This window comes from Eublepharis macularius, chromosome 12, assembly GCF_028583425.1.
Source record: "Eublepharis macularius isolate TG4126 chromosome 12, MPM_Emac_v1.0, whole genome shotgun sequence".
NCBI lineage: Eukaryota > Metazoa > Chordata > Lepidosauria > Squamata > Eublepharidae > Eublepharis > Eublepharis macularius.
Window position 1 is genome coordinate 44,903,563 of NC_072801.1, and position 144,179 is coordinate 45,047,741.

At 44.9% G+C, this 144,179-nt stretch overlaps 3 protein-coding genes across 4 annotated transcripts; 1 reads left to right on the top strand and 2 right to left on the bottom strand.

Moving 5' to 3' along the window:
- Positions 1-13,626: 13,626 nt before the first annotated feature.
- Positions 13,627-30,124, bottom strand: SLC35B1 (solute carrier family 35 member B1). Of its 2 annotated transcripts, none has more exons than XM_054995312.1 (9): positions 29,871-30,124; positions 27,019-27,122; positions 25,320-25,450; positions 24,361-24,391; positions 23,746-23,906; positions 22,319-22,445; positions 17,453-17,559; positions 15,504-15,657; positions 13,627-14,039 (listed from the first exon to the last, which is right to left on the bottom strand). In XM_054995312.1, the coding sequence occupies exons 1-9, from the start codon at positions 30,119-30,121 to the stop codon at positions 13,987-13,989; spliced, it is 1,119 nt and encodes a 372-aa protein (XP_054851287.1). In that variant the 5' UTR covers positions 30,122-30,124; the 3' UTR covers positions 13,627-13,986. The 2 variants fall into 2 exon arrangements, with proteins under 2 accessions (XP_054851287.1, XP_054851286.1); XM_054995311.1 differs by lacking the exon at positions 29,871-30,124 and adding an exon at positions 29,586-29,836.
- A 3,408-nt stretch (positions 30,125-33,532) lies between these two features.
- On the bottom strand, positions 33,533-70,702 carry FAM117A (family with sequence similarity 117 member A). Its single transcript, XM_054992250.1, has 8 exons — positions 70,510-70,702; positions 51,009-51,178; positions 43,332-43,421; positions 40,414-40,527; positions 39,448-39,579; positions 37,762-37,990; positions 35,999-36,119; positions 33,533-35,079 (listed from the first exon to the last, which is right to left on the bottom strand). The coding sequence occupies exons 1-8, from the start codon at positions 70,619-70,621 to the stop codon at positions 34,746-34,748; spliced, it is 1,302 nt and encodes a 433-aa protein (XP_054848225.1). The 5' UTR covers positions 70,622-70,702; the 3' UTR covers positions 33,533-34,745.
- A 4,998-nt stretch (positions 70,703-75,700) lies between these two features.
- Positions 75,701-108,539, top strand: KAT7 (lysine acetyltransferase 7). The gene is made up of 15 exons (XM_054993444.1): positions 75,701-76,146; positions 80,224-80,371; positions 81,322-81,498; positions 82,295-82,534; positions 82,653-82,735; positions 83,676-83,765; positions 85,387-85,485; positions 86,919-87,029; positions 90,498-90,689; positions 96,582-96,671; positions 97,770-97,910; positions 99,430-99,523; positions 100,635-100,781; positions 103,091-103,197; positions 105,852-108,539. Exons 1-15 carry the CDS (start codon positions 76,132-76,134, stop codon positions 105,951-105,953), a joined length of 1,836 nt encoding a protein of 611 aa, XP_054849419.1. The 5' UTR covers positions 75,701-76,131; the 3' UTR covers positions 105,954-108,539.
- Positions 108,540-144,179: the final 35,640 nt, after the last annotated feature.

A 144,179-nucleotide genomic window follows, 5' to 3' on the forward strand; every position in this document is an offset into this window, starting at 1 on the left:
CTCCTGGCCAATTTTACAGACAGACGGACGGACAGACACATACCCCTGGCATCACTTTCCTACCTGCTGTTCATTAGTCTCCAGTGATAGCTTCCTGCAGTTGCCTTCAATTTAAAAAAGAAAACTCTTCAGGCAATTCTTACTTGTATCCCCCTTGTGGTACTGTCTATTTTGGTCCTTGATTGTCTAGTTCTCACTGGGGTTGTGAAAGGCTGCACTGCTTCAGATGGCAGGTAGACCTGGCTTTCTATCTGTAAGCCCCGAGGAAGTGAAGGAAAGCTACCTCTAACCTCTTCATTGCCCAACTCTTGCCTTTTTTAGCTAGTAAGGGAAAGACAATAGCAGGATGATTAACATCTACAAGCCCAGAAGAGGGTTCGGGCACAGAAAATCCTCCTCCTTTTAGCTCCCCCCAACTTGCTACCTGTTCTGACTGGTAAAGGAAGCAGTGGGGCATCAGGTGAGGTAAGGTAAGGCCTGAGCTGCTCACGTTGAGGACAGGAAACCCCTCCCCCAAGTCAAATAGCTGTGTTGGGCTGAGAAGAGAGCACTCTACCGCATGGCCTTCCATTGGTCTGAATTTATCCCCTGCTTTAGGCACTGAAGGTGACTGTTGCTTCTCACATCCTTCCGAGAGCAGGGGAAAATTTGGGGCTGGAAAATAACCCATCTTGTGCGCAAGAGCTGCAGCAGCAGCAGAGCACTCCAGAATCAGCACGGGAAGACTGTGGAGACCACCACCAGGGCAGCTTTCCCTCATATTGTTCCTTCTGTTTTCATACAATAATTTAGAATAGAATTGAAATGCCCTCCACTGACCTGCCAGGGGACATAGCATATCCTCCTGCTGCTGCATTAGAATTTATCAAAAAAAAACCTGACAGTTTCCCCCCCAGCCTCCAACAAGTATCTGGGATTCTTTCACCATTACAGTACAATCATAAGAACACTTTCCTGGGAGTAAACCTCATAGAATAGACCTGAGTGGAATGCTGAGTAGACCCCCTTAGAACTGTTCTCTTAATCACCCTAGCGAAACTAGGGAGTGCATGTTATCCCCATTCATTACTTCTGAACACGGACTCTGTACTTTTCTGTATTACATCTGAATTTTAGTTCTTGCATTTCATCTCCCCTTGACCATGCTGTTCACAACTTTTTTCTTCCTAATTACGTGTGTCTGATAAGTGGGGATTTGCCTCGTGCATCTAACAAAATGGGCTCTAATCCATCAAAGCTTACATTAGAATTACCATTTGCTTATCTTTAAGGTGCCACAAGACTCCTGTTTGTAGCACACAGTTGTGGGACTAAAATGCTACCTCGAGGGCAGGCTCCTAATATAAGGAACAGTGTTCCTCCGTGGCAACCCCTCAAGTGGGGTTCAACCCTATCCTCTCTCTGACAAATTAAACACCAATGAGGGGGGTGGGGTTGAGGAGCTCACTCAGCAAACATCTTACTAAACTCTCAGAATGTGCATTTCCAGCTGTGGAATTTCTACAGAATGTCACCCCCAGCATCAAGGATGTTGAGATTCCATTGGTTTTTAATTTTTATTATCTTTAATTGAGATCTGGAGATTGTAATTGTATTCTGTTTCTGCGAGGCTCTGCATATACACTGTACTTTTGGGGGGGGAGTTGAAGTTAATTTTTTAAAGAGGCAGAAATTATACTTTAAAATGTGCAATTGTGGGGAATCAACTCCCTGGTGTCTTTGAGTCCGTTCTTTGTTTCTCATTAGAAGCATCGCCGTCGTCTCTTCCCTGGTGAGCTTCTCTCTTGTTTTCTGCGAACGGCTGCCTTGAAGATGCTTTTGATCCTGGATTCATTAAAAGTTGATCCTGCTGCTTCCCAACAGCCCTAATGGTGTGTGAAATTATTTCCTCCTTCTTGAAGACACTGCTAATTCAGCTGGTGTCCATAGAGCTAGGGGACCTCAAAAAAATTGTCAGAGCCTCCCTGAGTTATTCCAATCTGCTCCCCCCAACAGTAGAGAAATTAATCTTCATCGTTATCTTGGCAATCTGCTTTTGCAAAGGAGAAATGGGGAACTGACTGGAAGCTGTTGGTGGAGGAGGGAGGAGCTTTTATTGTGTTTTCCTTCAAGTTGCAGGTAGGCACAGAGGGATAATTGGCCAAAGGGCATGGTAGAAGAAGAGGAGGGTGATCTATCTAGTATGACAAGTGGAGAAAATACATATTTTTTAAACCACAAATAAATGCAAGAAGAAAGGATGCCTTAATGGGAGAAATGGGAATGAAATGAGGGAGGCAAAAATATTGTGCAAAGGAAAAGCTGTTGGTTTGCCAGTGCTAGCTAGCTAGCTAGCTTGATAGATAGATATGAAAAAGGGACCAGCAACTATTGAAAAAGCACACAAACGGAATACAGAAGGCTCTGAAACAGTGAATGAATTTCTTTGCAGGGTAATAGCCATCCTTCCTCACTAGGTGGGGCTGCAATTGTTCCATGTAGAGCCAGACCCTCCCCAACCAATTGAAAAGGGGAATAATGTCATGAGTAGGGAAGTTCCATTCCTCAAACAACTTGGACAGGGAGGATTTAGCCCCCAGACTAAAGACGTTGTCTATCCCTACTTTAAGTTACCCCCTGCTATCTTTAAGTATCTTACCATGTTCATCTATCATAATAGCCAAAAGAGGACTTTAACTTGAAATTTTCTTGACACCAAGCTCCCATTCTTAAATTGGCAACTGCAGTGTCACCAATGTAGAGCCAGTTTTCTTTTTTTTAAAAAAAGGTTCCGAAGGGGCACACTGCAGTGTTGCAGGTGCTAGTGCACCTGTTAGTGTCATCCTGGCAATAGCTAGCAGGTTGGAGACTCAGGAGGACTAGGATCTGGGAGACCTAGGTTCGAATGCCCACTCTACCATGGAACTTTGCCAGGTACCCTTGGTCCAGTCACACACTCTCAGCCTAACCCACCTCACAGGGGTGTTGTGAGGATCAAACAGAGAAGAACAATGTAAACAACTTTGACTTTCCATTGGGGAGAAAGACAGGGTATAAATAAAGTATATAAATAAAATTAAAAGTGTAAGTTCCGCACAGCTGGTACATGCTAAATGGCTGGATGTTACTCCCCTCCTCAAACACTGAAATTAGGTAAGATGCCCCAGCAAAGAGTCTTGCATTCCAAAGGCTACTAGTCATGCTCAAATGCACCCACCAGTAAGGCTCATGGCCTGCACACTTGTCATGAGCATGGAAAGAGTTGTTCAGTAGGCTGTTCAGATGTGGTCATATTAATTCGGATGTATCCATGTGTAGGATTACACTGCTTTCCCCTAGCAATTATATTCAAGTTTTTTTTCTTACTAAACTTCTTACTAGTGTTTCTATGTGCCTTCTGTGTATGCCTAGTTAAGCTTGCAAGAAATGATTGCAACAACTTTTCAAACACATGTCCCTGGCTGTGCAGGCTCAAAAGGCATGCAGTGCAATCCAGCTAGTATTGGTCATTTAAAAGATGCATCTGAGTGTGCAGGTGCAAAGAAGGGTCAGACTTCAAGTGATCCCCTCTTTAAAGCACTTTAATTACCTCTAATTACAATAGAAGTCAATCACTTTAATTACCTCAACTGTCAACTTAGATATTTCATATTTGGATAGACCAAAGACAGTCTCAAGCTGTCACAACCTAGATATGCAGAACAAGTAGTATTATGTAGGTGTAAAGTTGCTCAAGGAGCAAATATCATCCCTCAAGGCTGTTCAAGTGGGAAAAATGGTGCAGAGGGAGGAGGACTGACAGTGCAGAGGAAGCTTGAAGGAGTGTGTGCTTTGCTCTTTCCCTTTGGGACACCCTCCCAGCTGGATATGGGACATCCAGGACACTCCAGCAGCCTCTGGGGAACAGCCTCCCACATCTGCGCAGGAAAAGAGACATGCATGGCTCTCTCTCTTATATATGTGCCGTCATGTCACAAGCAACTTATACCAGGCTTCAGATCCAAGGGCTTGAAGGAACTACTAGGTGAAGGGTGCAGTAGCGTGGCTTCCTGAAACTTGGAAACGGTGCACGTTCTGCTTCATAGTAAAGAGTCCAGTAGCACCTTGAAGACTAACCAACTTTATTGTAGCATAAGCTTTTGAGAGCCACAGCTCTCGAAAAGGTGCTACTGGACTCTACTATTTTGCTACTACAGACTAACACAGCTAACTCCTTTGATTCTGCTTCATGACATGGTTTGGAAATGAGCAAATCCTTCCAGCTATGCTGTTTTCTGATGTGTAGTTCCAAGACATCTAGGGGAAAATGAAATAATTTGTCTGGTAGTACTTTTCCTCCTCAGGAACTTGGCAACTTCTTCTCACAGTAGACAATTTTGTTTAAGTCTTTTCCCTTAAAGATTTCTAGTTTCCTGGGTTCTGTTTTCTCTGGCATGTAGTGAATACTATGACCTCGTCTGACCCTTGTATAGATTTTATATCTGAGAATAACTACATCCAACTGATATTTGCTAGCCTACTAGGTTTCTAATATGCCCATGTCTCCAGTGGCCAAGTCAAATACAAGGAACAGCCAAAGGAACAGGACATTGATGTTCCTTAGAGCCAATGTATCAGCAATATCCATGATTGGATCTCCAGACTTTCTTCAAAACTGAAATGTATCCACAGTGATATAAAGTTAACTTGGGAAGGAGAAGTTGAGATCACTGGATTTAATATAAACAGATTCAAGTTAAGTAATGAAAATTCTTCTCTGTATTTGGGCATTCAAACATCAAGAAAAAAGTCAGGATCTATATTGAAACAAATTTGATCATTCAGTAAGAAAGATTAACTGATTTGGACATGTGGTCTGCATTAAGAGATGATGTTGTGTAGGATATATAAACACTATAAAATGTCTAATCTTCCAAGACTGATTTTATTTTCCATAATAGAGGAGCTCTGAAGAAGTGGCAAAGTATTATTTCCAACTTTGACTTGGTAAGAAACCCTAGAATGAAAGGAAGGTGAGCCCAAGAGAAGTAGGAAAGTAGAGGTTGTGGAATAAAGAGAATATCAAAATCCTGCTCACCCATCCCTCAAAAAACAGCTTATCTGCAGGGAGAAACAAATTTTTATCCAGCAGTTATTTCATCACGTGCTTAGCTAACATCTCAAGCCACGTATACCATGTTCCTGTCCACATTAATTTCTGGCAGCCGAGGGGTGGGGCGGGGCACAATAAATGAATGTTAAGTTGTAAACTGGCTGTGTGTTGAAGCAATGACACGAGGACAGCTGAGCTCTGCACAAACCTCATCATCAGCATCTCAGTATGTCTTTATTGTGTAAATGGCTCAAAATCCCCCTGCTGATTTCTAATGTAATTCCTCCTATTATATGGAGAACCGGCCTAATTTTCCTCTGCCATGATGCTGGAAAAACAAGCAGCATTTCCTTCTATCCACACTGGATAGGAAAGTTCAAAATTTTCCAATATTCACTGTGAGCTCATGCCAGCCTTTCCCCATCCAGCTTAGCACCGTCACACTCTCTCCTTCTGTATCCAAACAATTTTATTTATTAAGAAAATGAAGCTGCATCAGGGACCGAGACAGGAAAGGATGAAAGGAAGAAGAGAACATACTGCCAAGTTCTTCCCTCCATGGACACTGCCTCTTGGTTGGCTAACAGATAAAGCTTCACCTTTCTTAGCAGATCTATCAAGTAGCGCCTTCCCTTTAGAAAGGGCCTGCAGACCCAGAAGCATCACAATCTGCTGTTTGGTTCTGTATCCATGAGCACAGTCCTCTCATTTCTCTGGAACAACCAAGAACTGACAAGCATCCTCAGAGGGCTGCAGCTGAAGCATGTTTTCAGAAACAAAACCATCTCATGCCATTTTGACAGCAGGCATGGCCACTCACAGCTGGCTTCTGAGGTAAACCATCCGCTTCTGTTATACAGGCCACAGCTAAACCAGTGGCTGTGGGAGTCTGTATGTATGTACACAAGTGAAGAGTTAAAACTCGGCTTTTTTCCCACACTCGAGGTGTCTAAAAACCATCACCTCAGTCCAGTAGGAGACTGGCTTAATTACAGGAAGGGCTGGAGACCAAGTGCTGATCCTCAATGGTGCTGTACCCCACAGCACAAATAGCCACCTGCTCACAGGAGCAAGAGAAAGTATAGCTGGTTGTAGCACAAAACAAAGTAACATTACTGTGAGAGGAATGGGTGCCAAAGCCCTTGGTAAGGAGTTGGCTCCAAGTTTCCTATCCTGAGCTTGTTGCAGCACTATCCACTAGTCTCCTAGTGGTTGCCTAGCAGCCGGACTATGCAAGGGGGGGAGGCAGAAGCCAGGCGCCTGTTCATTTTGCCTGATCCCACCATCCCCTGAGAGTCAACTGCTCACAGGTTTCAACTGCTGCTGAAACCATCATGTGAAGGGAGGCAGCAACAGCCAGCCCACCCTTCCATGTCACCTCAGAGTTTTAAGTGATTGCATTGGCTGTATATTTGTTTCCAGATCCAATTCAATGTGCTGGTTGTGACCTACAAAGCCCTTCATGGCCTTGGAGCCACAAATCTTCAGGAACACATCTGCTGATACACTTCTGGACAACTAAGAATGGCACCATATAAGCAGGTTACATCAGCATCAACCCACCCCAGGGCTTTTTCCGTGGTGACTCCTGTGTAGTAGAATAGCCTTCCTCTACAGTCCAGAAAGGCTCCCACATCATTAGCATTTCAACAACAGTATGAGACCCAATTATTTAGACAGGCTTTCTAGCATATAAGTGGTTTCCAGTCACCTGAAACTATTTTAATCAGTGAGTTTTGATTATTTCACACTAGCAAATTTTAAAAATCATCATAATCTGTCTCGAGTCCTTTTTAGGAGGAAGGTGGGCTAAAAATGTCCTAAAGAGAATTTAAATCCAGCAATGCACAGAAATGTAAATGGACTTCATGTAGTTCTGTATGCATAGGCTCTTGTGCCACACCTGGCGCTTGCATGTCACTGTATTACAATGCTCTGAAATTGTTTGCGCAATATCTTGTTTAAGGGGAAACACAGGTGGGGGCAGGGCCTTTTTTCTGGGAAAAGAGGTGGTGGAACTCAGTGGGTTGCCCTCGGAGAAAATGGTCACATGGCTGGTGGCCCCGCCCCCTGATCTCCAGACAGAGGGGAGTTTAGATTGCCCTCCGCACTGCGGCGCAGAGGGCAATCTAAACTCCCCTCTGTCTGGAGATCAGGTGGTGGGGCAATCAGCCATGTGACCATTTTCAAGTGGTTCTGGAACTCCGTTCCACTGCGTTCCAGCTGAAAAAAAGCCCTGAGTGGGGGTATGATACAGCTTACTTAGTGCAAACAGTGGCTATTGTCTTTTTCTTGTATTTCTTCGTGCACAAGAACTCCAATGCAAGCAGATATTTTGCACTGGCTCCAATCCAGAATGTGTACAGAGGAAGAAGCCCCTTCACAGCAGGAGCTGATAATATCTAGGGGCTGAGTCTAAGTTTGGTAACCTGTCTCTTTGGAGGAAGGTATTTTGACCCTGTGGCCACCTCACTCTAAATGGCCAGGACAGGAAGAATGTAAGGCGAGAGGAAGAAGACTCTGAAACATTACATAGTTGTAGTTTGGGTGGATTTCATAAGCTCCCTTGAGAGTTATTGATGATGAAAAATGGAGTAACAAAAATATTTTAAATAAGTAAATAGATCTGCCCATTGCAAGAGGAACATTCAGACCCCGGCACAGGCAACATTCCAGGTCCAGTCTGTCTTTACAACTCCAGTTAAAAAGATCTTTGGGTAACAGGCCTCAGAGACACCTCTGCTTGAGACTTTGGAGAGCAGTTGCCAGTCAGAGCAGGCAGCACCAGGCATGAAAGATTATATATCAGCCAACATAAGGCAGCTTCAAAGGAACATTCCTCCTTTGCCAGAGCTGGTAGAGCTTCCTTTGTAGAACGGGAATATCAGCAAGTGCAGTGAAAAATATGGAGGGATTCTAGCATCAACTGAACTAAATATCTCTATTAAATACCTGCTGCCTCCTAGTCTATCCTTTGTTTGCATGTACATTTACTAAATAGGAGATTGTGTTATAGCTGATGTGAATTTAAGAGAAAACAATTATAGTAGATTGTAGCTCAAGTTTGCTTGCAAACATTCATTTATAGTCTTCCAATTTGAAAAAAGGATTGAATTGGGCAAGTTGATGTAGAACGTGATTGCCATTAAAAACAATCACAGCTTAAAAGAGTAATTAAAATAGTATGCCTCAAACCACATGTTCAAAAACAAATTGGAAATGTTTCAGAATTCAGATTCTACAGTTTTGCCAACTTTGTGCAAAAACTAATTCCAGCAATCAAGTTTTACATCAACTTGCCCAATTCCAGCAACTTGGCAGACTCTGCTCTGGCTGGATGCTATTTCCCAATGAAGAATTCCTAAACTTTGGGCACTATTTCCTAGGAGAGAATCCCTAAGCATTGAGCATATCTAATGATGAGTGAAGATCACTGTGAGGAACAAAATCCAGTGTCAGGAATTTCTGATAATGGGCTATGGGATGTAACCACCACCAGGGGGTCCCAAAGGACACATTATCTTTGCCTTTGATTTGCTAAAAGGAAAGATCTTGTACAGTGCTGCAATTACAGCTTCAAACTCGAGAAATCACAAATATCGTTACATTTTTGATGCAGTGGTAGCTGATTTAACAAGCTACCAGTAATAACATGTATATATATATATGTATATATTTCATGTATGTATTTCAATAAAGCAAACTTGGGCCATGGCTGGTTGGTTCTCAATCCAGAACTGAGCCTTTAAAGTTTAAACTGACATGAAAGTGCAAATTTGTACAGGGGCAGATCTCTTCCCAATTTCAGTACTCATTAAAATGACACCAAACAATCTGTCCAAAACAATAAGGAACCTCCCCTTTCCTCAAAGGCTACTCAGTGACCAGCAAGGCAGGACAAGTCCACGATTATAGGGAGAAAGGCTCCCAGGGCCAGAATTGGTTGCAGGTAGCTGGGCTACTTTGCTAGAAAAAATACACAAGCAGGGGAAAGCCTTTTATTTGCTAGAACTATTGTGGTGTAGTGGTTAGAGTGTTGGACTGGGATATGGGGAGATCCAGGTTTGAATCCCCACTCTGCTATGGAAGCTTACTGTGTGACTTTGAGTAGGTCACAAACATAGCCTAGCCTACAGGGTTGTTGTGAGGACAACATGGAGGAAAAGACGATGATGCAAGCTGCTATAAATAAAGTTAATAAAAAGGCCTGAACAAGGTTTTGCTTTCTTCAGAACTCTCATTTAGTCTAAAAAACCCAGGATCCTTTGGGTCACCTTCAAGACAAACGAAACATTCCAGCATAAATGTTCATGGAATGCAGAGTCCACATCGTCAGAGGTACTGAATGGCTAGTCTTTTTATATAGGCCTATGCAAAAAGGTAGACAGAAGTGAATGGTAGATAAAAAAGTTTCAGGTGGGTAGCCATACTGGTTTCCAGTAGAACAGTAGGAGTTGAGTCCCGTGGCACTTTAGAGCCCAACAAGATTTTCAGAGTATAAGCATTTGAAAGTCAAAATTCTCTTCTTCAGATACCGTATCTGAAGAAGAGAGCTTTGACTCTCAAAAGCTTATACCCTGAAAAGACTGCATAGAGAAGATTCACTCAGCACAGCAGGCTCCAATCCATGAAAGATTATACTGGAATAAAAATCAATCTTTAAAGTGCTACAAGACATTTATTTTTGTTATAATGCGGCTCCCCTTCAGGAACTTTTAGGCTAAGGTATTCAGTATAAAGATGGGAGGGAATAGCAAAGAAGAGACAAAGCCCGAACTCTGGATTTTCTACTTCTCTAAAGAAAACAGAAGTCCAGTGGTATGTTAAAGAACAACTGTTACAGCAGGTGTGAGTCGGAACTCACCTCAAATGCATGAAAGGTCATGATAGAATAAATACTGTCAATCTAAGGTGCCATTGGACTTTTTTTGCTGCCCTAGACTAACAAAGCTATCTTCTAGTACTCTAAAACAAAGTCCAGAAAGTGTCACAGACTTTTAATTCTGGGCACAAAACAGATTTCAAGGTGCAGTAAGGACAGAACAATGCACAAGGATTGCTCTCCCTTTGAAAATATACATAGCAGCAGTTGGCCAGAGTGGCAATTTCCACTCCCCTCATTTTTATTAAGCAAGGGTGCTTCCAGAAAGGGGAAGGCACCAGCTAAAACAGCCTTCATCAAGATTCTTTCTTCCTTTCTCGCTTTCAAACCAGTTGGCTCCTTTGCTGTCCTGATGGGTTCCAGAAAAAAACCATTCCAAAATAGTGCTGCTGTGTTCTATAGCAAAAGGAGCAGCTTTCTTTTCAGTTATAGAGAAGAGCTTATTTTCCCATTGGCTGACCTTTAGGAAAACAAGAATAGGTTGGTGAAGGCTTACAGCAATGCCACCCAGTGTAATTCCCCCCCCCCCCAAGATTTCCTTGTCCTTTTAAAAAAGGAAAGCCTAACTTGGGAGGGGGCGGGGAGAATAGTGTTCTGGGGTAAAGACCAGGGACATCACAACAGCTTAACATAAAAGTCAGTTGAAAACTGGAGAGGAACTGGAAAGGGGGGGGGAGCATGCAGGGGGAAGAGTGAGCTTACAGCCACCAAGGAAGGGAGATCAAGGTCCCATCTGGAAGGGCAAGAGGCCAAAGGCACAGAGCAGATGGAGGCGGGTAGTGACAGCTGGTGGAGACGTGCTTTCATGTGTAAAGTTTGCTCCGCAGAGAGCCTGGAACTCTGGCTTCGAAGGCATCCTTATGTTAACAGCCCCTCCCTGTTACAGCGCCAAGGAAGCGGCCTGAGGGGCTCGGAGTAACAGGCCCCTTGCAGTTCTCTGAGGCTGCTAGTTAATTAAAAAGGGACTCCTTTTCAGCAGTGCTGTAATGTCAGCCTTGGTCCCAGTTCGGTGGTGAGCAGGAGGGAGCCAAACTGGGTTTCTTCCACAGCACGATGGAGCAAGGCAGGCTGAAAGTGAACTCCGTTTGCCTTCATTTCCTCTGCCGCAAGACAACTAAATGTAAGATGCAGACACACACCATAAACCAGGATGCAACCTATTATGGAGGATTATACACAGCCCAGGATCCCTTTGGTTGTTTAAGGCAGGGATGCTTGAACACCCATCCACTTGGGCTCAAGGTCCGCTTGCTGGATGCAAACAGAGAACTGCTTTTTTGTTGATCAGTTCAGTTGCCTGCAAACAGTTCAAGCCTGTTTATCAGATTACTTATCATGTATTCAGACAGCACAGAGTAATTGGTAGTTTTACACATGTGCATTCTTACACAAGCAGAAGGGAGCCGCTGCGCTCCCCCCCGCCCCAGCCAAGTAGTTTGACTGACAGTTAACATGCAGCAACATAGTATAAACAGTGAGAAACCAATCATCCGGTAAATATAAACATTGTACTTTAAAAAGTCTTACCATTTGCTGTTTTGTACATGTTGTAGACATTGTTTTGTGCTTGGACATTTTTATGCAGTTTTATGGAAGACACAGTCTCCCTCCCCCCTCATTTAATTACCTGGTCTGAGCAGCCACACCACTGGATAGACTCATCTCACCTATAGATGCAAAAACCTCTGCAACACTAGAAAGGAAACTCTGCCACTTCAGCCAATACAAAGCTGTTCAAGGCAGACAGACTGAAGGTTCAACTCCTGGGCAATTTCAAATGTTGAACATGTTATATTTGCTGCAAAGTTCACAGCATCCCTAGTTTAAAGCAGCAAGGGATTAGGATTTCATTGGGGCAGCCAATGAAGTCAGTACAAAACTTGCTCCATTTCCCCCCTTTAAGAAGCAGTGCTGTGCTTTCCTAAAAAAGGCATTTATTGCATCTTTTATGCAAAAAAACTGACCCAAGCTCCCAATCATGATTGAAATGGCTTCTGACCCCATACAGCCCAGTTTATATAAGCAATTTCTCTGTGTATGTGGGGAGAGATCATATAGAGAAAAGAAAGTGGTTTGAATATGAAAACTGTGAAATCATAAGGACCAATGACACATGGGATTTGGGTTTCATTGTTTCAGTCAGTGGCTTTCCTTAGCAGAGTGTTTTTCAGTTTTGCCCTCCTTATGGGTACTATCATCATACTCTTCTTATAAGGAGCATCAGATTGTCTTAAGAGGCTGTAGACTAAGTGAAAACTGGGAAAGGAGTGGGGGAGGGACACATGCTTAGCCTTCCTCCATGATTACCTTGTGATTATACCCAGAAAATTACTACTCTCTTTACAGCTTCCTTTGCCTTGCCTTGAAGCTGCTGCTTATTTTCCTGCAATGGGAAGCAGGTATGGGATTTGGTGTGTGAATTTCCCAAGTGTCTCACTGGCACTTTATGAAACAAATGAGTATTTAGCCCTAGTCATTGTGTAGGTCACTTTGAATGAAAACACAGGAAAGGAGACAGAAGAGGAAACATTCCTTCAGCCCCTTTGCTTTACTTCTGGCCCATCAATTGTCCTCAGGGCCTCCAGTACCATTCCTTCCCTGTCTGCTTCTAACCAGAAAGGCCTAAAGCTCCACTGAAGCACAAACAGGGTTTTCACGCAGTGAGAAAACCAGGAACGTAACCCTGCAGGCTACAAATACAGGTTTCCTAGGGCTAAATTCTCCTTCTTACCCTGTCCCATCCCTGCAGAAAGAAAATAGTGTCAGGGAGAAAGATTTTAAGAATAGTCTGCCATCAACAGGGAAGGAAGGGTGGTGGTGGTATGGAGCAATATTCCATCATGCAAATGCCTTCCTGCAGTCTGAAATAACGCCTCTCACTGTTAACGTTCCAGTGAGAACTTGACCGATAGAAAAAGCTCAGCATAGGCAAATTCAAAATACAAAACAGCGAAGCATCCAAAAGATCCCAGACAGATAAGGTCTCCATAGTTCCCATGTAGGAAACCAAAGGCCCCGAGTTCTCCAAAGCCACAACAAAAGCGAATTCATGAAAGGGGTCGGCTCTTAGCTCCCTCATCCCTAATAAAGTCCAACTCTCAAGTTCTGCCAGGGCAGAATGACCTCCTGGAAGAAGGGCGAAAGACCACCTTGGAAAGCCCCTGATGTCCAGTTCACAAGACGGTACTGCTCTAGAGGATCACCAAACATTTCCTGCTGGAAGATTGCTATACATAAACCTTGTACAGACGATTCTATGGGGAGGGAGAGTGGGCACATGGGTGTTGGCTTCACCTCTCACACCTCCATGCAATTGCCAGCTAGGAAGCATGTTGCCAATGTGCAGAGGAAATGTCCACGTGCTTGCTCCCATCCTGTGATCAGCACTACTACTCTCCAAATGTTGCACGTCATGGGGAGGAAGCGTATGTGCACATGCTTCCTCTGTGCATTCACAAAGTCCAGATGGTTGCACATAGGTAGGGACAGAGCCAGCGTGCTTTTGCCAACTCTTCTTCCCTCTGCATTCAGTCAACATGTGTGAGGATAGTCAACATGTGGGTATACAGGCCGACAGCCCCTCCTGAGATGAATAAAGTGCACACAGGTGTGCGAGTGCATGTGCACACACACGCATGCACACACATGGGGGAGATAAAAACGGAGGCATAGCTCTTGCTCCCCTCTTTTTATTCATTTCAAAGTATTCCTCTCATTCTGTTGAGAATTTCTTCTCCTTGTTGCCACCCATCAACCCCAACTCTGATTCCAGGGGAGCAGGGTAGGCAGTGAATGTTGAGAAAAAAATTCACCTCCTTGATTGTAATTAAAACAAACAAACAAAAAACCCTTTTAAAATAACAGTTTGGAATTAAAAAAGAAAAAAAGCACACACTCACCCCCAATAAAACCCCCACCCCCTTTGCCCAAGCATTCATCCTGAGTCCGTTTCAACAATGGTCATTGAGAAATAAGACAATAAGTTAACAGTTTGTTAGCTTGAGGTTTTGAAGAGAGCTGTCCAAAAGTCTTCCTAATGTGAAGTTTTCTTGGAAGCTTTCCCAAATTTGGCATCCAGTCCAAGCCCTACAAAGAAACCAAATGAAAATGCTGTTTTAAGGAATTATCCCACAAAAGGGTTGAACAACTAATGACACATGAAGACCACTGGTCCATCTAGTCCAGTGTCCTCTTTCACATAGTGACCTCGAGGGCTGGAGGCCAAGGCCATTCATTCCCTTGGTGTCGCCTCTTAGCACTGTGTTTCAGGTGGCTCTGGATGTACCAGTTCTCTTTAGACATCTCAGCTAGTAGATATTGATGACTCGTCTGCTAGGAATCTGACCAACTCCTCTTTAAAGCCATCTATGCTTGTGGCTACCACTACATCCTCTTGCAGTGAATTCCACATTTTATTCACTCACTGAATATAGTAGACTTCCTATCACCCATCACTTTCTATCACCCATCACTTTCACAGAGTGCCCGAGTTCTAGTATTAAGCTGGGGGAGGGGGGGGGGAGGCTCTCTCTATCAGCTTTCTCTACTCCATGTATAATTTTATAGACTTCTATTATGCCCATATTAGTCTTCCCCACCCTTAATACGAAAAGCCCCAGACTGTTTTGTCTTTTGTCATAAGAAAGGTATTCCAGCTCCTTAAGCATCAACTTGTCTCTATAGCACAGATTCATGCAAGTTGGGGTCCTGCATGGAATCGGATGGCAACCTAGTGCTAGGGAGCATCTGACTGACCAACCTGACCATAGGGTATCTGAAGCTAAGCATGCAGGAAGCTGAGTGGTTATTCTTTTTTTTTGTAGCTGAAACAATCCTAAGGGTGTGTAAATGGGTAAGATTCCAAGTTACACTGAAGAAAGCGCTCTCTTTTCAATTCTAAGTAAATCACCTTTCAGCTTCAGAGCAGTCAGAGGCTTTAGAAGTTTTTAAGTGTTCTCCTGAAGTGCCTGAGTTCCCAGGATACCCAATCAAACCAGGCCCCTCCCCCCACCCCAGCATCCCATGGTTCCTGGAGAGCAGTGAGCAGTGCTCATCTGGTTGCCCCCTCCCCCCTCTGCTTTCTTTTTCATTTACAAACTAGTGTTTTCCTGCATATATGGCAGTACCCTTGAGTATGCACAAACCCTTGTCTGTGGGCAGCCCCATTTCATTGCCATACTGAAAGGCATGGAGGGCTTCAAGCCTCTTATTAGAGTAACAAGAAGCTGGGTTTCCACAAGCAACTGCACGGGAAAGATAAAGGTAGTGATGACTGCCTATGAAACTGTTACAACCAAAGCCCAGGGGCAGGAAGTTAGCATCTTACATTTGGCCAGTTGGGCCCCCTTGTTTTCTGATCACAGTGATCTGGCAGGCTGGTACTACTCTGTGGGCAGGGACTATTAGACAGAATAATTTCCTTCCCGCTGAAGAGTACAGACTGCCCTACAACAAGAAGACCTACGTGACTATTAGACTTCTGTTTCAAGAAAGCTTTTCTGGCAAGCAGAACACAAACAGGGGAAGTCTAGCCAGGATACGGAAACTTACCCAGGAATACCAGGATGGTGCCCACCCACTGCAAGTTGGTGATAGGATTGGCAAATAAGATGACAGATGCCAAGATGGTGAAGAACTTGCGGGTGGTGGTGACAATTGAGCAGGTCAGGGGTCCAAAGTAGACCACGGTCATGAAGATGAAACTCTGGAACAAGAGGGAGGAATATGCAGTTAAGGACTGGCAATGAGGAAACACAGCCCATCAAGATCCGGGCAGGGTCTGGCGATGGCAGAACTAGAGGTATAAAGGCCTGATTTCCACCCCCCCCCCAATTTTTCTAATTAAAAAAGGAAATGTTAGGGGACATTAAAAATTCTATGAAATATTATCTGTTTTGGACTGACTGAAATAATTTTCAAGACAACGTTTTACCGACTCAAAACACATATGTGAAGATTTTTATGTAAAACCATCAACAGCATTAAATTATTTTTATTTTTGTATAAACTGTATACAACATAATTACAAGGATACATTGTTTAAACAGGGCTAATTTTGTCCACAATGAGCAGGATGTACTGTGCAGATGATGATACGTGATTGAGATCAACATTTTCAGTGCTCTTACATTCGACTTGTACCCAAACATGCAAAAAGTCTAAGACTGATTGTATCGAGCCTAACCAAGTCCAAGAAATGCACCTTCTTTTGTTTGCTACAAACTTTACTGGTTTTATTTTCAACTTCTATTTTTTCCTACATCCCGGATGGCAAAAACTATGTGCTTGAGTAGCAGTTTGCATCTCTCTCTCTCTCTCCCCGCTATTTTCAATTTTATTTGAACAAAATTCAGGCACTGATACTTTTTCAACTTACCCTAATCGTACTACGTTAGCAACATTAAATGAATAATTTGTAAATTTGTTAGCATATAAAAGAGTCCAGTAGCACCTTTAAGACTAACCAACTTTACTGTAGCATAAGCTTTCGTGAATCACAGTTGTCTTCTTCAGATGCATCTCTTCTTGCATCTGAAGAAGAGAACTGTGATTCTCAAAAGCTTATGCTACAGTAAAGTTGGTTAGTCTTAAAGGTGCTACTGGACTCTTTTCTATTTTGCTACTACAGACTAACATGGCTAACTCCTCTGGATCTATTAGCATATAAAGTTTTTCTATTTGGCATACTGATGGTATTTCAGAGAGTGTTGCATACATTTACTGCCTTCCTCTGATTTCCATTGTTTTGGTGGGAAAAAATCCCCCCTTTCCAAACTTCTGGAAAACTTAGATCACTACACAAATCACCTGCTTTTCATGCAGAAGCTCCAGATTCAGTCCTGAACATCTCTGTGTTAAAAATCCCAGAGATGTTGAAAAAGACCTTTCTGTTGCCTGGAGAGCTATTTTTAGTCTAAGTACTAAGCCTGATACATTCATTCAAGGAGGAGATGGGGGAGAGCTATCTGCTTTGCACGCAGAAGGCTCCCGGCTCAGTCTCTGGCACCTCCCTTTAAAAGACCTGAGATAGCACGTGTTCAGAGAGACCCTGCAGTGCCCAAGTCTCTGGAGAGCCTCCAGCAATCAGAGGAGCCAAGACTAAGCTAGATGGACCAAGGATTGAACTTGGTAGAGGGCTGCATCATAGGTTCATGAAAGCTTCTGCCCCTTAAGGTGTATTATCCCAGTTTACTCCAGTGCCGCTGAACTTGTACCTGACTCAGGCACAACCAAACATAATTTATTGCTATTCCTCCCCCCACCCCCCGAGATGTTTAAAAGGGGGCAAGGTACACAACTGTGGAGCACAAGTGCAGCTTCTTGTGATCCAAAATAGTTGGGCAGAGTTTCATTTTGCAAGGCAAAACCCTCCTCCCTGCAAATCCATCTTTTACTTTTCTCCAAAGCTGTTGAAACAGGAGAAGAAGCAAACTGAGGGTTGGCTTAAAACACGGGCTATGAGCCTGATGCAACTCCCAGCATGGTAAGAGGCCACTCACCTGGCCCAGAGCACTTGTGAGGCCAAAGAGGAGGATGTTGTATATGATGCTGGGGTAACGTTCTGTGAAGCTCAAGAACTCCCAAAGCTCTCCTGTGAACAAGATACCTGTGGGGTGGGGGAGAAGAGATTAAGGAGAACAGAATGAACTCCTTCACTGTTTTACTCTTAAAGCCTGCATTTGTCACAGATGAGCATAAAAACCAGAACTGAAAGAGATGCATGCAAGAATCAAGTCAGCTCTGGGGCAATGGGTAACTGTCATGCTGGATCAGGCCAACAACGTCCCAAGTTCTGTATTCACCACTTGGTTCTCTCTTATCCTCACTGGCTCGGATGAAGCCCTGATTGGTAAGAAACTACCTTCTGCTTCACCTCTTGCTCCTGTGTATTCGAGCATCTGAAGCAATGTTCACACATGTTGACACATTATTATTATAACTTATTGAGCTCCATCAAACACCCATGGCACTTTACCCACAGAGAGAAGCAAACAAGTCACGGGATCATTCAACAGGGTTATTGGGAACAGAGGTTACCAAAGCACAGTTTTGCAAAAAATATTCTGGTGTACTCTTGAATGTTGCTGATGATTTTGGTAAATCCTTTTCAGTGCTGCACCAAAATTCTGAGTTCACCTTTCGGTCTTGTATTTTTCTCAATAGTTTCCCAACAGCCAAGATGCTTGCTCCTTGGATAAAACTTTAAGCTAAAAGTCCTCCCTTCAACCAAAGTTGCAGATATTAATATAAGTAAACAGTATTAAACCAAGAGGCATCATTTGGATGCAAGCAGGTCTGTAAACTTAAAGAACGGCTGTACTCAGATGTCACGGCTAGTTTGTGCATTAACTGTTTGTGCATTAACAGTTTTTTGCTGCGCTCACGTATGTCCCTCTCTCCTTCCACCTCCTTCTTTCTTGGGTAAGCTGAGACTGATGAGTGTGATTTAAGTAGAGGTGCAGCGTTGACTTGAAGTACAGGGATGGTGCCATGGCTCAGTGGTAAAACAATGGCTTTGCATGCAGAAGGTCCTGGGTTTAGTTCTGAAATCTCCAATTAAAAAAGTATCAGGAAATAGGTGATGTGAAAGACCTCCACCCAAGAACCCAGGAGAGCCACTGCCAGTCAAAGTAGACAATGCTGACCTTGATGGGGCAAGGATCAATCAATCTCTTTATTCGGTCATCGACCAGTACAAATCAGAAACAATAACTATATAAAGAAGTCATAGGAAAATAGAATTGGTCCAGCCATTGACCAATACTTAAAATTTAAAATCCATACATGAAATTTCACTATGAATTCTGTAGGCCACTGAGAAAACAGTAGCACAGCTAATAGTGACCTGTTGGTTAACGCCCATTAAAATTTTTAAGCAGAGGGGAAATTATATTTGACTGAGCTTCCTGATTAAAAAACACAGCACGTTTGACTGATTCCACCTGTTCAGTGCCACACGGAGAGGTTCTCTCCTTCATAGGAGTCTTTTTATATCTCCCCTCTAGAACTGCAGAGGGGAAGAGCAAGGGTCTGATTCGGTATAAGGCAGCTTCATGTGACATTTTACTAGATAAAGGCTGGGATCTTAACTCTCGATTTCATCAGTTTAGAATACCAGCTTACGGGAAGTGAACACACTTTACAGTTCCCTAAGGTGACCACCCATGGAGCATGCCACTTAGCTATTTATATCCAGGTTCTCTCCAATGGAGACTTGGCGTGGTTCACACCATTCTCCCCTTCATTTTATCCCCACTATGAGTTAGGCTGAGTGAGTGTGACTGGGGCAGAGTGGGGGATTCACACCTGAGTCTCCTAGAACTTAGTCTAACCACTACAGCACACTTACTCTTTTGCACAAAGAGAGGTAGAAGGATTAAGGGATGCTTGTGGTGCTTGTGAGCACAGCAATATGGCATTGGTGCTAGTTCAGAGTCTGACTACGTTCAGACAACATGAAAAGCTCCAGTGAATGAGATTGTTTTCTTTCTTTTTTGTTAAGCAGGTTTTGGAGGTGGGCAGGTCCCTGAATGGCTGGCAGCCTAAAGCACTGCCAATAGGAACCGAATTTTATTTAATGCAAGTAAGCAACAGCATACAGCATCTATTTGGCTCTCCCTGAACATGTATAAAGTTTGCTGGTGTTCAATCCTGAAATTTTTGGCCACATTGGCTATTACTGGAGTAAGACCTCTTCTGCTACTTACCAGTAGCAGATGGGGAGCTCTCGGCCATCCTCTTAGGCATTCACAGACCATGATCCTGCTTGCACAGTGGAAACCACACTCTTGTCTCTCAGCATTTCTGCAACTACCCCAGCCTTGTTCTCCAGCAACCCACACCCCTTCCAACTATTACTGTTTCCTCTGCTCTCTCAGCTCCTATTTTTTGTCTTTAACCACATCCTGTTCTACCAGGCAAACTGGTCCTAATTCAGCCTAACCTAGAGGTCATTTGCTGGGGAGCCTTGAAGGAGATGCAGTATCCTTTCCACTCCTGGCTTTGTGTGTGACACATTACTTCCTGCACAAGAGAATTAAACCACTTCCAAACAGGCATGAATGGAATGAAGAGCCAATGTGGTGTAGTGCTGGGAGGCAAGTATCAGACCTGGGTTCAAATTCCGACTCTGCCATGAAGACTGCTGAGTGACCTTGGCCCAGTCATTCTCTAACCTGCCTCACAGGGTTGTTGCAAAGACAATATGGTGGGAACCATGTACCCCACTCAGAACTCCTGAGGAGGAAGGGCAGGATAAAAACAACATGGAAGCAAAGGAAAATGTGCTCGACCAGTGATGGCATATGTACCATCTAAAGCAACCAAGGGCATCCTTATTCAATTCACAGTGAGAGCTACTAGAATAGGCTCTGGGGCTTTAAATATTTTCATCCAGAATCTCAGATAGAGCCTACTGAATGACACAGAAAGTCTCTCTTCTCCCCTAAAAAAAAGGGGGTATAGAGAGGCTTGCCTTCTTCTAGGATGTCAACAGATGGGAAGTTCTTTATCATTACCATGCCATCTATCAGGATTCTTAGACAGATGTCAGGCCGTTTTGGTGACAGCCCCAACCCTTTGGAATGATTGTCTGGAGGAGGTCCAGAAAATACCTTCTCGTTTTTTTAGGAAAAACTGTTTGGTTTAGAAGGGCTTTTTAACCACTGATAATGGCAGCTGGAATTTTAACTGCTGGGAATGGATCCTACCAGGTTTTTCACTGGTGAGAAACAGGAGTGGTCCCCTTTAACCACTCAAACAATGCTATGCAAGGGATCATGGGACTTGCATTAACAAGTCATGCAGGGGAGAACTGGGCAAGACTGACTGGAAAGGCTGGCTGGATCCAACCCTTTATTTGTGTGGACTGTTTTCATTGTTTGATAGGAAGTTTTGATGGTTACATACTGACTGTGAGCCATCTGGAGGCTCCTTTTCAGTGGAAATTGGGGACAGAGAATGACAGAATATAAAATGTTTTGATAAATAAATGAAACAAAGGATTGATGCTTTATTTAAAAACTTTGCTCTTGGAAAGATTCAAGGGATGAGCTTCACCTTACATGCCCACCTGCAGTCAGGAAGAAACTTCCCCTTTTCAGACTGGCTAGTGGGACAGCGGCTAGTGTTGGACTGGGATCTGGGAAGACCCAGATTCAAATCCCCTCTCAGCTGTAGAAGCAAACTGGATGACCATGGGCTAACCACTCTCTCAGCCTAACCCACCTCAACAGATAAAATGGAGGGCAGAATGATGACATGAGCTGCTTTACATCCTCATTGAGGTGAAAACCAGGGCACACACACAAAGCAGTGAGGTTTGCAGGGGTTTTGCCTACCCTTGTAAAGCGTGGCTTGAATCACCGGGAGTCTCTGACATGCTCCCATTCTGGACAGCTCTACTGTAAAAGCTTGCAGGCAAAAGGCCTCTTGGCACACAAGCCTCTTTCACAGCTTCGGTGGTACTCAGCTTATGCACTTTTCAAATTCTTTTTTAAAAATACTACAGAGGGAAACAATAATTTTCCAAATTACTTTGGCTGCGAGGGACTGCTCCTTTTCATTAATTATCCAACCCTTTCTCCTAAGGCAGCCTCAACGGAGAAGTTTTAACAATGGAACACAAAAATAAATTACAAGGGTTTAACTCTTGCAAATCAAGCAGAAGGGGAAAGCAGGCACCCCCTCCCTGGTTGCTGGAGCAAGGGAGCCCCCAAATGGTGGAACAGACTGTGAATGCCAGGCTGTTGCCAGACTCCAAGCAAAACTGGACTGGATACAGGAGGGGTTTTCTAAGCAGGCAGCAGCAGCACCGCTCCATGGCTGTTTGGAGAACTGAAGAGCAGTTGCAGTCCAGAAGGGAGATGCGCAATGGTCCCCACTTATTAGAAGGGAGGGGATACAGCTGAAGTGGGGCAGAATGCAAGCAGCATCCTGCTTGGTTTTACACTTCCCTACTGGCCAATCTTGTTGCCAGTCAAGACATACCCATCAAATGCAGCCCTTGTGGGAAAACACTGAGCATTGCAATATACAGGAGGTGGGGGAAAGACTATGTCTTTTTAAAAATGGCTTGTGTTTTATACTGTGGTTTTTAATTGTAAGCTGCTTCAAGAGATGACTTAGAAATAATCTAAATAAATACATCAATTCACAAATGGAGTAACACAGGCAGAACCTGTTTTAAGGCCTTACCTTATAAGGATTCTCATTGCACTTAAAGTTCTTATGCTAGGCCACAGGTGGACAGCAGCATGTGTGCAGCCTTCCAATACCCCCATGACAGCTGGGACTCGCTAGGACCACTGATCTCAGACCAGACTGCTGTGTATTTCCCTTCTTGGTGCTGTGAGCAAAATCCTTACCAGCTCCCAGGAACAATGTGGACCACAGGTTAACATTCAGCATCATATGATTGGAACCAGTCTGGTAATGTGCTCTCATGTGGTCTTGGGACACTCCAGTCAGTCCATCCAAGGTCAAAGACAGCAACTGAAAAGAAGAGGAAATTACGCATGGATTCTTTTCACACATGTTGAAAATGGTAAACTAAATCAAACCCTGCTTAGCCAAGGTTTAGCGGGCGCACGGGCGCATGTATGCATGCACACACACACACACACGAATGTCTTCACAAGTACAATTAAGTAGCAAAGGTCAAAATATGGTTTGACACTGATAGCTCAGAAACTGGCAAAATTACAAAAGCCAAGCAAATTGCAGCTTTCATTTAAATAGGGACAACTACCTATCCTTATTAAAGTTAGAAAATGACATCATTGGGAAGGTAACCAAAGTAAGATTTAAAAACTGGCAGTTTCCCACAACACCTGGCTCCCAAGATGCACAGTTCCTGATTTCCTTGCTTCCATACATGTCCACCTACCCCTCCACGCCACCTCCATAAAAGTCTCCAACCCCCCATCCTCTATTCTCCTCAGGAGACCGGCCTGCTGCCCAACTGAATAGCATCCCCCATGGATTACTGGAGACCCTTTAAAGGCTTTCCAAGAAACAAAACAAGCTGTTGAGTGGTTGATAGGCAGGGGAGAGTGGGGGCATACCCTGGATACTGATAAGACAATTCCTGATCTCCTGGGAAGAAGTAGCCTCCTCTTGTGAGACCCCAAAGGGGCCCAACTAGGCCTGCACAGAGCATGGCAAGGCCTATATAAACAGTAGAGGGTAAGGAGAACAGAACAACTGGCTTCTGGCTGCAGAAGAACAAAGTTAGGGAAGAGGAGGACAATGATGAGGGTAGCCAACAACTCCCTCTGCTCTTTGTCCAAGGGAGACTGGGTGAAGGGCATGAGAGGTGTAGTTTGTGGGGCTGGATACACTAAGATATAGACTGGCCAAGCAAAGTTCCCTGAAGTTCCAGAGGGACACACCAGAGGGAAGGCATGAAGCCTGGATACATGATATACACTCTTACGGAGTGCAGTGTTCAATGCAGAGAAACAGCGGAACCATGGTCTCACAGAGTCCTGGAAATCATGCTGGAGTTGAACCTAGGGTGGACCTCTGCATGTCCTTATTTCCCTCCCATCTGTCAATGAGCCACAGTAGCAACTGCTTCCACGCTACCACATGGAAAAAGTGACCCATTGCACTCAGCAGCAAGAGAGGTGCTAAGAAACAAACTGGTACTCCATTAAGCAAGTCTTGTGCTTCCAGGAGCAACCATCCCTCCCCTCCCTTGCAAATTCTGCATGACAAGAATCAGCCCTCTCCCCCCACCCCCACCTTCCCCCCAAATGCCAACACAGGCTTCAAAGAGGTCGGTGCTTACCAGCAGGAGTTCACCATACCCAAAGAGATGCTCGTCCACAACATCACCTCCCTTCTTTGGCTTGTACATGAAAAGAGCGACACCTGTGACTATCAGTAAGACACAGAGGTATTTGGACACAGGGTACTTCTTCCTCAGGACTGTCACCCCTAGAAGCATGACTATGGAGAGAAAGGAGCCATGAAAACAACAACAGTTAGGAAACGTTAACTAGCCAATGACCAGTGAAATGGTCTGCAACCCCCATTTCTATGCCGCAGCAAGGATCCCATTCCTCACAGTGGTGCCTATGCAGGCCGCTCTCAAGAACAGGAACCTTTGTAAAGGCCCTTCTTCCTTAATGGTTGCGGGGGGGGGGGGATGTCACACTACCATCTCTTCCCTCTTGCATTTGAATGAGGATGCGGCAAAGGCCTCTTCACTTTATAAGCCGCGTGATCATGCCATTCCTTGCCCCCATTCCTCTAATACACCAACCCACTCCTTCGTGTATCCTGGAAGCACAAGGCAACTGTCAATGTGTGGACTTATAATTAAAGTATGAAGTGTGTTCCAAGGGGTAACCTGGCACGGCGCGCACACACGATCTCAGTTACAGACAAAGAGGTGACTCACCTGGAATTGGTTTACAGGACTTCCCAAGGACCTATGCAACAGGAAAGGGTCGAATATTTAGCTTGAAAAATCTACTTTTCCATTACATAAATACCTGAGGCAGTTTATCTAAAATTTATGAAACAGGACATCAATAAAAACTCTCAAATGAGGAAACAATAGCACCCAGATGAGCTGTAGTTCCAATGCCCCCTCACCTCTGACCCTATATTGCATGGGGCTTGGAAGAGCGGGAGGAGGGACTCCCCATTAGCGCTGGTCTAGAGGGAGGATCAGAGCAGCAAAGGGCATGTGCCAATTGCAAACACTCTGGAAACCCAGAAGTAAAAAAGAGAACTTGCCCTCCCTCCTCGAGTTCTCTGTAAGAAATGGGGGGAGGGGGAAGAGAAAGCTTGCTGAATGTTGATTGGGGCACAACACCACTCCATTGGTCTGCAAACCTCAAAATCCTTAAGTGGGCTTGTTTCGGACATTTGTTTTACAAAATTTATACTCTGCTTTTCTACCCTCCCAAGGGCCATCAAGGCGGTTAACAAATTAAAACGTACATTTTAAAAAATCACATTTTAAACCTATTAAAATCACATAAGAAAACCATCATGAAAACAACACTAGAGCTAAAATATATACAGAACAATTAAAAACATTGGATACTGTAAATATCAACGGCTTCCAGGTCTATTACTAGTAAGATAAGCAAAAACCAGCCACTGGTCTCCCCTTCAGAGGGCTGCACATCAGCTTTAAAAACATTCGCTGTCTTTGCCCCCATCTAAGAATAACAGTTTGGTAGCTAAACAAGGCAAATTCTTAAACGGCCATATTTGCATGACCAAGGCCTTCTGCTTTTGCTAGATTCTCTGCATTTCTTTCAGCTCTTTAAATAGAAAGGGGGCCTCTTCCATCTTCTACAACCTCCTTCAAATCTCCCTCTTTCCCAGCAACCTTCCCCAATTCACCTGCGTAGGATAGTTGACAAACTGCAGGGCTGAATTGCTGGAGACCATGGCTCCCAGGTAGGAAAGGGAGCAAGCGCCATACAGCCAGTTCCGTGTCCGATCCACTTTGACGGTATCAAAAAACTGGATCACTGGTTGGAAAGGGGGAAAAATGTGCAACAGCTATGTTGACTAGGGTTTTGGTTAATGAGGCACATGGTTTAGGGTCAGCTGACTGACCAGGAACAGAGATGCATGCAGAGGTACAATGTGCTTCACCTCCAGAACCCATCTGAACTTCAAATGGGTGAAGCCACCTGTGGCAGGCAGGCCACGTGAATGCACTTTTTGTGCTGGATACCAGCTCATTAGAATCCAAGAAATAAAAAAGAGCAAGAGTAGACCTATAGTCTTAGATGACAACTACTCTCTTGGCCAAAGACAACATCACATGCAGAAAGAGGCCATTTTTCTCCTGATCTACTCCTTTTTTTAAGTTGTGTATTCAATCAGCAGAGCCTGGGGACAGAGGAGAGGGGAAAGGGGAAGCACCCAGCCACTTCTCCCTGCTAGCCATTCTTCCGACCAAAAGCTACCCTCTCAGACCTGTATTTCCCCCTTAAAGGACAACTCCATGTCACATCTAGCAGGGTTTAATCCTCACAGGTGGTAATGAAAACAGCCCACCCTCAAGTCCTTTCAACCAAACCCTGGTTAAGGCGGGTTCCCCAAGAATGCTCTTCAGTGCAGACATGGTGGGTCAGATGATACAAGCAGAGACAGCCCTCTAAATACTGAAAGCCCACGCGATTTTGCTTTTAGGGTCAAAAACAGGCATCTTGTACTGAGCCCGGAAACAACCTGGAAAACAACACAGGTGGCACAGCACTGGCTTAATGTGATCATGGAACATTAGCTGCTGCCCCACATCAATCCTTTTCCCTGCTGGACCTGTAGAGTGAGAAGACACCACAGCACAGACCCCTGCATCTCCCTCTGCCACCCACTTCTCATTTTGCCTATGCCTATGTGTGGCTTTTGGCTTTAATCTCTTCCCCCAGCTTCCCCCCCCCCGCCCAAAAGGAGAGGGGGAGGGTGCCTCAGGAAGTAACAACTCCCTGTACAATAATCTGCGTAATGCTCCAGATTTAGTGAAGCATGTCCTTTCTGAAGGAAACTGAAATAACTTCTGAAGGGTCTCCTTACTGAGAGGCAGCAGGAGCAAGGATAGAAGAGGAAGCATGCTTTGACACCCCCCCCTTTAAAGCTTAAACGGTCAATGAGCTGGGGATCAGCTGGGGTGTGCACCCTCCTCTCTAGCCACTCCTGCTACCTCACTGACACAGTCCCAATATTACTGGGAGTGGAATTATTGGAATCAGGAACCACTGGGTGGGGGAGGGGCTTTCACAAAATTTGATACTATTCATCAGATCCCAGAAATACTGAGCATTTATTGCATTAGTAATATCCGATTGCACACCCCAGCTGGGATCCTGTTGTCCTGTTCCTCTAATGGTAGCACTTGTCTTTGGCCCAAGCAGCTTTCTGGAAGCACAGATCAATGGGACCTGACCCATTTTCTCCCTAGACACTCCTTGTTATGATAAGCCCTAGGGCGCACTTCAAAATCATAGCAGTTTTAAAACAACATTTAAAAAAAATGGAAAAGCTAAGAGCTCCCAGCAGGCAGGATTGTGGTTTCTTTGGGAATACTTACATAGCTTGGCAAAAATAGCATTGATCACACACTGGATAAAGACCAGAGACAGGGCATAGCGGAACTTCTCCTGCTTTGCTCCTTCCCCATATTTGCCTCTTGTACTGCAGGAAAAACAAATCAAGACAGGAGAGTCAGAGGCAAAAGGAAGAGCCATCTTAAAAGCACAAGCATGGACTTGCAGTATGTAAAACAAAAAAATGAGACATGCATTGACATATACCTTGTGCAGAGATCATTAGCAAAGTGTGTGTACATGCTGATTTCATGGGGGGATAGAAAACAGTACAGCAAAGAATATTTCATTCCTTAATAGGTGTTCCAGAAGCAAGCACAAAGTTATTAGGATCTTGTTTTTTCTTCAGTTCACAGGCATTGGCAAGATTTTTTAGGCACCAAAGGAGAGTCAATTATTCAGAACTACTGGGGCACACTTGCTGGAAAGCTTTTGTGGCTCTTCACAGGAGATAAATGATGGACCAAAATGTACCAGTTGGTCAGAAAAAAAGAGTAGATGGGAGAAGAAAAAGAAGCAAAACTCCCAAAGCATAAACTTGAGGTACAGGAGTGGGAAAGGAAAAAGAGAACAAGAAGTGAAATGCTAGTGAAATGCATCTGAGGAGCACATAACCCCCCCCCCCAACACACAATCTGAAGAGGAAAATTTGGAAGAAGAGTCCAACAAAAGAGTCACAGATAGGGCAAAGTAATTAAACTGTGAATCCAACAGTGCCACCCTAAGCAGAGTTACGCTCTCCTGGTTAATAGATTTAGAAGGATGCAGCTCTACTTAGAATCTGTCTGAAGTGAGCTGTGATTCATGAAAACTAATGTTGAAGTACATGTTGTAAGGTATCATTGTAATTTCAAGACAGTAAATGTTTGGGAGAGCAGATAAAAAGGCAGCGGGTGTAACAGGAAGAGAAAGAAGGAAGCATTCTTCCCCATGTGGAGGATGAGACACAGGGTGCCTTAAGAAGAACATAGCAGGGAAGGAAGGGGCGGGGGCTTGAGGACATGCCAAAGGACTACTAGAATCTTTTGCAAATGATACAACAATGTACCAATACCAAAATATTGTTGGCTGCAGGAGGAAGTAGGTACAAGAAAATGTTTTCTCCTTGGGTGGCTGACATTGTCTCCTGCAGGATGCCATACCAGAAGTAACATACAAAGATGCCCAGACTACAAATAGGAAGCCACTTGGACAACAGTGTGCCCTCTCCGCCACTTGTCCCTACACCTAGCCCTGGAACCACCTTAGGCCCTGGCAGCCTCAGTGGTGGTGCAACTCCACTTACACATCTTGCAGCGGCAATGCCGGTGAGGCAAAGGGGGGGGGCTCATAGAAGGGGCTGCAACTATAGATCTGAAAGGGGCTGCAGCCTTTTCTGTGCTGGCTTTCTAGTGCCCTACCTGACTGTTCCAACTCCCCAGAAATGAGGGCAACCAAACTGGCAGGGTTTCAAGGAAAGCAAACAAAGTTGAAGTGTGTGGCATTCCCTCCCCCCACCCCTTTCCCAATATCATTCAGCTTTTGTTTGTTTCCATCTCTCTCTTATCCAATGAACGCAGCTGAAATGTTGGAGGAGGCTGACAGGCTGCAGTTTAAAAAGTTGAGCAGGGGAGAGGAGAAATTGAGTCAAGGTGTGAAGGAGAATGTATTGGAAGTGACTGGAAGAAAATTAGCTTGCAATGGAGAGGACTAGAAGGATGAGAAATCCATGTATCCGTGTTCCTAGACTACTCCAATATTAACTCCCTTTGAAGTCATTCAAGCCTTGACAACACACCCACAAATTTGCAGTGTGAAAAGAGAAATAAGGTTTAGTTCCCTACCCCAACAGATCAGGGAAATATTTGGGTGAGGGGCAACTGATAAGGGAACAAGGAGGTGTCTGAGAGAAAGTCAATGGAGACCTCCTGTTTAAAAGGATCAGGGCTCTTGTTAAAATATATAGAGACAGATGACTATCTAGAGATGAGTGCTGAACCTGTGACTATCTAATCTACCTGAGCCTTTGAATTGAAAGAGGATATCCTGAGTAGTGTTAAAGGAAAGAGGATCACAACTGCGGAGGGGGAGGGGGGTGGAGTCAGGACTCCTAAAAAGAGAACTTTACTGGCCTGAACTGTGCCCATTTGACCACATAGCTGAAAGTGGAGCAATCAAAAGCCTTCATTAACTTTGTAGCTATTATAAGTTTGATTAGTTACAGGTTCTAGTAGAATACTAACTGAAATCACAGTCTAATTTCAATTAGCCTTCCGCCATACCCTACAAGATTCACAGCAGCTACTTCAAGTGATTCAACACACACATTCGCACACGCACACAGATGCACACAAAAAAGCACAATGTCAATAAACCAAGAATAGGTGTCAAATCTAGCAAATACATTTTTTAAAAACCTAGTACATCGAGAAGCACACAAGTTAAAGAGATTAAATTATTAACTGTCCTCCCTCGTGCACCTGTCACAGTTGTATGATAGGCAGACACATTTAATGCAGGTAAATTCCCCGCCGCTATGAAACTACAGTGGTGGGGCTGAAGCAAGTTTGACCTGTAAGGTGTCTGCCTGTTGCACCGTCGCGTGTAAGACAAAAAGGCAGCAGCCTCAACAGAGAAGGAAGCGTTCTTTTTCCTCATGTGTCATCCGAGCATTTTACTTTGCTGGAGGACAGGACACAAGATGCCTTAAGGAGAACGTGGCACGGAAGGAAGGGGCGCGTGAGACACGCCAAAGGACGATCGGGTTCTTTTGCAAAGGATGCAGCGAAGAACCGCGACCCAAACGCGTCCGGCAGAACGAGGCTCAAAAAAGCGTTTTCTCCCTCGGGCGGCTTACATTGTCTCCTGCAGGACGCCGTACCAGAAGTAACACACGAAGACACCTAGGCAACAAATGGGAAGCCGCAGCCGCTCGGAAAACACAGCGCCCCCTCCGCCGCTTGCCCCCGCGCCGGCCCCCATAGCTGGCCCTGGAACCACCTCGGGCCCCGGCAGCCTCAGCGGCGGCAGTTCCACACAAACATCCCGCAGCGGTGCCGCCGGCGAGGCGAAGGGGGGCCTCATAGAAGCGGCTGCGACTACAGCCATGAAGGCCCCCCTCTCGTGCTGGCTGACCCACGTCCTGCCTGACTGTTTCGACTGCTAAGAAATGAGGGCGTTCGACTTGGTGGGGCGTCAAGGAAAGCAAGCTTCATCGGGCGACCAGCTGAGATGTGTGGGTTTCCCTCCTCCTTTCTCTGTTCCGTTAGCTTCCGCATGCCTCAAATGAAACGTCTTTGGAGGCATTTCGAGAGACGCTTTTGGCATCGGGGCCTGAATGAGTTAAAGGCAATAGGGATTCTACGCCAGCAGATGTGTAGAGCGCTGATTGGGTAGCCGAGCAGAAGGCAGGGCCAGCTGGCCGGAGCGGCGCCTCGTGTCAGCCTCTTATTGCTGGTGCTACGAAGAAGAGGGGCGGAGCGGGGGAGTCCGCTGGCCGGGGAAGGAACGGAACAGAAGCCACGTCGGGAGAGCGCTCAAAGTGAAGCGCTGTGGAGCAGGGAGCCCCAGGGGAGGAGGAGCCTCTAGACGCTGCCCAAAGCGAAGCACTTCACAGCGGGAATAGGCTGCTTCGGTTTGAGGGTCTCAGCTGGCTTGTCTTTAAGACGGCGTGGGTTAGATGGGGATGTCCTGTTCCTACTCGTTTCTGAAGAAGGGAGTGTTGACTCTCGAAAGCGTATATTCCAAAAATCTTGCTAGTCTTTATGGTGCCACAAGCTCATATCCTGCTATTCTGTGGAGGTGCCGCCTTTCCCCTTCACATAGAAATCTTTGCTGCCCGACAGCCATAGTGATATGGCTGAAAAATAAATTAAAATTGAATCCGGACAAGACTAAAGTGATGCTTGTTGAGAAGGCAGAGATCTTGAAAGACATTGTACTCCCCACTTTCGATGGAGTTTGTTTGACCCTTGCAGACTCAGTTAAGAGCTTAAGGGTTGTACTGGATCCAGTGCTACTGCTAGAAAAGGCAGCTGCAAAAAATGCTTACTACAATCTTACTCTAGCCTGGAAGATGGCTTTTTATCTTGACACAGCTGACCTGGCCACCTGGCTCCATGCTATGGTAACATCAAAACTTGACTATTATAATGCGCTAGACATTAGTCTCCCATCTAAGTTAACTAGGAGGCTCCAATTACTGCAAAATGCTGCAGCTTGACTGTTAGCAAGAGCATGAGCATCACTCCCATCCTATAGTCACTGCATTGGCTGCCTGTCAGTTACCATGCTCAATTCAAGGTATTGGTTATTACATACAAAGGTCTTCATGGCCTTGGCCTGACGTACTTACGGGACCGCCTCCCTCCCTATGTGTCTCTTCGCTTATCTGAACAGAGTCTCTTGCAGGTGCCAGCCTGTACATGGGCTTTCTGTAGTGGCCCCTACCATGTGGAACAACCTATCTGAGGAGGTCAGGAGAGCCTCCATGCTCCTGGCTTTCCGCAAACAATACAAAATTGATTATTCAAAAAGGCTTTTTTCTCCAATAGGAGGGTATTGTAGGGAGGGGGTCTCCGATGTTTTGCTAATGAGTTAGGAACCATAGACTTCACCATTATGTTGCCTTACATATTCTCTCTCACACACAACCTGTGCTTCACGTTTAATGTCAGTCCTAGAACTGATTATGTTGTTTCAGCAATTCTTCAACCCCATATTGGATCCTTGCTAATGCTATATCTTTGTACACTATTACACTATGTAATCCGCCTTGAGTCTCAGTAAGAAAGGCGGACTATAAATGACATAAATAAATAAAATAACGAGCTGTAACTGATAAAAGCTCGTATTAAAGCAAATGTCTTTAGCCTTTTCTGGCACCACTGGAATTTTGCTTTTTAAATTTTACTTCATTTATATCCTTTCTTCCCACACAGTCTCAGCTTCACCTACCTCACAGGGTTGTTGTAGGTGTAAAATAGAGGAGTGGAGAATTATGTAAGCCACTTGGGTCCCCACTGGAGATAAAGGTACTGTACAAATAACGTAAAAATAAAGGGGGACTCAGAGCTGCTTACATCATTGCTCTCCTCCGTTTCTCCCCCTCACAACAGTCCTGTTGTTACTCTGAGAGCATGTGACTGGCCCAAGTTCATCCAGCAAGCTTCCATGGCAGAGCAGGGAATTAAACCTGGGTCTCCCAGCTCATAATCCATCGTACTAGCCACTATACCACACTGGCTCTCCTTACAAATCTTAAGTCTGCCATGAAGTTTGTTTGGTGACTTCAGAGCAGTCACATATCTCCTCTTTGTGTCAGTGGCAACTCATATCAGCCTGCCCTTAAACATTGTTTGCATGACCTGCTCTCTGAACCTGTCTGGAGGGCAGGCAGAGGGCAACCAGAAATAGAACTTTTCCAGTGGCGACATTTGGCCCTTCTTGAAGCTTGGCTGGCATCTGCTTTACTGTTTAATAGTTGCTGGACAAAAACACTACCTAGGCATTGAGTTAGTGCTCCATCTTTTTACGGGCTGCTTCTAGCTTGAGAATGATTTTAGGGATAGCAGTTTATGTTGCTTACTGCTGCTTCCAGTGTTTTAATACTGATAATTTTATTGTGATTGAGTTAACATAAGGTTTCTGGAGAGGTTGCATATACGTTTTCTAAATAACCTATCTCATAAGGTTGTTGTGGGGGTAAAACGGAGAACAGTGAGCTCCTTGGAGGAAGTGGGATAAAGACATAAGCTTTCATTTCTTGTCCTGCACCTAGCCATGGTGCTTTAAATGTTCTGTCTTTAACCCACCCACAGGAGATAAGATTAGGATAAAATATAGTAGTTAACCCAAAGCAACCCCTCCCAAAGGACTGGAGTGGGAATTTTTCACTTCTTTCTCTTTTGATTGCAGCGATGTAGAAAATGAAATCCCTTGGTAGCACTGGTATCTTTTTGGAATCTTTCTGCAAGAATTCACTTTTTGTAATTTTAGCCAAGCCTGTATTAACCTACTCCTTTGTGACCACACCTGTCTCGGTTTAGTTCTATGTAGTCCACGTATACTTTCAGTGAACTCCATTTTACCTAGCTCTCACTTGTAACTTCTACATCCTCAGATTCAACACATGTACTATCCTTCATGCTTGTTACTAGATTATCTGCTCTTATTAGGCTGACATTAAAAAGGAGTGTGCACCATAACTTTTAGAAGATGACACATACAGCTTTCTGTATGTTGAGCCTAGTCGAGTTAGAATTTTTCCTAAAACTTAGGAGCATCTGAAGTGAAGGGGACACAGGCACATACTGACCCACCACTAGGCCATGCATTCAGCAAGCTACTCATTCAATTTTGAGATATACTTAGTAGGGTGATGGTTTTAACCAGTACAGTGATAGCCAAGAGATGCAAAAACAGGTATACCCACACCCAACGCCGAGTCCCGTCCCACCAATTTATGTCCTTATGATTTGTCCCCATACAAGGTACTGTATAAATAAAGCCTTTAGATGCTTGAAATTTTATTTTTGGTTTAAAACCAAGATCTGCAAAAACCTCTGAACAAATCAAGTCAGTGAACCTCTCAGGCTAACATTCTTCCATAAGCTTCTGTGATACATTAATATACAAAACTTCAAAAGTAGCTGCAAAAATACTGTCTTGAAAAGAATATAATTTCTGCCTCAGGTTTGAAGAAACCTTTCCAATGCAATCCTGAGGCTTAGCAACAAGATAAATCATTTCCAATACACTTTAGAATCAAGGCATCACCAGGTTTAAGGCTTTCCATGGAGTGGGGGGTGGGTGGGGGGAAATGGAAGAGGATGTTTGTATAAGTGAACCTGGGATCTTTGGAGTGCTCAGCTTCTGTGCATTAAGAGTGGGGTTAAAGCTGTGCAGATTCTCCAACCTCACTGGCTAGAATAGTAGTGTAAGTCTGGACTGGTCAGTTATGATTGAAAGGAAGAAATCCACTAACAGCGGCATTCTACCCAAGAACTTCAGGCATTGTTTTGCAGGTTTCTGAACAAGGAAAATCTTCAGAGACCCACTTGGGAACCATGTAGATGGAACACTCCCCTTGTTTTTCCTCCATAACATAAATAAGAAATCTATCTGAAAGGCACACAAGTTGAATGCCTGTTCATTCAACTTCTAGCTGAGTACATTACGATCATCAGCAGAGCATTTTGCAGATTTTTAGGACTTGTGTTTCCCATCCTGCACACTCTACAGAACTTGCTTTGTAGGAAGCATTACAGGTTTCCCAGCTAAACTCTTGCTCAGTGGTCATCTGCTGTTGCAGTATACATCCGCTTCTCTGGCCACACATTAACTCTTTTCCATATTCTGTGTGACACCAGTGCAATATCCTTGGCAGCATTCAGAACCATGCGAGAGCATCTGTCACACTCAGCAACCGAACAGAAGGGTGAAAGAACCCCGTGGATAATGGTGTGTGCTCTTTGGACATCAAAACAGCAGAAGGAAATTGCCATTAACTCATAAGGAAAGGAAGTGCTTTAAAGTACCAGGAGTTCAAGGGGGGGAAACCTATTGGGGCTGCAGAGCATCCACTGGCAATCTGCACTTTTAAGTCTGCTGCAAGGAGCGCTCATGTATCCTGGAGGTGCTCAGTTTCCCAGTTCCCAAGGCACTCTTTCTCCACAGCCCAAGTGCACAGAGGGACCAACAATTTATTTGCCTCTGCCCTGCCCATTGAGCTTCAGACAACCAGGGAGCTGTGGAAGAGGATAGTGTCTTCCGCCTGGTTCCGCTTCCAGGACTCCAATGAAGGTGACTGAGGGGTGTCACTGAAGTCATCACCTCTCGAGTCTTTCCGTAAGGCAAGGATTGGGACCTTGGATGTGGGCTGGCATGAGCATGTGCCTAGTGGCACAGAGCTGGGAGAGGAAGAGAAGTCTCTGAAAAGGAAATCTACATTGGGAATAAGAGGCTTCACCAGGCTGAACCGGCAGAAGGCAGAGCCGGTTGGGTTGAAGTGGACTTTGTTCTTATCAGGACAGGAAGGCAGGAAAGTCTCATTGGAGCTTTGTGGTCTGGTTGGAAACAAACAGAAAAGGAGATGAGTGCTTGCAAATTCTGACTACTCCTTGGGAGAAGATTGTTTGCAACAGACAGGCATATTGGGACTCTGAGTTTGATGCTTTAGTAGTATGGAAAAGTACAGGGTTTTGGTTTGTCAGCATTAAACACTGCCAGGCTGGAATGGTACTGTTTAGTGTAAAATTCTTATTCCAGCCTCATCTTTCACTCATGTGAAAGATAAGGCTGAAGTACAATGGCTTGCATTATAGGTGCCTAGAAACACGATGGGTGACCTAGAGACTGCATAAGCAATCGTAAGAGCTGAACCATATATATGCATCTGAGATCTCTTCTGTCCTCCCCCCACAAATGGCCATGCCATATTTTGGTAAAGGTCCTGGATATGGCTTTTGGCACTATCACTACAAAACTCCATAGTCTTCATGATCATGGGAGCATTTTTAAAAAATGGACAATGAACCATTTCTAGCAATGGGCTAACTTTAAAAAAAGAAGTAACAGCAGAGGTGGAATTCATTTTCTTCAACTCTGCTGCCTCAAAGCATTTTCTTCATTGCTCATTTTTGTTATTGCTCTATTTGCTATTAGAAAAACAAGATTTGGGTCCAGTAGCACCTTAAAGACCAACTAAGTTAAGGTGCTACTGGTCCTGAATCTTGCTAAAGACCAACACGGCTACCCACCTGAATCTCTCTTGCTATTAGGGCACACAACACAGATGGTGCCATTGAGTATTCTTACATCAATGTCATGCTGTCTAACAGAACCTATGGTGGCGGGGGGGGGGAGAAGGACCCTTATCCCTTCTGCTGCAATTCTCACCCATTTTTATAGGCCTGTGTATATCAATATGTAGGTTGGCTCTGGACCACCCAGTGTTACAAAATTCACCTTCTCCCTTCTACTTACACCACTTCCTCAGAAGCACGGATTTTTTCGCAGCCCTCTGGAGGTTCCCTCTTGAACACGTAGGTGTGGTTGGGACGAGGAGACAAGGCAAAAACAAGAACTGGAGAACTGTTGCCATTTTCTAGCAGGAGGGAAAGAAGTTGATGGCTTAAGAAAGCAGCTGGTTCTGATACACTAATTTTTAAAATGCGGAAGCAAGAAAATCCTGGGAAAAAATACATTTCAGGGCCAGTTCAAGGTTATTTGGGGGGGGCACTCTGCAAAAAGTACCCAGCCCCACTTTACCTACAATCAAGCTGCCCCACTCATGCCTCCCTTCCTCACCCACCCACCTGCATGACCCCCTTTCACTGATAAGCCCTCCCACCACAGTTGCCTACACCGCCTGCAAGCCCTTTCCCCTCATGGTACTGGACAGTGCATACAGCTGGGAGTGCCGCTGGTGTGGCTGCCGTGAGTGCTACCCCTGTGACCAGCCTGCTCCAGGAGGCACTGGGCAGCATGTGCAGCTGGGATTCTGGGAGGCAGAATACTCACTGGCGAGTGAGCAGTCAGGGTGGCAGTGGGTCCTGGGCCTTGGCAGCTGCCCCACCTCAGGATATTCTGACACTGGCCCTATACCCAGTTCTCTATCCTCCAGTAAAAGAACCTCAAAGGGAGAATCCCATCTGAAACTTCTAAATTAGCAGTCAAAAGGTCTGACACAATATAGACCCATTTGGGACTTGGGATTTATTAGTCACTGTGCGTGTTCGCAAAACCTGCAACGCCTCACCCATGACAAGTGTTAAGTAGCTTAGCAACACTAATTAAGTACAGAGACTATTCTTTGGATTTGAACTTTAAATTATATTACATTTCACCCAGGACTTCCTGCATTCCATGGCCCCTTGATTCTGCTTTTTCCCCAAGCATTGGAGCAGCAGGCATTATCCCCCTTGCTGAGATTCTGACCCACACACAGATGCAAGAAGTCCAGTCTCGCTGCCAGACTCAAAGTGCCTTTGCAACTCCCCCTACCACTGGGCTTACCAGGGTCACAGTGCTTCCTTTACTGCCAAAAAGTTGACAAAACTAGTAGCCTGTATAAGGAATAACAACTTTAAAAATGATTTTTTTCATCTGGAGTTTCTTTCCTATCCCCTAACCCTACCCCCCCACCCCCCCAATTCTGAGGAGTTAGTATTTCTGAAGTCCTTTACAACACTGATTGTTTAGGAATAAGTGGGGGAAATATACAGAAGACACTAAAAACCCAGGGTAAGACCTGGAAGAAAGTTTTAGAGTAATCATTTCGAGTACCAGAGCAACTTGTAAGTTTAGATTGTGTTTCTGGTTTAACCATGCCCACCTGACAGCCACCCATACCCCCTTCAAGAAAATGTCAATGTAGCATCTGACTAGGGTGGGAAAGTTAGATGAACCATAGGAAGGAGCTTTGGTTTTGTTGTTGTTGTTTATAAATGTTTATTATTGAATTGCCAGCTTAAAATAAATTTATGAAAGAGAACAACCAGATCTGCCCACTTGGAAGCATTTTGTTTGCTTCTGGCTGCTTTCTACCACTCTTGCCTGCCCAGGTCAACGCTGACTGTACCTGCCTATGCCAGGTTATGATGCCCACTGGCTTCCAGACTGATTTTGGAGGTACAAACTTATGAGCAATTTGGGGCCATGAGGCCAGGGGGGAAATATCTCAAGATGTGCAAGAGTCTCTGAAAGACTGAGCTCAGTGCAGGCCACAGCCAACCCTCCATGCTTACCTTTCCCCTTGGTTTCTAGTATTGGTGCTTCTAAGGCACCAGAGGAAAGATCTTCCGTAGCAGCTCGAGCAAGAGTGTGCGGGGACCATCCTGGAGCAGTGGAGGGGGATGGGGAGAGAGAGAGGCTGCTGCAGCTGCTACTGCTGTGCTCCAGTTGTGGCAGCAAGCAATCTCCAGTGCCCTTCTGGAGAGGTGCTGGGGCCCTGTGGCCATCAGGGACGTCCAGAATCTAGGAGAGGAAAGATAATTTTAAACAGAGGCAGACAGGAGAACGCACAGCAACGTAGAAGGAATAATGGCATGCTTTAAGAGATCAAGGAAGACAGACAAGTGCGTGAGCAAGCATTCCCCTGCAAGCCCTCTGCCACCATTCCATTTCTCAACAGCTTCATTTAGATCTGTAAGGAAGTGATGGCAGCAGTACCCCTGTGGGGGCAAGAGACGACACACCATGGCTCAACAATCCTCGCCTGCGATCCAACAGTCATGCAGCTGTTATGCATTGGTGCGGGGAGGAAGAGCAGCAAACGTGACACAGTAAAGCGGCAGGGACAGGGAGAAATCAGAGGATGCAATTCAATGAAGTTTGTAGGGACTCCCAGATCAAGAGCTGCCTCTCAGCATCCAAAACAGAGTCTGGGCCAAGCTACAACATTACACAGTGGCCACATCTGATGAAGCTTCAAGGATCCTTTTTCACTTTGCAGCAACACCAGGCAACTTATTTTTCTTTTTATTTATGTTATTTATGGTCCACCTTCCTCACTGACACTCAAGGCAGATTGCACCGTGTGAGCTAACACAGTCAATCTCAAGGGCATTTCAATAATAATGTCATAGGATATATAAATGCAGAAATCCAATACAGAGTCGAAGGACTGCTGAAACAGAGTATAAGCAATTGTAAGACTGACATATTAAGCAACACAGAACTACCCAGTAGGTTGGGAAAGGAGAAAGTGAGTAATCCTGCCCTTGATCATTGCCTAACCCTTCCCCCTTGAACCTCAGCTTCCCCACTAAGTTTTTTTAAAAACTAGATTTCAGACCTTGTGTATAAGGGAAGCATGGCTCTGGAACCCCACAGGGATAGAAGTAGCTTGGAGGCAATGTGAAGTCTCCCTCTGGGGAAAACCAAAAACCAACCAGCAGGGGAAGGGTGAAGCACTCCTTTCCTTGTCAATCACACCTACCCACAAGAGCTTTGCAAGGGGCTTTGGGGCAGAGAGACCTAGTTCCAGTGCAACATCTGATATGGCCCTCGGAGGATAACCAAAGAGAGAGGGAAGTAGGAACACCCCACAGTTTGTCAGACCAAACTTTACACCACACAGATCTTAACATTCATGTTTGTGAGATGCTTTGTATGGGACTAGCACGGTGAAAGCAAAGATCAACTTTTTCAGGATGCACAGTGGAAACCAAGCAAGTGGCTTCTCTCATCCTATAAAGCTGCTTTATATCACACCAGACATTCCATCAATCAAGAACAGCATCATCTACTCTGGCTAGCAGCTTCTCTCCAGAGTCTCTCAACTGGAGGTTTTTCACATCAGCCATTACCAGAACCTTTCCACTGGAGAAGCCAGAGATTGAACCTGGGACCTTCTGCATGCAAAGCAGACGCTCTAGCCCTGAGCCATGGGCCCTCCTTAAAGGGGGTTTTCAAAGCCAGCTGTGACTCACTCTGAGAAGTTCTTCGTCTCCTTGCTCCTTTACAAACACCTCTTCCAACTCCCGGCTGAGACCATCAAGGCTGTTGTTCAAGTGGTTGAATGACCCGGCAGTTGAGGATGGAAAAGGTGCAGGCGGGGAGACCTAAAATGATGACATCCAATGCTGGAGTAAAGAAGCCAGTGACCCCTTTTATACAAATGGCAAGTAACCCCCACGGATGGGGTACAGGAATAAAATCAATGGGCCATCCCTAATAAATGCGTGACTCTGACCAATTTTTTCCCCATCACGCCCCATGCAGCCATCTTTTAAACTGGAAACGCTAAGGGGATTTCAACCTGGGGCCTTCTGCAAGCCAACTGTGTGTTCTGTTACTGTGCTATGGCCCCCTCCTTACAACAGCCTGCTATCTCCTTGTGATACTGAGGACTCTCCTCTGGAGAGAGAATTTGACTTGAAACTGGTGTTAGTCGACAGAAAAGATTAGAGTCTGCTGCAGCATAGTGGTTAAGTGATTAGGCTGCCAATCAGCACTCTCCCAGTTTAAATCCCACTACTGCCATAAACCTTGGCTAAGCCACTCCTTTTAGTCCCAACGCCCCAGCTGTATTGTGGGGATAATAGTAACACTGACCTTGTTTACTGCTCTGAGTGGGGCAATAGTCTGACCAGAAGAGTGGTATATAAGCATTATTATTATTACTATTATTACTATTATTATTATCTGAAACACAACAATAAACAGAGGTCACATGTTATTATTGATTGGCCTTGCTAAGCTGATACAGGTTTCCGCCAGAGACCTAAGTATCAACCAGATATCGGCGTAATATGTACGCTGTTCCAAGCAGCACTGTCTTTTGCAGTTCTGTAGGTGTTATGTCAGAAATCTGCAGTTTTTCCATATGAATTGCACCATCAACATCACCCCCCCCCACCCCCCCGGGTTGTTTGGAGGCTCCAGGCTAGACGTACCTTAACCAGTGGGAGCACACTATGGTCGCCCTGAACAGGGGAGCTCCGTTCCTTCTCTCTGCCATTCCTGCCGCTGAGCTTTGTTCGCTGAAGCTGCTGCTTGAGTTTGGCAATCTAGATAACAAGAAGTTGTCTTGCAATTAATGGACTCAGCACTGCCCAACTGGTCACTCCCCTCTCAATTTCGTTCCCACATTCAAATTATAAAGGCAAATTATGAAATTCTGAAGATGGCAGAAATGGGCAAACTTATGGACAAGACTGATCAGAGAAATAGGTTTCCCTCCCCAATTCAAGTGGGAGAAAAATGGTCACCATTTGTTTTTTTTACTGGAATAGGCATTGCGATTATATAAAGATTGAAATATTTTCCTGTGGTAATACTTTTAAATTAAAGGATAAGGCAAATTATTACTGAATTTGAGAATCAAGTTATGTTGCCCGGTTGCTGAAACCAAGAACCTTGCAGCACCTTAAAATTTAATTGATTTATTGTGGTGTGAGCTTTCATGAGCCAGAGTCTACTTCATTAAAAGCATGAAGTGTTACATTCAGTAGCAGGAACATGATGCTCACATACACACCCTGCTACAAACAGCAGAAGGGTTGGGGAAATTATAAGAAAAGACAGAGGGCCCAGTGTCCGAGGACGGAGGCATGTACCCAACACTTGAACAGCACAGATAAAAACAAAACCCAGTCAATTCACCAGCACGTATTTCCTCACTCTTTTACACTGGCCAAACCCATCATCTCCGTACAAGAAAATAAATGTTAGATGTTTAAAAAATGGAAGCACTAAAAAAGCAGTGGGGGGAGCATTTCATTCTCCCGGGACATTCAGTGGGCTTAAGTAACTGCCACTTAGGCAAGTATTTTGCTTGGGCTTAGGTCTGAGACATCGATTTTTTTTTACTGGTGCTTCCGCTGCTTTCCGTTCTTTCCATACCCAGCTTGAGGATGATCTTTCTAGAAAGACCACACTCAGAGTGGGGTGAATTTCCACACCTCCACGTCCACGTCAGCACCGTTTCTCCTTGTGCCAGCCATACAAGCACATACAGCCCCATACCACCAGTGGGCTTTTAACCACCCTTTTCTCTTAGATGTTGAAATCCTTTGGCAGGGAAGATAGTTTTAGATGGGTTGGTCTGCAGCAGAAGAGCAAGATTCGGATCCAGTAGTCTCTTAAAGACCAACAAGATTTCCAGAGTATGAGCTTTCAAGGGTCAAAGCTGGGTCCAAATCTTACTCTCCAAGCAGAGAGGTTTCAAAAAGAGGTGCTGACGAGAAGCTGCAGAACTAAAATTGATAAGAAGATTCAGTATGATCACAGTAGGACTCAACAGGGACTGGGCCAGATGAGCTCACTACAGATAGTAAACTGCCCCTCCCTGTCGGTTTCTACATGCTGTTTATATTTAGAGAGCTGCTGTAGCACAGTGGTTAAGGGGTTCAGCTGAGAATCAGTACTCTGCTGGTTTGAATCCCACTACTGCCATGAGCTCAGCAGGTGGCCTTGGGTAAACCACTGCTCTCAGCCCCAGCTCCTCAGCTGTATTGTGGGGATAATCAAAACACTAACTTGTTCACCACTCTGGGTGAGGCACTAATCTATCTAGAAGAGTGGTATGGAAGTGCAGTTGTTGTTGTTGTTATTTGTCCTACTTGGCTAAGTCAATTAACACCTTCCCAAAACAGATCATCTGCTCTGCGATACCTCTATACCCTGAGAGATTGGTATGTTCTGGCTCCTTTCCCCAATATCCCTCTCCCCCCCTGTCTGTAGATGTCTTTCTCCATCTCTCTCTCTCAACAACTTGTGCATCTGTCAAAATGGGCTCTGGCTCCCCGCCCTCCCCCCAAACCCACGTGCCACAACACATTTTACTCTTTAAGCTGCCGGCAAGCCTCTTTGTGGTTTTTGCTCAAGCAGGCCAACACAGTCACCCCTCCAGAACCTGTCTGCCTCGTCACTTTCGACATGGCTGCTTCTTCACAAAGAAAGTACGGTGTGTGTGTGTGTGTGTGTGTGTCAAGTTCATTGCTGACTTTTTTGTTTTTAAATATCTGAGATCTGGGGTAGTTTACTGAGGCAATGGAAATTGCCAGGGAAGCAGCAATTCTGTTGAAGATTCTCACATCCTCCTCAGGCCCTTTCATAGGCATTTGCAACACTACTTTGTTCTGCAGCTTAATGTTTTGTTAGTGGACTCTCCTGGGCCCTTGGCAAAAGGTAGGATCCCGCAAGAGTGATTGAGTGTATTTTATTCGGGGTGGGGGTGGTTAAGTCAAAAATTGTTTCCACACAAATGACAGTTAATGTTCTTTGCAAAGTGTCCTTTTTGGGAGGAGATTCTCAGCAGAGACCAGGCTGGAGGGGAGGGAGTGTGTGGCTGCTTCCTCCTCTTCCTCTGGATGGCCTTATTAAGGGCAAATGAGAAGCAGAAGGGGGCCCTGTTGGACTATTTTGATCCAGTGCCAAGCAGGCGGAGGAACCCCTTTTTCAAAACAACCACCGCTCCTTTTGTTCAGGGACAGATAGAGAGGTCTATTCCAGACAGCTTAGCCCTTGTTGCCTTTCAAATGTCAGGGTCTAGCGTTGTCACACACCAATCCCAACACAAACACACACATTTTTCACGCTATCTTTTCAGCGGAGACCACAAAAAGCACTTGGCCGTTTTTGCAAGAAGCCTCCTACTGCATCTGGAAAGTTCCCAGATGGAAAACTTTCTTTGTTAGTGAAACCTACAGCCGATTTGTGTTATTCCCCTGTGAACGATGAATATGGGTCTCCTCTATACAGAATTGCTTTCAGTGCTGCGACGTGTGCTCCGGCAGCTTTAACACATCTTGACACTGTGCTGTGGGAGGAAGGCCTGGTTTCGTTTACAGTTGCCAAGGAGGTCTCTTACCTCTCTGCGATGATCCATGCTGCCCCAGGAGGCAGAACGCTTATGCAGGGTGGCTTTCCCCACTTCTGCTTCATGCCAGGATACAGGAGTCTGGAAAAAGAGACGGGATTTCATTAGAACTTGGCCAGCCCAAGATTCCCATGACCTTACAGGCAGAAGGTCAGTTCCAGCAGAGTCATTTCTTCCACGAAAATTAGCTCTGAAGGCATCCCTCAAGAATATAGTATCCCAAGGGCTGCTTTTTACAAGACCCCCCCCCCATAAGAATCTCACTGCCATATAGGAAAAAAAAAACATCAGATTGACATGTTCTATGGGGAAACCATGGCCAATCATTGCTTTCCAATGAGTGCACATGTGGTAGTGACTCGCATACATTTTTAATACATGACAGTGTACATACATTGTACACGCATTCCTACACAAAAGCGATACCCTGTGAAGGAAGCACAAAGTGGTTTGGCTCCAGCTCAAAATTTCTGCTTGTGCATTTGTGCAAGAAAAAGCCTGTGGCAGCTGCTTGTGCCAAGTCAAACTTCTTCTATGCCCACTTGTATTTCAGCTTGTGCAATCAATTTCTGCGCCCTGTAATATACATGGAGGGAAGCGCTGGGTGTTGTGCAAGATCCTGTGCAAGTGGAACTGCACTAAGTCTGTTTATGTCTCCACTTGTGCACTGTTGGGTCCAAGCCAGTACATTCAACAGCCCTGAAGGGAAGGTCCAGGTGTGGTGGTGGTAGAAGAGAGATCTATGAACTCGGTCCTCCTTTTCTCACCTAGTTTTGCTCGCCGATCTTTCTAGCCAACCCTGTCAAGGCTGCATGTGGCCTTTGTCGTTTTGAGAGATTAGCTCCCTGTGCAGACACAGCTGACTTGTGCTGGCACAGATCACAATGTGGTACCGGACCGAGGTGAAGAAGGCTGCAGCAGTGTTACCCAAGAGGATGTGAGCAGCAAGGATTCCCAAGCAAACAGCTTGCCAAACCCACCACTCAAACTTCTCACACACTGTGCATACAGTATTACGGAGTGCTATTTTACAGGACAGTTGGTGGTAAGAAGCAAAACTTCTGCCCCTTTTTGTACTTCATTCTAAAAGCTATCTATAAATACAGCCCAAAAATCAGCACTGACTGGTCAACACCAGTGCAGACAAAGCCGAAATTTTCACTCATATCTTCAAACTATACCTGTCACCTGTTTGCCATTACTCAAAGTAGTTTAGAGCCTGTTCCATTTTTACCCCAAGCATCCATTGTGCCAGCTACAAAGCGAAAACCAGCCTTCCTAGAGAGGCTGAAAGAGAGACACCTGGCAGCTGTTTTTAAAAGCAGCTCAGCTGAATCACCCTGCAGCAGCAGCAGCACAGGACACCACAGCCTTGAAAGTTGCTGGAGCAACTGCAAAAGCCTCCAAAGCCAAGGGAAGCTTTCACCACTGATCAAGCTTTACAGCAAGTAACAAGAGGTGGCCTGCAGGAGGAAGCTTGGAAACCTTCTGAACCACAGGACACCAAAAAGCTTCTTACAGAAGACACCAGTGTTCACAGGTTGACACTTGCTGAAAGGGTGCCTCGCTAATGCTTAGCGAGGTGTTTCCGAGACAGAAGCAACCACATTTCTCGCACCACCCAGCCACCACGGCCCCAATTAGCTGCAGCAGCAACTCTGCCCGTGAGACACCACGCAGCCACCATATCACACCCACATTGGGGAGGGGCTTCCTGCCCCTACTCTTAGCAGTTAAAAAAAATCTGCTGAGCGGGCCTATTTCTGAAAACCCACAAGATCCCACTGCAGTACAGAGTCTGGTTGCCTTTGCTGCTGGTCCCACCGTTTCCATTTGTATTTAACGCAACAGTGGAAACTTACAGAGCAGCCAACACACATCCTTCAGCCTTTCAGGGGTTTCCCTCACGCTCGCAGAGACCAGCATTTACCCACCGGCTGCAGCCACCCCTGCAAAAAATATTCATGGCAGAATGGGGATTCGAGAACGGGTTATCCTGACCCGAGGTTAACACTCTAACTACTATACCACACTGGTTCACTTCTGGAAGTGATCGAATCTGCAACTCCCCCTACTCATTTGGAGCAAGCGTCCTTGATAAAAGTGAGCTGAATTGGGGTCCGCATTTAAAAGTAAACAAAAGTGGATAGGGGTAAGTTTGGCATGCCACACAAGATCCCCACTCTGTTCCTCGCCACCACATGGTGCGTAATTGTGTGCTCCTTTAGGCCCGATTGACACAGGCAGCCGAACGGACCGTTCCCTGGAAGAATCCTCCCACCTGAGGTCTGTTTGGGAAGGCTCCCTGACGCTAAAAACAACCTCCAAACAGAAAACCAGCCCAGTAAGCAAAAAAGAGGAGCCAATGCCTTTCTCCTAATTGTGGTAGTTTTCCATTTGCTCTTTTGCTTAAAAGTCTCCAGGTAAATGAACACTGGCACCTGAAATAGCACACCTGCAGCCCGTTCTACCACCTCAGGGCAGAGTTCTGCCGCCACATTCTCCAGCACATGGAGTGCAGGCCTTACTTAGGCCCCTTTGACAGATGGAACCAAGGGAGGCTCCCAAACTCTTGCTCTTCAAGATTTCAGCCTTGTGTAAGAAGGCTCAAGGGTTTCCAGGTCCAAGTTGAGAAATTTCTGGAATTTTTTTTTTTGGGGGGGGAGCCTGGAGATGGTGGGGTTTGAGGAGGGGAGGGGCCCACTAGGGTATAATGCCATAGAGTTCACTCTTCGGAGCAGCCATTTTCTCCAGGAGAACTGGGCTCTGTGGACTGGAGATCAGTTGCAACTCCAGGAGATCTCCAGCTACCACCTGGAGCCTGGCAACCCTATGTGCCTGAGCAGGGATGACTCTGGCTAGCAGTCTCATGCTTCTCTAATGCTATGAGCAGAAGGAAACCCACAGGCTGCCTCCAGACTCAATCAAAACACATACATGAGATCTGGCTTGGGGGAGGGGAAATTCTGCTCACAACAGCTTGTGCCACTATACGGACTGCTCCCCGCAACTCTGCAAACCCTGACTTCTAGGCCAAGTCTTCTGATGTGGAAGGAAGTTTCCAAATATGTTATGCTAACGGCGGTCAAACAGCTTCCTCTGTGTCATCAAGAAGGGAAGAGGAAAATGCTTTGAGAAGCAACGAGCTGGAAACCTCAAAAGGTCAAATCTTCGGCAGGGGAGGTGTGCCTCAAGTCTCATACCCAAGACTGTGAAATCTTTTCTGCCCACAGCAGAAACGCTGTACCTGCAGGGCCTGCAAAAAATGCAGCAGGCCTGAGATGCAGCTGCTGCCGCTAACTCATCTGCCTTGTTGCACAGGAGGCGGCGGCAGAACAGAAGGCGCTTCTGCAAGGTGGAGAGATGTTTAGGTTGCGGACATGTTCACAACAGCTTGTCTGCAGCCCACACTGCTTCCCTCCCTCCTCTGCCCAAAGGGAGAAGCACGACAGCAGTGCACCATGTTGCACCAAGAACCAATGTGTTTGATCTTGTGGTGCATGTTCCCCCACCTGCCCAAAGCCTACCCAGTCAACATGGCTGCATCACAAAGCCCAGCCTGCCCTCAAAGGGGGGTTGGGAGGATGAAAGTGGGACTGGGCAGGGAAGCATATAGGCTGCTCTGCACCTGCTGGGCTATGGGAGTCACTCTGAGCTACTCCACTTCAAATTGCAAGTGGGGCTTACATGAGTGGATGCTCCTCCCTGCAAAGGGAGGGGAGCTCTCCCTGAACAAAGAAAGGTAGCATGCCCAGCTTTCTTTATCCTGTTTTGCTAGTTTTCTATGTGTAGGGATTTTTTAAAAAAGGGAAAGCATTTAATTACTATGGCTACAATGTGAAAGGGTACAGCCCAGATGCATCAGCAGAAATGAATCCAAAGTGTAAACATGAGGAGCACCACTCTTTCACTGATTGCACTGTAGCTCAGGAATCTTCTCCAGGGAATGACTGTATAGCTTCAGAATGTAAAGCAACAACAAAGCACATACATTTAGGCCGCTGTTCATTGCTGTCGACAGAAAGAATACCTGCATTTGTGGACAGAAGTGGTCCGCAAATATGGTCAGCTAACATATTTTTGCTCTCGGACGTTAATGCCCTAAGGCTGGCCATAGACAATTTTGCTTGTGTTGCAATTTTAGCAGTGGAGTTAACATTGTTTTGTTCTATGTCAGCTTTCAAGATTGTTAGTGCTTTTTGTTGCTTTAAAATTAACAGCTCAGAGCACCTCTCTTGCTAGAAAGCCGCTCAGGGTATTTTACAGATAAAAAGGCCAAATCCTGCAAGGAGCCGCTAAAGTCAATCCCTGCCAGTCTGGCAGTTGTTTGGGCATCTCCAGTTTTGTTGTGCCTATTATAAAAAAGTAGATTTATTTAAGAAAGCAAAATGCAAATTGGAGCCTAACTGAATGGCTGGTAGAGTTCTTTTTGCCTCTGAAGAACCATTTCTTGTGCCTGCAGAAATATTTACAGGTTGCTAAGAGTTCCTCGAGGGCTGGAGGTTTCCCCCTCCATCCGGGAGCACACACATGCCTCGTGCTGAGCAACTTCCTCCAAAGCAGAACCCTCATTTTAAAAGCAGTGCATGGCAGACAGCCCATGCACGTTATATAAGGGTTTTGGCCAGGAGCTGTGATCAGAGCTGGAAAAGCCTCTCGCGCCGAGCCCATTCCAGAAGGAGAGCACTGAAGGCCAGCTGCCTCTACAGCCAAGCCAAGGAAATTCAAGTGCTGCCTCAAACGGGCAAGATCACAACAGGAAAGGCCTTCCCTAGAAAGCTACCGATAAAGAGCCCAGATCTCCATACCAAGAGAGCGCTCCTGTCCCAGGGAGGGGGAAGGGAGGTCCAAAGAGATGAAAGAATTTGTTCTGAATTTACAAACTAAAGTTTTACAAAAAATATGGTTTAACAGAAGTGCAAAAATCTAAATTCGTCCACCCCCTAAAGAAAAACCCAAATTTGGCCTTATAAGAGAACTGCAAACAGCTACTAAGTTCTATAAGGTTTCTTTTCAGTGCACAATTTGATTGGCTCAGATCCAGAGAACTGCTGCCCCTATGAAGATTCTGAGGGAAAGGCTCTGAGATTCACATGCATTACCAGCTTGTGAGATTCAGCCAGATCCCATATGTTGCACGACCGATCTTCTGTGCAAACCCATTTCTGCACATAGACTGCTTATGCTAGCCTGGGTGCCTCCGTTTCTTGGCTGTAAAGTGCACTTGTCACATTTATGGTTTTATTCCTTAGAGATTCCACCTGTCCTCCCCCTTAACGTTATGGCTCAGTTCAGACCTAATGCAAAGCTATGGTTTAAAGTAACAAGGATTAATACGATCATTCAAAAGCAGGCCATTCTGCTAACCAGAGTTAGTTAGGGTCTGCTAAGCAGGATCTGAAAAGTTGGGTTGAAGTTGGTTTATTAACCACGGTTAGTCTCAGCTAGGGTTTTGTGTGATGTACAAACACACACGTTTTGGCATGTATTCCAGCACCATACACAATCCTCCAGCTACAGAAGGGGTGCCCATTTTTTGAGCCTCTGGGCACCTTTGGAATGCTGACCCACAGTGGAGGGCACAACAGAGACAGCCGACCAATGAAACCAACCTCTGCTAAGGCAAGCCAGGATCTGAATGATCATCTCCTTTCATAAACTAGCCAGTTAAAACAAACTATGTTTTTGTATTATGTCTGAACGGAGTCCATGACCCTTGACTATTTATTCCTTACATTAAGTCATGTGTACTTTAAAGTCAATTTAAAAAGGGGGCAGGATCTATCTTCCACTTATGCTACTCTGTAAATCACTTCCTTGGCATGACAATCAACACACACAGTTTAGCAGTCTGCATAGTAACTGGATATGTCAACATTACTGTTACCTGCCCAGAGCCCTGAGGACACAAACAACTACAAAGTTAAACACATAATTGCAAGGGACAATCAATAAGACAAGGGTGTTGGGCTCAACTGACTGGGAGGGTTGAGTTGTTCTTTCACCTGCTAACCAAATAGCCCAAGCCTAACACACAGCAGGCCAAAGGATGAAGGAGATCAGGATAGAGGATATGTATTTCTTTAGCAGTTGTGCATTTTTCTGCAAGATCAGGACTTCCATATGCACACCCCTCCTCATCTTCCAAGATCTCACCAGGCACTGCCTGCATGATCTCAAACTCATCTCTGCAACCATATGAGTTGTAATGTGTTTTTTTTAAAGAAATGAAGACAGAGGGACTCAGGACACCAAATTCCAGCCAGATGCCAAGTAGTTAGGGCTGTAACACACAGCTGCAGGGAGATCATATGCACACCATCTTACCCAAACTTGAGAACTGTCATCATTGGGAAGAAAAGGTTGGCTCTTATGATCTGACAGTGGGAGACACTGATGATTGCTGATCTTCTCAGCTTTCCCCTTCCTGCAGTGGTCGATTCCAACCCTGGGAAAATTGGCTTGCAGGGACCACACAGAATAAAGTAATATGGATCAGGAAGCTGCAGCGGGGAGGGGGGAAAAGGACAAAATCACTCCCTCCTGCATTTTGCATGTGCAGAGCTCAGCTGTCAGAAAAGAACTTGACTTCCCCAAGGCTGGAAAAGACTGGTGGGATGGGAGAGCTGGGAAGATCAGCAATCCCTGAGGAGTCTTTGCAAGGCCCCTTGGGCAGTCTTTGTGAGGCTCTTGAAGTGGGTTCCGCTCAGCAGAAGATCTTAATGGGAATGGGGTTGTATGGGATTTTGACAATTGCATTAAGTCAGTTGAATAGAACCAAGGATGGAAGACTGATGGCTTTAATCCCTCCCTCCGTCCCTCCCCTTTAATGGCATAAGAGTAGATAAAAAGTACAAAACTAATGTGAGACAAAAGACAGTACAGATTATAGTATAAAATTGGTACAGATTGCAGTGTAAAACGATAAAAGCAGAGACAGTTATAACGATAAAAGTAGAGACAGGTTATATCTGACTAGCTATTTTTGCCAGGAATCTGGCAACCAGAACTGTAGTTTCAGAACTTGTATCTTTTAATAGGTGATATACTATTTTGTCTTTATTAATATACTGGTTAAGATATAATGAAGAGGGAAGTTCTTTACAAACGGCTGTATGCAGTTGGCAATCTAAAATAATATGTTGAATTGAGTCAAGAGATTTTAAAGGGCATGTACAAAGTCTTTCACGAACAGGGACTTTATTGTAGCAGCCAGTTAACAGACTGATGGCTTTAATGAAAGCCAGTAAGGTGCAGAGATTAGTGTTGGACCAAGGTTTGCACCTCTACTCTGCCATAGAAGCTCACTGCATTGGACCAGTCACACACTCTCAAGAGTTGTTGTGATAAAATGGAGAATGATGTAAGCCACTTTAAGTCCCCATTGGGGATAGAGGCGGGGTAGAAATTAAGTAAATAAATAAATTTAAAACTTACATGAATCCCCTTCTTTTAAAGGTCTGATCAATTCAATCAATAATTTTTGCAAGAACACATGATTATGTTTTAACCTTCTCTGGGGACACAAGCTGAAATAAGTGAAAGAGATACCCTGCACAGCATCTAACTTCCCTTCTCTGGCGACTTTCACTACTACTCCAGGAGACCCCACCCTGGTGCCCCATAAACCCTCCAGACTCCTTTTTTAAAAAAGGGTAGCTCTAGTACCTGTGTAGATTTGTCGCTCATATGTGATACAGCAGCTCCTTCTGCATCCCGAGGCCACTGACCCAGGAGGTATGACCCGAGGACGGTGTCCAAGGAAGAAGTACGTCTCACCCTGGGAGGTCTGTTTCGGCAGGCCTTCTCAGTAGGACCAGCAGCACATGGAACGCTGGCTGGGCAGGACGGAGGAGAAACAGAAGTAAGAAACTTTGGCCCTTCCGGAGCTTGGGTACCTCTACCAAGACGATTCCAACAGCAGTTTGCAATTAATTTCTTCTCACCAAACCCCGAGGGACAACTTAACAGATGAGGCAGGGGAGAAAAGGAATTCAAAAAAGGGGAAACTTGACAGCAAATTAATAGGTGTTTCTCCAGTCCCTGCTAGGCCCCTTCGTGTACAAGTGTTCCCCTCAAAATGCAGGGAGAGGACTGGTCATGGCCAATGTTCCCTCTAAGCTTTGCAGTGTTGTGAGCTAAAAATCTACTTTGTGAGCCAAAACAAATAAAAGCCATTAGGTGAAACGGCCACAGAAATCAGAGTATACTTCTGTATAAAAATGGATATGTCCATGCTGATTACAAAGCGGTAGTTGTATTAGTCTGTTGCTGCAAAATAAAGCAGACACGCAATGGCACCTTAAAGACTAGCAGGTTTATTTCAAGATGAGCTTTTTTGAGTCAGTGCTTACTTCTTCAGCCTCCTTCTGCGCCAAGGCCAAGTTAAATGACGCTGGTGGTGGCTGAGGCGCTACCTCCTCTCCTCCACTCTCTGCGGCTGAGGGGATCCTAGCAATTTCAGGTTGCACAGGTCAGGCCAGACCCGATCTCTCAGCTCTGCTCTGTTCCCCAGCTAGAGAGCCAGCAGTGGCTGGAGGTGCTCTCTGGCACCACCCTGGGGGCCAAACCAGCCACAGCCAGGAAGGGAGGAGAGAAGTGGGATGAGGCTCCATCCCTGCTCCATCCCTATAGGGCCCACCTGCAGATGCTGGCTGAGTGGGAGGGCGGGGCCGCCTGAGGGTTAGTATCTGTGAGCTACATCTGAGAAGCTGTGAGCAGAGGAGTCAGAATCTGTGAGCTACTGCTCACATGCTCACATTAGCGGGAACACTGGTCATGGCTGTCGCTTTGTGTTTTGAGGCAGCAGCTTGCAGGCTGCCTTCACCGCAACTGATGCAATTCCTTACTCAAAGTATGCCGACTTCTGCACCTGAACATGAGAAGTCGTGCAAGAAATCAACCCCCAAGTCACTAGCTCAGGTGGTGGCCTTTGGAAATTCAACTTTAATCCCTGATGTGTGAGGTTAAACATGAAGTACAGGCAAAAACTTTGCTCTAGAATCAAATTACTCAGGGGTAAAGGAAAAACACTCTAGGCGTGCTCCACAGCATCTAAAGCTTATGTGTCTTAAGCCATGGCACTGAAAAACAGGGTTCCAGGGTATCAAATTAAGCCTACACAAGTCATGGTGGGGGAAGAGTGAGGGAGTTGTCACCATCAACCTCTCTAAACTTTATCTCCCTCACAAAGCCATGCTGAGGACTGAAAAGACCATCACACAACAAACATACCCAGAGAAAGAACAAGTAGGGTGCCATGGGAAATCTGTGGCACAATTTTGAGGGTATGGTTTTTCTTGAGCATCTTGCCCTCACGAACTAGAATCCCCATGTTGACAGCCCCACAAGTGCTGGGGAGGGGGGGGAAGAAAGAATCAAAATGGCCGACAGCCTTTGTTTGGTAAACTGGCTATAATTCAGTTATGAATAGCTGTACAGCAATCACTCACAACTCAAATTAAGAGGTAATTATGCTCTTTTAATGGTTACATAAGGGTGAAGAGATTTAAAGTTAAGGTGATAAGCAAAAAACCCATTGCAAACATGCTGAGACACTTTTTAAAAGTATGCACTTTAAGAGGGGGAGTGTCTGTGTATTTCAATGATGCAGCTGTTAATGAGTTGAAGGCTCTTGACCTTACGGTACTTTGTCCAGGTGACCTCCATGTAACAAGGATGGCACTGGGGGCACATAGTACAGTTCTTCTAGGCCAAACTGACAAAATTTGGCACAGGAGGGTTGCATCATTATCACGGATTTTGCTGAGTTAGTATACATACTGACATGCATCTACAGCCAATTTAAAAAGAAATCTATCACTGGGAGCAAGGGCACACCCCTCCCAAAAATTCTTCAAGATCACAATTCTCGTTAAAGGTGTGCTCATTCCTGTAGCCCTAGAAGATGTACTCCACCCACTACAATAATTAAGGCCTCATTTTGCAGCTCAAAAAGACTCCTGAACAAATGGAGTGCGGTGTGCCAAAATTAGCAGAAGTGCCACAGGAACTGATGGAGACACATTTAGGAAGCTTCCAAGTATTTCTGCTCCCTAAGCGCAGATAGATCCAGTATGGATTCGGTTATATTCATTCACCTACTAGTGATTGGTCCACCCAGAACATTTTATTGCTATGTTTTCATGCATGCACAATGTTTTGGACTGTTGAATTCCTGAAAAATGCACTCACACAAAATAACCCTACTGAATTTTGCCCTCCTCTGCCCATGCAGAGTACAGAGTTCAAAATGAACGAGTTTGGTGAATTCCTTACTATTTGTTCCTCCAATAACCCAGGTTAACACTGCATGTAGATTAATAGCAATACTCTTGGTAGTTCAGAGGGCTCAATGCCACCCTACTCTGAGACAGACCCACTGATCCTCATCCTGCCTTTTCTGCTCAGTATCGGGGAGAGACACTGCCCAGAGGGCTTTCCTGGTCTTGATCTCTTAGATCCTTTCTAGATTGCCAAGAACCGATCCTAGGTCCTTCTGTATTTACTTCACCTCTATGGCTATGGATCTACACCAGTCAACCCAATTTATACCCACTGACTATGACTGGCTGCAGTAGAGCAGAAGGCAAATAGAACTACTGGCTTCATTAGCATCTAAAGACCTCCGGTCAGTCATTTGCTGAGAAGAATGCAGGCATCTTCCTGCAATAGAAGCCCTGCCTTGGAGGAGTCTCATTTTCTTGGTGCTCAAAGCTGGGCAATAGAGGGGAAGTTAATGAGAAAATGAGCCCTTGCCCCTGTGCCAAAAAAGCACTACGACTGCATTCTTGATCACAACTCTCCACAGATACATCCCATATTTGTGCCCGTACCTTAGCATTTTAAAAACTTTTTTATGGCTGAATACTCCCCCACCCCACACACACACATAAGGAGCCCCGCGGCGCAGGGATAAGTGGCAGTACTGCAGCACAAGCACTGTTCATGACCTAAGTTTGATTCTGGCGGAAGCTGGGTTCAGGTAGCCGGCTCAAGCTTGACTCAGCCTTCCATCCTTCCAAGGTTGGTAGTTTCCTGGAGGTAAAGTGTAGATGACTGGGGAAGGTAATGGCAAACCACCCCGTAAAGTCAGCCAAGAAAACATTGTGATGCGACATCCCCCCATGGGTCAGTAATGAATCGGTGCTTGCACAGGGGGGCTACCTTTACCTTTTTACCTACCCCCCACACCCCTTAGCTAATGCTCCCCTGCTTGAATATATTTCATATTTAAAAACAGATGCCAGCACTAACAGCAGTGCTCTGCTTTGTTAATTATCCATTTCTGTAACTTTTTTGGGGGGGGAAGGGTGTGCATTCCCATCTACAGCAGTGATCCTAAACAAGGCAGCAGTAGAGGGGAGAGAAGAGTCCATGGAGCCTTCCACAGAGTTTCTTGGCACCTGCTTGCTTCTTGAATTGTGGGGATAAAATCCAAAATGTCAGACATAAAAAACCACTTGCGGCTGCTCTCCACTAGTTGATTGACTAGCACAACACCAAGCTCATCCCTGCCAGGTACATCACAGCAATATACCCACAGCTTGGCCTTAGATCTTTGGGACTGGCAGCGTTGCAGCCAAAGGGAACAAACCCACCCACGCCCCCTTTGGAAACTGAAACCAAACAACGTCTCCTCTCCAAATTAAAGAGACCTCAACTTTCTTCTGCCTCCTCAATGCAGGAGGTGCTTCAAAAGCACCTACGGGGGGGGGGGGTGTCTGCAGAGAGTACTCTTTTGGAAGCAGCTGCTTTCATTGTAGGAGGATGCCATATTATAAAAGCCCAAAAGGTAACACCATCTTTCAATATTAAATTCACCGTATAATTTTAAAAACGCTTTCTACCCTGCTTTTTCTAGTTGCAGGACTTTCAAAGCGGCTTACAGCAAGAACCAATTTGGAACGCTCCTTAAAAATCAAAACCAAAATCAAAGTGTTGAAAGACCTGAAGAACAAGCCAGTAAGACCAAGAGGGTTACATAAACCTGGATCTCAATTCACCAATATACAACAACCAGTAGTGGCTGAAATCACAGCAAAACCAGACCTGCACAGAAATCTTTAAAACCACCCTCCAGAATGCTACAAGAAACAGTGCCAGACAAGTTTCACAGGCGAGGAAATGCCCGTCTGGATATCATTACCACGATGGCCCTACCTCATGTTCACTCAACTTTTGAAAGCAGTAAAACAGAAACAGGCTGGTCTACAGATAGGGTAGTGATGGAGAAGGCAACCTTTCAGATACCCTAGTCGTGAACAGCCTTTGAACTTTAAGGCACATATTCTTGCCACCATCTTGCTACCCAAGAGCAACACTGAGCTCAAGAGGATCCCTAGACAGCGCACCCAGGGGTCTTCACGAAGATGCAACCCCATCCAACCCAAACCAGAACTCAGCACTTTGCTTAAGTGCTCTTAGTGCTTCATACACATTCTCTCCATAACACAATGCCCCTGTAAGACAGGCCATCCAACTGGGAGAGAAGACTGAAAGAGTGGCTTCTTCAAAACCACCCAGCAAGTTCACTGATGAGAGCAGCATGTTCTGAAGCAAAGATTTTCCTGGCTCGTCGTAGCTCACTACGCTTCTAGCTAGCACATCCACGTCAAGGAAAATGCCAGCGGATGCCCAAGGCTGAGGATTGTTCGCTTTTCATTTACACATAAATTAATATGCAATCATCATAACCAAAGGCAGGGATCTCCTGGTATCTCGCCAGGGAGATATCTGGCAGCTCTGATTGAGGGCGCTTGACTCATAGGAGCTCGGCAGCTATTTAAGGCCTCCTTCGACGGGCTGTTGACTGCACATTCATGTCTATTTGAGGCACATGTAAATTGCACAATTCCCAAACAAGCGCCTGGACTTGAACTTGCTTGGAAGCCTCTCTTCCCCAACCTAAGGAGCTCAGCCTTTCCAACCACAGGAGTTGCGTTGTGGTTACTTACTGGGGAAGGCAGCACAACCTCACAGACTCCCCCTCCCCAATCTGAGGGTCAAACCCAACCCCGGCCTTAATTTACTCCTGCTCCGACTCGCACGGTCAGCATTCAAAGCATCTGGGAAATCCGTGGCTGCCCACCGGTGTCAGAAGAGCTCAAAAGAATACCGTTCTGCAACAGAGCTGAAGCTGCTTTCCTTGACTCAAAGCGCTGCAGCCTAAAAATACACCCGAGGTGGCAAAACAATACTTGCTGCAAGACAAAGATGGCTTGTGGGAGAAGCAGGGTGGAGTATCCTGTTTACAGTGCTGCTCTATTATCATCCTCGCCCATTAGGCTGGGACCAGCCCAGCTCAGCCCCACCTGCAGATTCTGGGACTGGTCCAAGCTCTGCTCCCCGGCGACGGGGCTCCCATCTGGTAGGCTGTGCTGAGCTCACACACACTTCTCCAAGATAACAGAGCGGTCCCCTATCTCAGGCCACCAGTCTGGCAGCTGCCTCGCATCTTTTCAGCCTTTAGCCTGGACTGCTTTTTCTTTTTAAATCTTCTTCCTTTGTGTTGCTTGTAGGGAAAAAAATGAGAAGATTCGAAGGGAATGGAGGAGAGACTCCCCACTACAACACTATTCTACACTGACTACTAGGAACATTTACAACAATCTCATATCAGACTAAGACTTCGAGACAAGAGATGTGAAGGGCTGGGGCAGGGAGGGGAAGACATTTCTGCCAATAACTTCTTTTAAATAAAATCTTTCCAGTGGAAAAATTCCAATGCAATATATTCTCTTTTAGAATTAGTGAAATGTTTTTTTTTTAACAAGGCTTTGCATACTCACAAAGTATAGCATGAGATTATGTAAAACAACCTACAGCATTAGCTAATGTTAATTCCTATGAATAGTGTAGACATGTACACCACCATACGTTCAAGGATATATTTATTGTTTAAATGTGACAAACTTTTCCCACAATGAATATGCTATAATATGCATGATAATTCTCAGTTCAACATTTTCCACTGCATTAAACTCAGTTTGCAATCTAAATATGCTGCTAACCATATTATGACTATATGAGACAGCCCATATTCATTACTACACAGTTTGCGTTTATTTCATCTTTTATTTTTCATTACCACTCAGCAAGAACTAAGATACATGTGCTAAGCAGTAGCTTGCAGGTCGCTCTCTTTAGGATTTGCTATACTTGCAATTTTGCTTGCAGAAAACCAAGACACTAGTTTCATAAATATGTTGGGTAAGTTTGGCGGTGAGTGTGCAATTGGCTAAAGGTAACCCATGACAGAGAGATGTGAACTCCTGGTCCTAATCCAACACTTTAAACCATAACACCACTTTGGCAAGTATGGGGCCCAACAGCGTAGAGTATTACATATAAATAGGTATACAGACAAAACGGTTGGATCCAAAGTACCGTAAGTTGAACTCAGCTCATGGAATAGGACTCCTCCCCTCTTCCACACCATTGAGCCCCCTGCAGTTCTGCTTCTGAAGGTCATAAACAATACAGGCAGACCAAATGAGAGTCATCACTGCAAGGGAGGAATCTGCAGTGCTGTCTGCCGACAGGTACTGTTTGTTAAACCATCAAAAGAGAATGGTTGGAGCCAGCCTTGTGCATGCGGCATACAAATTTAACCAACGAGATGCTATGCTATGTATGTATGTGCCATCGAGTTGCAACTGAAAGCAAGGAACTTTCAAGGCAAGTTGAGAAGAAGAAGTGATTTGCCATTGCCTTCCTCAGCAGAGTCTTCCTTGGTGGTCCCCACCCAAGTACTGACCCTGCTTAGCTTCTGATATCTGGCTATACCCCCCAATGCCCCCAAACATGATGTCTGGAATTGTGCTTTGCTTACCGTTCCTGGGAAGCTAGTGGAAACATTTCTGCTTATAGATCCAAAGGAGTGGTTCTCGAAAGCTTATGCCTCAATAAAGTTGGTTAGTCTTAAAGGCGCTACTGGACTTTTTACTGTTTTTCTGCTTATGTTTGCTGTGCAGCCTTAGGACAATCCAGCCACACTGCAGCAGTGGCTTCCATTGACTGTTTTATGCAATTGTGGGTTGTGTTTTTAATACTCTTAAGTTTTATTATTTAACCGCCCCAACATACGAGTGCAAATATAACAGCAACCACACGTCATGGAGTAATGAGAACAGCCCTTTTCAATAAAACCAGATTTAAAAGAGCAAGGGTATTGGACACAGCCAACCACAATTTTTAGTAACTCCAGGGAAGTGGCTAAGTTTGCGACAGGAGGAGAGAGACGGCGCTATTAGAGTAGTTTTAGTCTTGCACGTTTCATCATATTTACAAGCCTCCTTGTAGGCTTAAAGCACTGTGTTCTGGAATCTATAAAGGGCCGCCTCCTCCCATACCGTTCCATCTGCCAACTACGATCTTTCTCACAATCCCTGTTCTCTGGGCCCCCTCCTTCAGAGGTGAGGCAAGTGGCAACCAGAGAAAGGGCTTTTTCAGGGGAGGCGCCTCCTCACCTGTGGAATGCTCTTCCCCTTAAGGCTTGCCCGGCACCTCTCTTTCAGGTGCCAGGCCAAAATGTTTCATTTGGCCCAGGCTTTTCATTAAGGGGTTGATCTTTTAATATCTCTTTGTTTATAGCCTGAGAACTGGTTTATGAGACTCCTTTTAAGCGAGCTCATGGTTTTTAATGCTGGATTTTTTTTAATTGTTAAAAACAACTGTGGTGATGCATGTTGTTATGTTTTACTTCGTAAACTGCCTCAAGCAGATCCGAGAATCCATGCAAATAAATTGTCTAAACATGTCTTAAGGTTATCACCTTTGATCCCTCTTATTTTAAAGCCTGCACAATGACTTCTGTTGTCTAGCGCCTCCATTTTCTCTTCCCGTTCAAGATTTTATCATTGTTGTGCGTAAAAGCTTCATTAATTGTAGCCTTTGATTCAAGTAAATGCCAGTCCTTCTCTGGTCATGAAAGACAGACACCTTAAGTGATCTGACTCAGAAAGGACATGTTCCTCTGGCTCAATTGATTCTTTAGCACATAGGTATTAGATTGTCCCTTTTATGAGGACCTTCAATTGTGTTATATTACTCCTCTTTTAATTGACTGGCCTGGACTATCTGTCCCTGAGTGATTGAGCGATAGGGATTCTAAAATTACACTAGCAGTTGCAAAATTTATACCAGTCCTTATGTCCCTTAAACAATAGGTTTAAATAACTCCGCTGCTTAAGATCTATGTTACAAGGAGCTTCTAAGGGATAAAGGAAAGGAATTCTGCTTTTGATTTTAGCTGATTTGCTACTATTTGCTGCTCCTTAAATTCTCTTACACCCTTTAAAACTTCTTTGGTGCTTTTCCCCCATTAGGTTCTATCCTCTTTTCTAGGTATCCCCAAAAGAGGAGCAGAGCTTCCATTATCTGAGTTTAATTTGTCACCTCTTAAGGTGGTCTGGGAAATATTAGCAAGAATTCATGTTTTGCTTAAGACTTCCTTGTAATTTTAGCTTGGACAATGCTAGGTAGTTCTACATTCCATCCTTTAGTAGTGTAATCTGGCTTTGATTAGTATTTTCTGAGGTTTAGATGAGCAAAATGCCAAAAAAAAAATCTGGAAATGTATGAACATATCTCGCCTAAGTCCCCATTTATTGTTAAATGATATTAAGAGCACCATTCTCCAGGAAGGCACCTGCTCCGTGTTTCAGGAAAGTGAACAAAGTCCTTGGCCGGAGCAGCTGGTGGTTGTCAGCTGCTTCTTGCCTTGGAACAGCCACTACCAGAGGAACCGGTAAGCTGCAAGCCCCCCTGAGATGCAGGCCTCGTCCTAAGGATGGAAGTAAATATGTCTGCTTTGGGTGATGGCAACTGGGCACACGCCTCTCTGTAACACAGCAGCTGTGTTGGCTTGCAGTAAAAGAGCAAGATTCAAGTCCAGGAGCACCTTGAAAACCAACAAGATTTGCAGGGTATAAGCTTTTACGAGTCAAAGCTCCCTTTGACAGATGCAAGTAGATAACATTCCTTCTTGTATTTGATGAAGGGAGCTTTGACTCTCAAAAGCTTATACCCTGCAAATCTTGTTGGTCTTTAGGGTGCTACTGGACTCGAATCTTATTGATCTACAGGCAATTAGTTAGGAAATTAGGCATACTGAAATCACTTCCTTGAGTAGAAATATTCTAGAACTAACACCTACACACCCAAATCTTTGACACCTGCAACAAAAGAAGATACATAATACTACAAGGATACTGGCTACTACAGAGACTCAAACTCTGGCCACTTTGGCTCAAACTCCTTCTGCTCTGAGCCCTGCCAGGGATTGGCAGAAGAATCCTTTGGGAGTTCAAAGCAACCTGAGGTTGAGCTCAGCCATGAACGTATCCTATAGCTAATAGATGTGTGACATCTAAAGTCATTTGGTTTACAGAGAATCTCTCTCATTTTAATTTATCCGGGAGCCTCTTTGCTACTGGCAGCAGACAAGCAGCATTTGTTCACAATACCAGGCTCTATTCCATCAGCTTCATGCAGCTATGTCCACCCACACAGATGCAGAGTGGAATTTTGTTCTTCAGCATCCAAACTTTTTCATCCTGCCAAGAATACGCCCCAGTCCATTCCATTTGTCAATTAGCATCCCAATGCCCCCCCCCCCCAATCTAGTCAACCTGTCCAGTTCTTTCTTTCTTTTGCAAATAAAAAGTAAAGGTTTCTACCCTGGCACGGCCTGTTCCCTCCACTCTTGGAATGGTTCGCAGCACCTAGGCGGCAAGGAAAGTATTTGACGGAGAGGCTCCAGCGAAAACCCCCAGCTAAAGATGAGTGAGTCACTGCAGCTTAACAGCAAGTTCCTGAAAAGTGAAATATCACCATCATATGCTATAAACCAGGGAGTGGAAGAAACTCTTCTTTGACCTGGTGGGAAGGGAAAGCTGCCAATCCATTTCACATCCATTTTTCATTTTCCCACTTTGCCAATTTCCATAGCCTACTTTCTTTCAGCTTATTAGCAGTCAGACCAGCAGAATCTATGGCTTGACAGCTGCCTAGAGGCAGAAGCCTGGAGCCTTGTATGGTATTATGTTAGTGACTATACCAAGAAATTCTATTTTGTTCCTACAAATCCATCATTGCAGACTACAACAAGAGGTTCTTTTGGGGAAGGGAATAGACAAATGGCCTTCTCTTCAGGCAGGACTGCATAATTCAACCTGAGTAACAAGGCGAACCAGTAGATAAGAGATGGGTTATCTACCATTACCTGTTTCCTGGATCTTTCCTGGATCAAGAAAATGACAAAATCCAGGGCTTAATTTGGGACTGGAAATCAGTAGGGCTATTCTTGATAAAAGCCAGTGTGATGTATTAAATAGGCCAGAGGTGGGAAGACCTGGAGTCAAGCCACCGCTTAGTAGGGTTGCCAACCTCCAAGTGGTGGCTGAAGATTTCCCAGAATTACAACCGATCTCCAGCAGACAGAGATCAATTCCTGACTAGGACAGCCACATATACATGCCTATTCTAAGCACTTTGGTTCAGGCTCCTAAGTTCTCACAGGCCCAGTTCTGGTCTGCCACACTGGGAATGGAATGAGCAGCTCAGTTAATTAACTGCATCTGCGAGCTGTTGCTCAGACTAGGTGTCCTTGGGGTGGAAGGGAGTCTCGGCTCTACATGTCCTCCTTTCCTGTTCTCAGGCTAGCAATGCGGATAGCAAAGTGTGCCCTGATTGGCTGACACTACTAGAAAAGATGGTTCCTCACTGCACTCTGAACCAGGCTTCACACTCTCACTTGGACCTGGTTTCGCCATTCTATTGCTACCTTTATTCCATCAGCATGTGAGAGACTTTGCTCCATGTCAGGCCTGAGATGACCAGAGCTGCCTGGCATGGTTTTGGACTTTGTGAGTATGAGCAACTCAAGCCTGTGCAGAGAAAAGCAAGTTAGCAAGCTTCATGTCTAGACAGATAGTTTTAGCCAGAATTAGATAAGTTGTTTGTTATTTTATTGCCTTTGCTCGTGCCTTTATAGAGTGGTTCCTGCAATCCTGCATACACTCTCCTAAGCTAATAAACAACATTATATTTAAGCCTTAAGTCTTGAGTTTCTGACCAGCTGTGTGCAAATCCACCCAGGGCCAAAAAGAACCCGGGGACTGGGAAATCTTGAACAACGCAGGTGCTTCAACCCTCCAGGAGGGCTACGAGGAGTTCTGAGTAGCTGTAAGCAGCACTTGGAAACGGTGGTCAAGGTTTGAACCCCTAGATAGTTCCCCTGGAGAAAATGGCTGCTTTGGAGGGTGGACTATACGGCATTATGCCCCACTGAGGTCCTTTGCCTCCCGAAACTCCACCCCTCCCCAATCTTCAGGAATTTCCTAACCTGGAGCTGGCAACTTTACTGCTTAGCCACAAAACCCATTGGATGACCATGGACCAGCTGACCTGCCTGATTGGATCACTGTGTGAACGAAAACTGAGGGATGATGTAGGTCACCTTGAGAAGGATAAAAACACCACAGCCAGATGAGCTTTCCAATGCTAGGGCTCAGTTCTGAAACATGCAGGAGCCCTGGATACGTACAGAGTCTTTAGTGAGGAACCACAGCCCTACTCCACATATCAGTGGTTAAATGGTTCGGCTGCCAATCAGCACTCTATTGGTTCAAATCCCACTACTGCCGTGAGCTCAGCAGGTGGCCTTGGGTAAGCCACGCCTCTCAGGCCCAGCTCCCCAGCTGTATTGTGGGGATAATAATGACACTAACTTGTCCACAGCTCTGGATGAGGCACTCATCTGTCTAAAGGAGCGGTATGTAAGCACAGTTTTTATAATCAGCATCACCATCCTAGACTGCAGGGGAGAAAAGCCTGATCCTCAAGGTCCTTAATGAAATACATGAAAGGAGGCATGAACTCTTAGCCACACTTCTTGAAAGGTACATACTACTCTCACTGAAAGCCAAGGGACAGTTGCCGTTAGAAGTTAATGCTTGCAAGCACAGCGCTCATTCACCATTGTTTTATAAGATGAGTTCTACGGAGCTGTACAGCTGTTTTTATTAAGCAGTGACTAACCTCTCCGGTGACTGACCACAAATCCTAGTAGGGCTCTCAACTGTACGTTTTTAAAAAGCCAGATTTAAACCATCTGTGGAGGGAAGAAACCAGACAAGGCCGCTTGTGCTTGGTTTGCAACCCAGGGCACCAAAGGGTACTAAAAGCATAGAGAAATGTGTGTGCCGGAGCTTAGAAAAGGCAGACTGGGGGAGTAATAAACGAATGGATTAGGGCATACAGTTCTACTCAGTTCTGGTCTGGGGCGGGGGGGGGGAGTCTTATTTTCCAGCTTGAAGAAAGAGGATTTTTTTTGAGATTGCAGCACAGTTCTCATTAGTGGCTATTCTGCAAATGTATGCTGAGCACCACCAGAGACGGATTAGGTGTACAGCGCAACAGGATCTTTAAGCATCATTGTTTGTCTCAGCAAAGGCAACCACTACCCCATAGACTATTCATCTAAGAGTAGATAAGAGAATGACGGAGCATATATAGGGGAGACAGCATGGTTTACATGGGTCAGATTATAATCCTTCAGAAATCTTTTTAATCATCTAAAACTACCTTGAGCCCAGGGAGATGGGATATACATCTAAAGTAATGGACAAGTGCAGTACTTTACTGAACATGGACTTCTCGAGCACAGACTTGTCATACAATTTGTCAGTCCACACTTCACAGCATCTCTCCATGCACAGCCTTTAGCAGTTTATAAAATGTGTGACAGAAACTCCTAGTTCAGTACAGCGTAGACTTCTGAAAGTAAGAACATTGCTCCTTGCAGGCTGACTTGACAGCTACTTTCCTAAATAGACATAAGAACAGCTTCAGCCTGGGCAACTGTGCTCTTGAGACTTTGGGGTGGTAAAGATCCATTGCTATTTCTTCCAATCCTTCTGGAAATAGCAACAGAGCCACTGTTTTTTGTTTCCATTTTCTTGATCCTCTGCATTCTTAGGGTTGCCAGCCAACCAACTGGTGTGTGTGCGCGTGCGCGCGCGCACACTTTTTTCAGTTTCTTAGCCAGGTGCCAAATATTTTGCAAGAAGGCAATAGTTATGGGCTGCTGAGCAGAAGTCAACAGTATCATTTTCATAAAAGTGCATGGTTTCAACAGTATGATTTCTGCATGTGCAGAGAAGGAACAACTGTTGAGCTCTGCTCATCATTTAACATACTGGGAGCAGGAGAGACTGCAGAACGCATTATGGTCACTTCTTCCAGAGCTACCTGCTGCAGGGTCTCTCCAGCCAGGGCAAGCAGGGTGGGCTGCAACAGAGCAGCTTGGCAGTGGAAGCTGCAAGTTGTTCTCACTCCTATTTCCCTGCATGCGCAGGTCCTTCGCCACATACTGGAAAGCAAGCACAGGGCTCAGCCTGCAGCATGTGCTGCAAGAGCACACGGAAAGATATCGCCATTAACTCAGCTTCAGATGGCGCCTTCTACTTTCCATATAAAATATATCCCAGTATCTGATCTGTTAGAGTTAGAAAATGGCAGCTGGATATTCAAACACAGAGCCACTTTTGGAGGAAAACCCTCATATAAACCACACCAAGCAGCGCTATACATATACGAAGCTGGCCCATGCTCTGCCTTCTGCTAACACTACTCTGTCATCAGCATCATTCCATCTCTTTTGACTACCTAATTTCCACCCACTCAGCTTGAAATGTAAATAAATGCTCACACCTCTAAGGCATGTTGTGTACTTTCCGTTGCGCTATAACAACTGCTTTCTGCAAATGGAGTCATCTGTCAAGGCATGAAAGGTGATCGCCTTTGCTAACTGGGCAAGCGAGAGGGCTTCTCTTCCAAAACCTCTACTTGTTCTGCAAAGCCAACAGGAGAGCAACATAAGATGGGGAGATAACTGGACAGTGAAGAAAGACACACAAAGGTCTGAACCTGAGATCTGGTCACACTGAGAACAGATGACTGATACTCTTGGGGTTTTATAATGGTTTTAACCCCTTGCCCAGCCAAGATGGTTATCTAATCAATCTCCCCCACCTCCATCCAAACACACTTCCTGGTTGCGCATTGCAAACCCAGAATGGAAAACTGGAACTTTAAAGATACTTGCAACTAAGAGACCACTAGACTGGGACATCAGAAGATCAGAGTGTTTTAAATCCATATCAGCCAAAAGCATACCAAAATTGTGCCTCGGGGGTGTGGGAGAGAAGGATGGCTTATGGAGTAAACCAGGCACATGTTAGAGTGGTGCAAATACTCATCCACAGCTTACTTCCCCATTGTTGCTGTTTCCAGGAACTTTTCTCTGAGCCAGACTGTCAATACTGGAAACAAGTTCGGCGAAGAGAAAAGGGCTGAGGGAAAAGGGGTGCAAATAGATAAGCTGTGCAGCTTCTTCCTTCATGCTTCCACCCTTTCTGCTCCTTAAACCAGACTCATCCAGCTAGGCAACTACAATTTAAACATACGGATCTGCCTACGTCGTGTCTCATTTGGCCCCAACAGGCCTCGCTGTTGCTATAAAAACACTGAGCTTGCCTCATCTTCTGTTCTAAGGGAAGTCCAAACTTGTACATTCCCTTTTAAGACAGACAAGCAATACTTTCTCTCCAAGAAGCAGGGAGTGATCTGTGGGGAATGACTGCAAAACAGAATTCTAGAATCTACCTTCTACAATATGATTCCACTGAAGATTACTTAGTTGGAGCAGACCAAAGAATGGCACCCAGGAATTACACAGAAGTAACTTAATAATAACTGATCTGAAGAAGTGAGCTGTGACTCACAAAAACTCGTACCCTACCACATATATTGTTAGTCTTATAGGTGCTACTGAACTCTTGCTCTTTTCTATAACAACAACAACTGCACTTATATATCACTCTTCTAGACAGATTAGAGTCTGAACAAAGTCACTGTTATTATCCCCGCAATACAGATAGGAAGTTGGGGCTGAGAGGAATGGCTTACCCAAGGCCACCTACTGAGCTCATGGAAGTAGTGGGGTGCGAACAAGCTGATTTACAGCCCTACCATTTAACCACCATGCTACAGCAACTCTCTTGTCCTGCACCAGATATAACTTTTCCTACCTACATCTGGATCTAGCACACACTTCATCCCTTTCATTCATCATCTGAGTGATTCACCAAAAAGGTTATTGAGCACAAGCTGAGGCTTTGCCATCTCTTTTTTTTTAAAAAAAAATACTGAAATCCAACCTAAGTTAGATATTAACAACAAAGCATAGTGGCATAATAAAAGGCGGGTATATATTGGGAATTTTATGGCGTGGCTTTGTTGAGCCAGCCGCTGGAGCATTTTCTTTGAAGCCCAGCCATAAGACAGTCCTCTGTTGATTTCATGATCCATCACTGGCAGCCAAGAATTATACATGTGTCAATTTGGGCATGAGACAGGTGGTGAAATAAGAGACCCTGGAAGTGTTTTACAGTGCAATCCTACACAAGAATACTCTGATCCAAACCCATTGATTTCCATGAGCTTAGACTGGAATTCTCTGCATCCGACTGCATTATCCGTCAACTGTCATAAGGTGCACATGGATCAAGACCACCCTTCTGTCTGCCAGCAACCCAAAAATGGGGAAACTGAGCCAGTATGGTTTAATAATAGTTACATTAACAGGGCACTGCCCCCCCCGCCCCCACAAATGCAGAACTAACCATTCTCCCAGCCCCACAGTACTGTCTTTGTAGAGACCAGATTGATCTTCACCAAGATTTGTTAATTAATATTACTGGCAATTATAGCAAGCTTTTGAAAAGGGGCATCACTGGATCAAAGGTCTTCACTTGATAATGAATGAGCATAACATAATAACATAACATACAATTTATATACTGCCCTTCAGGACAACTTAACGCCCACTCAGAGTGGTTTACAAAGTATGTTATTATATCCCCACAACAATCACCCTGGAGAGCTGTGACTGACCCAAGGTCACCCAGCTGGCTTCAAGTGGAGGAGTGGGGAATCAAACCTGGTTCTCCAGACTAGAGTCCTGCCACTCTTAACCATTACACCAAACTGGCTCTGAAAAGCTAACCTGCAACGCCTCAGCTGCTAGGTTCTATCAGAACTCCTTGCAAGACCACAGCCCCATTTGCAGGTAAGCTGAGCAAGAAATTTCTGAACTAGAACACATGGAAATTAAGACATTATTCAGCCAATTAAAAATCCAGTAATGTGAAACTTACAAATTTAACATGGTATATATTTAGGATAAGTGTAAAACTGTCTGAAAGCATATCTATATTCATGTAAGAATATAGATTCCTCTGGTTTTCTTAGCTTTATTTTCATCACTGAAGTCCCTGCTATTTAATCCAAAACTGCTTCCTTGAGGTGCTTACAAAAAGTGACATGGTTATATTATCTGGCACTAAATACTCAACATACGTTTTTAACAGACACACGCCTTCCTCTTTTCTATAAGCAGGCACATGATCACGGGGCGAGCCTCACTCAACAAAAACACACAAACTAGCAAGGCAGCAAAGCTGGGCTCAGCACCACACTGAATAAACGATCCAGCTTCTCCCACTGCAACAAGAGGCGTTTCTTATGCCCCGAAGAAGAATTTAAAGGAAGTGAAGTGCAATTCACAGGCTGCGGCAGCCACAACAAATCCTTCCCCGTTTCTAACCTCCCTTGGCTAGCCCTCAATAAACTTGCAACAGCACAGCCAGTTTTAGCTCTTTTTTTGTGCCTTCGGAATAACCCAAACAGGCCAACGACGTGTCTGCAAAGGAACATTGGCCACAGAATCGCTCCCTTTAAATCAACATGGCCCAAATAAAGTTGGCCCCTGGAAGAGAACCCCACAGTCAAAGAGACAGCAGTGGGGCAGAGCGTGGCTTAGGGATGCGTTTGGTTTTCTCACTTAAACACACACACACACACATGCAGGTTCTTTTCTAGATACAAAAATAGCTTACAGATCCTCTACTCAGATGTTCATTCCTCCTTTCACTTTCTTCCATAACCCAGGAGCAATCAGCCGCCACTGCACCACACTCTGTCTCTAACTGGCCCAGCCTGGTTTTTCTGTTTGATCTGCCACTGAGTTCCTGCTCTTCCTAGCATCCTGGCCTACAGGGCTGTTGAAGACCATGTGCATGCATATACACACTATCGTTAGGGGAGCAAAATTCAGAGGGGGGGCCCTCTGGTCACCCCGGAGGCCTAGGGGCAGCCCAAGTCATGCAATGTCCTTATGTTTGATACTTGGGTGGGGGCTGAATGGCATGAGGGAGGTCCAGAAGGTATCTGAGAAACATAGCGGCAAAGCAGTTAGAATGTTGGACTAGAAGACACGGAGGTTCAAACTCACTCTGTGGTGGGTGCTCTTGAACGGGACAGTCTGTCTCGCAGCCTTGCTTACCTCATAGGGGGTTGTTGCAATGATAGGAGAAGAGAGATGGGCCATATCTACTTTGGAACATCAAGTCATTAAATAAAATCTTTATCTATGGTCTCCTGGCAGGGAAGGCAGCCTGGTATAGCCTGATCTCATCAGATCTGAGAAGCTAAGCAGGGTCAGTACTTGGAAGGGAGACCATCAAGGAAGACTCTGCAGAGGAAGGCAAGGGCAAGTAACCTCTACCCCTCACTCGCCTTGGAAGTCCCTTGCTGAGGTCACCGTAAGTCAGTTGTGACTTGCCCACAGTTTACACACACACACAGCCTCTCTTTCCACAACCAGTGACTCATCCAATTCCTATAGCTGCTGACACCTTCAGCTCTCTTCCAAGTTCATCCAGTGCAGTCTCTTCCCTACCACCTTCCCTCTAGCCATGTCCCCTTCCACCCCAATGCCTTCTCCTGTACCTCCCCAGTGTTATCTATCCAACGGATGCCTTTCTAACAGCCTTTCTAAGCCACCCTCACACCCACCTCGTTTTAGTTTCCCTTTCTGCACATCTTTTCCAACTCTAGGATTATCTTCATCCAAGACAAGACATTCAGAACTATGTACACGGGATTGCACATGCAGCCACAAGCATGCATTTGCAGAACAGCTTTAACTATCTTTACATTTTTTGTTTGTAGTCCCTTTGCTCCCTAACACTGCTGTTTTTCATTCTCCCAGCTTTGTCCATCCCCGCACCCCCTATTTGCAGAGCTTTCCACCAATTCTCCAAGATCCCTTTTTCTTGAGTGAACCACAAGCGTTTTATCAACATGTACAAGGGCTGGAGCTGTTTTGCTCCATTCTGTTGGAATTAAAGGGCCATTCTGTTGCACCTTCTCCCACTTTGGAGAGTGGCTCCTCTTCACAGCCTGCTTAAAGTTTCACCAATCTAAATAACACCTGCAGTCTTTACCTTGCTAATCGTGCCCTTGAGTTTTCCACAAAACCTCTATTCCTACCCCCTTCCAACCCACCCCCCAGATCACCAACCAACCCACGCACCTCCACCCCTTTACCTCCAGCCCAACAATGAGCACCCCACTGCTTCCTCTTCACTTGCCCCATTAGGACTCCCTTGCATACTCCACCCCCCCCCCATCATCAAGCACCTCTCCTTTCATTCCCCACCTGACAAGTCTCAGCGCTGCACAACCACTCCACTATACCCATCCCGTCCCTTTCCTCCCTATCTCAATTAAGTGAAAATGAGTAAGGTTTTTAAAAAGGAGAGCCCATCAGGTACATTTCAATGCTAACAAACATCACTCCTGCAGAAGCTTTCATGAGCCACAGCTCACTTCATCGGCTTTGGCTGGAATAGACTTCCGTTCAAGTCTAGTTTTCTTATTATAAGAGAGGCAGTATGGTGTACTAGTTAGAACGTCAGACTAGGCTCTGGGGAGGCCCAGGTTCGAGTCCCCACTCTGCCCTAGAAGTTCGGCAGGCGACCCTGGGCCAGTCTCAGCCTAACCCGCCTCGCGGGGTTGTCACGAGGATAAAATGGAGGGCAGGCGAGTGACGTGTAAGTCGCTTTGGGGGGGAAAGCGGGATATAAATATATGTGAAGGAAGACGGGTGCCATTGGACTCCTACTTCAGCTGGTTAGGGCAGATCAACACCGCTGTCCCGTGTGAACTAAAATGCAATGGATTTCGCTCGCTCTCCGCTGCCCACACCCAGCCACCTGCCCTCCTCGTTCTTGGGCCTCCGACTTCTCTCCCCTTTTACCTGCCCGGCCCCCGTCTCCGCCTCGCCGCTGCTGCAGCTGGAACGGGACGGTGGCTTTGAGCGGCTGCAGCCCGCCCCGGCCGCCAGAAGACGAGGACGCCCCGGCCGCCATCCCTGCGCTTAGCCGACGCCCCCCTCCTCCACTAACGGAGACGGTAACAGCCACAGCCGCTCCAGCGCGACTCGCTTGCGGGACTCCTGCGGCGCTGGATGCCTTTCCCGTAGCGTCCGGGGGGCTTGGCCGCAGCCAGCGAGCCCGCATCGCTCATTGGGCAGTGGAGCCGAAGGGGCGTGGCTTTGAGAAGGCACGCCCACAAAAGGCGGCCCGGCATGTTCACTCGTTCAAAGGAAGTGGGAGGGGAGGAGGAGTGGCCAATCGGAAGGCGTGGGGCTTTTTTTTTTTGAGGTGCTCCTCCCTCCCCCCCCCCCAGCACCGTCGCATCTTCCAAGGGTTGGAAGTTCCAACGGACTTCTCCAGGATGAGAAAATAACAGAACATTCCTATGCTGTTTCTCTGGTCAAAACCTACTGACATCAGTTCAGGGAACACTCTACCTATAACTGAGTCCTATTTTATTAAAAGGGACTAACTCCCAGGAAAGCAATCTTGAGACTGCAACCTTAGATTTCGTTCTAGACTGGAGTAACTCTACAGAGGCTTGCCCCATGAAATAGGGAAACGGTTCCTACGAGAAGGAAACGCGGCTAGTCGCTCTCGCGTGTGCCTTACCCCCTTGGGACGGATTTGTGCAGAAACCTCTAAACATGAGCCAGGCACCAAACTCCCCTCACTGATCAAGCGCAGAGAGTATAGAAAACAGAATGCCAACCCTACAGAGACAGGAATGTGACTAGAGAGGCCAGAGGACAGTGACTCGCTTGTACAAGCGCAAGCCAGAGTGCACCTCTGGCCATATTGAAGCATAGGTTTCGGTTGTTAGCAGAGACTCAGTGTTTCTAATAATAGCTGAATCGAGAGCAGTCTTTCCCCCTATTAATTCACTTGTCATCAGATTAAGAGCTTATTTTGGAATTCTTGCTGGCCTTCAAAAATGCTACCAGACACATGGCTATTTTTGCTGCCACCAACTCACATAGCCCCGCCCCCTACCATTACTTGCATGTCTGAACTGTCTTTGCATCCTCAAACACAAGGAGCAACTTCTTATGTTTGAAGTTGTGCTTTTAACTGGCATTTTTTTAAAAAATCGACTGCAGTAGTTAATCATACAATTTGGGGTGGGGGTCAACTAAAGCAAAGTTCTGTTAGCAATAAAGGGCTAGAGACAAGATGGAGCACAAATTTTGGGTCAGTACAGACCAACCTATAAAGAGCCCTGCTTTCCACCTTTTACAGAGTGCTTATTCTGCAAAGGAATGGGCAGGGAGAGCGTATCTCTTACTGCAGTTGCAGCAGACTTTCTGAAGCTACGCCTCTAGCAGATAAGAGAAGGGAAAGGAGCAGGTGCCCCGTCTTGGCTGCACTCCAGCTTATCTGGAAAGGTGATAACCCTGACACAGTTCTCCCTTCAAGACAGACCTTCTCATATCTAAGGCTCCAGGAGTCTGTAAGGCGTCAGAAGGTAGCTAGATGGAAAACTTGCAAGGAAATTTGCAGTCTAGGTCTGGTTGGATTTTGCATTTTGTTGGTAAAAACTGATATGCCTTACACTTTGGACCCAACTGAATTTATTTGGAAATAACCACCTTTCATTCCCATGAAACTTATATCCAAACAAGCATGTAGGAAATTGAAGCTTAAGGTACAGTCATTTGCACGCTTATTGGGTGACGGAATTCCAGAGAAATTGCTGCGGTAGCCTGTTGTAGAAAAGGCATACTATGAATGAAAATAGCAATCACCATACTGCCACATTAGGAGCCCTTGATATACAAGGAAGGGCCCCAAGTGGCATACAGACCTCACTAGGGAAGCAAAGAAGGAAGCCTAGCATAAAGTAACCAGTGTGAAAAAAGCTGTTGATGTCTTGATGGGCTGGGGACAGGTTTCACGGAGGTGAAGATGGTAAGGGCAGTTTGACAATGGAACCAGTTAATAGGGATGGGGCTCCCCCTTTTCTGAAGATTTTCAGGCAGAATCTAGACAGCCATCTGTGAGGGATTTGGATTTCCTGCACTGCACAGGGGGTTGGGCTCAGTGGCCTCTTAGGTTTCTTACAATACTGTAAGAAAAGAGAGTGCAAGTTCATGTGCCTGTTAGATGCTGTCAAATCACAGCCAACTTTGGCCAACCCCTCATGGGGCTTTCAAGGCAAGAGACAAACAGATGTGTTTTACCATTGCCTGCCTCTGTGTAGCAACCCAGGTCTTCCTTAGTGGTCTCCCATCCAAGCACTAACCAGGGCAGCTGAATTCCTTGCACCCATGGAGGCTGATGGGTCTTCTAGCTGAACTGATGCAAAGGTTAACACTTGCTCTTTTGTTCTGGTGCAAGCCCACTCCAAGCTCTTTGGAAGAAGGACAGGATAACAATATATATGCTAGATAGACTTGCCTTCTCATCCAGCCAGGCTACACATTTAAGACTGCAGAAATCTGACTTTCTTCAGCTATGATGAGGCTAAGCCACCACAGTAGAAGGAGGCTCTAGTTTATGTTTCCACCGGTTTTGGATGACTTTTATATTTGCCTTCTATGTAAGCTCTGAGAAAGAATACTTGTTTAAATTAATAATAATCCACACAATACCTTTCATTAGGATCAGTTCCAATAATGATGTGGCTTATTTTTGGATTTTGAACCAGTACTGAAGCAGACAGCTTTTGTAAATTAATATCAAATTATATTGCCTATTTGGGGGTTAGATGCCAAGAAAGCACAGCCTATCTATGATTAGAAGGCTCTGCACAAGAAGCTCCAAGCTAGGGATAACCTACTGATGGCCTGGATGTGAAACCCAGAACTGTTTCCAGAAGGCATCCAGGTTAGATATCTCAACATCTCAGGCTTTCATGAATTCTTGCTGACAGCAAGCCTGTTGCATTCTTTAAAACATGTTTAAGACATAACATACAGTCCAGTAACAACTTCAGGCAAATTTAAGCTTGCCATCTCAATGGGAACAAGACTGAATTTGATTCCTTTCAGACTGGGGACAAGTACACTTCCTAGGTTTCTAGAATGACACCGGTGGCCTAAAAGTTATTGTGTGCACAGGGATTCAAACCATGTTGTAAATTACATAGGATTCCCAAGGTCATTCCCTTAGGGGCTGGTACAAAATCTCAAAAGGTAACATCTCACATGGAATTAACATATGAACTGAGACAATCCAGGACCTACTTAAACTTTGAAACCTGTCTCCATGCTCAGGCTTCATATACACTTCAGGTAGGCTGATTTAAATTAAGGCAATGTAAATCATCAAGGCAAAAAAAAGATTTAAAATCTAAACTTTTCTTTATCACATACTCCCTATGCTGCATTTTGTTGCTAGGACCACATAAACATACTGATTTAAAACTAAATAGTTTTTAATATAACCTCAGAGAGTAGACTATGACTGTCTCAAATATTTTACCTATTATTTTAGAAAGTGATAAACAATACATTGCTTTTCATAAACAATAATACTCATGAATTCAAATAGGGGTCTCTAACATTTTACAGCCACAACAGGTTTTTGTAGACTGCAGCCAGTTGGTATCAACACAAAAAGTGTTTCTTTGCCATATTCCACTGTGCTTTAGCCTGTTTCTTTGTCATAACTGGCCAGGCCCACAAAGAGTACATGATCTCAACCAGAGGCAAGAGCTGGTAGTAGTTACTGGAGGAAAAAGTTGCCCAGATGGATTGGATCTTGTCAGTTTGTACTACTAGGTTCATAAATTCAGTTAATATGTTTGCTTTAAATTCAGATTTCAATGAACTTACAGACTTTTACCCAAATGATATTTATTTCATTTTAGCTATAAAAAGAGCCTACCTATAAATACAGTTCTAAAAATCTGTAAGTCCATTAAAAAAATTATTACCTACCCTGTCCATAACTACGATTTAAAAAGGCACTACCAATTGCTATCATAGGCTTGAGAAAACAAATGACAAAGATTATTAAGCATTAACTCTGCACCCTGATTAGGGTTGCCAGGTCCAGGTTGGGAAATTCCTGGAGATTTTGGGAGTGAAGCCTGGAGAAGGCAGGGGATGGGGAGGGAAGGGACCTCAGCAAGGTATAATGCCATACAGTCCATCCTCCAAAGCAGCCATTTTCTCCAGGGCAAATGAGCTCTACGGCCTGGAGATCAGTTATAATTCCAGGGGATCTCCAGCTACCACCTGGAGGCTGGCAACCCTAACCCTAACACCAAAAGCATTTAGTCCAAATTAAAATATGAATTTTGTGCTTTCCTGAGTGGAGGCCATACTGAACATGGGGGGTGGGGGCTCGTTTCAACATAAATGACTGTGTCAATTTTGGGCAGCACAGCTCAGCTGCCATTATTATTTGGGAGTAAGCCCTGTCGAATTCGGTACTCATTCTAAACAAACATGCATAACACTAGGTTGAAGACCCTAAATTCAATAGGATTTTCCCGATTACATGTTACAGTTATTTAGGGGGGGGAGGGGAAGCATCATTAGTTGGACTGCAACAATGAGGGTTCAATTTTAACAAAGCTCTTCTGAGATTAAGCCACACTGAATAAAAACTACCTTTATTCCCAAAAGATCCATTTAGGATCGTTCCCTTACAAGGCAATCCTATGCAGATTTTAGATGCTGAAACCAATTGAAATGCACAGGTTCAAAACCTGTTGGTCACCTAAAAAAACACCCAGGATATTTAAAATAATGCAAGAATTTATAAACATCCCAAATTATGCTAAAACGCGTCTTAAATAAGACTATGTTCACTTGCAACATGAATGCTCTATAATTAGCATGGCTTGTATTTGACATGTAAATTTATGAAGATGTAATCGAGCAGTCAAAGAAATATCTTAGGAGAAATGATCTACGGTAGCCTGAACAGTGTTACAATTAATTAGCTTTACTTAATAGCCACGCAGTCCCTCGTGGTCACTTAATATTCCAAACATTCAATAGAAACATAACAACACGCAAATCAAGCTTCTCTCGCCCAATTCAAAGATGGCTCTTTTATGGGGAAAGTGCCCTGGGTCCCCAATAAAAAATGGCTACCAGAGACCGAGGCTCCATACTATTTCTAAACCGAGTCTGGGTCGCTCTCCTGTCAACTGTAAGAAGCGGCCCAATTGCCCAATCCAAAGATGGCCATCCTCACTATTGTAAATGAGAAAAACTGCCCGCTACCAAGATGGCCGCTGCTCTTCGCAAGAGTCGCCTTCTCAAGGCGCCAGTCCCGACTCTAATATGGCGGAGTGCCGCTGGCGTGAAGTAAGGTTCGTCTGCGTCACGTGACAGGCAGGACGGGGGTGTGTATCCCTGTCGTGTGTCCCGGCGGAAGAGTGGAGGGAGTCGGCTAAAAGGTCGCAGCTGGAAAAGAAGGAGCAACAAAGCGGCGCAGCCTGGCGCTGGAGAACCGTAGACACGCCAGTCACCACGGATACCGCCGGAGCAAACGCAGTGGCTGGGACGCAGCCACCTTCGCTACCTCCGCCGCCTCCTCCACCGAGGATGTCGCGCAGGAAGGTGAGAAAGCGCGGGCAAGAAATAAACCTCTTCCCTTCTCCTTTACCCAGAGTAGACCGTCAGGCTCGAAAACCAGTTAAAAACGTAGGCCTTCAAATCCTCGTTTCATCTCACGACGCGATTGGCTATCGTTGTCTCCCGCCGCTTCATCGTTGGTCAGCTTGGCTGTCAGTCAAGCGCATTCCCCGCCTTCAACGGTTATTTGTTTCCCTCCACCCCTTCAGTTAGCATTGTAGCCCCACCTTCTTTCCTTTCTGATTGGATATATGGCTGGATTTTCATTGGCTGCCTTTTCCATCACTTCCTACTGGCGCGGTTTCCCCCCTCGTTGCTTCTGCTCCCAACGACTTCATACTTGGCTCTGTGCCTGTAGAGCGGGTGCTGAGGTAGGCGTTGATTGGCTGAGAACTCTGACATCTATTGGCGTCCCTGAACTCCCGCTCGTCTCCTTTGTCTCCCTGTTTCCCATTGGACAGCAAGGCTTCCTAAAGACCTACCTCCTCGCTGTTATGATTGGTCTAAAGGGTGGATGTTGGGGAAAGGTTCAAAACATAGGCGAAACGGATTAGATGTGTGTGTGTGTGTGTTTGGGGCCATAGTGTGCCCCTCCCCAACCGGCTTCCTGATAATTTGGATTGCTTCATTTATGTCTTTTCCCCATCCCCCTTTTAATCTTAAGATTTCTATTGTTAAGTAATTAATTATATCTGCATTTCTGTGTGTTTACTGGAATGGAACTGGAGTTTGTTTCTGACTAAATCTTTGACTCGGGCTGCATGTTGTAAAGTAGAGGGAAGAGGAGGCAGTTTGACAAAAGGTGTTGCCTACTTTGGTGTTGCCTACTTACACTAGTTTCTGGGATTGTTCATTACTAAGGGTCCCACTCCCAGGTCATTGCAGAAATGCCACTAGGCTGTTGCACAAAGAGCATGTAGCATCTTCAAGATTTATTGTGACAAAAATTTCATACATAATGAAGCATGATTTTATTTAGCTGATGTGCCCAATTCAATCATGTTTTTATTCTGTGTGGAGTTCAGGTTCTGCCCTGCACATTTTATCACAATATTTTTTCTGAGGACGGTTAGGCCAAGAGAGAGTGGCTGCCCCAAAGTCACCTGAGTGGGGATTTGAACTTGGGTCACCCCAACCCTAGTCTGATGCTTGTCCCACTGCATCACACTAGCTCTTTTAGCAGGGTATAATACCATATTCCTCAATGTAAAAGACCGCCACATGAGATTTAGGAGAACTGCTGCCAAGCTGAGTAGACAATACTGACCTTGATAGACCGGTGATTCAGAATAAGGTAGTTTCATGTTGATCAAGCTCTTGCTTGAGCATGAACATGGTTTATCATTGGGTTCTCTATGTTCTCCCTCCCACCTTGAACTGAGAGCACAAATGCAGATTTCCTGGTTGCAGAAGTCTTTAGTCTAATCCCTGATTTAGAATCTCAGTTACTGGAAAGAAATGAATTCTAATTAATTGAAGAGCTTGCATTTGAACATGACAACAGATTGAAGTCAGACCATAGACTTTCAAAAACAGGAAATCTTCAATCATACTCTACATACTGGAAGAGAAAAAGAGTGCAAGAGCTTGGCAATAAACCAAATTTGTGCTAATCATGAACAAACTTGAGTTTGTTTATGTCTTGTCGAAGGCTTTCACGGCCGGAGAACGATGGTTGTTGTGGGTTTTCCGGGCTGTATTGCCGTGGTCTTGGCATTGTAGTTCCTGATGTTTCGCCAGCAGCTGTGGCTGGCATCTTCAGGGGTGCTGGCAAAACGTCAGGAACTACAATGCCAAGACCACGGCAATACAGCTTGGAAAACCCACAACAACCTTTGTTTATGTCTCATTAGAACCATTGAGGCAGGCCAGGGTGGCACTTCTAGCCTTTAAGGATGCAGTTTCATCTGTATACAGTATTCTACCTCTATCAATGAAAGCTTTGTTCCCCTGCCAGTGTGTAGATTTCCCTCGCTTCTTCCTCCAGCACCTGTTGTGCCTCATTTATCAGTATTATGTAAGCAGGATATAGAACTGGGGAGAATAAAGGAAAGAAGTGGGAATATTTCTGATAAAACCAATTCAGAGCTCAGCAGGGGAACTTTTTGTAATACTATAGTTCATGGTGTTAGTGAGAAAAAGTCCACCATATGAAGGGAGTGTCTTGTTATTGTCTGACCCTGAATGGAACGTGAATGCAGGTGTTTGCCTTTGCCTGTAACTTGTGGTATGGCTTGCCTGTGTGAATCTTCCTGGAGCCATTTGGTGTGCAAAGCACCTATTTTCTGCTCCTGCTGTGGCTGTTGAATGTGTAGCTCCATCTGTACATAAGGCTGGGTCATCTGTCTGTTGTGTGGATTGTGTCCAACATTGCTTTTTGAGTGTGCAAAAATTTCAAACGTTCAATAGTTCATGGAAGGCAGACATTCCATGGATGTCTGTATCACTGTATTTTTCACACCATGCCAGAATGCACTGGATCTGCATCACAGCCTGATGCATGCTTGTCACAGGAGCCTTGTCAGAAAGAGGCAGCAGACTAATTGTATAGGTTAATTGGGGAGGATTGTTTCCAGTCTGTTCATCTTTTAGTTCCTCCCAAATTCACTATGATATGAAGAGAAAGCCATTCTATCAGAGGTTGATAGTAGCAAATGGTGAGGACAACAGCTTTCTGTGGTGTGCATCCCACAAGCTAGTAGAAAACAGGTTCTTGTATCGTAACAGCAGATATTACAAAGCAAAAGATTGTTTCACACCTCAGTTAAGGTAGATTGTATACCTTCAGGCTTTAATAAATACTTGCCATTGAGCAAAACTTTCTGCAATGGTTTCTTTTCTCTGCACTTTGAAATTTCATCCTTGTTTGGGGTGGTGGTAATCATGAACAGTATGCCTTGGTTCCTGTAAGATAGTGAAGATTGTGGGCTCCCATGATGGCCAGCATGTGGTTAGCTGTAGTTTGGTGGGCAGGAATAGTAGTAGCGGGCTGCTTCTGTGTGTTGAATAGCAGTGGCGCTTGCAGAAACTTAAGCAGGTGTCATTGTAACAGGCTGTCTTGCCTGTGTCTGAACTAAGCTTCCGCTACTCCAAAGGAAAGATTTATCTTTTCTTTTGGGTAGTGTTCAGCAATTAGTTCAAGACCTGTCAAGCAAAATTGTTCTTTGAACCGTTTGCTTATCAGTACATTTATTTGTAAAAGGTTCTTTAATCAAAGTACTCAGACACTTGTGAGTTTTTCTTTTATTGAAAATACACTCCTTTTTAATGAAGCAAGTAGTTAAAAATATATGATTATTAATATAAGTCCTACAAAAATAGAACACAGAAAGGCAATCAGAATTAAATTTGCTAACATTTCCTAACTAACTCTTAAGTTTAAAAATAATAAAAAGTTCTTATGAAATGCATTAAGATTTTCATAGCCTACAAGAATCTCACCTAATCTTCATGAGATCTCTTCCAATCAGAACTCTAACTCATTATCTAGATTAGCATGTTTTATAGGTTATCATATGCAAATATCTAAGATCTTTTCCTGTAATAGCATAAGCAAACTATGATTAGTTTAATGCATCATTGAATATTCATAATTTCTATTGTATAACCATTTAATTAGCCAAAAATGATATAGCTAACTTGCAAAACAAAGCCATAAATCCATGAGAAATGACAGGAAGAGTTAAGATACTAGATCACTATTGGTCCAGTCTCTGATAAAGAAACATTAATCTAGATGGAGTCCACTATTTTGAATTAGCTGTCAAAAGATTAAAGCACACCTGTTTTAGTTACCTAACACTCTAAAAAAATGCACAGACAGTTCATGAAAAGTTTAAAAGTTCACCTAGAATACAAGCCATTAGTATGTATTAGCTTAGTATTGATTAGTATAATGTGCTTTAATCTATATTATTACAACAACATTTTTCCAACAACCAATCTCCAGGCCAGGAAGAGCATCTTCCTTTTGCTCATTTTCTGTTACCTCAGACTGCTGTAAAAGACATGGGAACAAGAGAAGATAAACAACCTGCTTGACTTGTGCATCTGATCTTTCAGAGAAATGCAGGCAGCAGTTCTGATGGAACTGAAGACTCTGATTTCTCTACGGATCCAGAGCATACGGACAGTTCAGAAAGCGATGGAATGTCACGCCAGTCAGCACGGGTGACCCGCTCCTCTGCCAGGCTCAGCCAGAGCTCTCAAGGTGGGTATCCAGAGCACTTTGGGGCATCTTCTGTATCTGGTTTTTGGCAAATGAGGATAATGGCTGCATTGAAAGATGTTCCCTTTGCAAGTGGCATAAGCTGTGCTATAAGCTGGTGAGACCCTTGCTTCACCCCCTCAGTACAGAAAGGGCCTTAGCAGGAGATGTGCTGGGTCTTTGTGGCAAACTGCGCCCTTGAAGCTGTGCAATATGCTGAAGATAGTGCAACATGTACATAAGCATGCGACTGGTTGGTCCATCTGTGCAGTTTGAACATTAGTTGTGCATATTAATAGTTTGGTGGCTAGGACTCTCTTTCCCAAGCGGGTCTACCAAGTTCTAGAATAATTATTCTTATGCAGTGTCAGCATCCTATGGACTTGATCCAGGTTGCCAAGGCACTGTAAAATACACATAGATATTACAGGAAATGCAGGGTTCTTTCAGATTGGTAGTGTCAGTGAACATTCATCATGCAGGGCGCATAATGCAGCTCTCGTAGTGGTTCCATATGTAAGAAGAGCCCTGCTGGATCAGACCAGTGGCCGCTCTTGTCCAACAAGCCAACCATTCATCCTGGAGGGCCAACAGGCCTTCCGATGATGTTACCTCCCAGCACTCAGATTCAGAGGTTACCAGCCTCTGAATATAGAGTGTCCCTTTAGTCATTGCTGCCACAGTTATTATTACAACTGCCACATAAGGTATCCAACCACTATTATATTAGATATGAAGGGTGGCTTGTCTAAGATCATGGCTGTGTTGAAATTGGAGCCTGAGGCTGGCGAGCTCAAAGCTCATTTATTTTAACCCTTGTCAGCTTTCTCAGATTCAAAATCTGAGTTTGGATGTATTGTAGGAGCAGGTAGGCACTTGTCTCTTACTTAGGAGCTTGTCTCTTACTTTCATGAAATGCAACTTCTTGTTCTCTCCCCTTGCCTCTCCACTAGATTCCAGTCCAGTTCGTAATCCCCCATCATTTGGAGCAGAGGAACCTGTTTATTCTACCAGGAGGGTAACTCGCAGTCAGCAGCAGCCTGCACCTGTGACGCCCAAAAAATACCCACTCCGGCAGACCCGCTCGTCTGGATCTGAAACGGAGCAAGTGGTTGATTTTTCTGACAGAGGTTTGTAAATATGTTGGGTGAGGACAAGCCAGGCTTTTAGTAAGTGGCATTATCTGAAGATGTGCTGATCCTGTTCTTACGGCATCCTTAACTGAATATTCTATGCAGAGTGCTTTAGAATTCAATCACCTGATGGTATACAAAGTAACATAGTGTGCAAGAACAGTTTTTCAAAGTGCCCGTTTGCTGCCTTTCAAGGACAAGGATAAGCATAGGTCATAAATTACACTCTAAATAGGGCTTGCTGAGCAGCAAAAGCAAAATATTTCATTAAAAATACTTCTTTTGGAAAGGTACCAAGCAGATGTAAGGTTCACCCAGTATCTGTTTGAGGTCTTGGAGAACCTTGGAAAGGTAGAAATTTACTAAGCCAAGATGTAGCAGTTATATACATGAGGCTGGAGAGAAACTTGTTACATGATATTAAATGTTAACAGTATGATCTTTGGACCTTCTGGTCACTCTTCCAGTCTCCTGTATGTATATAAGTATATTGAATTTGTTAACATTATGGTCATTGTTCTCCCAAGTGGTTGACTTTTCTGACAGAGGTTTGTAAATATGTTGGGTGTAGACAACAAATCTTCCAACAGATTTCAGGTACTACTTAAGATTAAGTCAAATATTGTCTCAGCTTTAGAGCTCTCCAAACTTCGAATTTTGGTCAGGGGAGAGCAACAGTATGTCCCCATTACTGTATATTGATTTTTAGTCCTACTATTTGTACAATCGTGATCCCTCTTCTCTCCTTTCTTGGAACTCTGCCCTCTTTTGCAAACATTTTGACTCTCTGCAGACGCTAAAAATGCTGCCGACCATGATGAGTCCCCACCCCGCACACCAACTGGAAATGCTCCATCTTCAGAGTCTGATATTGATATCTCCAGTCCCAACATGTCTCATGATGAGAGCATCGCCAAGGATATGTCCATGAAGGATTCTGGGAGTGACCTGTCTCATCGCCCCAAACGCCGTCGCTTCCATGAAAGCTACAACTTCAACATGAAGTGTCCCACCCCAGGGTGCAATTCTCTAGGTACTACAGAACCTTCTCTTTGATAACCTTTGATTATCAGATTTGCCTCTTATCCATAATCCTCCTCTCCCATATGCCTTTTCTGATTATCAGCCCAGTTCTTGTGACTTTCCCATAGGACACCTGACGGGGAAACATGAGAGACACTTCTCCATATCTGGATGCCCGCTATATCATAACCTTTCAGCTGATGAATGCAAGGTAACTTTGTTTCTAGCTTCCTGATTTTGTGGCCATTGAAAACACAGATCTGGACTCCATAGGTAGACTGTCTTTCCTTTCCCCACATCTCCAGTCAAGGGAGTTGCAAGGGGAAACAACAAATGGTGGGAGAACTCTCAGTCTCTCATATCGTGATACATATTGAGAATCAGTTTGGTGTAGTGGCTAATAATGTCAGTTTAGGATTTGGAGATGCAGGTTCAAATTTGCACTCTGCCTTGGGCCAGCCACTCTCAGCTAATCTACCTCACAGGGTACTTGTGAGGATAAAATGGAGAAGGGGAGAATGTTGTAAGGCATTTTGGGTCCCCACTGGGGAGGAAAAGTGGAGTTTAAATGAAGTAAATGAAAAAAATTGGCCTCTACTCCTCCCCTGCAAATTCCTTCCTTTTTGCTACTGCTTTAGAAACTTCAATTTGTCATGTACTTCCACTCTGAATTTGTCATGTAGTTCCAGTCATAAATAGTACTAAAGCAGAAATTTGGTAATTTTACCCTGCAGAATTTTGGGCAAAATTCTTCACAAGAATCACAAAAATTGAATTTGCACATGGGCATTTTTATTTGCAGTTCTCAGATTTGCTCCTGGCTGTTCAGAGGTCCAAGATCTGAACTCTAATTAAGTTGTTAAGTTTCTTGTCTTTTGATGAGCATGTATGTCAGTGTTTGGAGGCTGGTGATGTGAATTTTTAGTTTTGTGTTGATGCCTGCAGCTACAGCCTGATGGAATATATCCCAGGTGCAGGTTTACAGCCTTAGCAAGACCTTTTTGAGCCCAGAAAAATGCTATTTCAGTTTCCATCTCCAATGACACCCACATTTAAGGCTCCCCCATAAGTCTGCATTTGAAGGCGTAGTGCCTTTATTAACTGAATAAAAACTCATAATGCAATTTATGACACACTTCCTGGATTTTCAGGTGAGAGCGCAGAGCCGTGATAAACAAGTGGAGGAGCGGATGCTGTCTCACAGGCAAGATGACAATAACAGGCACGCCACCAGACACCAGGTAAAAAGGCATTTTTATTTGCATCTTTTTCCAGGTCTGCAATGACACTGAAACCCTTATAAAACAGTCAGTTTCAGATAACAACATCTCTGTCTTCTCTGAAACAACATTAAGAGCAGTTTTGTATAGAAACTGCACATGGGGCTCATTTTTCAAGTTGTGCAGATTTCAGAGTGGTTTGAGTTCTTGAAAAATACATTCCTCTTTCAGTCTCACTCTCAAAATAAAAGTGTGTGTGTGTGTGTTTCTGAAACCATTATAACCGAGAAAGCTGCCTCCATTATTACAGTACCTGTGATCCCTTCTTGAGCCACCTTAGTCATGTGATAGGCTGCTTAGAGTGAGTCAGACAGATCTATGCCCATCACTCCCTGACAGTGGCAATTATGATTTGGATGTATAAAACACAATTGCTAGGCTGCACAGTGGGCAGTCTTTACTGGAGATGGTTCTCACGTTCAGCTGCATGTCATCAAGAAATGTACGCAAGTCAGCCCTTCCTTTCTCCCAGTAGAGCTCCCCACACACTCAGAACATGATGTGATGCTATACTACTAAACTGGAGGGGGGAAACATTACAAAATGGTAAGGGAGCATTCTGACCTATAGCACTGTCCTGCAGTGTTGCATGACGGTCATGCTGACCCATGTGGTTCAAAGGCTTTATTTATGTATTTGACTTCATTTATACTCCACCTTTCTCTGCAATGAGGACCCAAGGTGGCTTACAAAGTTCTCCTCTCTGTTTCATCTCCACAACAACCCTGTGAGGTATGTTAAGTTAATGAGTGTGTGACTGGCCTAAGGTCACCCAGCAAGCTTCCATGGCAGAGTGGGGATTTAAACCTTTGTCACCCAGATCCTAGTTCAACACTCTTAACTACTTTGAGTTGCCTTACAGCTAAGATAATAATTTGAGAAAAAGGCCAATGCCATTAAAACAAACCAGAGCATAGCAACAGCACAAAATACATGCTGGCAGCCTAAAAGAATCCCTGGGCCAGAAACGGACCATGAAACTTTTAAAAGGTCAAACCACTTAGTTAAGAGCCTGGATGAAAAGGAATGTTTTAGGCTGGCACCTAAAGGAAAGTATGGTGGGTGCCAGGCAAGCCTCTGGGCTGCCCTGCAGATATCCAAATCCCAGAACTGTTTTCATGCATCCTTACCTTGAATTTAAAAACTCCGCAGGACCATGTTTCTCTCTCCCTGCTGTTTGCTGACAAGAACAGATTCTTTGATTATGTGGAGAAGCCCCTTCCCAGTTAGGCCCTACCTGCAAGTGGAATTTAACATCCAGATTAGGGTTCCTAGGTGTCTGTGTGAGAAGTGTGTGCTGCACTGTCTATAAAGTGCTGTCTACAAGTCCTTTACACTTCCAGCACAATGTTCCAGGCCCATACCTGCCAGACTTGTTTACTAGCAGTGAAGCAAACACCTTGCAGCACATGGTATATGACAGGCAATGCCAGAGAACTGGCATAGGAAGCAGCCCTTAACCAGTAGCTTATCTGCTTTGAGTCAGAAGAGGAGGGCATTCCCAGAAGATCAGAACTTGTCTAGCTCTCTTTTTCTCCTTTTTCCTCTTGCACATTTGATCTGCTTTTCTTTCCCTGTGTAGGCACCAACAGAAAGACAGCTGAGATACAAAGAGAAAGTAGCAGAGATGAGGAAGAAGAGGAACACTGGGCTGACAAAGGAGCAGAAGGAAAAGTATATGGTACAGAAGTTTCCTCTTACTTTCCCCAGAAGGTTGGGGGTGGACGGATGAGACATGCCTGGTATTGTTGCCCCACGTAGTATTTCATATCCTTTATAGACAAGGCACTGTTAAATTTTTCTGTATGATTCTTGTTTCAGTTACCCATCTGCAATATGGGGATAATAATACTGACCTCTCTAACAAGGTTGTTGTAGCAATTACGGTATGACTGTCTATATTTATTTTTAATTTAATTTGTTTATAGCCTGTCTTTTCTCACTCAAGGCGGATTACAGGGTATAAACAATGTAGTCAGATATTATAAGAAAGCCAATAAAGAATGTAGTGGGACTAGGATTATAGAATTAGAACAATCAACAAGGTATCTAAGGCAGGCATACTACAAACAATACAAGAAAGTAGATTACAAGGTAAAGGCAATGCAGTAAAAACAGGTGATATCTACAATAATAATTGCACTGGACAATTCCATGATAAAGGTGCTGTCCTGGGTTGTTCATTCTACAGTGCTTATCTCTTTTTAAAACTGATCCCTTGAACATTACCGTTTTGTACATTCTGCAAAATGACAAAAGTGCAGAACCCTTCTTGAGTTCGAAACTAGTGGACTCAGTTAAGAGCCTAGGGGTTATACAGGAGCCTGCACTACTACTGGAGAAGCAAGTGAATGCAGCTGCAAAAAAAGGCATTCTGCCAGCTTCTTTTAGCCTGGAAGATGGTTGTCTATCTTGACTCGCCGTGTGGATCCATGGTTACCTTTAGGCTAGACTAATGTAATGCACTCTTCATGGTCTACCCAAAAAGACAACTTGGAAACTCCAGTTAGTCCAGATTGTTGTAGCCTGATTTTTATCATGTGGGACATGCATTTCATACGAGTACTGCAGATACTCCGTTGGTGGGTTACAAACCAGATACTAAGTTTAATTCAAGGTTCTGGTTATCATCTACAAGCCCTGAAATGCTCTGAATGCTTTATACATTCCTAATGGCATCCAGTTCTGGGATTTAGGAATGGATAGCAATCCTTCAGAACTAATTTGCAGAAAATAAAACTTTGTCTGTGTACCTGTTGTAGTTAAAGGTTTATGCAGTTATTCTGAATCTGTTTGCGAGCTCCAGCCTCACTTCTTCACATCCCCTTTTGACCAGCAGTGCACAGAATTTCTCATGTCTGCCATCTGTGTGAGGCATTTCCCTCATTTTACTCCCAAGTCCTGATTTCCCCACTCTGAACAACATGCTCCTCTTTCGGTCCCTAGACCCAGGCTGGATCTCTTTTCTCTGCCGAAACACCCTGCTCTCACAGCATGGTTTCTTAACATCTTTCCACCAGCTAGCAAGGCCAGAGAGTAGAGGACTAGAGAAGACCCACTTGCCTGAGGACCAGGGAGGAAACATTTTTAAAGTTGCTTTTATCATTTCTTCAGGAACACAGACAAACCTATGGCAACACCCGGGAACCTCTTTTAGAAAACTTGACCAGCGAATATGACCTTGAACTTTTCCGCCGAGCACAAGCCAGAGCCTCCGAGGACTTGGTAAGTGAGGTTCAGGGTGTTTCCTGAGCATGACAGGTTCGTTCCTGTAAAGGTCTCTGCTGATGTTGTGCATAGAGTGGAAAGTTAAGACAGTGGAGAGACAGGCAGTGTTGCTACAATCAAATGCTGTGGGCATTTCTCAACCAGAGAGAACTTTGAGGGGAGAGCAGTGCAGGGTAGAGGGGCAGAGTGATAGAAGAGAGAGAGATCCTGTTTGCATGGTACACGGGTCCTAAAAGTGGTAAAGAGCAGGGCACAGCATACCTGTTCTCTCTGCTCAACTGTGGCTCCAGCCCTGCTTCCAACACCAGCAGATGTTAACACAGTGATGTAGAAACATTTTCAGAACAAAATTAATTAGAAGTGAAGACTGAACAGTTAAACATAGGATGGAGGAAGATCGTAGAGCACAGCAAAATGAATAGGCTGTAGACTAGAGACTGGGATTCTTATCTGAAAGGACAGCACACTGGCGTCCCTCTGCTGCTCAAGATCACACTTTGGTCCTCCTTACTCCCCTTTGCTCCTAGGCCTGTTTGTGTGGTTCTTCTGTTTCTATCACTGAACTGATCACTAGGTCAGTTTAGTAAAGAGCAAGAGTCCAGTAGCACCTATAACACTAACAAAATCTGTGGTAAGGTATGGGCTTTCGTGAGTCACAGCTCACTTCTTCAGGTACATTGCTGAAGAAGTGATCTGTGACTCACGAAAGCTCATACCCTACCACAGATTTTGTCATTCTTATATGTGCTACTGGACTCTTGCTCTTTTCTGCTGTTACAGACAGACTAACACGGCTACCCATCTAAGTCAGTTCAGTTTCACTTCCTTTTCTGAGTAGCTAAATCCACATCTGGGACGAACTTACAGGATATGAGAATCTTAGTTGTTCCACCAGTGAACAAGTTGGGGTACCTTTGAACAACACCAAGAATTGCAGGATAACCAGTGGAGTTAGCCGTGTTAGTCTGTAGTAGCAAAATTGAAAAGAGTCCAGTAGCACCTTTAAGACTAACCAACTTTACCGTAGCATAAGCTTTCGAGAATCAGTTCTCTTTGTCAGATGCATCTGACGAAGAGAACTGTGATTCTCGAAAGCTTATGCTACAGTAAAGTTGGTTAGCCTTAAAGGTGCTACTGGACTCTTTTCAAGGATAACCAGCTAACATCATAATGCCTATGATGTGCCACCTAATGGGGAGTTGTTTATGTAGATACATATTGGCCACTCCTAGATCTATTAAAATATTTTAAGCCACCTACAAGCTGTACTGAGTGAAACAAAGCATAGAAAGATGTACTATAAAACATTGCATGTAAAACATACAGAATCAACAACAGAGGGGCAATTAAAAATGGGACCCCTCCATTTTGTGGGGAAAATGTGCAAATTAAAAGAAAAAAAAAGTTTTTAAACTTGCCAGTGGAAACTTGAGCACCCCTGTAGTCTGGGGCTTTGACAGTTTTTCTCTAAGTTGTCTGAAGCGCAGCTTTGAAACAGTAGTGCCAGTCTTGAGACAGCTTTCCTCTGCCTGTCCCTCATCCACTGCAATGCATCTGCCCCTGGCTCGTTGGGGTTTAAAAAAATACCAGAAGCACAGGAAAGAATTGGTCAGCACCATGCGACATGCAGTTGGAGCCGGAGAATCTTCAGAAGCCATATTGCACAGAGATCATGTGGCTTACTACATCAGAACCCAACACTACTTGGCTGGGGCTTAAAGGTGAAAAAGGCTGTTCTCTGCCCCTGTGCCCTCAGGGCTGTGGCTGAAAAGTGGCTGTGAAGATAAGTGTCGGTTTCTCTGTGGTGACACTTCCACTTGGAATAAACCTTGGCTCACTGCATTTCAATCTGAGAAACATATGAAGGCATCACACATCCAAAGCATTGTTGCCTGGGTGCAGGCTGGTGCCGTTCATCTCCTGGCTTAGAGAGTGCCCGAAGTCCTGGGGCAAGAGAATGAATCTGCTTTCCCGTCTTAGAGCTCATTTGATGCTTTCTTTCCACGGTGTGCCCTCGGGCCAAAGCTTCAAGGAGCTATCAAAGGCGCTTCTAAAAAAAAAAAAAAGACGCTTCTGCTGGAGAATACAGATCAAGCAAACTGAGAGGTTTGAATCATTTTCAAAGGGACATGTGCATGCAAAAGGAATCAAACACAATTCACCTTTGAGGGCTCTTGAGAGCAAACCCAATCTCTAAAATCCATTTTCTTAAAAGTGGCCTTGAAGCTCGCTTTATGTCTGCCAGACCAAAGGGCTGATCCCACTTGCTTTTAGCAAAATAGGTTTTGTTTTGAGGATGGGTGACTTTTCTGTCCAGGTTTGTGTTGGAGTTCATTAAAAAAAACCAACCCACATGCTGCTCACATGTGTAGCTTAAGGTTTTGGGAGGAAATGTTTTGGCTGGCCTGTCAGGCTTCCATATTTCCGGTCTCCACTGCTGCTCACAACCACAGTTGCATGTGGAATTAGCTTCTATGTTGTCAGAGGATACTGTATGTTCTCATTTCTTTAAACGTATACCTTCTTTAAACATTTGCCTTGTCCTGACGGTTGAGCTCAGCATCCTAATTTAGTACCCTCCTCCCCTTGTTTCATCCTTAACAAAAAGAAAATGTAAAAAAGAAAATGGTACACGTATCTTGGCAGTACCATTGTAACTGTTCTTGCCTCCCCTGCCCCCACTACTTGGAGCATGATTTGAGGAAAAGCAGGGTAGCTTTTTAGCTGCAGGATGTGTCTGGCCTGTAGGGAACATCCTTGAGTATAATTGGCCCAGACTAAAATGGTGTATTCAGCATTCCTTGGCAGTTTTCAGGGGGTTTTTTACTTGAAAAAGCAAGCTTCTGGCCTTTAAGACAGTGTTTTCCAATCTTTTTTCCTTGGAGGAACCTCTAAATTAATTTTTCAAATGCCAAGGAACCCCTATCTATGGAAACATTTACAGGCCAGAGAAATTTGGTGGTGGGGAGCACAATTCAGTTACTGCTAAATTACTGTTAAGGAAATTTATTTGTAAAGAGCATTTGTCAGCTATAATAATGGTGGTATTTCAAGGGATATTTAGAATTTTCCATGATATTTCAAAAAATGTATTTATTCCATGATTTCTGGTGGAACCCCTGATGCTGTCCTGCAGAACCCCAGGGTGGGGAAACAGTGCAGAACTCTGGTCAGGAAACACTGCCTTAAGGCTTAAAAATGCTTAAACTAGGCTTAAGTGTGTTTGGGTGGGGCCAGTGGTCACAGTGGGATTTCAGTGTCTTCTATTGCTACTTGCCTCTCCTTATGACTGGAGGAATAAACGATGCAAAATAAGCAAATCCATGAACATTTCCCCTCCTTAATTTTGACTTCTAGGACACAGATTACAGCTTTTCTCATTGCTTTATTTTTAGTGCAGGCTCTTTTTATGATAGAGGAGGGGTCTCTAAGAAACAAACCCATGATGTCTTTTTGCTTTCACAGGAAAAGCTGCGACTTCAGGGTCAGATCACAGAAGGCAGCAACATGATCAAGACCATTGCCTTTGGCCGCTATGAGCTGGACACTTGGTATCATTCTCCCTACCCGGAGGAGTATGCGCGGCTGGGACGTCTGTACATGTGTGAGTTCTGCCTCAAGTACATGAAGAGCCAGACGATACTACGCAGGCACATGGTAAGTGCTTATGGCCACTTCCCATAAAGCAACCTCATGCATTAAGCTTAATTATTGCAAGAGTATCCCCTATGAGCAGCTTCAGCAGGGAACCTTAACCAAAGATCTGATATTTCTTCAGATCTTACCTCACACTCTGCTAAACTACCCTTCGTTCTCCCTCACAAGTTCTCAGTCTTCAAATACCTAAACAACTCAGCCTCTCCCTGTCAGATCTGAATCCTTTCCCAGTACCCGGTTCCTCTTGCCTGGTTCATGGCACTATTCTCATTGGCTCCTGTGTGGCTGAGGTCTGTCTCTATGCTTTGTCTGTCATGGAGTCCCTTCAAGGATCACACTCTTTCGTAAGGAGATAACAACCCTGGGAGATAGTTCTGGAATGGCTTGGGTCAGAGTTCTGAGGAAACCGAGGGAGACAGTTTTGCTTTTTTGCCTCTCCTGATATGGTGAGGTACAGTCTGTTGAAAATTTACCCTCCTCTGGCATGTCTGTGTCCCTCAACTGCTGGAGGGAAATCTTGGAGTATTCAATTCAGCCAAATTCAGGGGCCTCTGCAGTGCCACTGGAATCAGTAGCCTTTAAGAACTCAGTTAAACATTTAGTTTCCACTAATTTTTCACTGGGGGACTCGAGAGTAACTCACTTTCTCTGGGTTACTCCAGATTTTTTTCCTTTTGTTCCTAAGTACTTTGGCAGGAAAAGGGAAATGGTCAAATCTTGGCAGAAACAGGGCCATGTACTTCCTCCCCTTGGCTTCTGAGAAAGGAAGGAAAGGCTGCCTGGTGGAAGCAGCAAGTTGTTAACGCTGCTCTTGTAATCCTAGCAGCAGCCAGAATCCAGTCTCTGCTCTGGTTGTCATCAAGCTGAATGGAGAAATTGGCCTTCTAGCTGAGAAAGAATGGCTGGTATTGTTTTTGGAACAGAGGGTTTCCTGGTCCCTGGGCCCATCTGGAGGGATCATCATGGGCAAGGTAAAATTTCTTATGGCAGATTGAGAGGAAAATATTGCCTTGCTTTCCCTTTTTAGAGAGAGCCTCCAGTCCATTCTACAAACCTGTTTTAAACCATTTCAGTTGTCAGGGCTTCCCATGAGTAACACAGTTGAATAAGTATAAACTTTCTGTTAGAGGTTTCTAACCTTGCTCACTGAACTGCAGTTCCCATGGTTAGGCGCCATTCTATACATTGCAATGGAAACTTGCCCCAAAATACATGTTGTGAAAAACTCACTCAGCTGAGTTATTAAGATAGTTATGCCTGCTTTTCTCTTTACTGGGAACCCAGAGTGGGCCTACTTTGGTCTCCTCTCTTCCATTTTTATCCTCACATCAATAACCCTGTGAAGAAGGTTAGAATGAGACAGTGACTGGCCTGGGGTCACCTGCAAGCTTTTCTGGCAGAGTGGGGACTCAAATTTAGGTACCACCAATGCTAGTTTGAAACTTTAACCACTGTACAATACGGACTTTCAGATATTTTGGCTGCCTTTGTCCTTGTTTTCTGCTCTCAGGTGTATGGATGCAGGTTTGTTCACATTGCCGTTAGATATTGCACTACTTTCACAAAGTCTGCTGCCATTATTAGAGTATCATAAGGACAAAGAACTGATGCAGGTGATCTACCTTCAAGATTTGAGGATCCAGTTGGTCTCCAGAGTGCTCAAGGGGGATTGGAGAGTCTTGAGGTGACTCTGCAGAGGCCCTTGCGGAGGCAAAGAACTGTGAACTCTCCAGGACTTTGCATAGAGTCACTCCTTGATATTTTTGCTCACCACCTTAACATCAGTCCCACGCTGAGATATGGAGAGTGGGATTAAAGTAGTACGGGAGCTGGCTAATTGGTGGAAGACTCATGCCAAATCCAATAAAGTATGCCTTAGAGCCCGTTGGAAGGCCTGCAAGGTGATGGTGGCTAAGATGGCTTTTATTCACCACTGCTATTATCCCAATAGGATACTCAACCTGAGGAGGAGTTTAGGGGTCTAGATCCGAACCCCTGGAGGTAGTGAGTTTAGCCAATTGCTGTGATGCTTTAGCTTGGTTCTTCATTGATCAAAATCTCCGGCATTAGGTCTGACTCGGTGAACAGATTTGGTAATGTGTGGATTGTTTCTCCATGTGAGATTCCGTTTGATTTACCTTTCTGCTCTGGAACAGTGATTTCTAGCCTGTATGATTTTCTTTAGAGCTACTTTTTTAAAGAAGCCAGTGCCCTGGTATCCATCAGTGAGACCTAATCCCAGAATGGAAGCTGAAGGAAGGGTGTGGGTTGGGACCAGTAAGTAGGTGGCTTTGTTTCTCTAGTACCAAGCTACATCTAAATTACTCCAGGTCAGTGTTTTGAACATCAGTGCCTCCCAAATGTATTGTGGCTAGAAGAAAGAACCCAAAGACTCGGTTATAGGTGGCTTGTTAATACTGCCAGTTCAGAACCGTTCTTGGGAAATCTCAAAACAGCGCACCTGTTCTGCTGTGCTTGTAAATTCTAAACCTGAGTTCATTTTAAGCAGAGCCAGACTCCTGAAAAGAGCTTATCTTTAAACCGCAGAAGAGCGGAACTGGTTCCAGAAGCCTTCACTAAAGCACCTGCTGAGCTGTAGCTCAGTTTAATGGCCTTGTGAACAAAGCATCATATTCTTTTATCCGACACAGTTTGTTTCAGTAATCCCCTTTGACTGTTGTGCAAGGTAGGCCAGTGTTGTTCCCATGGAGCAAATGTGCGGGCTGTGGCTGAGAATTAGCAACTTGCTGGCTGCTTATAGGGCAGTCTTAAGCAGAATTATACCCTTTTAAGCCCATTGACTTTGGTGGACTTAGAAAGGTGTGACTCTGCTTAGGGAGGTGCTGGATGTGTGTTCATAGAAGCAGCGTTCTTTTCCTCTCTGTGCTGATTTTGTTCTTGTCTGTTCCTGCTGGGGATGATGCCTCCCCTTATCCTTGCTCTCTGTGCCACAGGGTAGGGCAGCTGCTGCTGCTTGTGGGGATGCAAACAGGCACTGGGCCAAGGGCCAGCTGGTCCGTCAGCTGACAGGCAGGGAGTAGGGTTGTAGGTTTGCCAGCTGCCTGGAGAGAAAAAATGCCCTGTCCTTTTAATAGAGGCTTAATGAGATGTTGTTTACGAGGTGTTCTCTTACCTCTATAGTATGGAAAGCGATAGGACTTTTTTCTCCAGATCTGTTGGCACTCCTAGGTGAAAGGATACCCTCTTGCTCATCCTCCCCTTCTTCCCTGAGTGTGTTTTTTTCTCATGTGTGGGTTGCAGCAGATAAAGCATCCAAGGAATAAGGAGAGAGAGCCTCCCCCTAGCATTAACTGGGCTCAGTCCAAGCATCGGCTTAAGCATAGAGGAAAACCATTTTAATCCTGCCCCACAGCCTTACTCCCACATTTCCCTAGCTCCAGAGAGGACAATTAATTGTGGCTGCTAATCAGCTTCAGAAAGAGAACTGTGACCTTTACATTAATAATTTAAATTGCTAAATTGACATCACTTATTAGCCTAAAACTCTAATTGCTTAGTTTGTATTGATACCATACAGCAGCTACTTCCAGAGCTGCTTTCCACAGCAGAAACTCTGCTGACTCTGGAAGGGACTAAGATGTGAGCAGTGCACTTTGAACCGAAGCCAGGTCACCTCCTCCTTCCATGAAGCAGGTTGCTAGTTGACTGTCCCTGGGAATGCCGTCTTTAATTTGCACAGAATTGACATGGTTGTTGTGGATTTTCTGGGCTGTATCGCTGTGGGCTTGGCATTGTAGTTCCTGACGTTTCGCCAGCAGCTGTGACTGGCATTTTCAGAGGTGTAGCACCGAAAGACAGTGTTGACACTGAGAGGTCTCTGTCTTTCGGTGCTACACCTCTGAAGATGCCAGTCACAGCTGCTGGCGAAACGTCAGGAACTACAATGCCAACAGAATTGACATGGCTTGCTGCCTGTCCAAGTACGACTTATCCTGGGGCAGACTCCTGAGATGGCCACAGTTCACCATGAAATGGTTACATTTTGCCAGAAAGGCATCCCCACCAGCGGCACGTTGATCATAGCTCACCACCTTACCTGTCCCCCCAATAGATAATCTTTAGGTTTTTGGTCTCAGCTGTGTGGGTTGCAACTTGCAGCTGGTTCTCAGTCTGAGCTACAGCAAGTTGCATCAACTGCATTACTACCAAATGCATAATATGGTAAAAACCTTCAAAGTCGGTCTCATGTTTGAGGTAAAGCTTGAAGCCTGGGTATGAGAAAATTGAATGTGGAAGAGCCATGGCTCAGTGGTAGACCACTTGCTTGGCATACAGAAGGTCCCATGTTCAATCCCTGGCATCTCCAGTTAAAAGCATCAGATAATTGGTGATATGAAAGACCTCTGCCTGAGATCCTGGAGACCACAGCCATACTGACCTTGATTGACTTATGTTCTGATTCATATGTATATATTCATGTAAGGTGACCTTTCTGATCAATAGTTTTAGGTGGGTAGCTATGTTCATCTGCAGTAGAACAAGATTTGAGTCCCATGACGCCTTAGACACCAACAGATTTTCAGATTATAAGCTTTTGAGAGTCAGAGATCCCTTCTGACTTTGTGTCTGAAGAAAGCTCTTTTTGAAAGCTTACCCTCTGAAAATCTTGTTGATCTTTAAGGTGTCACTGAACTCAAATCCTACTTTCTGATCAAAGAAGTAGCTATTTATACGATCAGTAGTGGAAAATGTTTTCCTGGAGGTAGATACCATTTGACTATGTTCACCATACAGTAAGAGGCAAACAAATGCTCACTACAAAAAGGTATGTGTAAATCAAAGCAAAAAATGATATGCACCTGACCTGACCAGAAATAAAATCCACACAAAGGAAGGGAAGATCTCCTGGGTTTCTATGTACTGTGAAGTAGGCTATTTAGATATTTATTCCTGCTTATTTTTCCTCAGCGGGGACTCAGAGTGTCTTACAGCATAATTCTCCCTTCTTCTGTTTTATCCTTAAACAACCTTGTGAGGAAGGTTAGGCTGAAAGAGAGTGGCCCAGGATCACTCAGCAAGCGTCTGAGGCAGAGTGTGGATACATACCCAGGTTCTTCCAGATCCTAGACTAGGGTTACTCACTTGGTAGTACCACCGAACCTCGGCTAGTCCTGTATCTGGAGTGAGATTCTAGCACTATCCTCAGAATGAGGGATGAGGCTTCTGGAGGAGAGCAAGCAGATCATGGAGAAAGAGTAAAACCACCCACTCCGCTGCAGTCCGCTTACTTTCCTCCAGACAGCTGCCTGGGTATTGGAATCAGAGTGCAGAGGCAGGGGAGGGGGACGTTGCTGGAGAGGATGGACCCTTTCCCTCCCTCCCTGGCAGAAGGCCTGTGATCCGAGGAGACTTGCAGCTTTCTCAACCTCCTGTCCCCATGGCTGCAGCCGTTTCAAGGAAGGAACTGTTTGCCAATTGCAAAGGCTTTGTTCATTTTCCTTGAACATGGGGCAGGTTGCCCCATTGAGGAGCAGAGCTCAGAAGAGCCACAGTTGGCATGTGAAAGAGCCATCTGTGGCTTCCAAGCCACTGAGCGAGTACTACACCATGCTGCTATCTGAGCGAGTACTACACCATGCTGTTATCTTCTAGCAGAGTGGGTATTTAATGTAGAACGGCTATTACAGATGAGGTACTCCTAGACATTGGTTGAAAGCTGGTATACATTTAGGTTGGGCATGCTACCTTTTCATCTCCTGAGCAAACAAAGAAGAAAAGTGCTGTTGCCAATGGACAGGATCATTTTTGGACAAGAAGCAAACACCCCCCCGCCCCGCTGCCATGATATTTTTCTGTCATCTTGTGTTATCCAAGCCACCCATTAAATTTGGCAACCATGTCATCATAACACCTGTCTGTTGCTCTTCATAGGCCAAATGTGTCTGGAAGCATCCTCCTGGGGATGAAATTTACCGCAAAGGCTCCATTTCGGTGTTTGAAGTAGATGGGAAGAAGAACAAGGTAATATACTAGAAGGAGCATTCAATAATAGGGTCATTCCCCCACCCCCTTCCCCATGTGCAGGGACCTGCAGTCTCAGCTGGTCCAGCCTAGAATTCTACCAGCTTCAGCCTACCCCAGATTTCTCAAAACATATCGACTCTCTGGCCCTTAACATGCATGCCCAGAAGGACCACAAACAGGAACTGAAAAAGTGTAAGTGAGACCCGTAGTAGAGTCCTTTTCTAAGGTAGTTCAACCTTTATGCTATAGGTCTTCCTAGCTTGAACCTGGAACCGTGTACATATAAGCCATGCAATCTACTCTGATCTCTGATAGCTAAATGCAATTTGAACATTAAAATAATCTGTGTTGTTTAGGCAGCACAGTTTGAAAATATGATAGTTTTATACATTTATCTGGCTGGCTGATAGATTACTGAATTGGATGATCAGATGGGGTTTTAGGTGGGTTGGGTAGCCATGTTCATCTGCAGTAGAGCAGCAGGATTTGAGTCCAGTGACACTGCAGAACTCCCTTCTTCAGATACCATCTGAAGAAGGGAGCTCTGACACTTGATAGCTTATATATTGAAAATCTTGTTGGTCTCTAAGACTGCCAGTGGACTCAAATCCTTTTGATCACCTTGAATCCCTAAGTATAGAGCCTCTTGTTCCATTATAGAATTTGGTGCTGGCTTTAAACCTGTGTCAAGGTTCACTACCTTGAATCCTCAGGAGCATTTGCATGGGATCTTACTGGCTCCTCCTCTGTTTGGCTTGGATCCAGCGATGTACACGTGGAAACAAAAATCAACTTAGTGCAGTTCGTCTTGTGCAATACCTAGTGTTTTCCTCCTGATATATACTATCTCGCTGAGAAATTGGTTGCACAAGATATTGCTCAAGTGGAAATGCAAGTGGGGATTCAATAGGTTTAACTTAGCACAAGCAGCTACCGCAATCTTTCCTGCTCTAGTGTAAGTGGAAATTTTACGCTGGATCCAACCCTTTGTGTCTCATGGTGGCTTATAGATTTTGTGGAATAACCTCTGGTAATTCTGAGTCTTTCTTGCAGTTGGTTCTGGGGCCTCCGAATAATATCTTTGATTCCTTCCAGATCTACTGCCAGAATCTGTGTCTTCTGGCAAAGCTCTTCTTGGACCACAAGACTCTGTACTACGACGTGGAGCCTTTTCTCTTCTATGTCATGACCGAAGCAGATAATACTGGTTGCCACCTCATAGGCTACTTTTCAAAGGTTTGTTTTTTTAAAAAGGGGTTGCTCCACCCTTTACAGTAACTATTTGCCACCTTATGTAATAAATCAGAGCAGTGCCTTCTGACTTTTGTAACGTTACTCCAGTCTCAGCCTGTTGAAATCAATAGACTGGAATAACTCTGCCTAGAATTGTATTATTAGTTGCATACCTAATAGTGCAATCCTAAACAGAGCTACACCCTTCTAGGCCCCTGGAGTTCAGTGGACTTAGAGGGGTGTAACTCTACTTAGGAATGAGCAGTGTAAGAGAGGCAGAATGTCAATCAGGATACTCATATAGGAGCCGTGTTGCAGTTTATGGTGCACGTTGTTTGAGGGGCGGGCACATGTCCAATAAAGACAAGCTTGTAGTCCAAGGAAGGTAAACCCAAGTCTGTGTGGCTGTTTGGATCCTGATCAAGTAATGGGAGTTGGTTACAGATGTGCCCTTCTGGTGCCAAAATCTATGCTGTCTGTGGTGATGATCTCTACCCCACATATGCAAAGCACCTGTTTTAGTTAAGACTTGGAATATGCTCTGAGGAATGAATTCTAGTGCATGCATCTGTGCTCGTGTACTTGTGAAGGTCCCTGATGAAAGTGTGGTACATTTTATTTTTTAATTTATTTTATTACATTTATATTCCGTTCTCCCCATAGGTGAGCACATATATAATGCACATATGCACATTTAAAAATATTTCTTCATTTTAATTCACACTTTGTATCACACTTTTCTCCTCCATGGGGGACCTGAAGTGGCTTATAACCTTCTTCCCTTCTCCATTTTATCCTCACAACAGTGCACTCCAGTTTATTTGAATTTTCCCTCCAAGGTGCTCAGGGTAGCGTATATGTTTCTCCCTTCTTTCAGTTTATCCTCATAACAACCCTGTGAGGTAAGTTAGGCTTGAGAGTGTATGATGAGTCCAAGATGATCAAGTGAACTTTAGGGCTGAGTGAGGAATTTGAAGCTGGTGCTTTTCTATACCACAGCCACTAGGTTTGCCCCATGTCCTACCACCAACAGCTTTTGAAAGTTCTGCAATTCCCAAAGGGGCTGGGAAACATGGCATGACATATACTTGTATGAGAGCCAGTGTGGTGTAGTGGCTAGAGTGATGGACTAGGATCTGGGAGACCCGAGTTCTATTCCCCACTCTGCCATGGAAACTCACTGGGTGACTGGGGGCCAGTTGCACACTCCCTGCCCAAACCTATCTCACAGGATTTGTTGTGAGGATAAAATGGAGGAGAGGAAAATGCTGTAAGCCTCTTTGGGTACCCATTGGGGAGAAAGGCAGAGTATAAATGAAGTAAAATTGATAAATAAAATATGTACGAGGTGGTGTTCGAGTCCATAGTCCTTTGAGCTACTTGGAAGCCCTTGCCTGGCATTTTGGCTTCTAGTTATCCAGTCCCTATCAGCCTGAAAAACCATGCATATGAACCAGACTTCCTGTTTCTGTTACAATGTTTTTAGAGTATAACCCTTGACAGATGCGATCGTTGTTTCTAGGAGAAGAATTCGTTCCTCAACTACAACGTCTCCTGCATCCTGACAATGCCTCAGTACATGAGACAAGGTTACGGCAAAATGCTTATCGACTTCAGTAAGTATGGTGTTCATCTCATTTTGTTTGGAACACATTGCTTCTCCTAGGCAGCATCTCTCCCCCTGCCCTCTCCAAATGCTGATGCTGGAATCATATAATGAACACTTGAAGTGTTGTCGAAGTTATGGAACAGAAAATGGATCGAAAATGCAATGAATGGTTTAATAAAGGTGCATTATTTAACTATCTGTATGTTACCACATGGGTAATAATACCACCTTCAAGGTCCTGTGTGGCCTAGTACCTACACACCCATACTGTATGGGCCAGCACATCAACTAGGGTCATTGGGCCAATTCTTTTTCACCTATCCCTCTCACAGAAAAGGAGCGATCTGTAGTGGCCCATTCCAGAGCTTTTTTTGGGGGGGGGGGTAGTTGATCCACAGTTGTGGATTAGGCTCCTAGTGGAGGTAAGTAAGGTACTCGTTTCCCATTTTCTGCAAACTTCCAAGTTTGTTTTTTAAAGGAGAGTTTTATACTGGAATCTTCTGATGCTACTTAACTGAGGTGTGGATCTTTTGACTCTTGGTTCTCATATTAAGACAGTTGTATCTGCTGCTGCTATTATTTTTTAAAATCTGTCTTTTCCCCCCTGTAAAGTGCCTTGGGTTCAGTTTGTCAGAAGAGTGGCAGTTTGTAAATATTATTAAATATAATATTTTGCAATATGTTGTCACTGTCACCCAGTTCTTGGGCTGCTAGATTGGAACAAATGTGGCCAACATCCATTTCCGTGGTAGATGGTGACCATGTTGATAACTGCTTGTGGGTGCACGTTATGCAGAAAACTAATCTTTTGCTGAGTGGTGGGGTGGACCTCCTTTTCCCTGATTGTGACAAGAGCGGCTTCTTGCATGTAGCCCCTAACCTTTCTGTTCTCTGTAAGACACAAGGATGTCACCCTGATGAATTCAGTTGACAGGTTCCACAGTGAACTATTTGCATACAGAATGCCTTAGTGGATATTGCCCTCAAATACTCTAATGCTAACGAGTGCTCCAGGTCATGGCTTACTATTGTGGGATTGGGAGGGAGAATAGAATTGCAGTCTGGAGATCAGCTAAATCAGGCCCAAAGAGTTTGCTCTCTCCTCTTCTCCTTAACAGGCTATTTACTTTCCAAAGTGGAAGAGAAGGTTGGCTCCCCAGAACGGCCGCTTTCAGACCTAGGCCTTATCAGCTACCGAAGTTATTGGAAGGAGGTCCTTCTTCGGTATTTGCATAACTTCCAAGGCAAAGAAATCTCAATCAAAGGTACTTTTTTAATTTGAAGGGTATCAGTAGCAAACTGACTCTTTCTGCTTATTTTTTTAACCACCATCTCCCCAAATCTCCTATAAAACTGGGAGAGCTACTGTCTCGTTTGCCAAGTGTTTTTTTTTTAACAAGATGGGAAATTGAGGCTCTTTTTAGACATTCCCCAGAGCTACAGTCTGTTTTCACGGCCATTGATTTTTTTTCCAGGCGAGTGTTGGCAGTTTACATTTACATTGCATTATTTTATGTTGGTTTAAGAATATGGTGATACACCTTAACCCTCCCTGGTTACATCAAAAGAGAACCAATTTTTTTTAAAAAAATCCTGTCTTGGGGAGAGCTGAGCAGGATTTCCAGTGGTTACAGGCCTGGAGCTTCTTTTCCATCCTCTATTTCTTAGCCTTTGTGCTATCAGACTGCCAATCTGCAGACTTCTCCCTCCCTTTTCAGTTGTTCTCCTGTGCTTGTGAACAAACTGAGTGTCTTGAACTAATCTGTGCAGACAGTCATGAAACTACCCAAACCCCATCACTCCAGCCTGTCTTCTGCCCTGCACCAGATGAAAAAGCCTGAGCCTGTTGAGTTCCAACAGAAATAGAAGCTTTTCTTACCCCTCCTATCCTATCTTCCACTTGATGGAAAAGGCAGGGTGAGCAGAAAGGAACAGGGAGCCAATGGCTCCTGGGACCATCTCAGGCTCCGGTTTTCCGTTACTTGTGCTGAGGCTCAGAGGTACAAACTGCTGGGAAGTTGTAAGTGGAAGCTGCAAATGGAGCTGACTTGGCCCATCTTGATAATCTGTTTACCTTTTGCGCAACACAGTCACAGAATAATTGTGTCTGCACAGTTTATTCCAGTGACAGTGTTTGGATCAGCCTTGCAGATTAGAATGTTTTGGTTCTATCTGTGAAGACATATAAGCTTGTGTGTGGATACACACACATGTGTGTGCAAAAAAACACAAACACCCACTCTTGAAATTGGTTGGCCTAGGTAAATGATGCAAATTTGCTTGATTTGTGTACTCTGTTCTGCCTCATGTCGATCATCTGGAGGGGTAAGGGACTATGCAGGACATTGAATTGCTGGCTCCTGACTAGGGGTATGCACCCCTCAAAACTTGGTAAATCTGAAATTTGTTTACCAAATCTGAGAAAAGAATTTGGAATTCCCTGAATTCTGAATTGATTCTCTAATTCAGTTTGGGTATTTCTGAAAAAAAAATGGCCATTGTTTTCTATGGGAAAATCACCCTGGGAGCTATCCAGTGGACTGGAGGGATCATTTTTCAGCCAAACTTCACCACATATTGAAGGAACCTACCTCTGATTGTTTTCTAAAGACCTGCTACTCAAGTTTCATGAAAATTGCACCCAGGGGACCAATGAGTTCCCATAGAAGGTGCCCCCACCCACTCTCTATTCCCTATGAAGCAATATCTCGGGGGGGGGGAGCTATCCTGAGGGCTGGGGGTGGCATTTTTCATGAAAACTCCACCATATTTTCAGGGGTTCTACTCCTGGCTGTCTTCTAAAGATCTCCCCAAGTTTCAGGAAGATTGGACCCCAGGGGCTAATTCTGTGAGCCCCTGAAAAACGGTCCCCCAGCAACTCCATTGTTTCCAATGGGGAAAAAAGTCAAAGCTGAATCTCATTATAGAGACACCCTGGGGCAAGGCTGCCATTGCCAAGTCACACTCCCAAATGCAAGCGGCTCTCATCCCCGATAAAGCCCAACAGAACCAAACTGAAGCACAGGAATGAAGTCCCTCCAAAGTGAAAGAAGGGGACCAACACCACATCAGAGAATCACATTCATTGATTTCACCCAAACTAAATTGAAGCAAGGGACACTGGTGCACCTGAGCCCAGCATAAGCAGACTGAAGCAAGGGAAAGTTTTGTGCTTGTGATTGGGTACTGCTTGGTTCTGTTCTGTGGTGTTTCCTCACTGGCTGAACCCAGTGCCTGGCTGCTGTGAATGACACTGCTTCTGTTGGGCTATGCTGCAGCAGTGTCCTTTGCTTTGGTTTGAGTGGAATGGACTAGAAATGTTCCTTAGCTTCTCCTCTGGCACCAGCTGTTCTTTGCTAGGCTTAGCTCCATGCTTCCAGCCTTTATGCAGACATAATTGTCAGGGAGCAGAATCGTAGAAGAAGTTCTGTCCTGTGTTTGTGGACTTGACTCTGCTGCATATTGAAAGGCAGAGTGGGCAGGCGATGGGGAGCGCTGTCTGGTAGTTCCTCTTAGTTGTCCCTTTTTATTTCCCTCCCCCACACCCTAATGAGGTCTCTTGTCTCTGTTTCAGAGATCAGCCAGGAGACGGCTGTCAACCCTGTTGACATTGTTAGCACTCTGCAAGCGCTTCAGATGCTTAAGTACTGGAAGGGCAAACACCTGGTCTTAAAGAGACAGGTAAGAGCGTGCCTCTTCACAGAAGCACTGTGCTAGCCTCTGCATTTGATTTAACCTTCAGCCTGTCTTTCCTGCTTTTTGCTTCCTCAGTGTCATTTACTAAATTTGCCTTGATTTAAAAGATGGACTTTGATTGTGTGTTGTTTTCCCTTAGCATACAAATCTGTTAATATAATTGTGCTATTTGGCATTTATGTAGCATTTTCAAATGTTCGGGGTATTTTGCATACATTGGGTTGGATCCAGATAGTGTTATTTTTTTTCACTCAGTCTTGCCCAATCCCCTTCCTTACTACATTGCCCAAATGGCATTTAAGAAGAGGTAACATGCTGTGCAGTTGGACCTGAACAGTCTCTGCCCCAGTGTTCTCCTGACAGACTGAACCCAAGTAGCTTTTTAAAGGCAGTTATTTTATATGACACATCAGGGAAGAAGGATTTTAAAAACCCAATGCATTTTATTTACTACAAAGAACAGGGGAAGTAAGGATGTTCAGTAAAGAGGCGTAAAATGATTTGCAAGTAACACATGGCTTTTACTGGGTTCATTCAGTCATAACATCTCAGTTGCCAACTCCTGGATGAGCAGAACGGTTAACAGCCAAGCTTTTATTTTTGAAGTGAATCTTGGCCTTCCTTCAGCCTCAGGATTCTCATAATGTAAATATGAGCTCCTTCTAGAAACTACAGATCTTTAGCCAGTGTCCCTCAGTCACCAGCTGTACAACAGCCACAATCTCCCCCTCAAGCATTCACTATGCTAGCCTGCTTTTCCACAGAAAACAGACTCTGAGACATAAAGAGTCTTGTGAGAGACCTATCTCTTTGAAAGCACAAACTCTGTGTACAAGCATCCACCGTTTTAGAATGCTTAAACTCAAGACAGACTCTGAGACAGGGTACCTCTAATCTCTCAAGACTCAGGCCCAGTCTGATCTGAGCTGACAGTGTAACAGTCTTTTCTCTCTCACTCCAGCCCCCCATCTGGTTTATTCAGCCACCCCTAGGCCCTAAGTAACTATTATCTGCTATGCATGCACCAAACAGGCATGCAGGGAATTGGTGGCTGACCGAAAGGGGCAGGACCATTGCCCATCTGTCACACTGTCTGACGTGGCTTTTGTACATGTGTATCCAGATATCACTGACAGAACCTTTTTGCGTGGTCAGTGGGAATCCCTCATCCCTTTCTATTTCATCAGCAGAAAACCTTGTTGGATTCAATCCCATTATTATCTTGAAACTTTTACAACTCAGTAATACAGGCTGGGTCTGTATTGTTATCCACATATTTTGCTGATGAGGGCAAGGTATGCCTTTGTGTGTGTGATCTGAGGGTAGAGAAAATTATTTGCATAAAGCCACCTGGTAATTCACGCCAGGGACTCTTTTGACACTTTGCTACTCCAGCCAGATTATTTGAGGCTCCAGCCTTTCAGTGGAGAGAATAGATTGGATCCACAGTTTAGATTCTGTGAATGGAAGTGTGTGGGTCAGTGGATGAGAACTTTTTCTACACTGTCCACCCCTTGTTGTGGCCCCCAGAGCTGCTCCAAATCCCCACTCCAGCCCCGGAGCAGCGTTTCTGGGAGATCAGTGGGCCACAGCAAGATGGGGAAAGGCAAAAAAGTTACATTTTCCTGCAAACATGCCTTCCATTAACAGAACATTTAGCATGAACTTAACCAGTTGTATTTATTTAGAAAATGTATGCAAGTCAGCTTGAAGCAGCTAACAGATTTAAGTAACTTTATGTCAGAATAAATTTTTTTTTGAAACACTAGCCCTTCTAGCAGTAGAACCATTATAAAAGTGGTATAAATTGGGAAATTTAGTCTGGATCCAACCCAGGAAGTGCTGCCTCTTGTAATGTGTGGAAACCAGGAATGGCTTCCAGAGACTATGCTTGACTCGGTCCCCTTGAGCCCTCCCCCCTTTCCCTCCCCTCCCTCGTATCTCTGTACTTTTGCCCTGGTTGCTGGTTCTTTATGATGTTAGGCATGTGTGCACATGCGCAGCCCCAGAATCATGGCTGGCTGGCACAGGAAGCCATGGCAGTTAAGCAGGGGCTTGAAGATGCACAGTGGGAAGAATGCTCTAGATAAAGGGAATCATAAAGGGAGAACCTGCTGTTGTCCCCAGGTGTTCAAGAGGGTCATGGTGAGGGCTGGTGGGGAAGAGGCAGTGTGGGATCATGAGGACAAAGACTGCCTGAATTCTTGTAGCTCTCTAGGGCAGCCAGAATTTGGGAATCCAAAGGAGCTTCTGGTGAGGAGGGTATTTCCTGTCTTGTTGCACGCTTTAAAGTCGGGTACATGGAGGGAGGAGAAAAGGCATTAGATCACCACAAAAATCAAAATGGGGGTTGCTGAAGCCAAGCACTGCTGTTCTAATAGATCATTCAAAATGGAGGTTAAGATGTTTGTGATGGAAAGTAGCTGTTGGTATCCATTTTAGAGACGAAACAGAAAGTCCTCTTGGTACGGAAGCTCCAACAGCTAGTTAAATTGGCTTGTTGGTGGCAAAAAACGGCTACTAAGTTTCCTTCCCCCCTAACTTTAAGAGGGTCCTTGGAATGTTTATGTGCAGATCTCTTGTCCTATCAGTAACTTTCCTCAAACATTTAATTTGCACCTTCTTCACCCCTGCTTTAGGATCTCATTGACGAGTGGATAGCCAAAGAGGCCAAAAGGTCCAACAGCAATAAAATCATGGATCCCAGCTGTTTGAAATGGACCCCTCCCAAAGGAACTTAATGGACTGATCTCTCCAAGAAGCATGGATGACGCCCCCCTCCCCCGCCGTTGCCACCATTCCCTTCCCAGCATTAAGATCTGTCCCATGGGATAAGTGGATGTGTTGTTGATACTGAGCCCCCTTTTCCGTGTGCTCCTAGGTTGTCCTATTCTGTTTGGGACCACTTGACTCCAGTCCCTTTGTACACACAGCAGTTGTTTGGAGGAATTTTCTTACATGCTAGCCTTGGCAAGGTTGCCAAGATCAGACGGTTTTGTGCATGGTGTGCTGAAGTGGTCCTCAGGAGGGGCTGTGCACGCTATACTGTCCCTTTCTACTCGCTGCTCTCGGAGTCACAGGGTTATCTTGCCCACAGGGCTGTGTTTTGCAACTCAGCATCTTGCCAGTTTCAGCCTACTGCTTCCACAGCCACTTTGTAAGTGTGAATGCATTGCCTCCCCCCACACTAGGCACTGAACACTCAGTGGGCTGCCTCAGAATCTGCAATGCACTGCATTCATTTGCAGGTCTGAGCATCGCCTGGCTCTTGCCAGGGGCCCATGCAAAAAATCTTCCCTACCATGTTCTTCTTTCTCTTCCCCTCAACACACACTGCCCTGAAGGGTTCTTATTTCAGAAGCTAGAGACACTATTCACATTGCTTTCATGTCCTTGCTGTTCAGAATGTTTAGGTGGTACATTTGCACCAATCCCTTCCCTTGGGGTGGGGGGAGTTGCATAAACTGTCAGACTGTGCAGCTGGCACGCTGACTGCCCATGAGGAGGGGGGGGTGTGCAACACACCATGACAAATAATGCACCATTGCACCTGCTTGTGCTTCTGAGGTCTCATTGGGAGTGAGGGATGCCACCACCTGATGTGCATTCATGTTGAGCAAAATCCTCCCTAAATAGCTTTAAATATAGTCAGTTCCCATGCTTTAGAAGAACTTGGCAGAGGTTTTTTCCCGCCATTGAAGAGAGTGAGTCTCCAGATCAGCATCTCCCCCTCGGCACAGTGCCTTCTGCCTCGGCCTTTTTTGCCCTTTTGGATTTCCTCCTGCTCCAAAGAAAGCTACAGCCCAAGGAAAATGTGTATTAACCCCACAGCAGCATCTGCTGAAGACTCTGCTGGCCAGAGGATGCCCACCTATTCACCCACAGCACCTTGCTGTCCAGATATGGCACTGCTCCGTGCTTGTGGCGAGGCCTCCAAAGCCAGTGGCACTAGACCCTCTAGAGCAGGTTGAGTGGCTTGGCACTCCATCTGGTGGCATTTTGCGTGACAGCTACACTGGCTTGGCTGTAGGCTGCGCTGATGCATTTTTGCAGTCCTCTTTTGCTGTTATAGGACCATCCAGGGCCACCTGCTTGTTCTCCATCACAACCTTGGTCCCTTTGTTGCTTTTGAGTGAGGTGGGGAAATTTGATCGAACAGCACATTTGCAGTGCTGCATGCGAGAATGCTGAGATCCCCACGGCTGCCGAGAGCTCCCAAAGCTGCTGAGGGCAGATGGTCACAGTTTACCCCAGGCATTTCTTTAATGGCTTTCTCTACGGAAGTTGCATGGCGCTCTTGTTCAAATACCCCTATAATGCAGGATGTCTCAGAAAAATCCCCACTCCAGGATGGAGCAGTTGGTTGCATGTGGGTGTTTGTCACTAGATGATGACATCCTTGGAAAATTTTGCTGGAAGTCTCTTCAAAAACAGGTCCATGAATGCAGGTGGCATCATTTGGGCAGTAATCTTGCCCATGCCTGTTTTCAGGGTAGGGCCATCACTCCATTCTTCAAAGCATTTTAGATCACTAAAATGAGTTGAGACCATCTGCTGCCCTCTGTGCCTGGCAGTTGCTGTGGCTGCTGGTACCACATTCTTGCCCACTTAAAAGACTTGGAAAATCGCTTTTCTGTCATTCACATGAGCCTTTGGTGGCCTTTACAAGCTTCTGGGCAGCTACTGAGAATTGAGTGTTGTACCTGCGGATTGTTTTGGATTGCCTTAAGATGGAGTGTGTGTGCATGTGCATGTGTTTTACCCTTCAGCATCCACTGTGAACAAGTGTGGGGATATAACTTAAAATGTGACATTTGGTGAAATCTCCTCTTCACCCTCTCCAGACAGATTGCCCTGGGGGCATAACAGGAGGCCCTCCCACCCTTTGTTCACCCTCCAAGCGTGGTGTGGTCTCTGGCAAAGAATAAGCTTGAGGCATCAATTGCAACCTCTTTTTCAAGCTAGACTTCAAAAAAAAAGTCACCTTGTCCTGCTGGGAATGAGATGAACTGTAGTTCAAAGCCGATCTTATTCCAGCACAGATCTTTTTCCTGCAAGCAGTCCTGTGGCTGGTGCCTGGTGCTTGTGTTTTTGTTGTCTTTCCACTGGCATTCTGAACCAATTTCTGTACTCATTACTGGCAATTGTCATTCACCACCCTCAGCTTCTAGGTTATAACCTACGGTGGGGTGGCACATACTCAACTCTCTTTTGTGGGGATGGGAGGCTGGCTGTCTTTGTAGAAGGCAGATCTCTCCATGCCCAGGATATGTTAGAATATGCTACCAGTGTATCTATTTCTCAATAAAGCATGTTCTCTGCTGTAACTTTCTCATCCTCATTGTTACAGGGAAGAGAGGGGGGCTGCAATGGGCTGACCATTGAGATTCATAGGCAGTAGTTGACAATCTCCTCTTCCTCCTCTTGGATGTTCCGCACCAAAGGAGCTCTAATCCCCAAAGTAGACTATGGCTATAATCCCCGTTTACTCCCAAGTAAGCTCCCTGGGGTCACCACCAGGCTCATTACCACCCTGTGTGCTACTTGACAGGCAGCAAGCAGCTGGCATTGCTGGTGCTGTAACAATAACAAAATTGGGTTCGATACCACCCTTCAGGACAACTTAATGCCACAATCAGAGTGGTTTACAAAGTGTGTTACTATCTTCATGACAAACACCCTGGGAGTTGGGTGGGAGACACAAGAACTGAGAAGCCTTGTCTCTGGCAGATGCTCCCCTTTGAGATGGGGGAATCTTTCCCAATGGTTCCTTGGCAGAGTATTTCTCTTGTCTGACTTCCCCTTCGGAGAGCATCCATGTTAGCTTGGTTTAACGTGCTTCCTTCTGCCATATTGTATGGGAGGTTTAAGAAAATCCCATACCCCACTAGGCTATGTACCTGTGGTCTGAGGGAGGTAGAAAGTACTGAACACAGTCTCCTGTATTGTTTATTCTATTGTGATATCTGTGCTGTATATTTAGAACCTCTTATGCAAAATCACGATGGACAATCTGATGTCAGTAAGACTTCCCTGCTATTATTCACCCAAAACCATGAGACCGTTGAGTCCGTGGCTAAGAGGAGAGGATTGGTTTAAATATTCAGGAAATGGTGATCTTGTCTTCCTGCTCACATGTTCACATTGTTATGCCAGTAAAGGTATTCTTAAATGGAAATGGAGTTGGGTGGGGCTGAGAGAGCTCTGAAAGAGCTGTGACTGACCCCAGGTCACCCAGCTGGCTTCAAGCAGAGGATCAGCTCCTGATCTGCTGAGGGAGACTGGCAGGGGCCCCAGGCAGCTCACTTGTTGGTGTCTTCCCTGCACAAGGCTCTGGACTGTTGCCCTGCTTTCTTCTTGGCTAAGAATCACGCCCCCCCCCCCCATGGCGGGGCATGTACTTTGTGGGCAGAAGGTCCTAGGTTTCATCAGAGCCATCCCACCCCCACCCCACCCCCCATTTAAAAGCTGATGCAGGTCTGGACAAGTCATCCTGAAACTTTTACAGAATTGCATCCAGTACTCTGGATGACTCCATGGCCCTGACACAGTGCAGTTACCCTGGTCTCTCATTGCTCCCCTGCCCCCCCATGCTTGAGGATGAGTTTACATTTTCTAATTTTTTTACCATGAACTCGTGCCATGAAGTATGAATTCTGTACAGGCCTTTCAATAATGCACCCCTTGCCAAGTTATGCAGGAATTGAAAGGACTTCCTAATTTCTAGGAGCCTTTGCCCCTCCGGATGTAGTCCATGTGCTGTGTGAGTAAATTATCATGCTGTTCCACTGTGGTTTCCAATTTCGCCCAGTCGGTCGCACTGTTTCTCCCATGAAAAGGAGAGCTTTGACTCTCCACGTCTCATACCCTGGAAATCTAGTTGGTATTTAAGATGCTTCTGGACATGGATCTTGCTAATGTATGTGATGGAGAGGGTTAAGAAGACACTTTGCTCCTAAACTACACCTCTCCCTCCCCACCTAGGAGCTGTTTTTTGGAAAAGTATTGAGATCCACATGGTGAATCTCCTACATCTTACCTAGGCAAAGCATGGCATGGTATTGAGGTAAAGATTGATTACCTTTAATTAGTACAGTTCGTTGCAGAAAAGAGAATCATTTTCAATGTTTTTAGCACCAGCTTATTTCCGAGTTTGGACTATACACAAATGTGCTTCCAGGCTACATATTAAAATTAATATATATATTACAGGCATAAACTTACAGGATACAATCAGCTAATGAAAAAACAGCCAGCAAATGATTATTAGCATAGTCTTGAGATAGAACGGAGCGAAATCAATGGGCTTTCGGCATTGCACCTGAGAATCTTAAGTTTCAAACAGGGAGCCTAAATGTATGTGGTCAGCAGGACCTGGGGTGGATCATAAACTGTGTAAAGTCTAGCTAGGCTCTTAAGTCACATAAAGCAGCACATTCTTCCTTTTAAAGAAGGAGACCTTTGCTTTAATTTTTTAAAAGGTGACTAAAGAACATGAAGGCCTTATTAAAGTAAAGGGCTATTTCTGTGAGCCTAGAAGTTTGTCATTCTCTTTGCTTTAAAATTGGAAGATCCTTATGTGGGTATCATGCTGCCTAGATTTTGGGAGGGGAGGGGGTTCTTTCTAAAAATACGTGACAGTATTGGTTGTAGATCTTCCAACCTACTGCTTCAGGGAAATGGTCAGAACAACCCTCCACCACCCTTCCAAAGCCTTGATACCCATACTCTTCTGTCATGTTTACATGAAATACCTCTGGGTGTACAGAACAATGCGCAGGTGTCAGCAGTCCAGGGCTGCGCCATGAAGGGGGGGGGATTGGGCTTCAGGGAAGCACATGGGAGGTTCAGCATCATTCAAAGCCAGACAGCTGTCGGGACCCATAGAAGCCTGCTGGGGCCCCTGTGGCTGCCAGCCCCCCCTGCGTGAGCAAGCAGTAATGGTGACCAGGGGGCAACAGGGACACGTGTGCAGGTGAGTGGGGGACAGCAGCAGCTGTGCCAGCAGCCATGGTGAGCAGGGGGCTAAGCATGTAAGCAATAGGTGGGCACAGGAGGGTAAAGAGCATGGGGGCATGTGAGTGGCTAATGGGGGGAGGGATAGATGTGTAAACTATGGTGAGCAGGGGAGGGGCGGCAGTCTCTGCCCAGGACCCCCAAACCTGAAATTCACCCTGACACCCTGTCCTTCAAGCAAAATTTCCACACCTATCAGTGTCCTTACAGCACAAAAAGGGTACTTCCTCACCATTTCTGAAAAGGGGAAGGCCTGGTCATTTCCTGCTCATTTTTAGAGAATAAAAATGCTCTAGCAGACATGTTTTATCCTTCCCCTAAGGAGCTCGGGGCAGCGTATCTCCCTACTTCCATTTTGGCCTCACAACAACCCTGTGAGGTAAGTTAGGTGGAGACACTGACAGGCCCAAGGTTACCCAATGAGCTGCTTGGTTGAGTGGATTTGAACCCAGGTCTCCCAAGTCCAGCATTCTAACCTGTCTACCACATCGACTCTCAGAGAATAGCTTACATGAGCAGGACTATCTCTTCCAGCACCCTACTCCGACAGCAGCCAGCTAGATACATCCCATTGTTTGATGCTAGCAACTGGAAATCAGAGGTACACTGTTTTTGAACATGGAGGTTCTATTCTCAGGGATCGTGAGTAAAAGCTATTTGTAGCCTCCCCTTAAAAAAAAGCCCTTTATAGCTAGAACTGTAACCAGTGCAATCATAAACGAGTGCACCACTGTTTTCCCTTAGCAGTAATGTGCTTTGTTTATTAATATTTCCTTTTGGATCTTCCTCTGCCAACTGCCAGTCCATTTCTCTGGAGGATGATTTCGTATTCTAGCTCTGGGAGAGAGAGCGATATTTTCCCCATTCACTTTCCTCACCGCTCATGATTGTACAATCTCTATCATGTCCCCGTTGTCCCTGTCCCTTCTCAGTGGACCCTTTATCAGCACCTGAACTGTCTTTGCCTTTTCCAAAACGTTCAGCACTGCAATGTTAGACTCAAAAATCCTAGATACTGCTTTCAAGGTGCTGGAAAAGAGGATGAAGAATTTAAACTTCCAAACCAGAGTTTTTGACATCCCGAGGTTTTGTGATAACAATGGATCAGAGAAAGGAGTAACTCTGCTGGGAAATGGTACTTGAGCAGCAGGTTGTGTCTGGCAGTCATTCATGATCTCAAAGCCTGGCTGCCATTCCCTGTACCATAGAGCACTGGCCACTTCACTCATGTGTCCTCACCATCCTTGTGTGTCTCCGACAAATCCCTGGACGTTGAACAACAGAGCAGTCCTAAAATGAATAAAACTCTTCTAGGCCCGTTGGGCTTAGAAAGGTGTTATCTCTTCTTAGGATCACAGTGCAAATGCCTTATTTGTGCAAAAGTAAAATCCAAAGGAGGAGTGATAGTTCTGGGGCCTGCGTTTCATCAGTGGGCCATTGGGGATGACCACTGTAGTATGGGGAATTCCTGGAGATGTGATGTCATAGAGCCCACCCTCTGAAGCTGCTGGGGGAACTGATCTCTGTACTCCGTTTATAATCTTGGGAGAGGATACATGAAATCATGGAAAGCAAAACACAGGCACTGGCTATCTAAAAAGCTGAGCAGCCCATTAGTAAAGTTGGACCATCCGTGCTAATACTGCATGAAAAGTGGAAACAAAAGGACAAAATACAAGGATGATGCAATTACTTAATAAGTAGAGACCCAAGGGGTGAGGAGCAGAGGTTAGAGCACCTGACTAGGATTAGGGAGACCCCCCCCCCCCAGTTGAAATCCTGAAGCCTGCTAGGTGGCATGGGGCAAGTCACTCTCAGAGTTACCTACCTCACAGAGTTGTTGTGAGTATAAACCAAGGAAAAGAAATCTTCTCTAGGGATGCTCAAACACCCACTGGTTTGGTCCACATCCTATTTGCCATTTGCAATCAGGTAGCTGACTTATTGGCAAGCAGTTCATAACTGTTCCCATCTGCTTGGCATTGACAGGCTACATACAGCCCACTCCCAGCTAGATCTTCATCAGCTTGGAGTCCGCTTCTGATTTGCTGGGGAAATTCTGCCAGGTTCCAGCTTTGCTTGGCTCCAGGGAAGTTTGGGAGAGCTGGACTTGGAAGCTGACTTTCAGATGATCGTGGGGATCAGCTGTGAGTCAGATTCTGATCTCCTACCCTGGAAACATTTGGAGGAGGGAATTAGAAGCTGACTCACAGGTTATATAGATGGTACTTAACACCGAAAAAATTAGCCATAGCCAACAAACAGCTATCTAATAAGTGTTGGAAATGTAAGGAGCATGAAGGTTCTCTATTTCATATGTGGTGGACTTGTCGCAAGGCTAGAGACTTTTGGACCAAAATATGTACTGAGATGTCTTTGATACTTCATTATAATGTTGCAAAAAATCCAGAAATGTTGTTATTATCATTGCATTTGGAAGATGTTAACAGAAATGATAAGATATTGTTATATTATATGATATCTGCAGCTAGAATAATATATGCTCAGTACTGGAAGAGAGAAGAAATACCTGAAATTGAAGAATGGACAAGAAAATTGTTGTACATGGCTGAAATGGACAAACTAACAAGAAATTTGAAGGAGCAAGATCCAGAAGTATTTTTGGAAGATTGGAAAAAGTTGAAAAAATACATGGAAAAGAAATGGGATGTTAAGGGACAATTATGGTCTTTCAAGGGGTTTTAAAGAAATTAAGTAAGATAAGATATAATTAAGATCTTTACTATAAGAAAAAAACAACTTTAGTATAGAAATAAGGTATTATTAATAACGGGGGGTTGGAGTGCTGTTGGAAGTCACTATCAAAAAGGGGGTAGGGGAGGGGGTGGGGAAATATATACAGGGGAATTGAAATGGAATGTATTTGTATTTGAAATTAATTATATATTGACCCATCCAATAAAAATCTATTAATAAAAAAAAGAAGAAGAAGAAGCTGACTCACAGGTTTCTGACTCCCCACCCCCCACCCCAAATATTGCTGTGTTCCAGCAAGTCAGAGATATAACAGTGTTGGAGATCAGTTGTGGGCTTCTCTCTTTCTCTCTCTGGCCATCTGGCCAGCCAGCCACACCCTGCCTTTCTTGATTTTTTCCTTCACAACAAACCCTGTGAGGTAGGTTGGGCTGAGAGTGTGTGACTGGCCCAAGATCACCTAGCAAGTTTCTGTGGGAAGAGTGGGAATTCGAACCCAAGCCTCCCACATCTTAGTCCACCACTCTAATTACTACTCTAAACTGGCAGAAAACTGGATTTGCTGTGAGCCTTGCTGGGATGCAGCAATTTTTTCAGTGCGTGTGTGTATGTGAACCAGAATCTCATTGTTTCTCCTCTACATGCATTGATTTCAGCTCACAGGGATACAGACAAGCTTTTTCCACTGAAAAAGATCCATATTGTTCATACTGACTGAATCTGAAATAGCCCAACTCCAGATTGAAATTACACAATTTTTTAAAAAACCTTTTTATTAACAAGTAACATTATAACATATTAACAAACTTACAAATGCTTCTACTATCTCACAATTTTTACATTGTCTACATCAAGTGCTACAGCTAAACGGAAGGTGTTTAAATAGAGCAAAAAAGTGTTAGAGGAAGAAGTAGCCAAAGTTTGCTACTGGTTGCAATACTCTAGATTTAGGTTTGAGATTATTCTTTTCTAGATGAGCAATAAAAGGGAACCATTTTTCAGCAAAATTTGTTTCAGCCGGAAAGTGTTCTGCATTATATAAATCATTTATTTTTTCTAGTATGAAAGTGTTCCATAATTTTTCAAACCAATCCTCAACCGTCGGTGTTTGTTTTGCTTTCCCCAATGTCACTATTGCACTTTTAGCAGCTATGAGGAAAGATGCAATAAGTTCTCTTCTGATTTTAGGAATGCCCAAATCTCCTCACTGATCTAAAAAGATTAGGTTTGGGTCAAAAGGAAGTACACAGTCTGTAATTATTTTGATTTCATCTAGCACTTCCTTCCAAAATTGGGAAATATGGTGACACTCCCACCAACAGTGGGCAAATGATCCCTCTTTTCCACAGGTTTTCCAACATAATGGAGATGTTGAGGAAGGAATCAAAGATAACTTTTTAGGAGTCAGATACCACCTGTGAATAATTTTTATAGGTCTGAAGTCTTGTTACTACAACATTCGAGTTGAATATATGAGATGACCAGATTTTTTTCCATGTTGTACTTGTTTGATCAGTACCACAATCATTAAACCATCTACTTTGGCGAAATTACACAATTTTAAAGTTGACAATGAGGAAATTGAAATTGTTCAAGATCTTCTATTCCTTGGCTCAATCATCAACCAAAAGAGAGACTGCAATGAAGAAATCAGAAGAAGATTGAGAGTTGGGAGAGCAGCTGTGAGGGAGCTAGAGAAGATCCTTAAATATAAAGATGTCTCTCTGGGAACCAAGATCAAGATAATCCAAACGATTGTATTCCCCGTTGCCATGTATGGATGTGAAAGTTGGACAGTGAAGAAAGCTGACAGGAAGAAAATTGATTCATTTGAAATGTGGTGCTGGAGGAGAGTTTTGCAGATACCATGGACAGCCAGAAAGACAAATAAGTGGGGCCCCATGGCACAGAGTGGCAAGCTGCAGTACTGCAGCCCAAGCTCTGCTCACGACCTGAGTTCGATCTTGGCGGAAGCTGGGTTCAAGCAGCCGGCTCAAGGTTGACTCAGCCTTCCATCCTTCTGAGGTCGGTAAAATGAGTTTCCTGGGGGTAAAGTGTAGATGACTGGGGAAGGCGATGGCAAACCACCCCGTAACAAAAAGTCTTCCAAGAAAACATTGTGATGCGACGTCCCCACATGGGTCAGTAATTACTTGGTGCTTGCACAGGCCTTTACCTTTTTAGATCAAATCAAGCCTGAATTCTCCTTAGAAGCTAAAATGACAAGACTAAGGCTATTGTACTTTGGTCAGATCATGAGAAGGCAAGATTCTCTGAAAAAGTCAATAAAGCTAGGAAAAGTGGAAGGCAGTAGGAAAAGAGGAAGACCTAAAACAAGATGGCTTGATTCAATAAAAGGAGCCATGTCCTCCAGTTTGCAGGATCTGAGCAAGTCTGTTAACAATAGAACGTTTTGGAGGTCTTTCATTCATAGGGTCACCATAGGTCAGAGGTGACTCGATGGCACATAATACATACACTAGCTGCTCATGGCATAGGGTTGCCAGGGGCAAATTCACACACCTTTGGCGCATCCTGGTGTTATGCTAAATGTTCGCTAAACACCCGGAAGTATAGCGTCTTTCTAGCACCATTTCAGAAATCGCGCTAGAAAGACGCTATACTTCCAGGTGTTTAGCGAACATTTAGTGCAACGCCGGGACGCGCCAAAGGTGTGTGGATTTGCCCCAGGTCTCCATGGCCATCGGTGTATGTGGGGGACAGTACCTACAAGGCTTCATCCTTCATGCACACGTTCCTGTCTGAGGCATGATGACATCACTTCCAGAAGCAACATCTTCATGTTGGCTGCAGGTCTTCTGCACTTCAACTTTAAGAGTCAGCCTGTTTTGGGCCAAAATTGGTCCTGCACAAAGCGTAGGAACACACCCACACTCAGCATGAAGACATCACTTCCTGAAATGACATCATGGCACCCTGGCAGGTGAAGTGCGCACTGCCTGATTGCCTGGGTTGCCTGCCAGTGGTGAATGATCACCAGGCAGCTTACCATCTCCCACCAATCATCAGCGATTGATGGGCAAAGGGGCAAAACGCTGGGACATTGCCCACTGCTAGTAGTCACCTGGCAAACCTATCATGGCAGGCTGCTAATGTATGAGAAGTGAGTGGACTTCTTGGACCTCCCTCCCCTGGTCAACCCTGAGCCCAGGTAATTTTGTACTACCAGGTCTCCCTTTTGACAGCCCTGATCGTAAATGGCATATTTGTCCCATGTCCCTTTGGCAGGAGATGCTTCCTTCTAAGGCAGATGTGTTTAGCCAGCACATCATTTCCCCATATCCAGGATGCTGCGTCCTAAGTGCTAAGCATCAGAATAAGCAGGCAGCATACTTTCAAACAGGAGCACACTTTAATAAGTCAGGTTCTTTCTCTGTGCAGTAACAACTTCTTCCTTTTTCTCTGTTCTTGCCCACACCAAGGCCTGGAATGGACTTCGGCAGTCTAAAACACTGGCCCAGATTGAAGGAGCAGACTTGTCACAAATACCACACGGGGGATGGGGACTGGGTTGACAGCCTCTTGATGGGGGTGGGGGGGGGTGGGGGGTGGAGATTTCCTGGAATTGCAACTGATCTCCAGGTAACAGAGATCAGTTCCCCTGGAGGAAATGGCTGCTTTGGAAGGTGGAATCTATGGCACTATAACCTGCTGAACTCCAGCCCCTCCCCAAACCCTGCCCTCCTCAGGCTCCACCCCCAAATCTCCAGGCATCTCCCAACCTGAAGTTGGTAGCCCTAATATGGGGAGAACATACTGTCGCCATGTATTTTTAAGTGTTCTGTATATCCCTTTCCTGATCAGATCAGGAGACCTGCAGACATAAGCTCGACTCCTGGCCCCTCTACCATTTGAAACTGTCAAAGGGGTTTTGTGTGTGCTTCACAGAGCCCAGTCTTTCCTCAGATGCTGTCCTGTACCCAGGAACAATGTTTCCCCTCAATTAGTGCCTTTCTATCCCAGTCCAAGAGAAGGGGGAAAGAGGCATCAAATCTTGCACCAATACCGAATAATTTTCTGCTTAATTTGGAAATTTAAGACTGACATCATAGAATGACTTCTCCAGGGTCCACGAGGTGGCGCTAGATACCCACTATTGGGTCTCTGCTTAACTAATTCAGTCTCACAGCCCTGCTGTTATTAACCATTCAGTTACTAGAACAGAAAATCAGTTTCCAGTAATTCCTACAGATCGATTTTGCTGGACTAAGAAAAAAATGCTGGGGTCTGAAAGCATTTTTCTGTCTTTGTTTTTTAAAAGAGAAAAATATCGTATTCAGGCAGTGATCCTGAAGGCAAAAGGCTACTGTAGTGCTCAAACTTTTTGAGGTTATTATGCAGTAGAGGCAGATCCAATTTTGCATTGACCCTTGCTGAGTTTCTTCTCCCAACTTCTCCTGTTCCTTCTCCCACCTGACCCTGCACCTCATCTGCAAGAAAAAAACCCCTTTGGGATTCTGATCCAAATCACTGGTCTCAAATAAAATCTTGTACACACGTACTAAATATTTGCTCAAGCATTTACTGGAAACAAATATTTTCAGAGGCCATGAATCAAAATTATATTTAATAGGCCATATTTTAATTTCTCTGACTGGATTGTTGTTCCTAGCCCTCAGCCACTGGATGGAACAGGGCAGAATATAAACTGAAATCCTCCTCCCTTAAGAAGCGTTTTTTCCTACTGCAGAAGCAGTAGTCTCAGGAATTTCTTTTTCCAAAATTCACTTTTTCAGATATTGCCATTGATTCCTCTTATTCTTTTCTCCCTCTTTTAAAAGGGGGATTTCGCTTTGAAGAGCAATTGATGCACCTTAACACCAGCCCTTGCAGTTGTTTTTTGTTATATGCCACAGCGTGGTGCTCTAGCAAGAGGACAGGAAGGTTTGGGAAGTTTTGTCCCTGAGCACCTGCAGAGTTTGCTCGCGTCTGAGCATCTGCAGAGTGAAATTGAATTGACTATAGAACAGAAACATTATGGCTAAAAACTGAAAATGGGGCTTCAAAGGGTGAGGGATAACATTCCTAAAACTTTCATCCCAATTAAGCAAAAGAACAAAAATGGTAACAATAAGAGAATATAACAAAGGAAATGAAACTATAACAGTAATGATGAAGAGTTTAATAAATTATTAGGAATAATTTAATCATTTATCCAAATAATTTGCTGGCAGAACTTAATAGAGGGGCACACAAAATTATGTTTTCATTTTTGGTTCATTTTTTATCAAAGGACAAAATGAACAAAAGATGAATACAAATGTAGGGTACATATGGCACCCAATTAAAACTCTGTCAGATCAGTGACTGAAATCACCCATTTACACATATCAATAATAATTTTAATGAAAGATTTTGCTTTCATAGGAAATAAACCAGAGAGAGGAACTGCTTGAACATGTGGTCCCTCATTCACCTGGAGATATATGTATGGATACAGAGGCCTACATCTACTTCACTAAAAGGCAAGGTTGCCAATTGCTTGGAGGTTTAATGGATGTTACTTGCTAGGTAATGTGGTTTACTATGCCATGAAAAATTCCAGCTGCCCATTTCCACATAGGAAGCCTCTGTTAAATGGACACAACATTTTTCTCCAGGTGTGTTAAAAACACCACTCACAATCCAGTCTCATGGTTACCATCTTAGGAGTCTCATGACAGAAATTATTCGGTTTTGTTTCCAAAATAATATCAATAGACCATCTCATGGTAAAGGACTGTAAGCCACCCCAGTATCTGGGAAAGGCTAGCTGATCTGTATAAATCCACCTTGAGTCTCGGTGAGAAAGACAGACTATAAATAAAATAAATAAACAAATATTTGTGGTCTAGTGTATAGTTTAGTATACTTGGACTGGGGAGACTTAGGTTCAAATCTACATGCTGTGAAGAAATTCACTAGATGACCTCAGGCCTGCCAGGGACCTTTGAGACAAAGCCTACCTCATAGGGTTGTAGAAAGAGTACAGTAGAGGAAAGGAGATCCATCTGAGATCTTTGGAGGAAGAGGCGGTTATAAGGCAATCAATCAGTTGTTCTCAAGTTTTATGAAGCTTGACTTCCAGATACATGTTCATTTTCAGGACCCATTTACCAAGTAAGTCCATACAACTTTTGTCCTGCCCAACATAAAATGTGGGATCTCATACCTGTTAACATAGAGCAAGTTACTAAGCATGACTGAGCAACAGGCCATTTAGTCCAGTATGCCGTGGCAAACCCGCTTCTGCCATCAACCTTCCTAAAACCTGTTCTTCTTCTTCCTCCGTCCAGGCCTCTCAACCCACCTATGAGGGAGTCATGACCCAGTTTGGAGTCCTGAATTCCATTGTTTGAGAACCATTGCAACAACAGATAATCGACTGTAAAAGAGAAGATGGAAAGAGAACTGCCCCACAGTTGAAATGTGGTGTTCTTCCTGGTTTAAAGAGAGCAAAAGGAATCCAGCAGAGTCAGTGAAGACAGAAATTGCCCTGAGGGTGGTTTCCCTGGCTGTGCTTAATTTCTGAATTGAGAAGTGCAGGGCTCAAAGATGACTGTTTTGTGTAGTGATAATGGCACTTCTGAGCTTAAATTCTAAACTATTTATTGACAAAAAACCCTTCTACAAGAGACAGGCAAAGAATATCTTTTGCTGCTGGCACAAGTTTTGCAACTGCTAAAAAAAGTCTGACCTCAAACATGTGGACCCCCCCCCCACATTCCTGACTGTGTGGCTGCAACGTTTGGTTACTAAGTGCCAAAAAAACTCTGCACATGCTCTGAGGCACTATTGTTCCTTATTATTGCACAAGTCCCAAGGCTGAGTTCTGGCATTTCATACGAGTTCTGGGGGGGTGAGCCCTGGCTCAATTTAAACTCTGTTGTCAAAGGGTCTCACCACAACAGGCGCCCGTCTTGCCGGAACCTTTTCTGGGGAGGAAGTGTGGTTTTGCTGTCGCTGTGCGTCCGTGGGAGCTATTTGGGGATGTGGCTCCACCCTCAAAGCAAAGGCCATGATGGATGACCAGCCTGGAGAATAAAAGGCTTTTCCTCTGAAATCTGCTCTGCTAAATATACACTCTTGCTGGCTTTTATGTGTCTTGAGACCTAACTCAAACCATCTGCTAGGACAAGGGTAGTCTTTCCTGCCGCCTCCTCCCCTGTGGATCCAGAACATTGTGAACCTGGTAAGGAAAATGCAAACTGCAGCACTCGGACAGATGTCCATGTCCAGATCAGCCAAGTCTGTCTCAAGGAACAACGGTGAACAGTGCCTTCCCTAGCGAAGGACCTTTGAGATACTTCTGCTGGACAAATCTCTCCTAACTTCCAAAGCTATTAAACTTAGTGGCAATTTCATAGACGCCAGAGGGGCCTTTCTCAGGAGAGGCTTAAATCCCCCCTCGGGCATCTCTTTTTGTTACATGATTGTGGTTAATTGCAGGACAGATAAAGGAGAAATGTGGTGTAGTGAATAAGGTGTTGGATTAGGTCTGGTGGGAACCGAGTTCAAATCTATGTTCATTATGATAAATTCACTGAAGTGGACTTTGGACCAGTCATTCTCTCTCAGCTGAACCCTACTTCACAGGGTTGTGGTAAAGATAAAGCGTAGGAGAGTGAGAACTGTGGGCTGGAACCAACCAACTTTTCTGTTGGTGAAAAGAAAGAGGCTTTTACCGTGAAAAAGGGTCTGCTGGGATATCATGGGGCCTGTATGGGTAAAATTTGGATTGCCAACTGCCTGGAGAAGATTAATGTGTAGAAATGGACAGCTGAATTTTTTCACTGCATGGAGGTAAATAACTTCACTTAGTTAAACAACATCGCATTAAACCTCTCTTCAAGGGACAGGAAGCTTTTTTCTCCAAGCAGCTGGTAACCCTAGAGGCTAAAGATGGCTCACATGAAAATATAAAGTGGCTGAATACAGCCTTATTAGCCTCTCAGTGGGACTTCCATATGACTCAGGATCAGGCTGTAGCAGTGCAATTCTGAGCAAGCCTCCTCTCAGATTTTATCCAATGGGGTTTACTCTTGAGAATGCGTTCTTGAGAATGCAGCCAATGTTTCCTCGCAGCAAAAGGGACTTAAGTCATCCTTTTTTTGTTTCCTTTATCACCCACCTTGTTAGCTAAGAACCAAGTCCTCACTGTAGGGCTAGATTCTACTCTGGAGCATGGCTGGAAGGGGGGCTTCAGCTTTCCCTCCTGTGACTGTGGGGGTCCTATTTGTCCCGCTGTCAGGGTCCATGGGTCTGTCTCTGGGTCCTGCCTACTACAATCCAATTCCATTACAAAAAGCAGCCCCCACCCCCCAGACCAGCCCAGATGATTCTGTTCTGCTACAGTTTGGACCCCTTCATACCCTCCCCAACTTTTCTGTTTTGCACATTCTGCAGTATGATAGAAATGAGGGAGGAGCCTTCCTGGCCTCCTCAGGCAGGCCGTTCCACAGGGCGGGAAACACCACAGAGAAGGTGTGGCACTTGCTGATGTTACTTGTTTGCAAGGTGGCACCTTCAGGAGGCTTTTTTTGCTCATGTTGCAGTGGAGGAAAGCAGGAAAGGCCATCCTACAGGTTTGTTGGTCCAAGGTCATTAAGGCTTTCTAGGGTGATGATAACCAGACCTTTGAATTGCACCCTGTAACTGATCAGTAACCAGCAAAATGAAAGCAGAATGGCTGTGACATGCACTTTGCACAAGAGTGTATTTAGTTACTCAGACCTTCTACTCACAGCAGTATCTCGTGCCACACACTTCATGCGTTGTACTATACATTTTTTTCTCCATGGAATGGAATGTTGCCATCTGTCATTAGCATTATTCAAAACGTACCCAGGAGCTCTGTCTATGCAAAGAGCATCCATCGCCTTCTGTAGAGCTGTGCTGTGACCCAGAAGATCTGTTTCTGCAAACACACTTGTCTGTCTAATTGGCAGGATCGGTCTGCATGATTATGCTCTGCCCCAAGGAGTTCAGCCTGTGTGGTGGTGTGGTTCCAGTGGCAGTCCAGGGAAGGTAATCTGGGCGGTTCTAGGTTGTTTTACGTTGTTTAATGTATCATTTTTATAACGGCTCATGCTCTGTTTCAGCATGTCTCCAACTCTGCATCAAATTTCTGCGGGTTTTAAATCCTTGCAGATTTGCATTTATACACCCTGTTGTATTGTTTATTGAAAAGTCCTTGAAACTGGCTGTATTAACTCATACTGTGTAACCTGTCCTGAGTCTCAGAAAGATAGATTATAAATAACATAACTAAATAAATAAAAATAAGGTGAGACCCAAATTCAAATCCCCACTAGGTCATGAAGCTCACTGTGTGTGGGGGGGTGTTGCTCTCTCACTAACCTACCTCGCAGGGTTGTTGAAAGTATAAAAAAGAGCCACTTCAAGGAAGGATGAGATAAAAGTGTGGTATTTCTATATTTTCTTTCTTATCAAATCCTAGGGTTGCCAAGTCTGGCTTGGGAAATTCCAGAAGATTTGGAGGGGTGCCTGGAAAGGGCAGAGTTTGGGGAAAGGAGAGAGCTCAGCAAGGATGTAATGCTATACAGTCCATCCTCTAAAGCTTCTGTTTCCTCTCCGGAAAGTGTTCTTTGTTGTCTGAGGATCAGTTGCGATTCCTTGAGAACTCCAAGTTCCAACTGGAAGTTGGCAATCCTATCAAATACAGACCCAGCAACGTGGTGCTTGCAAAAGACTCTGAGTGTTGTTATGGAGTGATGGGGGAGAATGAAATTTAATCCAGACAGGGAAGGATTTGATGTTGGGAAGGCCAAGAGTTGAGGGGGGATGGTTCCCGCCCCCCCCCCTTCTAGAAGGTGTTATTTCTAAAGAGCAGCACTGCAGCCTGGTAGTAAATGCTGGATCCACTCTTGCAAATTGATATTCAGATGGCAGCCCCTGTCAGGCGCACCTTTTCAGTAGTGACCATGTCTGAGCATCATCTCCAGCTATCATTATGAAACCTCCCTTTTAAAGTCATGGAACACTCTCTATGTGGGTCTTCAACTGAAGACAGCCAGAGACTTTGGCTAACCTCTTTGGAAACATATTAGCCCATCAGTATAGCTGACTAAGGACCAAACTACACAATGCACCTGACAAATGCCAGGGAAACTCTTTAAAAAGCACTTATTCATTCAGCGCTGGGCAGGAGTGCTGGGAGGGGTAGAAGGAGCTTCCAGTTTCCTTCCCACTCCTCTTTCACTGGGGGGAAAGGGCAGCATTGGAGACTTTCCTCCCCTTTTCTCTGGCTCCACATGCCCTAGAAATAGGGTCACCAGATCCCCCGGTGGGGGCAGGGGATCCCCCACTCCCAGCCTTTGTCTTCTGCTGCTGCTCACCTGGCCGGTGGAGAAACAGGCCTCCTGGGCATGTTCCGAGTGCGGTGTGACGACATCACTCCCAGGAGTGACATCATTGCACAGGCCCCCGGAGCACTCCTGACTCCTAGAAGTGATGTCATTGTGCCATCCCAGGAGCACACATGCACAACAAGTGAAAAAAAAGGTGAATGCTGGGTCCCCCCACCTCCCATCGAGAGGGTGTCCTGGCAACCCTACTTAGAAAGGATGGGCGTATCATGTAGTAAGTATACTCTCTGCATCTTGGGCCCCTCACCGAGTCATTACTGACCCATGGGGGGACGTAGCACCACGACGTTTTCTTGGCAGACTTTTTTTTTACAGGGTAGTTTGCCATTGCCTTCCCCAGGCATCTACACTTTACCTCCAGGAAACTGGGTACTCATTTTATCAACCTCAGAAGGATGGAAAGCTGAGTCAACCTTAAGACGGGTATCTGAACCCGGCTTCCGCCAGGATTGAACTCAGGATGTGAGCGGAGCTTGGGTTGCAGTACAGCAGCTTACCACTCTGTGCCATGGGGCTCCTTCTGCACCATGGGGCTCCTCAATAGCCAATAGAAATTTAGTCTTGAGCAACTATTCCTCTTCTCCAGTTATGTAGGATTTATGTCTAGCTTGGGCCTACATTAGAACACATCCTTATTCACCCCCTTCCCGGAAATGACTAAAATTTATTAATCCACAATGGGGCCCTTTCCAGTTTGATAGGAAAGTGGAACTATAGCACAGCCAACTTGAAAAATTTCCAATATCTCTAAACTAGAGTACTGTTCATATATACGCTTAAGTTCCTCATACTAAATATATATTGAGAGAATATTTGCGTACAAGTCTTAAGAACGACATTCTTAAAGAAGAGATTTAGCTAGTTAATTAAACAATTGATTGTTTAAAAGGTTGGACAGTTGATTAGCTAAAAAAAATCTTGTTGGTAGAATATTTTTAATATTATTACTTGGATCTAAGAATAATGGTATTTTGATAAGCACCAGTTTTGCAGGAACCCTGAATGTACTGGCATCAAAAAGAGTTTGCTCCTTGGAGGCCAGAATCCCTAGGTACCAACTAAAAGGTGATGATGACCTTGATTACTGGTCTTGCTACTGTGAAATGAACAGTAACCTGGCACATAAAAATGTTTTAAAAAGTTTTAAATAGCCAAGCAAAATCCAAAAAAAAGGAACAAAATCCACATAATTCCTTTTACTGAGGCCAGTCTAAATGACGCACAACATTGTGTGAGTTTTTGAGTTCTAGAGAAGCCTTCATCAGGCAGATGTGACAACAATTAAAAAATGGAGGGAAAAAACCACCAGATTTCCAGTTCTGGATCTGAAGACTCCATCTTGCCAGTCTTTGAAGTTGGATGCTGGCAGGCTCACAGTTTGATTGCTGTAGGTAGGTGTTAGACTGCACCATTTGTAGGAAGAAGAAACAAATAACGGAGTTGAAAAAGCAGAGGCTAGCTGGGTCCAAAAGTCACCCTAAACCCATGCGAGAATCATGTAGTGCATGAAGCTTCCCCCACCACTCATCTTCACTCCAGGAATAGTTTCAAGAGGTCAAGTTGTTGTTAAGGGCACAGGAGCAGGACCAGTGAGAGTACAGTGGCATTGCTACAAGGCTCCTGACTGTGCAGATAACAGAAAATAGGCCTCCTGCTGGTACCCACTGACTAGATGAAAAGAGCCCTGAGCCACTTCCTCCCACCCCCTCCGCCGCTCACTTTGGTGGCTGCTCCCCAGCAGCCCTTCAAGACAGAGCTGTGGCTCGGGGCTCCCTGCCAGCAGCCACAGAGGCCTCCCACTCCTGGTTTAGAAGAATCATTTGTACTGCCTTCTCTGCCCACCAGAGGTTCAGCTCGGTGCTTTTTCCTCACTTGAGGCTGAGGAGGTTGCTGGGCTTTAAATAGAAAAAGGAAGGGAGGCCTAAAAATAAAGATAAATTACAGAGGAGGAGGAGGAGGGTGACTGGAGTTCAAAGAGCTCTGAGGAGCCGGTCCCAAAGGTCCAGCACTCCAGGCAGGGCCTTCCCTCCCCCTGCTGCAGATCCTATTGACAGAAGGCAATGTAAATCTCCTGGATTACAAGCCACCGTCCCCTTTCCTCTCCCCCTATTTTCAGCACCATACTGAAATATTGAAGCAAATTTTGTGAGGGGACTTCGAAAGCAAATTCCTCTAATTCAGATAGAGCTGTATTGCACCTCAGGTTGCCAACTTCAGGATGGGAAATTCCTGGAGATTTGGGGGTGGAACATGTGGAGAGTGGAGTTTACAGAGAAGAGGGGACTCAGCTGGGTGTAATACAGAGGCCTCCTTCCAGTCTAAAGCAGCCATTTTTTCCAGGGGTTCCAGGGGAACCAATCTCTGTAATTCTAGAGGATCTCCAGATCCAACCTGGAAGTTAGCAAGCCTATGGACCTGTCTGGTTTCCCTGTTGTTGCTGTGATTGCCAATATGCACAGCACTAATGGGGCTTCCATATGGCAGCTTTATGGGAGCTTATTTGCCTCCTTTTTATCCTCACAACAACCCTCTGAGGGAAATTACACAGAGTATGAGCCAAGCTACAAGTGATGAATTACCCTTCCCTGGCAAGTGAATAGACTCACGTGTATTCCTCCCTGTTCACTTGCCATTCACTTGCACTCCACTTGATCAAGGTTCTATGGCAGAGTGGAATACAAACCTGGGTTTCCCAGATAATAGTCCAACACCCTAAACCGCCACAACATACTGGCTGTCTCTGCTTTTCCTTACCCCAGTCCCTTAGCAGTGGCCATTGCCCCCCAACTGCAGCTCTGGTGTTTCTGCCCAGTTAAAAATTCACAATTGTTACAACAATATTCAGTCTTTCAGGTTCTCTGACTCTCCAGCTTTCTTTCTTTAAAGTAAGTCTCTGGCCCTTCTCATTGAGGGAAATATAAAGCATATCTCTGCAGTAACAAGGCTAAACACTTTTTGTTTTTTAAAGACAGCTGGAAAGTCAGACAACAGATAGTTATAACAATGTATTCTATTTCTGATTTAAAAATACATACCCTCTAGTGATGAGGGTAATGGTTGTGGAAGACTGGGACAGGGAAAATGGCACTGATGTGAGTGGGGCCAGGAAGATCTGGATTTTCCCATCCACACAGGTGCCACACCAGCTTTGCTGAGATCTTTTTCAAAACTTCACTACAGAGCAGCTTTGGGAAAGTTTGCATGGAAGATGGGGAAAACCTAGGAGGTGTGTGGAAGCACCATGGTGCTGTGGGGAAGCAGGTGGAAAAAAAACTTTTCCCCAATGGCATCCAAGCTGCAGCAACTTACTGTGTGTAGGTAACCTGAGAGTCTCACCATTGGATTCTCTACCACAAGGCAGCCATAGAGAACCCTATCACATTTTTATCCCTCCCTTCCTCTGAGGAATGCAGGATAGGGTACATAATTTCCCCTGGTCGGTCCATTTCCCCCCAGTTGTTGAGAGAGAATGACTGGCCCAAAGTAAATGCAGAAACAGACAGTAGAACTCAGGCCTTTCAAGTCCAGCATTCGGATACCCTGAAGGTCAGATCATGGTGGGTCTGTCTCCTCCTCTCAGAGAAGTCACAAAGTCAGTCTATACACACTGCTAACAAGCTGGAGAGAGTAGGGGAGGTCTGTCCAGCATGTCTTGCTAAGCGCTGATCTTTGGTGGGATGGGTGAGGATCAGGAGACGGATGCAACATCTTGTGCAGTTCGTCAGAGCCCAGTTCAACCTCCCTGCAGTTGCTTTGGTACTGTCTGAGATCAGCAGGGGGATGGAGCTGGAAAATGACTCCTTATAGCAAGAACTAGATAGTGTCTGGGATAACAGACTAATCAAGCACTCTGTCACTGGCCTTCCCTCTGTGGCAGGATTGAGATCTTGGTCTGCAGGAGGAAGTGGAGTAGGCTGGAACAGGGACTGTAGTACACACAACGGTTAACAAGCTGGTCTAATTGAGCCAAAGATCCCAGACAGGATGTAGGATGAAATAGATGATTTTAGAGGCAAGCAGCCCAGTCCTTCCCTTGTGTCGTCTCTGGGGTCTCTTCCTCCAAAGAGCTGGGCTGCAAGGAGATATTACAATAACAACAACAACAATAATAATATTGGTAATTGAGTAAAAAGTATAACTTGCCAGTATCAAAGAATTCATGGGAACATCAAGTGGAAAAGGTGCTAGAAAATGAACAAGTCAAGATTTTGTGTGATTTCAGAATTCAAACTGATCGGCACCTTGATCATAATACACCAGACATAACAGTCGTGGAAAATTGAAAAGTCTGGATAATTGACATTGCAATTCCTGGAGATGCCAGAGTCGAAGAAAAAGAACAAGAAAAAATGATTAAATATAGAGATCTGACAACAGAAACCACCTGACTGTGGAAGAAGAATGCAACAGTAGTCCCCATTGTCATCAGGGCACTTGGAACCATCTTGAAAAACTTTGCAATTCATATGGAAAAACTGCAGCTTTCTGACATAACATCTACAGAACTGCAAAAGATGGTGCTACTTGGAACAGCGTACATATTGTGCCGATATCTGGTTGATACTTAAGGGCTCCGGTGGAAACTTGTATCAGCTTAGCAAGGCCAATCAATAATAACATGTGATCTCTGCTTATTGTTGATTGTGTTTTGGATAATTTGAATAATAATAATAATGAGTCCTACTGAACTTGAATAATTGCTTAATACAGTGAAAAATGTACAGTGATGATATTCAAATGAAATTTGGCTTAGACAAATGTCTAGTACTCTCCATGCAGCGGGGAAAAGTAAAAAATATTGATGGAATAGAACTTGAAAATGGTGACATTATGAAATCATTATCAAATAATGAAAATTATTAATATCTTGGAATATTAGAATTAGATAACATCCTGCATGTGAAAGTAAAAGAACTGACTCAGAAAGAATATATCAAGAGAGTACGAAAAATTCTGAAATCAGAATTAAATGGTGGAAATACAATCAAGGCCATAAATACATGAGTGATTCCAGTGATCAGATATCCAGCTGGAATAATAGATTGGACACAAAGTGATTTAGAGAAATTGGATTGAAAAACGCAAAAACTAATGAACATGCATCACTCTTTACACCCGAAAAGTGATGTTGACAGGCTATATTTACCATGAAAAATTGGTGGAAGAGGACTGTGACAAGTACATCAGGTAGTGGAAGAAGAAAAGAGAGGCCTGAATGATTACATCAGTAGAAGCACAGAAAAATTACTTCAGGCTGTGAAAACAGAGAACATATTAAAAACAACTGAAACAAAGGCTGAATACAAGAAGAAACAGTTTGAGAACAGATTAAATGGCTGGAAGAACAGACTCTTACATGGACAACACCTAAAAAATATGAGTCTGTTGTCTTTGGCAATCTTGGTGGTCAGGAGGGAACTCCGAGGATCCTGCAAGTTTGGGGCCCTGCCCTGGGTGGCTGAGGGATGGCTGGAAGATCATCCAAATCCTCGGACAGAGCTGTTCTCACAGAACAGGTTCACCTCAGAACCAGATTCAGGCATTAGGGGAGCCCTGACAAAGGGTGAAGCTACAAGTGACGAATGACACTTGAACGGCAAGTGTATTTCTCCCTGTTCACTTGCCCTCCACTTAATCCACTTGCTGTTCAAGTGTCATTCGTCACTTGTAGCTTGGCCCAGAGTTTCGGGTCCCCAGAGCCTTCATTCATTGAATGAGGAATTGGTTCCTAGTTCTTCCTGTCCCCCCTCAGTTGAGGAGTCAGCTTTGTTGGCATGGCTGCAAACTGTGTGTGGATGTATGTGAATAAAGGTAATTGCTATATTTGTCTCCCCTCAGTGCTAGGTAACATCTACCATACCAGCTTCTCTGAATAATCTGTTCATGCTACAATTGAGGGAGAGAAAGAGAGAGAATTAAGATTAAACCAGAGGACTCCTGATCAATTATGAGAATCTGAATTCTTTCAGGACATAACCACACAATACAACTAGACTTGTGGAGCAACGTACATCAGAGGAACTTATTTTAAAAGTGCTCATTTGCTTGGAGCTGTAAAGGAGCACTGTAAGGGGAAAAAGGAGTTCTTCAGTTTCTATTCTGCCTTGCTTTCAGAGGTCAAAAGGACCCGGGGAGAGCAGGCATATGTTGGACATATTGCAAAACTTGGCCCTCAGTGGCTTTAATATTTAATATTCCTTAAAAGAGTCCAGTTTGGATCAAGAGCAGAGCATTGAGGCTTGGGCAGTTAACCATTGTCACTGAACTGTTTCCCCAGGCAAAACCTCTTCCCAGCTGCTGTTAACCTGGGTAAGGAAAAAAGTCATTCTTTTTAGTTAATTAAGGGTCAAACTGGGGTAGGGACAGGATCCTCATGTATTTATGTTGAAGAGTTCTATTAGAGTTATGTGCGACCTCACTCCCTGAGGTTTTGGGGTTGGTTGGCTCCATCTCTTGCGGCAGCCATTTTGTGGTTATGCTGGCCATCCATTGTCAGAATTCCAAAGATGCCAGCAGGGTCAAAAAGGTTGGGGATCCCTGCTCTATGGTAAAACCAGAGAGATCTGGGAAATCCCTAGTGTGCTATGTGATACTATGATGTCATTTCTAGGGTCCTAGCCAGAATTATTATTTATTTCTTTATTTAGAATAATTATCTGCCACCTCTTCAGAGTCCTGCACCATTAAAAACACAAGCTATTAGACATAAGCTGCCTAAAAACTGTCCATAAAACTGAGCAGACCATTAAAAAACTGACAGAAGTGCCATCATGGCATTGCATAACACTGTTGCCCCTTCGTTTGTCCTCCTGCTACTCCACTGAGTACTGGTGGGGGACAGGGAGTGATACTAGGTAATCTCCTGCTACTAGCAGGTATCTGGCCACCCTAGTCCTGACTCTTTACCTGGGGGAGACCCTTGGTTTTTGGTGGGGCTTTCCTTTGCCAAGTGAGCTGTGAAGGTGTCTGGGTGGTATGGTTAGAGTAGCCACAGTTCCTTCCCTGTGTGTATGCCTACCACAAGGGAAAATATTTGTAGGAGAGGGATCAAACCCACAGCTGCAAAACTCCTGGGGTGTGGTTGTTACTGGGTTCCTGATTGCTGTGCTTTGATCCTCCAAGCAGCAGAGGCTGCTGTGCTGCCTTTGTCCATGCACTATGGGTGGGTGGGACCATAGTGACCCCAGGGGGGTCTACTGGGAGGTCTTCAGGCATCACTGTGCATTGGTTTGCTGATTTCATGTGAGTGCCTCCAGCATTCTGCTCAGGCTTGGTAGGTGGGGGAAGTGTTGCTCTAGGCTCCAGTACAATTTCAATGCTCCCAGCTCCTTGGAGTGGAATATTGGGGGCATTTCTCTCCTTTGCTGAAACAGCATAAGGTATTAACTTGGGCTGGTTCCACCCTGTTTATTTTAATGCATTTCTCTTGCCTCGAAGCTGTGTCTTGCCAACTCACTTTGAGAACTCACCGTACGCATGCAGTGACCACAGGTATGATTTGTGCGTTCATGTCTCGCTTCCAGAAGTCCATAGGCTTTTTTGGAAGGGTTCTCCTGAGTTTTCGTCAAAATCGATGCAAGAGCATTCCCAATTCTCTTAAATTAGATTGGGTAACAGGGACTGTGAGGGGCATAGAATGGCCAGTTGTTGGAGAGGCGGGATTTGCATACTGTTTGGTTTGAGAGTGGCTGTGCATGCTGAATAGAGATGGGCACGAACAGCAATACGAACCCCCAAAAAGCCATGAACAGCCCAATCCGCTGTTTGCGAGCAAGCTGTTCGTGAGGCCCCATTCTAAACAAACAGGTGGTCGTTGCAAGCCTCGTTGCTGTTCGTCAAGCCAGACAGTCTGGCACCTGCAATCAATTCCCTTGGCAACGTAGGCAGGGATTGACTGAACTCTGAACTCCTGCTGTTGCCCTGGAAACCCCAATCTAAGCCCAATTTAGCTTGATAGGCAAGTCTTCCTTCCAAGTGTGGAGCTCCAAATTTGTTACAAGGAAGCAAAGACCATGGGGGAGGGGGGGCTCCCAGCTCTGGCTAGTCTTTGCAGACAGTGGAGACAGCTGCTGTTGGCATTTTGATAGAGAGACAGGGAGAGTGCATTGGAGCTTGAATTTTCTTTGTGTGTGGTGGGATATGGATCTTCCCCTTCAGGTTCCAGGGCTGCTGCTAGGCTCTGGGGCCAAGCTATTATTTACTATTGGTACCTTTCCTGCTGCCTGCTCAGGTAGGATTTCTGGGAGTGGTGCGGTAGGGATCTACCCACCCTCAGGTTCCAGGGCTGCTGCCAGGCTCTGGGGCCAAGCTATTATTTATTATTGGTACCTTTCTTGCTGCCTGCTCAGGTAGGGTTTCTGGGAGTGGAGCGGTAGGGATCTACCCACCCTCAGGTTCCAGGGCTTCTGCCAGGCTCTGGGGCCAAGCTATTATTTGTTATTGGTATCTTTCCTGGTGCCTGCTCAGGTCAGGTTTCTGGGAGTAGTGCAATAGGGATCTTGACCAAACTTGGATGATGGCTGGAGGACAGCCTACTGGCCCTTACAAACAGCCAGCCACAAACATGTTCATGAACAGGGTCATGTTCGTGGTTGTTTGTGAGTCCCTGTTCATGGATGGCAACGAACAACGAACATCATGTCCATTTATTTTCTGTTCGTGCCCATCACTAATGCTGAACCAAACCTAATTGACTGTTATGTCCCTGCTCAAAACTGACTGTATCCATTAATGTATGTGAAAGAAGTAAAGGAAATAGCGCTGTTGTGCCATATTGGGGATGGCATACTGCTCGTCAAAAAGGGAGCATAGAAATCACTGATAATTGATGCAGAAATTACAAAGTATGGTGTGCTGTGCTGTCTCCATTAACAAGGTCAGGATGTGAGTGCAGTGTCACCTTATCTGTTTCTCATTGTAATAGTGCAAGGAAAGTTGGTTTAAGGGGGAAAAAAAATCATGGGTAGTTATTAACTTGCTCGCCAAATGCAGGGTAGATTGCAGTTCAGAAGGAGGGGAAAGAGCAAGAGAAAGAGTAGTTGGATAGGTGTGGGCAATCTCTTCCCAAGCACTTCAAAAAGTTTGCATGCATTCCATGAAACACACACAAAACAAGCATCCTAAAAGAAAAACCGATCCAAGTGTGTTCTCAGAAGCACAACAAAACTGGAATGATAACGATATGCTCATGGCTGGCTAATGACGACGTGTGGATCAATGAGAATAACATGGCAGAATTCTGAGGGTGTACCGTTCCAATAAGGACGTGTGGAAATGGCCTTGTTATGCCAGTGCCACGCCTGGTGATGGCCATGTTTCTGAGGCTTAAAGTGGGGAGAATGTTGTAAAGCACTTTGCATTCCCACTGGGAAGAAAAGTTGGAGTATAAATGAAGTAAATAAATAAACATTGTTCTGGGAATGTCTTTATTTATGTGCTTCTGTCCTGCTTTTCTCCCCATTGGGGACTTCAAGTGGCAATATATATATCCTACTATATAAAAGGCTAATCGTATTCAAGACAACTCACTTCCTACCCTGGTGCACCTCCAGAGGGCACTGCTGTGGAGGAAAGCCCAGATGAGGCAGCCAGACCTCCAGAGAGTGTGCTACTGTGGGAAGCCCAGGCCGGGATCAGGCGTGGAGCAGGTGGCAAAGCCTGCCCCCAAACCTTCACCAGCTGGGATCAGGAGCAGAGAGGGGGCAATGCCCACTCCACACCTTCACCCAGCTGGGATCAGAAGCAGAGCAGGTGACAATGCCTGACCCCCGTCTTAACCCTGCTGGGATCAGGAGCAGAGAGGGGGCAATGCCCATCCCCTGTCTTCATCCAACTGGGATCCGGAGTGGAGCAGGTGGCAATGCCCTCCCCCTGCCTTTACCCAGCTGGGATGAGGAGCAAAGCAGGTGGCAATACTCACCCCCACCTTCATACAGCTGGGATCAGGAGCGGAGCAAGTGGCAATGCCCTTCCCCTTCACCCAGCCAGGATCATGGGTGGACCAGGTGGCAATGCCCCCCCGGACTTCACCTGGCAAGGATCAGGTGCTGAGCAGGAGGCAATGCCCACCCTCCATTCAACCTGCTGGAATCAGGCACGGAACAGGCGGCAATGCCCACCCCTTCACTTGGCTGTGATCAGGAGTGGGGCAGGTGACAATGCTTGCCCCCCTTTCACCCAGCCCGTATCAGGTGTGGAACAGGAGGCAATGCCCGCCTCCCCTTCACTTGGCTGGGATCAGGCACAGAGGAGGTGGCCATGCCCATCCCCCAGCCTTCATCTGGTCAGGATCAGTGATGGAGGACGAGGGAATGCCCACCTGCCCACCCTCCCCTTTTTAGAGCCCACTGTATTTTTTCCCACAACGGGCTTTGTTGCTAGTATGTATATAATTTAAACAAAAATGATACAGCACAACCCCAGTTCCTGAGTGGATCCTAGTGACCTGGCTCACACAGGGCTAAAGGCTGCAAGCCATGGGCTAAGAAATTAAAGCTGCATCCCCCAAGATTTCTCTAATTAACTTTATGTTGGGCATCTGAAGAATTGTCTTTCCAGTCTTTATCTGCAGTCTAAACTGAGAGGGAGCTAAATGTCCAGGTTGCTGAAGGCCACCCAAGGAGTTAACAGCAGGGATCTGAACCCAGATCCATGTCTTAAAACCAGCCTGTGTGGTTCATTTTGGACTAGAGAAAGTCTGTTTGTTCTCTTCCTTCACAAGCTGTCCTGTTTAGACATCATCTGTGTTGTTCTGAAGACCTCCCAGTGAAGTCGCCCTCGGGCTCTGGTGACAGACGCTAGGGAAGGAGGGTGGAAGTATCTCCTCAGTCTCCGAGGCTCCATCCCCACAAATTGCAGGTTCCAGCCTGTCTTTTGAAAGGGGATGGATGGTGTGCATGTAGGGTGCAGTACCACAGAATGTTCTCCCCCCCCCCCACATCTACCTCAGCCTTTTTTAAAGCACATACCCCTCTGTTATCTCTCACTGCTGGGTAGTATCTTGCGGTCTGAGGAGAGAGGATTTAGCTAACCCCAAAGAAAGGCCAAAGTGATGTATGCACACAGCCAGTGGGTGGGCGGGAGGCAATGGAGCTAGCTCATCACAGTCTCCCCCCTTCTCCTCTTTTTTTTCCCAGGGTTCTCAGGCTTGGACATGTTTCGGTGCCTTCACCACCAAGCAACAAGGAAGTTTTAAGAAAAGGGGCTGAGGTTAAAAAAAGAAATCACTTTCTTATCTGTGTGCCATTTTTCTGGCTTGGATGCTATGAACAAGTTCTGTGTGCATGACATATAGTACAACCCTGAGCAAATTTACTCAGAATCCTACTCATGTCTATTCAATGGGCTTACTCTCAGGAAAGGGTTTTTATGATAGCACTGATAGTCTCTCTGTTGTGAACCGTGCTTCGTCTTGCTCTAGCACTTCCATTTGTGCAATCAGTGGTTTTCAATGAGCCTGGCAAAAATGGAAGTACTAAAGCCAGGGGAGGCACGCTTTGAGGTAGAGACTAGTGTGCACTGAACTTGTTCTCCGGATCCAAACCTCTGCCTCCACCACACATCATGGAACGCCACAAAAATCTCAAATGACTTTGGGGAATCTAAGCTTAGACCAGTCTTGATGGCTGGCCATTTATCAGGGAGACTTCCACATGGATTATCTGCCCCAGGTTTAGTGCTGCTGGGAAGTAGGGGTGGGGTTCATCCTTCCTCACAGCATATTGGGGCATTCATGCACCTCCCAGGGGTACCCCAACTTTTTTCTGATCTTTTTCAAATCTGCTTTGCTCTGAAGTTTGCGGAACAATGGCAGAGAATCTGGGACATTGCTTTATTCTCTACATTAATAGAGCAAAGAAGATATTGATTCTGAATCTCACACATATATTGAGTGATGGAAACTTTTTGTTATCTACCTTATGTATTCTTTTCAGGCTTATTCATTACATTTTTATAATGTACTTTCAGGTTTATATATATAAATATATATAATCAATACACAAAGTGACTTATTCAGAGGTACTAATCAAGATATCCTGCTGGCTATTATTGAAAAAAACCTCGCTTCCTGTCCTCTTCCATCTTTCTACAATCATGCTTGTTATACTTCCCTCCTTCATCTAGCTATGCTTAAAACATAACCTGAAACTGGGAGGAAATAAGTGTGTTGCCCAGTTCATATGAGATGGCAACTGCATATGAGCAGCTGGAATTCTTCTGCTCCATGTGAATGGAATGGAATATCTGGGGGTTGGGGGCGGGCGGGGGGCCTTTTGCGTAGGGGTAACTGGCAACCCTACTGACTATGCAAGTCCAGGATCTTGTTTAGTTCTCTGAGCTAGAGAAGAACATCTTGGGGAAATGGCACTTGTCAGTTAAGGCATTCGAACATTACGAGCTAGACACGTTCATATACTGACACAGGTGATTACAAATTTTGGCCACATCACAGTTAGATGGACAGGTTGCCCTGAGTTGTTCACACCTCGTCATGCACACACGTAATCCTGGAATGGTATGTGGGTACTTCCCACCGATGGTGGGTGCTTCCTTTCTCATGAGGCTTGATTCATGGCCTGTGATAATAGGCAGCATATAATAACAGGCATCTCTTCAGTGCTGTCAGTAGCAACCATGGCCAAAGCCAAAAGGGAAGCCCCCGGGGGCTACAAGATATACAACAACAACAACCGGAGGATGCCACAACAGTAATAGTTATATAATACTTTATAATAAAGTGCAAAGGTGCAAAGTGTGTAAACAAAGTACAAAACTTCAAAAGGTACAATAATTACAATAAATACAAAACAGCAGTCTGTCGCCAAGGTAATTAATTTTACAACCATTCAATGATGGGCTCAACTGGAGGTGGAGAGTGCAGTAAGGAAGGGTTGGAGAAAACAGTCCAAAGGATCACGCAAAGGGTAAAAGGGACCACGCTAGCCGACGGGCTAAAGCTTCCATTTACAATTCCCGTTTCGGAGCTTCTTCTTCCAGGGCTAGTCTCTAGGGGTTATTAAATACAATATAATAATAAATAATCACAGCTGGACCACATTCCTACATATACCCCCCAAAACTGTAAACATATATAACAATAAATACTCACTATCCGTAACCAACACTCCTCACACACCCACCAGTACAGAGCAGAAATTCAATCGACAGATGTAAGAACTCAACGACACGCCCCTCCATTTATACTCCCTCTCCTGGGTCACCGAGTCATACAGAATTAAAGGGGTCGTACTACACTGAACTGCAAATGTACAATCATACAACAAAAATACCGAAAATAAAGCTAGACTCACACAAAGAACTGGATGCACTGATAATTCATTAGCCAAGAAAACAGGTATAGTCAATGGAGAGGTTTAAACCCCCTGGGCTCATACTCTGGAGTGCGAAGATCCATTTAGACTCGGATCGTAAAAGGTTGGAGGTGCACCCAGCATCCAGCACCTCCAGTACCGAGACAGACAATTCCCTGGGATCATTATGGTAAGATATAAAATGTTCAACCAAGGGGGCCTCCCTAACTTGGTTTTTAATTCTAGACAGGTGCTCCTGTATCCGGACACGTAGCTGCCGTGTGGTGCTGCCAACATAATTGAGGCCACACCCACATTGAATGATGTACACCACATTGGGGGATTTGCATGTGGAAAATTTAATCGGGAGAGTTCTCCTGGGAGTTATTAAGCTCGATAAGTCCACCATCAAATTGCAAACTGAACAGTCACCACAAGGAAAATGTCCAGATGGAAGAGAGCGGCCAGGAGTAGGTCTACTAAACTCCGATCTGACCAAAATATCTTTAAGGCTTCTAGTTCTTCTAAGACCCATTAGGGGGTATTGCTCACAGCCAGGGATCCCGCTCACCAAATGCCAGTGTCTCCTAATGATTTTATTTATGGCACCCGTCATAGAAGTATATTCCATGGACCACTTAATTCTAGGGTCCCGCTGGCGGGGTCTCGGCTGTAAGAGTAATTCACGCGGAGTAGAAGCCGCTCTCCTAATGGCTGGTCGTGTAACCGCTGCTGGGTAGCCTCTTAAAGCAAAACAAGCATCCATTGCTCGACAGTGCAGATTGAAGTCGAAGGGATTGGTGGAATTCCGTCTGACTCTTAAAAATTGGCCAATAGGAATGTTATTTTTCAAACGTCTAGGATGGAACGAGTCATAATGTAAATAGGAATTCCTATCCGTTGGTTTTACAAAAGGCCGCACACCAAGCGAGCCAGGTGTGCGTTTGTATATGGTGACATCTAGGTAATTAATACAACTCATACTCCCTACCCAGGAAAACTCAATGTCCGGGTCAAGAGTGTTAAGCCAGTGTCCGAATTCTTCCGCAAGGGAGGGGGAGTCAAGGATCGTTATGACGTCATCAATGTATCGTTTGTAGAAAACAATGGACCTCTTAAAGGGGTTGGACTCAGAAAAAACGTGTTGCTGTTCCAAACGTGACATATAAAGATTGGCAATGCTAGGGGCCGCAGCACACCCCATTGCCACGCCTTTGACCTGGTAGTAATATGTATGGTCAAACTTGAAGTAATTTTTTTCAAGAATAATATCCAAAAGGCTAAGCAAAAATGGGGTGGAGGGACTCTGTACAGTCCGTGACCAAAGCGCGGTTTCAACCACGGCTCTAGCGCCCTCGTGCGGTATAGATGTATACAGGGACCTAACATCTAAGGTCATCAAATAAGCTGTCTCAGGCACCTTCAAAGATTCTAAAAGAGATATAAGGGACATGGTGTCCTTAAGGTAAGCCGCAGTTGCAATTACCAAGGGCTGGAGAAAAAAATCAATGTAAATGGATAGAGGCTCCAAAACGGAATTGGACCCTGATATTATTGGTCTGCCGGGCGGCGGCCGCCCCGGTTTGTGTACCTTAGGTAAAATGTAAAAAACCGGGGTACGGGGTTGTTTATTAATTAAGGCTTCATAGGTTTTTTGATCAATCTCATTAGAGAGTAAACCTTCCTCCAACACAATCTTTATAATCCGTTGGATATGCGCTAAGGGGTTACTAGGGATCCGTTGGTAATCAGTGCGGATATTAAGCTGACGTTCAGCCTCCTGCACGTAATGGTCGGTATCTTGAACTACCACCCCACCCCCCTTATCGGCAGCCTTAATTACAATGCCATCGTCGTCCCTCAGGGACTGTAGGGCGAGCCATTCCTGTTTAGTCAAATTATAATTGCAATGAATTTTATTCTGTTCCATGCGGCCAATATCCCTGAGGACAACCTGCTCAAAAGAGTCGATCAATGGGTCCGAAATGGACGGACAGAACGTAGATCTGGCCCTAATTCCGGTGGTAGGTGCCGGGTCCCCAACATTGTCAAAAAACCTTCTTAATTTAATGAGTCTGATCAATTTAAAGAAGTCCACACGTGTATGGAAAGCATCATAACGTGGAGCTGGAACAAAGCCCAGCCCCTTATTTAGAACCGTTTTCTCTACATCTGTCAAAACTCTCGATGACAAGTTAAATATCAAGTCCGGGTTCTGTTGTTCCGTTTGAACCGGGACGAAGGTTTCCCTAAAAAATGTCCCCCCGGCTGGCGAGGAATCTCCCGGTTCCTTAGTGTCCTAATACTAGACCCTTCATCTCCGGAGGTGTCTGTCTCGGAAGGTTCAGTGGTCTCGTATTCAGATCCCTGTTGTAAACTACTAGCCCATGTCACTCTCTTGCGGGGTTTCACAGAAATATCATCCCTCCACTGATAGATACGCCCAGAGGTATAATCCCTTCTGTCCCTTTCAAATTTCTTGAGTTTAATTGCTTTCAAACGCTCTTGGCTATCAGCAATGCATTGATCCAATTCGGCTTTCTTACGGTTAAACTCCTCAAGAGTAACCTTGGATTTTAAATCCTCCTCCATCTTTGCGGTGTCTAGCTTTATTTTTTCCAATTCAGCATTAGAGGAACAGAATAAAATTCATTGCAATTATAATTTGACTAAACAGGAATGGCTCGCCCTACAGTCCCTGAGGGACGACGATGGCATTGTAATTAAGGCTGCCGATAAGGGGGGTGGGGTGGTAGTTCAAGATACCGACCATTACGTGCAGGAGGCTGAACGTCAGCTTAATATCCGCACTGATTACCAACGGATCCCTAGTAACCCCTTAGCGCATATCCAACGGATTATAAAGATTGTGTTGGAGGAAGGTTTACTCTCTAATGAGATTGATCAAAAAACCTATGAAGCCTTAATTAATAAACAACCCCGTACCCCGGTTTTTTACATTTTACCTAAGGTACACAAACCGGGGCGGCCGCCGCCCGGCAGACCAATAATATCAGGGTCCAATTCCGTTTTGGAGCCTCTATCCATTTACATTGATTTTTTTCTCCAGCCCTTGGTAATTGCAACTGCGGCTTACCTTAAGGACACCATGTCCCTTATATCTCTTTTAGAATCTTTGAAGGTGCCTGAGACAGCTTATTTGATGACCTTAGATGTTAGGTCCCTGTATACATCTATACCGCACGAGGGCGCTAGAGCCGTGGTTGAAACCGCGCTTTGGTCACGGACTGTACAGAGTCCCTCCACCCCATTTTTGCTTAGCCTTTTGGATATTATTCTTGAAAAAAATTACTTCAAGTTTGACCATACATATTACTACCAGGTCAAAGGCGTGGCAATGGGGTGTGCTGCGGCCCCTAGCATTGCCAATCTTTATATGTCACGTTTGGAACAGCAACACGTTTTTTCTGAGTCCAACCCCTTTAAGAGGTCCATTGTTTTCTACAAACGATACATTGATGACGTCATAACGATCCTTGACTCCCCCTCCCTTGCGGAAGAATTCGGACACTGGCTTAACACTCTTGACCCGGACATTGAGTTTTCCTGGGTAGGGAGTATGAGTTGTATTAATTACCTAGATGTCACCATATACAAACGCACACCTGGCTCGCTTGGTGTGCGGCCTTTTGTAAAACCAACGGATAGGAATTCCTATTTACATTATGACTCGTTCCATCCTAGACGTTTGAAAAATAACATTCCTATTGGCCAATTTTTAAGAGTCAGACGGAATTCCACCAATCCCTTCGACTTCAATCTGCACTGTCGAGCAATGGATGCTTGTTTTGCTTTAAGAGGCTACCCAGCAGCGGTTACACGACCAGCCATTAGGAGAGCGGCTTCTACTCCGCGTGAATTACTCTTACAGCCGAGACCCCGCCAGCGGGACCCTAGAATTAAGTGGTCCATGGAATATACTTCTATGACGGGTGCCATAAATAAAATCATTAGGAGACACTGGCATTTGGTGAGCGGGATCCCTGGCTGTGAGCAATACCCCCTAATGGGTCTTAGAAGAACTAGAAGCCTTAAAGATATTTTGGTCAGATCGGAGTTTAGTAGACCTACTCCTGGCCGCTCTCTTCCATCTGGACATTTTCCTTGTGGTGACTGTTCAGTTTGCAATTTGATGGTGGACTTATCGAGCTTAATAACTCCCAGGAGAACTCTCCCGATTAAATTTTCCACATGCAAATCCCCCAATGTGGTGTACATCATTCAATGTGGGTGTGGCCTCAATTATGTTGGCAGCACCACACGGCAGCTACGTGTCCGGATACAGGAGCACCTGTCTAGAATTAAAAACCAAGTTAGGGAGGCCCCCTTGGTTGAACATTTTATATCTTACCATAATGATCCCAGGGAATTGTCTGTCTCGGTACTGGAGGTGCTGGATGCTGGGTGCACCTCCAACCTTTTACGATCCGAGTCTAAATGGATCTTCGCACTCCAGAGTATGAGCCCAGGGGGTTTAAACCTCTCCATTGACTATACCTGTTTTCTTGGCTAATGAATTATCAGTGCATCCAGTTCTTTGTGTGAGTCTAGCTTTATTTTCGGTATTTTTGTTGTATGATTGTACATTTGCAGTTCAGTGTAGTACGACCCCTTTAATTCTGTATGACTCGGTGACCCAGGAGAGGGAGTATAAATGGAGGGGCGTGTCGTTGAGTTCTTACATCTGTCGATTGAATTTCTGCTCTGTACTGGTGGGTGTGTGAGGAGTGTTGGTTACGGATAGTGAGTATTTATTGTTATATATGTTTACAGTTTTGGGGGGTATATGTAGGAATGTGGTCCAGCTGTGATTATTTATTATTATATTGTATTTAATAACCCCTAGAGACTAGCCCTGGAAGAAGAAGCTCCGAAACGGGAATTGTAAATGGAAGCTTTAGCCCGTCGGCTAGCGTGGTCCCTTTTACCCTTTGCGTGATCCTTTGGACTGTTTTCTCCAACCCTTCCTTACTGCACTCTCCACCTCCAGTTGAGCCCATCATTGAATGGTTGTAAAATTAATTACCTTGGCGACAGACTGCTGTTTTGTATTTATTGTAATTATTGTACCTTTTGAAGTTTTGTACTTTGTTTACACACTTTGCACCTTTGCACTTTATTATAAAGTATTATATAACTATTACTGTTGTGGCATCCTCCGGTTGTTGTTGTTGTATATCTTGTAGCCCCCGGGGGCTTCCCTTTTGGCTTTGGTTGTAATTCTTAGGGAACATGGCTGATTTAGCCGAGACCTTTGCCTTCACGGCAGAGGAACGTGACCAAATACTTTCTATTAACAAGTCTCTTCTTGGGTCTACCACTTCGGTACCACTTGAGGATTGGTCTACCCTGGAGCAACTTGAAATGAAAAAATGTCGCTTGTCTCTTAACGCGGCTTCTTTAACGGACTATTCCGTTAATAAGTTCATCCCGAGGGGCTTGCGAGTCCACAAGCCCCCGGGGATGTTTAAAGATAATGCGGAGTTCAAGACCCGCTGGGCAGCGATTCTTAATAAGTGTTCTTTTGATTTAATGTTACTCCTCATTCAAACCTCTAATGCTGAATTGGAAAAAATAAAGCTAGACACCGCAAAGATGGAGGAGGATTTAAAATCCAAGGTTACTCTTGAGGAGTTTAACCGTAAGAAAGCCGAATTGGATCAATGCATTGCTGATAGCCAAGAGCGTTTGAAAGCAATTAAACTCAAGAAATTTGAAAGGGACAGAAGGGATTATACCTCTGGGCGTATCTATCAGTGGAGGGATGATATTTCTGTGAAACCCCGCAAGAGAGTGACATGGGCTAGTAGTTTACAACAGGGATCTGAATACGAGACCACTGAACCTTCCGAGACAGACACCTCCGGAGATGAAGGGTCTAGTATTAGGACACTAAGGAACCGGGAGATTCCTCGCCAGCCGGGGGGACATTTTTTAGGGAAACCTTCGTCCCGGTTCAAACGGAACAACAGAACCCGGACTTGATATTTAACTTGTCATCGAGAGTTTTGACAGATGTAGAGAAAACGGTTCTAAATAAGGGGCTGGGCTTTGTTCCAGCTCCACGTTATGATGCTTTCCATACACGTGTGGACTTCTTTAAATTGATCAGACTCATTAAATTAAGAAGGTTTTTTGACAATGTTGGGGACCCGGCACCTACCACCGGAATTAGGGCCAGATCTACGTTCTGTCCGTCCATTTCGGACCCATTGATCGACTCTTTTGAGCAGGTTGTCCTCAGGGATATTGGCCGCATGGAACAGAATAAAATTCATTGCAATTATAATTTGACTAAACAGGAATGGCTCGCCCTACAGTCCCTGAGGGACGACGATGGCATTGTAATTAAGGCTGCCGATAAGGGGGGTGGGGTGGTAGTTCAAGATACCGACCATTACGTGCAGGAGGCTGAACGTCAGCTTAATATCCGCACTGATTACCAACGGATCCCTAGTAACCCCTTAGCGCATATCCAACGGATTATAAAGATTGTGTTGGAGGAAGGTTTACTCTC

Coding starts and splice junctions, on each gene's coding strand:
- SLC35B1 (XM_054995312.1), bottom strand. CDS start 30,121: ATGGCTGTAGTCGCAGCCGCTTCTATGAGGCCCCCCTTCGCCTCGCCG. Junction 27,123..29,870: donor GGCGTCCTGCAGGAGACAAT/GTAAGCCGCCCG, acceptor TTTTTCCTGCAG/TACAAGAGGCAAATATGGGG. Junction 17,560..22,318: donor CACATTGTTCCTGGGAGCTG/GTAAGGATTTTG, acceptor CCCACCCCACAG/GTATCTTGTTCACAGGAGAG.
- FAM117A (XM_054992250.1), bottom strand. CDS start 70,621: ATGGCGGCCGGGGCGTCCTCGTCTTCTGGCGGCCGGGGCGGGCTGCAG. Junction 40,528..43,331: donor GCATGGATCATCGCAGAGAG/GTAAGAGACCTC, acceptor CTTGTTATCTAG/ATTGCCAAACTCAAGCAGCA. Junction 37,991..39,447: donor GAGACGAAGAACTTCTCAGA/GTGAGTCACAGC, acceptor TTCCTCTCCTAG/ATTCTGGACGTCCCTGATGG.
- KAT7 (XM_054993444.1), top strand. Junction 96,672..97,769: donor TAGATGGGAAGAAGAACAAG/GTAATATACTAG, acceptor GATTCCTTCCAG/ATCTACTGCCAGAATCTGTG. Junction 97,911..99,429: donor TCATAGGCTACTTTTCAAAG/GTTTGTTTTTTT, acceptor CGTTGTTTCTAG/GAGAAGAATTCGTTCCTCAA.